The sequence below is a fragment of the Colius striatus genome, chromosome 2 (assembly GCF_028858725.1).
Source record: "Colius striatus isolate bColStr4 chromosome 2, bColStr4.1.hap1, whole genome shotgun sequence".
NCBI classification, from domain to species: domain Eukaryota; kingdom Metazoa; phylum Chordata; class Aves; order Coliiformes; family Coliidae; genus Colius; species Colius striatus.
The window spans coordinates 872,015-1,013,640 of NC_084760.1; the positions used below are offsets into that span (position 1 = coordinate 872,015).

General features: G+C 48.3%; 2 protein-coding genes across 3 annotated transcripts in view; both read left to right on the plus strand.

Moving 5' to 3' along the window:
- Positions 1-5,127: 5,127 nt before the first annotated feature.
- On the plus strand, positions 5,128-105,478 carry PREP (prolyl endopeptidase). Its single transcript, XM_061990467.1, has 15 exons — positions 5,128-5,330; positions 6,573-6,647; positions 12,194-12,327; positions 15,959-16,089; positions 18,356-18,565; positions 19,519-19,640; positions 32,022-32,127; positions 43,269-43,460; positions 53,597-53,794; positions 57,912-58,015; positions 87,479-87,615; positions 93,662-93,756; positions 97,012-97,143; positions 101,396-101,552; positions 104,699-105,478. Exons 1-15 carry the CDS (start codon positions 5,286-5,288, stop codon positions 104,991-104,993), a joined length of 2,133 nt encoding a protein of 710 aa, XP_061846451.1. The 5' UTR covers positions 5,128-5,285; the 3' UTR covers positions 104,994-105,478.
- Positions 105,479-132,538: 27,060 nt separating this feature from the next.
- Positions 132,539-141,626, plus strand: part of POPDC3 (popeye domain containing 3) — a 14,847-nt gene continuing 5,759 nt past the window's right edge. The window contains exons 1-3 of one of the 2 annotated variants that reach the window (XM_061989748.1): positions 132,577-132,625; positions 133,023-133,198; positions 141,176-141,626. The exon at positions 141,176-141,626 is cut by the window's right edge and continues 292 nt beyond it. In XM_061989748.1, coding sequence (XP_061845732.1) covers positions 141,428-141,626 — 199 coding nt within the window. In that variant the 5' untranslated portion in view covers positions 132,577-132,625; positions 133,023-133,198; positions 141,176-141,427. Of the gene's footprint in view, positions 132,626-133,022; positions 133,199-141,175 lie in introns of both variants that reach the window. The other variant, XM_061989749.1, reaches the window with a different exon arrangement.

Sequence of the window (141,626 nt, forward strand, 5' to 3'; positions counted from 1 at the left end):
CCCAGGGACATAGTGGTCCGAGTTGTCCTGGGTGATCTCTGGCATTTGTCAAACCTTTCTTCTAATGGCCAACCGTTCTCAGTTAAAAACTGAAGAACAAAGAAAGAAAGGACATCAATGAAATAAAATTCTGGCCATCAGCCTCTTCTAGGATTAGAACTGTATTCACTCCTCACGAAGGTCACTGCAGAAGGAAAAGGTGAGCCTCAAACATTTCAGCTTTCATCTGCCAGAAAAAATCCCTCCAATGAAAGGTTGTTTTTAATTGGGTGTAGTTGCAGTGTGACCTGCGTGTTGGTGCTCACACCTCAGTTTAGATAGGCTTATCGTGCCATCATCATGGTTTAGATTGATGAAACACTTTGAAACACTCCTCTGCAATTGCTGTTCCACACTAACTCCCCATGTGGGCATCCCTGCATCGCTTAATTGACTTCACAGCACCGGGAGCACAAACACACTAACACACAACTCCAGGGCAAGCTACGGTTTGACTCTGCAGCGTGCCCTTGGCCTCGGTGCACTCATCCTGCCCACAGCCTGCAGAGCGCTTTACCACAATGAAACACTGCTCTGCTTGACTGTACTTGTGAATATCAACCTGACCTACATGGTGTAGAAGTTTCTGCAGCTGAGATAACCAAACCATATGTTGTTGTGTGAGGTGCTTCAATACACAGCTTGCACCATTAACACGTACGGCGGGTGAGCACGATTTAGGAACCAAAGATTCACTGAAAACCAACAGGATGAAGGTTCTTGGGTCAGTGCTCCCCAGCCAGAGATCCAGCAGGGCAGATACTTCCCGAGTCACATTCCCCTGAAGCTCGGGTTATTTGTGCGGCTCAGCTGAGCTTCTGCTGACACCTGTTGATAAACGTCTGAACAGCAGAACCGCTGCCTTAACAGCCATTAGGTAAATTCAGTTAAACATATTTGTACCCAGGAGTAAAGGTACAGACCTGCCCTCTTTCTAGAGCAGAAGCGTTTCCAGCCGTTAAGTCGTGACGGTGGAGGAAGTGAGGCTGAGGAAAGGACAAAAAGGAGAGGTAAGCCCAGAATTTGCTGCTAGATTTTGGTCAGACCTTCTCTGACAGGGACGATGAGGTCATTTCCTGCTGAGTCAACACGCGACTTGCACTGAGTCACTGCGGAGATGCTGACTCAGCTGAAAGAGATTCACTAATGACTGGGTGATCGGCAGGAGTATAATTAACATCAGCAGAGACCAGTGTCTGTTTCTCAAGCGATCGGATCCGTGTTCACGTGGGAGTGCGATAGGATGAAAAGCCTACAGGGAGATATTCAAACTTGTGGTTTTTTGTAAATGCGGGAATATTTTGCTTACTCAGCAGCTTATCCTCAAAACTCAGCAACCAACCCTATGTGAACCCTGCTGGGGCTGGCTCAGCCCAGAAACGGTACGATTTAATAGAATTGTACCGGGGTTAACGCAGGCTGTCAGTTACAGCACTGACATCTAATTACTTTGAACTCTCTGTGAAGCAAACATACTGGAAAGGGGAGCAGGTTGCTACATCATAAGCAATGCTGTTAACAGGCTGCACACTCTGTCCTTCATACAGAGGATGCATGGTCCCTGGCAACAAATCCAAGTCTGGGGCAGCGTTTTAGATGCTGTGTAACCTGTGTTATCTGCTGGGGCAGCGTTTTAGATGCTGTGTAACCTGCCTTATCTGCTTTTCTGACAGTTTAGGCTTACTCCTCTGGCTGTTCAGGTGTGATCTTTCCCTGCCTGCCTCTGCCGGCTCACCCCACTACATCTTCCCCCCCAGAAAAGAAGAAGAAACAAAGAAGAAATTTACAGTAAAGAGAAAACTCACTTTCTGCCCCTGGTGCTCACCTTTGAAAGAAAATTACTGCTTGTAAGATACAGGCCCAAAGATCTTATCTTGGACAACCACCTACGTGGGTTTCTTTGTGTATCCCCGCCTTCTCTGTGCCCAGGATGAAATGGGAGGTATTGTAATGGATAATTACTGTGATTACGGGATGCTTGCCAGTCCGTTCAGGAATCACCCTGCCCTGGATTGAAAGCGCTGCTGGAGCCTGGAGAGACACCAGTGCTGCTCTGTGTCGGCTGCACAGTGGCGTGCAGCCATGCTGCCCTCTCCTGGCACTTCAGATCTCTTCAAGAGCCTGAAGCACATCTGCCCAAACCTTCCAGTACCCCTCGGCTTGGCTGCTTGGAAAGCTCATCCAGTGCAACCCCCTGCCAGAGCAGCACCACCTAGAGCAGGGCACACAGGAACTCATCCGGGTGGGTTTGAGTGTCTCCAGAGAGGGAGCCTCCACAGCCCATCTGGGCAGCCCCTGCCAGGGCTCCCTCACCTCAACAGGGAAGAAATTCAGATGAAAGGCCCTTGCTGTGCGTGAAGTGAGCCGTCAGGACTGCTCAAATCTCTCAGGCACCCCGTGCACAAGCAGTGTGTTTGTGTGGCACGCAGGTAAATTTGTGCCCATATATAATCCTCTGTGGGAAGCTCTAGACAGAAACGTGGCAGCCTTTGTCTGCCTGCATTTACCTGAGCAAGTTGTTTGGGCAATTAGCAAGCTTTTATCAGCATTGGGCATGTCAAGGCATTGCCATTAACCACCTTGTTGGTTGCATGAACAAACGCTGTAGTGCTCCTGCCTCCAAAGGGGAGAAGATCAGAGAAACCAAGTAAGAGGGACAAATGGCCAAGAGAAGAACAAGAGGCAAGATGCTGCTTAGGCGTTGTTTAGGATGTAAATGCAGCTGATGAACAGTTATGTCAGTAATAGTGATCATTATGGGGCTGGTTTATTTCCTCCCATGCACACAGCCCTCACCCTCCCCACAGGATGCCCAATTAGAGATGGGAACTATTTTCATTAGGAGTAAGCAATCAAGGCATGGTTCTGAGCTGGTAACTACCAATGTTTGACGACATTTCTGGGATGGTTTAAATCACTGTCATTCCAGGTGGTTACTTTATTCACAACTGTGAATGCTCTTCAGGATGATGGAGCCTTTAACCACCAAAGGGTGCAAACACACCACACGTAGGCAACCATGGAGAGGCTGTGAATTCCTCCTGGAGAAGCTATGGTGAGTTCCTCCCCAGGCTGGCAGGGAGACTGGGTGAGGGCTGGTGGTGGCAACTCTGAAGCAACAACCATTTGGAAGCAAAGCAGTTCAGCCACGTTGCTAGCCACACAGGCTGTCCTTTGCACATTTCAAGTATGTGGGGGTACACTGAGTCTGTGCCTGGAAGGAAACATGTTCTCAAGTTTTCTGATCCAGGAAACCCTACTGTAAAATAAGTACACGGTGGGTGAGCCCAAGGCCACCCAGCCAAAACATCTGTTGTGGGTGCACTCTAATCCAGGCAGGCTGCACAGGGCAGAGCCTGCAGCAGCACAGGACAGGAGCCCCTGACACCAGGCGTGACAGAGTGATCTCACAGAATCATAGCATCTCAAGGGCTGGAAGGGACCTGGAAAGCTCATCCAGTGCAGCCCCCTGCCAGAGCAGCACCACCTAGAGCAGGGCACACAGGGACTCATCCAGCTGGGTTTGAATGTCCCCAAAGGAGACTCCACAGCCCATCTGGGCAGCCCCTGCCAGTGCTCCCTCACCTCAACAGGGAAGCTTTGCCTTGTGTTTCTTTGGAACCTCTTCAGTTCCAGCTTGTGCCCGTTGCCCCTTGTCCTGTCACTGCCCATCCCTGAGCACAGCCTGGCTCCAGCCTCCTCACACCCACCCTTGATGGGTTTGTAACATGACTGAGGTCACCCCTCTGTCTCCTCCAAGCTGCAGAGCCCCAGCTCCCTCAGCCTTTCCTCACAAGATGCTCCACTCCGTCATCTTGGTGTCCCTGCACTGAACTCCATCCAGCAGCTCCCTGTGCTTCTGGACCTGAGGGGCCCGTGATGGCGTGAGCATCAGCCGGCCGGGCCGCAGCCCTGCAGTGCCCGCTCTCGGTGGCACTGGGCTGGCTGTGAGGGTGGGCCCTGGGGCAGGCTGCAGCAGCAGGCTGGATGGGCACACTCGGACGGTTCGTGTAGCCCTGGATGCAGCCCGAGCCCTCGCTCGCCAAGCAGCTGCTGTTTGCTGGGCTCTGAGCCTGTCCCCACACGCGGTGTCACGGTGGGGGCTCAGAGGGGAAGCAAACAAAAACACACACATCGCTCCTTGTTGCTTTTGCGAGATGGAGAACGGAACAGCCGCCGCAGGGCGTGTGGGGGGACCAACAGGCGGCAGGGGCACGATGGCCACCCGCGGCCCGGCCCCCGCACGCCCGGCCCCGGCCCCGCCTCAGGGCGCTGCGGAGGCCGGCGGGCGGCCGGCGGGGGGCGCTGCGGCGGGCGGCCGCGGGGGGGCGCTGCGGCGGGCGGCCGGCGGGGGGCGCTGCGGCGGGCGGGGGGCGCTGCGGAGGGCGGAGGGCGGCCGCGGGGGGGCGCTGCGGTGGGTGGCCGCGGGGGGCGCTGCGGAGGCCGGGTGCGGGGGGCGCTGGGGCGGGCGGCCGGCGGGGGGCGCTGCGGAGGGCGGGGGGCGCTGCGGAGGCCGGGTGCGGGGGGCGCTGGGGCGGGCGGCCGGTGGGGGGCGCTGTGGCGGGTGGCCGCGGGGGGCGCTGCGGCGGGCGGCCGGCGGGGGGCGCTGCGGTGAGCGGCCGCGGGGGGCGCTGCGGCGGGCGGCCGGTGGGGGGCGCTGCGGCGGGCGGGGGGCGCTGCGGAGGGCGGGGGGCGCTGCGGAGGCCGCGGGGGGGCGCTGTGGCGGGTGGCCGCGGGGGGCGCTGCGGCGGGCGGCCGGCGGGGGGCGCTGCGGAGGGCGGCCGGCGGGGGGCGCTGCGGAGGGCGGCCGGCGGGGGGCGCTGCGGTGAGCGGCCGCGGGGGGCGCTGCGGCGGGCGGGGGGTGCTGCGGAGGGCGGGGGGCGCTGTGGCGGGTGGCCGCGGGGGGGCGCTGCGGCGGGCGGCCGGTGGGGGGCGCTGCGGCGAGCGGCCGCGGGGGGCGCTGCGGAGGCCGGCCGGTGGGGGGTGCTGTGGCGGGCGGGGGGCGCTGTGGCGGGCGGCCGCGGGGGGCGCTGCGGAGACCGGCCGGTGGGGGGCGCTGCGGCGGGCGGCCGCGGGGGGCGGGCCGGATGGCGGCGCCGCCGCTGTGCCTGGGCCGCGCCGCTCGCCTGCTGCAGGCTGCCGCCACGGCCCCGGCCCCGGCCTTCCGTCCGCCGCCGCGCCTCGCTCCGCTCGCGTCCCGCTCCTCCTGCTCCGCCGCCGCTCCTCCTCGCCCGCCGCCGCCCGCCATGCAGGCGTTTCAGTACCCCGAGGTGTACCGCGACGAGACCGCCGTGAGTACGGCCGGGGCAGCCCGCGGGCGTGCGGCGGCCGCCGGGCCCGGGCCGGGGCTCGGGGCGGCCTCTCTCGCCAGCCCGCTGGGTGCTGCGGGGGCCGCCGGCTCGGCGGCGGCTCGGTGCTTCAGGCTTTGTTGGGCATCGGCCGCGGAAAGCCCGGCGCGCTCCGGTTAAAGGGTCTCGGGGTTTTAGGCGGCCGCGGGCGGCGGGTTGAAAGGGGGAGGCTGTGGCCGTCGTGCCGGTGCCCGCGGGCACGTCCCGCCTGGGGGGGACCTGCCGGGCCGGGCCGGGCTAGGGGCCGTGCCGAGCCGGGAGCGACCCTCCCGCGGCCTCGGTACCACGGGGGGCTGCAGGGACGCCCAGGCCTCCGCCTAGGCTGGAGCGGCGTGCAGAGCCGCAGCCAGTCCGTTTTCACCCGTGGCACATCTGTAAATCAGTCCATCTTCTCGTGTTCCCACCGTAACTCGATGCACAAGGGCTGCTGTGTAAGCTGGGCTAAAGTGGGGTCCCGTTTTCTCCCCCTCCTCGGGCAAAGCATCGCGCCTTAGGCACCAGCCCGGGAATTACTCACAGAGCATTTTAAATATCCCTTTTAAACCGAAACGTTTCCGATGTGAGCCAGCGCTGGGGGAAAAGTATTTGCTTTCACAGTCGGTTGAAAGACTGAACTGCACAACTCCAAACAGCAGGTATATGGCCTTACTTTGTACCCTGGAGAAAGGAAGCGGATCAGTTCCACCACGTGCGTTAATCTTTTGTGTTGTTTTATTGTTCAAGTTTCGTACCTACAGTCCTCACATGTTGGTGAGCAGCAGCGCTGGGCTAAACTAGAGACAGCTAGTTGTGTAAGCAGAAACTACATTTTGGGTGTATGCAGTGTCTGGGTTTGTGATTTGACTCAAATACCAGGATTTGAAGGGATTTCGTCCTGTTTTGGGGAGTTTTTCTTGTGTTGCTAGTAAATCTCATGGAAGGGGGTTGTGTTCATGTTCTGCATTTCTCTGACGCTCTGTGTTTTTTCCGAGGAGGGCTCTGCTGCCTTGGTGCCGTTGCCTAAGAATGGTGATGTTGGCAACTCAACCTGGCAGCAAGGTGTTGCTTTCCTCTTCTTTTGCTTCCTAGCACCGTACTTCTTTGTGAAATCCCAAGTACCCCTCATGGTGATAACTACCCTTCCTTGATGAGCAGAGCTTGCTTGTGTGCATGTCTTCTCAAACCTGTTGTCTCTTATAAATCCAGGTGTCGGATTACCATGGATGTAAAATAAGTGACCCATACTGCTGGCTTGAAGACCCTGATAGCGAGCAGACAAAGGTAACCTTTCTTTGTGTGGGAAGGGCTGTTCTGACATGGTTTTCTTTAACAGACTGGGTGCATGTGTATTCTTGCTTTTGAAGGGCCTGCCAAAACTTTTAGAACGTGGGGAATTACATGTGTGGTTCATGCAGTGTCCTATGGTGCAACAGCAGTGCTGTTGGTTTGTACCTTTGTGTTACTGGAGGAAAGGCTGGAGCACTCCGAGTAACCTAGATCACAGTGTCTGGAAAACTAAGGCCTTGTTTGTCTTGCACCATGTTTCGTAGCCAATTCAAGTGCTCTGGGTGGTGTCATACTGAAGAGAAACACTGATTTTAGAGTGTTTTACCCACTGCCCTAAGGACATCTAAAATTACTGTAGTGAAGTAGTTAGAAAAGAGTAGAAAGAGAACTCCTTTGGCTTGCTTCCCTCCCCTATGTTGCCACTGTAGGAAAGTGGCAGTGTGGACATGGTTTCCTCTGCAATGGCTAGTGACTTTGTGATAAGTGTAGTTTCAGGTCTAAAATACTGGTGTCTATTGCATGATTGTGTCAGATGATGGAGGACAAGATCTCCATGGGAAATTGTCCAGCAGGGTGGCTTTCCATCATTGAGATTCCTTTTAGATTCCCATGTATATGCTTACACAATGTGTGTTGATGAGCTAGAGACTGGTCAAATAGAACTTTCTCCAACTGTCCAGGACAAGACACAATGTGTACAGTTAGGATCCCATTCCCTACCTACAGATGTGTCATCTTGTGTAAAGACTCGTGTGGATTAAAAGGTTCATTTGGGATCAAGTTTTAGTCAGAACTTTAATGTTGCAACTTAGGTATTTAGTAAGTTGGGAGTGTTTTGATTGTTTTGTTTCTGGCATCCTTAAGAAACGTCAGATAGTTTTGTGCCAGATTCAGAGGGATAGATGTGAGGGGAAGGTATGGTTATGTCTTTCTTTTATAGAGGCTTTACAGACACCTATTAAAGTGATTTTTCAGGGTGCTATGGAAGAGCTGGGATGAGAAAATGCCAAGGCTTGACTTTTTTTTTGTGGTGGCTCAGGTGGCTTTGTGGTTTCTGTCTGACCTGAGTGTTGCTGTCCCTCCCTTGCATGGGTGTAGCTGTGGTGATGTTCTGGGAGGGAAGCCTTTGGTGGATGAGTTTTCTGCTGGCACACATATTTAATCTAGGTCACTCCAAGGCCACATGATAGTTGAAACTAAGAGGGTTCAAGAAGGAGATCTTTCCTTTTCTAGCAGCCCATAGCCTACCTTTAATTAGATGGAATTCAAATAGGTCTAGAAATGTCACCAGGATGATCTTATTTTAGCCAAGTCACCAGGATGGTCTTATTTTCTATGTGGTGTATAATGTCTGCTGTAAAAAGGAGGTTATTGAAATCTGCAGGTAGCTGCTTCTTGTTAGATGCCAATTGGAGCCAATTAAGCCAGTCATAAAGCCACGTCCTCAATCTCTTTTGGAAAGGCTGTTTTTAAAGAAGCATGTGCTTCCATGTTCATAATCCAAGTGTTTTCCTGTATCACTTCTTTCCCTGTGTGTGCTTGGTAAGCTGTAAGCAAACAAAACTCTCTTCCTCAGATAGGTAAATGAAACCTGGGCCTCTGGCCAGATGGGGAAGTTCCTACCTCAGTTTGGAGAGGGGAAGTGCAGAAAGTGGGTTTATGGTCTGCTACTGTTTGTCCATTCACCTTTCAGAGAGACCGAGGAAGCTTGTCTGGCATAGCTGAAAAGTTGTACTACGTTGGTAAAACCCTTGTAGTGATGACATAGGCCACAGCTGCAACACTTTGACTGTAGTCTTGGCTTTGGCTTGGTTGGACTTCTCAACTTCTTGGTTTGTTTTTACACTTTGTGTGAAGTAAGATCTGTTTTTAGACTAGAGCAATGTCTTTTGCCACAGGGTCAGTCATGTACAGTACCATAACTCACTGACAGTGTAGGCAGTAGCTTGTTCTAGACAGGAGGGATGGACAAGGAATGAGAGAGCAGGGACCATCTACCACACACAGTTCAGTTGTGGTGTGTGTTTGGGTGAAGAGTACAATTCAATGAACCTGTAGTTAGAGTAGACCAGTGTTTTATTCACATGTTTTCGTAGCTTTCCGATGGAATTTTGACTTTTTCTCAGCTAAATGCTAAGAGGAAAGCCATCAGCAGGCTGCTGAGTTTGAGTCTGTAATTCTTAAAAGTATGTGCCTTCTTGAAGGAGTTGCACTGAGCTAGGTTTTAGTGAGAAGATACATACGAAGGTTAAACAAGCTGTAAGTAGATCACAGGTTAATCACAAAAACTGGTGATGTTGGTGCAATTACTATCCCAAGACTTCTATTTGGAGAGTATACTCCCAGTGGAAATCCTTATCTTGAGAGAGTAGCTTGGAGGCATCTAGGAAGCTCATAGATTGTAACAAAGCATGGCTAAAAGATTCTGTGGCATGTGTTTTTCACTTGCAATGTAGTCAGGAGTTTCTCTGAAAGTAGCAATTGGCCTGCTCCAGTAATGGCCAAGCGCTTCAGCCCCGAGCAGAACGTCTCTGCTCTTGCTCCTAGTATGGCACTTCAGAAATTATTTGCTTGTCAAGTGACCTTATTTTCACAAACCTGTCTTACTTGGACCCTTACTCTGTCCTTCCTTCTGCTAGCAAATTCCCCTCTGGTTCAGGGCTTATGATAGATTGTCAGATACCGGTTTCTACAGGTAAAACAAGACTCTTTCTCTGTAGGCTCATGAAGATGTCCTGGGTTACTGTTAGCCCTATAGCCTGGGTGGCATCTGTTTAGCTCAGTGTGGTGGATGGAGTTATTACTGTAAGAGTTTCTGACGACATCTGTTCCTGTGCTTTACCTGGAGCAATATTCCAGTTATGTGTTGCTGCTTGAACATGAGTGTAGCCTCACGTTCAGAAGTGCAAGATCAGAGTTTCCAGACTGGACTGGATTCTCTTGGTGGAACTCTTTCAAAGACCTGTAATTCCTGCCTCCTTTTTCAGATAGCAGTGGCATTCCCTTTTACAAGTAATCTTGGAACCTTTGGTGCATAGTAAGTGGAAACTGGAAAAAAGTTCCTTTAAAAGCAGGAATCTTGGTGATTCAGTTGTGAGTGCAATAGTTACGATGTGAGCGTGCTCTTGTGCAACAGGTACTTGTAAGGACAAGTTTGTGCCTTCTCTTTGGATACCAGTAATGAAAGCAGACATGGTAAGATGTAACTGTGCAGTTAAAAATGAGCAACACACAGTTACAGTATATCCTTGGCGCAATGTTACCCTTTTGGTCTTGTTACTGATAGATGAAACAGACACTTTCTGTCCACTGAATGCAACCCAAGAGTGCTTTTGCCCATCCAGTGCAATGGATGGCTTTACACACATTTTTGTAAGTCTTTTCTCTGAAAATCATAGAATCACAGAATGGTAGGATTGGAAGGGACCTTTAGAGCTCATCCAGTCCAACCCCCCTGCAGAAGCAGGGTCACCTAGATCAGGTCACACAGGAACCTGATGTGTCTCAGCACTTTGAGTACTTCATTTGTGTAGCGTGCACTATCTCCGTTTCTCTGTGTGTGGTCCTGGAAATTCATTTGTTTGCATTTAGAGAAAACATACACATAATTCTTGGGTAGATTCAATTAAGTTCTTTCACCATCTGATGCAGGGGAAGGGTTAAAGCGGTGCAGTGTGGGCTCGCCACTGGGATGTGCTGTGCTGGGTGGTAAAGATGTCTGTGCCAGTGGGATCCTCAAAGGGAGCACAGCAGCAAACACTGGCCTTCTCTTGGCATTGCATTCACCTCATTCCTTTTTCTTAGGGGATCGTTTCCTGCTCAATCCTTACTGGTACATAGATTCCAGAAGTCATTGCTGTCCACCTTCTGTATCTGTTCCTTTTCCTTTCTCTAGTGTTTGCTTTTTTGCATCATCCTGGAGTTGGTGACTTATGTATAACCAGCCCATGTGTTCTTAAGGTAGTGAGGGCACTTTGGGCATTACTAATTCTACACCGACATATGTAAAGCTTGCCAGTTTCCATATGCTTTGTCAGGCAAGAACAAGTACCTCTCGAGTGGAGAGGACCATAATTAATGCACTTTCTCCTTTACCTTTTGGCTTGACAAGTCGCTGACAACACGGCTTGGCGTGTAGTGCAGCTCTTGGCTACGCACTGCAGAGACAGCCAGGCAAATGAGAGGGAGAGCGTCTCTCTGCCTGCACCATGTGCTCGCCTCTCACCGTGTGAAATGTCTGTGAAATGCCACTGAAAGCATTTCATGTTCTGCTCTTTCCTCTTTTTCACCTGAAGAATTAACCAACCAGTGAACATTTGTAGCAGTGGGTAAACGTGTGCCAGGTACTCTGTACAGCAGCTGTGAAACACAAGCTGTGGAAGATGGATTGTAGCCCTGCAGTTCCGTGGGTCACGCCCTGTCCTGAAGCGTAGCTTCCATGTTAATCATGTGTTGATGTGCTTGCAGTGGGACAGGTTCAGGACAGGCAGAAACAATAGGCTTTTGGAAAGCACCTGGGAAAGAGAGCTGTGTAAGCAAGAGATGAATGGGCAGGGTTTCAGGCTGGAAGCAAGAGGGTAGGATCTGAGATTGATAGTACAGCCGTCATTGCCATGTCTGGCTGTGAATTACAGCCACAGATACTGTCCATCCTACTCCATATTAGGGAAGAAAAGCCTTCATGTCTGCCTCTTAGCAGCTATGCTTCACCTTGAGATGCTTAGGTATTCATTTTATGTGAAGGTACAGTGCTATAGACAGGGATGACAAAACACCAGCAGAGCACCGGTTTATCCATGCATGCCGTGGGAGTGACAGCCTCTAACAAACAACTGGAGCACTAGTGGTTTTAGCCACTGTTGTGAAGTGTTTGTGACTGGGAGGTGGAGTGTTTTAAAGAAACCAGACTGCTCAAAAGTTCTTTTCTCAGAGATTAGGTATCCTTGCCCTTTGGTACTAAGAACTGATCTGTGGACAGTACTGGGACCTTTCCAAGAAGTACCGGGGCTAATCCTGTGTGTTATGTTTATAGGGTGAACAAATGGTGCACGTGACAGATCATCTTCCAGCTCCTGAAGTTATAGTGCTATCTCTGTTCTTTATCCATTTCCTAAAGTATGTATCCCAGAGTACTGGAGTATTGTATGTTTGTGGTGCAGAGAAGGTGGTATTTCCTAGGAATGCTGTAAGTTAGCTTTTCTATGCCATTTAGGCAAGTATAAGGAGAAGTTTTAAAAGCACGAGGTTTAGGTTGTTGGGGTTTTTATTTGAAGGGAAGTGGCAGAAATCTAACTTGTCTTTGGCTGAACCACTGTTCACCCCATGCAAGCCCTGGAGAGACATTATTCAGGATCAATCTTACTACATATTGTGGCATAAAGCAAAGAAGTGTGTGAGACTCTTCAGGTGTGACGCTACACAACCTGTAAGGAAAGGAAAGATGTCTGTAGTGCATTGCTTCAGAAAATAGCTTTCCCTGTAGGAAATACACGTTTCTGCTTGAGTTCATGTATTTTTTGGGGGGGTTTGCTTTCTTTCAGGCATTTGTGGAGGCTCAGAACAAACTTACAGTACCCTTTCTGGAGCAGTGTCCTGTCAGAGGACTGTTCAAAGAACGAATGACTGAACTCTACGATTACCCTAAGTACAGTTGCCACTTCAAGAAAGGAAAAAGGTATGTGAGGAATGTCTTTGTAGGTGGTGATGGATGACAAGCAAGTCAAAAGCAACTGCTGGTTAGGAAAACAAATTATACATCGTATTTGTGTTTATTTCTTTATAGTTGGAAAGACGGAAAAGTAAGCCAATGTTAATATATAGGGTGGTGTGATGCAGAGCACAAGATGCTTGACTGTCTCCAGTTCCCAGCCATGTTACTTTTCCTGTTCTTTCCTTGTCTTGTCTTTTTGTAGGAAGAATTGTGAGTTTTGATTAAACTCAGACCAGTTTGTAGGAAAACTGTTGTAAAAGTTGGTGAATTCCTTTGAGGGTTGGTCACTGTCAGTATACTTAAAGGTATCTCATCCTGAAGACAACACAAGTCTGTCGTGTGTGTGTTGCTCTAAGTGTGCAGTAAAATACTGCTCTTATATCAGTCTCTCCTTAAGCAGTTGATAGGATTTTTTGTTTAGTCATACCCAGTGAAAAGCAGTGGGAATTACATTGTGAAAAATGTCTCCCCTATCTGCAGGGGATAGGGGAAAAAACATTTGGGGGACTTAAGGCAAGTCGTGCGAAAAGATCTGTCTTCTAAGAAAGAAAGAAATCCTACTGCATTCCAGTACCCAGCTTATTTGTATCCCTGTCTTAATTCTGTGGCCAGGTAAAGACATGGTGGTTCTGTGGCTTACCCAAGGTAAGCCTTGTGCAAGAAGGGCAATGTACCCTCATGGCCAAGAAGGTCAATGGCATCATCCCCCTCTCCTCTGCCCTGGTGAGGCCTCATCTGGAGTCCTGTGTCCAGTTCTGGGCTCCCCAGCTCAAGAGGGACAGGGAAGTGCTGGAGAGAGTCCAGCACAGGGCCACCAAGATGATCAGGGGACTGGAACATCTTTCATACGAGGAAAGGCTGCGGGACCTCGGGCTGTTTAGTCTGGAGGAGACTGAAGGGGGAATCTCATTAATAGTTACAGGTATTTAAAAGGTGGATGTCAAGGTGATGGGGCAACACTTTTTTCTGTAGTGTCTAGTGACAGGACAAAGGGTGATGGGACAAAAGCTGGAACACAAAGTTCCACTTAAGGAAAAGTCACCTCAACAGGAAAGGAGCCCTGGACCAGGCTGCCCAAGGAGGGTGTGGAGTCTCCTTCTTGGGAAGTCTTCAAAACCTGCCTGGACGTATTCCTTTGCCCTCTAGTCTAGGTGGATCTGCTTTAGCAGAGGGGTTGGACTGGATGATCTCTAAAGGTCTCATCCAACCTCTACCATTCTGTGATTCTGTGAAGGTGGAGAGACTGCAGCTGCTACTCAGTTTCAGAAGCACTAGCAGTCTGCCAGAGAAAGGGACTAAAGGGATGAAACCGCTGGTTAACCTAGTGACGTCTAAAGATTGTTTTGGCGGTTGAGAGAGTCCAAACAACCCTCCATTCTTAACCATGGGAAACACAAATAGACTTTTTCAGTATTTTCCATTAGTTTGGTCCCTGTTGAGTGGGCACCCAGATATGCCAGGTATGTTTTCACTGCCATCCACAGGAAGGAGCACTGGAAGTCCTGTTGTCCTCCTGCACAGATACTGAGAGAGATCTGCTACTTTCTAGTTACCTGCCCTGTGAGGATACTTGTTACTAAGGGAGGGGAAGTCTGTGTACTGTAGGGCGTGAACCCAAGCTGATGTTGATTTAAGTTGTCACTGATGTGGCACAACACATCAGTGTATGGAGGTGTGAGGTGTAAGCGCTGAAGCAGTGGTGATGTGTCTGGGGAAGTAAGCCTTGAGTCAGGCAAAGCTTTTTAGTTTGTGTGGGATGTTGATGCAGATGGATCATGCTGGAACTGGAGCAGGCCTGGTCAGTGGCTGCTCTGGATTCTCTGACAGATCCTCTGGCCTGTGCAAACATGCCTGGATGTGCTTATCTTCAATGCTGATACAGCTTGATGTTGCAGAAGTGCTCATGGCAGTGATGAATGTAGGCTCCACTAGAGATAAAAGACCTTAATTTGATGCAGCTGACTTCTTTGGGAAGAACATTTATGCCAGGAGCTTAATGTGCTTTAACTTACAACACTTCGATTTTAATAAATGTCCTAAAGTTTTCTGAGTGTTCCTTGGAACACACTGAACTTAAATCCCAGTGGTTTCAAAAGCATACTGAAGCCCCATGGTTTTGGGATCAAGAGGACTCCACTAAGTAACACTTAGTAAGAGAGGAGTAAGTGTTCTATTTGAAGAGCTCTCTAAACTTCCCATGATGCTTAGAAAGTCTTACATTTAATTACCCCAGTTTTCTGTCAAAGAGTAGCTGCCAAAGGACAGTGTCTGAAGAGCTGTTGTGTAGAATCTGCAGAAAGGGAGAGTGGCCCGGGAGGTGCTCTGTCTGTTGTGTTGTTTGACCTTTGCTTCCCAGTTTATTGCCTAGCATTGCAGAGGTGAAATTGGCTAGAAAAGGCACGGTCCAATGGGAAATTACCTGTCTTTTTCTTCTGTTCACTTGAGTCTTTTGATTTTTGTCACTTGAGGAACACTGTTGTTAGTATTTGAACATATTTCTGGTTTAGGTTGTTAGCCAGGTATTTGTGTGTGTATTTCCCCTTCTGGGTTTACCAGATTCCCAGGTACTGGGCAGTCTCAGGGAAGATGTGAATTTATGTTTAGGTTTGAACATAACCCCATAAATTCCCCTGTTTCCCCAGGTGAAGCTGCTGTTGGATTTGTTAAGTCACAGATTTATGTAGCAGCACTTACAGGTCCTGAGAATGAAAAGAAGCATAGTACCTATGAATTGCATAGAGCACAGATAAGAAGCTGGAACACACAAAGTTCCATTTAAACATGAGGAAAAACTAATTCACTGTTGAGGTGAGGGAGCCCTGGCCCAGGCTGCCCAGGGAGGGTGTGGAGGCTCCTTCTCATGAAGTTTCCAACCCACTTGCACATGTTCCTGTGTGACCTGATCTAGGTGGGACCTGCTTTGGCAGGGGGTTGGTCTAAAAGTCCCTTCCAAACCCCACCATGCTGTGAGTCTGATTCAGTTAATTGCTTTGAGCTCTGTAGTACCTTATGAGATGCGAAGAGTATCCCTCATCAAAGAGAATTGTGGTGCTCTGTTCCTTCAACTTTTCCAAAGCACACACAATTTTAGAGGCATTGGGAAATACAGCTGAAACAATTTCAGTCCTCTTCCATTTGAATGTCTTTGTGCTGCCCAATTCAGAGTGAAAGCAGCTGTGTGAATGGCAAAGCTTAGAACACAGGGGATGGAAAGCTGTGCTGAGAGAAGCACTAGGGCTGCCAGAGCTAACATACTCATGTAGGGTTTATAGGGTACTTGGCTTTGTTTGAAATGCACTGTGGCAAATGCAACTTTTCTTTTTAAAAGATGTTTTGGGTGCATCCTACAATCTCTTCCACACATTCTGTATCACATTGGCTCTGAGATTCCTCTAAGGGAGACAGGGGCACCTGCAGAGAATGGTCGAATCCTTGCTGGCCACAGAGGAAGCCACAATTCCTGCTCTGCTGTGAAGCTTGTATGTGTTGTATATTTACCTGTCTTTTACTCATGACAGTCCCATACAAGTTTTTTCTTGCTTGCCTAACTGAAAGTCTGAGTTCTTCCTACTGATTTTTCCTTGTGTTCCTTTAGGTATTTCCACTTCTACAATACAGGACTGCAGAACCAGCGAGTTTTGTACGTACAAGACTCCTTGGATGCTGATGCCAAAGTTTTTCTTGATCCAAATAAGCTTTCTGATGATGGTACTGTGGCTTTACGAGGTTAGTGAGACAGCAGTTCTCGATGAATAAGTCTGGGTCTTCATCTGGAGCTGGAGGTGGTTTCCAGCTCTTTACCTATAAAAGTATGGCCAAACTGCCTTGTTTTAATCAACGTAGTCACAACAGCCAGATGTGCATTTGTGTGGTGTTTCAGAAGAAACGCTTCTAAATCTACATTGTATTCACAATTAGCTTGGTTTGGTTTGTCAGTGTCTTCTTTTATCAGCACTGTAACAAGTTTTCCCTGGAATACGAGCAGATCTTGAGGCTGTCTGTAAGAAGGAAAAGAAGCCTGATGTGTTTATATTGACCAGTTGTCTTAGAATTGTATTTTGCATCTCTAGCCCAAGCCAGCAAGTGAAAGTCAGAGACCATGAAGGAATGTAGCATTAACTTTTATGAGAGTCACAAAATTACTTAGTGTTCACTAGGACTTCAGCTTTGGTTAGCTGTCTATTTTCTTACTCCCTATTGGCATATTATTAAAGCAAGATTCTTGGACCTAGAAGTTCTTCAAGTGAGATCAGGGCCAGTTAGTAAAAGCAGAGAACAGAGTTAGTAGATGCTTCTTTAAGTGACCTAGTCAAAAAGAATCAGTATGGCTTTTTTTAGTGAGAAGTGCTGACTGAAGCTGCAGATATAGAGGATTGGGTTCATATAATCTTTCTGTATTTGTAAAAAGGCATACAATGGTCTCTTTCCAAACGCACTTAGAGAAACAGCAGCCACAGAACAAGAGAAGAAACTCCTGGTATTGTAACATAGTTGATTTAAAGGCAGGGACATGAGTACTTGAGCAGGTGTGATATCAGCAGTAGAGTTCTTTCAGGGCCTGTGCTAAGATTTACACTGTTCTGTATGTTCGTATATATATAAGAAAAAGGAATGAGCAGTGAGGTAGAAAAGTTTGGTGGTGATACAGAGTTGTTCCAGGTAAAGGCTGAAGAATGACTGAAGAGCTTCAGGAGACCTGAGCAGTAGTGAGTGGGCAGTAAATTAACAGGTAACAGTCTCTGTGCACCTAAATTAAATGATGCACAGGTGGCAAGCAATCCTAACCACATTTGTGGAGGAGTGGATGGAATGGAGTCTGAGCTGCCCATGACCACTTGGGAACAATTCTTGGGCTGTAAGAAATAGTTCCATGAAAGTGTCAGCCTGGTTCTCGGGAGCAGCCAAACAAGCACGTCAATATCAGAAATGATTGAGAAGGAAACAGAGAACACAATGGAAAACCCCATCACATTAGCAACCCAGGGTTTTTACAGTAGCATTGAACACTAAATGTAGCTACAGTTGCCTCAGCTCAAAAGAAGCTCTGTAATACATTTCAGAGGAGGGCGGTAGGAACAATCAAGTTCATGGGACAAAGGTCTGCAACCAATGAGTATGCCTGGAGGAGTCAGCTTGGAAAAGGGACAACTTAGCAGAGATACAATAGAGACCTTCAGAATCGGTTGTGGCATGCTGTGGCATGGAGGAAGTCAACAGGGATTGGTTAGTCATTCTTTCTGTTACAGGGATTAGGGGATATCAGACAAAGGCAGTGAGAGTCAAGTGCAAAGCAAACAAAAGGTGATGCTGCAGGTGGAACTGCTTATCGATGGGGTGGTGCAGAAAAACTTCCTCTGGTTTTAAGGGCAAGTTGGGCAAGGTCAAAGAGGAGTGAAGTCTTGAGGATAATTTACCGACTGCTTCATGGAAAAGAAGTCTCCTGAACTAAAAATGTGCTTGCGTTGTTGGTGCTCTTGTGGATATCTCCACATTTCATCCTAGATTCCTCTGGATGCATTGCTTGCATCTCAATTTCTGATAAGTACTTTGGCACTATTTGTCTCTTCAAGTCTCACTTTAAGTTCTCTAGCTGTACACACTTTCAGTCTCCACCTTTTCCTCCCAAACTCAGTAGAAGAATTCTTACTCCAACCATAATTCAGACATTGGGCAGATGTTACTGAACATACTACCTATATGTGCCTAAATTCAGCTCTGTGAACTGCTGGAGAGAGACTGGAAGTGATGTGAGTCCCAAATGATAGCACATGCCGTGGCTCATGCTGTCCTTTAGAAAACAAACCTTCTTGTCTCAGTGTTCGGTGAAGACAGTTCTTTCAACTAGTTTCCTGATTTCACCCGTCTTTTAGTTAGGATTTGGCTGGCATGTAGTAAGTAATAAAAAGCCTTGTGGCAAAATAGCAGACAGCTAAAAAAATACTGATTCCTTGTGCGGGTTCTTCCTTCATCTTGTTTGATTCCCATTTCCTAGGTTACGCGTTCAGTGAAGATGGCGAGTACTTTGCGTATGGCCTGAGTTCTAGTGGCTCTGACTGGGTGACTATCAAGTTTATGAAGGTGGAAGGTCCTGAGGATCTTCCAGATACACTGGAGAGAGTTAAATTCAGTTGCATGGCGTGGACCCACGATGGAAAAGGCATGTTCTATAACTGCTATCCAAAACAAGATGGGAAAAGCGATGGTAAGTATAGCCACACTAATTGTGTGCTATGTGGGGGCAAAATTACCTTTCACTGAAGTGGTGCCACAAATAATTGGCTGTACTGGCTTATACTGGAACAACAGCTATACTAGCTTATACAATTAGATATCAGATGCCTTTGATGACCAAAGCCTGTGCTCAGTTAGTATGAGTATCCTGCTGTCTGCCTGTCCCTGTGAAGTTTGCTACTTCACTTTCGCGTGTGGTGCTACTGGCTGATCTTTGTCTGGTGACAGCTTGCTTACATCTCCACTCCTTATGCATTTGTGTGGGTGTAGGTTAACTGCTTTAGGTCCTTTACCAGATGGATAGCAATCTGGGGCGTAAGGTTTTTGTTATCAGACCAGATTCATTCATCTCTGGTTGAAGACACATCAACACAAGATGTTTATGCTAGCAAAGCACGAGCAGCAGTGCACAAAGGGGAATAAATCGCTCATCAACTTCAGTAGGGAAGGAATTTAGTAGCTCTTGTTATAAAGGAGTGCTACTGAGAAATTTCTTCTGGAGCTGTGCTCTTTGTTGAGCTTTCAAGAGGGCTTGAATATTGCCTCTATATTTGCTTTTACTGGGCTTGCAATTTAGATACCCACCTCATGTATTTAAAATTAAAATGGAGTAGCACCTCATGCAATGGTTTAAAAAGCTGCTTTTTTACATTTTTATTTTCAGCAAATGGAAGGCTTCAAGGCATGTTAATGAGCAATAAATCTCTGCTTAGTTGCCCAGGGGGAAACAGGAGCAAAACACCATTAAAGGACGGCAGGGATTGTTTTTCTTGGCTGGATAAGTATTTCTAGAAAGCAGGGCTTCAAATGATAAATCTTCATGTGTGAAGAATGTCTTAGCAGCAGTAGTTTCTAAAGGGTTCATTTGGCTGTTGTTGGGTTTCTTTTGAGAGCTAATTGATTGAAATGTCTGCATTTGACTAGGCACTGAGACCTCCACTAATCTGCACCAGAAGCTGCATTATCACGTATTAGGAACGGACCAGTCAGAAGATATCCTGTGTGCTGAATTTCCTGATCAACCCAAGTGGATGGGTGGAGCTGAGGTATGGTAAACAACCTAAAGATTGTCATCCTTGTGTTCAGTGTTTCAGATCCTAACAGCTGACAGTAGGGATAAAGTGGAAAGCCTTTTGTTAAAAGAACCCTTTTTATGAGTGTTGCAGAATTGAGCATTGAACTAAGAATCACTAAGAATTGCTGAAAATAAGACTGTCTAGTTTGTTTTACGTGGGTTCTCAGGCCTGTAATGACACAATCACACACCTTTTTTCTTCCCTGGAGACATTCTGTCTGATAAGATGTTCCAGGACAGAGAAGGATTGTTTGGTGGATGGTGTGTCACCAGTTTTGTTTCCTGTTAGCCAGTGTTGAGCCGCAGCCTTCACTTCCTGCACAAAAAGCTTATTCTAATACCCAGCATGTCTGGACATTCCCTGCCATGTTTTTGTTTTGTTGATATTTATTTTCATGATGTCTTTTCCAAAACTGAAGTAAGTCTACTCTACTCACTTGGGGAACGGAGACTTACGGGTTAAAAGCTGTGTGCACAGCTGGAGACTGAAGTTTCCCTACCACAAGTTTTATCAGCACAAACATGATGTGGACTCTGTTCTTGGAGATGGAACAAGTGACTGCTGGAATTGATTTCTTTAAGCCTATTTTGTTGAACTGCTGCTACATTGAGCAGAGTCCGAGTGAACCAAAATGATAGGTAGCGATGCTCTGTTCTTCCTTACAGGAATGATTCGGGAGACCCGAAGGTTTTAATTAAGGTGTGGTTTGCTCTTCATGTTGGCTGTAACTACCTTTGGCCTGTGTCTATATACCACACTACATTGGCCTACTTCCAACACCTCTGATGTGGAAGTTGTCCTAGCAAAAAACCTACATATTTCATTCATAACAAAACCACCTTGTGCTTTGGTTCGTTCAAAACTGTTATTGATATCTCAATCCTGTGATTCAACACTTAGTAAGACATATCTTTTTTATTGCATCAAAGAAAGATTTAGGATCCTGAATTTACAGTGGCTTTGGAAACACATCAGAACTGTGCAAGTTGTAAATCACAACAAATGAGCAGTCTACACAGCAAAGAGTCATTTTAGAATGAAGCCAAATTGTCCCCAACTTTGTTGCTTGTTTTTGGACTTTCTGTCCTCCCATCAGATGCAAACTCCTTCTGAAGGTTTGACTGCTCTCAACCTTTTTAGGAGTGGCGTGTGATGTGTTATAGTTGCTGGGATGGGCAGTGGGTACAGGATTCACTGCACCACTCAACACAGGGCTCTGAAGGCCCAGCTTGCACAGGGGATCCAACAAAAATCTTGATCTTATTAACATTTATAAATATCTAAAGGGTGGGTGTCAGGAGGTTGGGACATCCCTCTGGTCTATAGTACATAGTAACAGGGCAAGGGATGATGGGATGAAGCTGCAGCACAAAAAGTTCAACTTAAACATAAAAAACAACTATTTCAAGGTGAGGGTGAGGGAGCCCTGGCCCAGGCTGCCCAGGGAGGGTGTGGAGGCTCCTTCCTTGGAGGGCTTCAAGACCCACCTGGACACGTTCCTGTGTGACCTGATCTAGGTGATCCTGCTTCTGCAGAGGGGTTGGACTGGATGATCTCTAAAGGTCTCTTCCAACCCCTACCATTCCATGATTCTATGATGTAACAATGCTTAACCTAGTGCTGTTGGAATTTAGTGGTGGTCATTCTGTTCAGCAGGGAGCTGGCATTTTTCCAGTGGATGAAAACCTATTGCAGTTCTTTGTATCTTACCAATTCATGAAACGTACCTTTAACAACTGACCTGAATATTAAACTTGCAAATGGGGCTTAGGAAGTTGTTTTTTCAGAATTGAAGAGCCAGTGAGTGCTGTTAAGTGGCAACAGAATGGAATTTGAAATCATTATCCTTCTTTTCCCCCAGTTCCGTAAATAAATGGGCTTTCTGTTGGTGACAGATGTCTTGTCGTGACGGATCCACTGATTCATGAGTGATGCACATTGTTATTATTGCTCTGCAGTGTCTTGAGCTAAACCACACATGCTGTTGTGAAGGGAAATGAATTTTCTGTGGGGGAGGGCTGTTGCAGTCTGATTCATTAGGCTGTGCAGCTTTTTAGGGTTGACAGTGTCAGATGGTGTTCAGTCCCATGGAAATAATATCATCTGTGTTGGATAGAGAGGTACATTTGTCTTACAGGTAGCAAAAGCTCTGTTGAGATAATAACACACTAGCAGCGCCTTATCAAAGTTGAGGAAGGAGGGCTAGAGCATTTGAAGATGAGATGCATGTAAGAGAATTCCTAGTAGTGTGCTTGTAGTGAGCAGCAAAGAGTTTGCCTGGCCAGGGTGCAGAGAGGCGGCCATCCTGCCTCTCCTGACTCTTCTGTTGTGGAAGGAAAGTTTGAGGCAGCCTTAAATGTAAAAGAAGTCTCTTTTTTGATACCAAATGTCTTGGGTAATTTTTGTGATTAATGACAATATATAGCCCTTACCTTTAATGATTAAAAGGTCTTTGGGCTGGGAAGAGGGGACTGATAGTAGTAGCTTTTGCTGTAGAATAGGAAAATAATAGAGGGTAGCACAGCTGTCAGTTCTGAAGCCATGGGAATTGAAACAGCTCCGTAACAAGCAGTAAAGTGAGGAGGGCAGAGAGTAGAGGAACACCTTGCTACTGTGTGCTCTTGTTTAATAACATATATGGGTCCTTACGACTGTTTTCTTGGTGTCTAGGAGGCATAAACTTCCAGAGATGTTGCTATTTAAGAAGAAATACTATTTTAAGCAGGAGTGGTAAATCCACCTTGGTAGGTAACCATGAGCTTATGTAAGGGGTAGTGTTTCAAAACAGCTGATATTGTGTGGTTGTACTGTTAGCCCCAGCTGTAGAATGTGGCTTGATACTAGTACAAAATGCTTGTTAATGGTCAGGAAAATAAAGTATTCTTCAAATAAAAACACCCCAAAACAGAGCAATGCAGTTAAAGAATGTGGTTATATCCTTGTGCAATAGGTTAAAAATGTTCTTTTCACATCTATTTTTTTTTTAATTATGGGTTTGGGAAAGTGGAAGACCACAAAGTAATGGGAGAAAAGTTAAAACAGCTTTAGTGAAGTCGGACCATACGGGCTATTGACACTGTCCTGGATAGTCTGACTTGGTACTAATATGCTGCCAAATATTTCAAAATACAGCTTTGCACAGCTGAACGTTCAGTGAAAGGCTATTTTCATGTATTCCTGTCAGGTTAATAGGCCAATACTTTTGTTTTACAGAGTTTTCTGAGTCAAATAGAGAACACTGGGGTTCTCCTGTGTTTTATGTACACAGGCCAGTTGGAACCTGGTGTGGGTGGTCTAGTCACAGCTAGTGGGGGCAGAGGTTGAACTTCCATACTGGGGCTCAGCAGAATTTGCAGATCTCACAGCTGTTGGGTCAAGGGAGAGAAACACCTTGCTTGCAGGTGAAAAGCACCTGACAAGGAGATCCTTCAGGGACTGCAAAAGTGGTGATGTTGCCAGGTAATGTGGGTGCAGTGTAGGGACTCGGTGTGGGGGGTGCTTTAATGAAGAAACTAGGTCACTGGCTAGGACAAAAGAGGATTCTGTAAAATGCTGTCAGCCTCATACATTTATGAGACAACGTGCAAGAAAATAGCTTCAGTTGTTTTCCTCATGACAGATTCAACACCAGCCTCAAGTATGCTTGATTTAAACAGAGTCTGTGGTGCTGGAAGCGTTGTTGACATAGAAGTGTCGATGCATTTCCACCTCCTCACTGGAGCAGATTGCTTGTGAGGAAAAAAGATCTGTTTATTGTTAAGTCTTGAAAAAGAAGCTGTCAAGTCTTTCCTTCAGTCTAGCAAAAGCATATGTGTTTCTGGTACAGACTCCAGGGTGGTGTGGGAGTTGGGGAGAGCAGGAAGGGAGTTCCTCTGAAGAACGTCCCAGCAGAGGGCAGTCTGGTACAAAGATTTGTAAAGCCTTGGCAATGTCACAGCTGCTCAGGAAGAGAGCAGCTTCCCGTGGTTCTCTGTTAAGTGGCATGTCCTTGCTGCTTCTCCAGACTCACAGAGCATATCTTTCACAGCCAGACCATTCTTCTCAAAGTTAAACAATAAGTTATGTAAGAACCTTTCACAATTGGTACTGTTAAACGTCCCTATGGTACTGGCAGGCAAGTAAACATGAGGGAAAAGAGGGGATGAGGGGAACCATCCTGTCTCAATTCTGCCAGCAGTAAAACAAGTACAGTTTCTCTTGATATTGTCTAACAAACAGGGACTGTGCACAGTCCCTGAAGTTTGTTTGGTTTAGCTGTTTAGAGCTGTCGGGTAACATCAGTGGTTCTCAACCAGGGAGGTGATCTTGCCAATGAAATTCGGAGCACAGTGGTGTAGGCTGTGCCAGATGTGTGCTGGATGAGATGTGCACTGTGGGTACGTGGAAGTGCAGCATCTGCAGGGGAACTGCGAGCAGCATGAAGGGGGAGAACTCAAAACCTTGTCAGTTTGCTCAAGTAAGACTCACTGCTGAGTAAAACAGTGCTGTGAGGATTTTTCTAAAGCCTTATCTTTGTCAAGGCTGACTCTGGGATAGAAGCCCACAATGAGTATCTTCCTACAGCCCTGGCAATAGGTCTGGAAACTTTGACCTTTAGGAAACAGGCATACAGTCTTTCTACCTGCACATGGGGCTGTGGTGAGGGTAGTGCTTCGTAGAGCCAAGTTCTTGATCCTTTGGTGCTTTGATTGCATTCACAAGCAAGCCAAAAGCCATAGGAAAGATTGAATGTGGTGTTTGTCACCTCAGAAGACTACTGATTTTACTCTGTACTAGCTTTAAGAGACAGAAGCTAGCTTTCAGAATGGAGCCCTGGCCCAGGCTGCCCAGGGAGGGTGTGGAGGCTCCTTCCTTGGAGGGCTTCAGGTCCCACCTGCACATATTCCTATGCAACCTGATCTAGGTTGACCTGCTTCTGCAGGGGGTTTGGACTGGATGATCTCTAAAGGTCCCTTCCAACCCCTACTGTTCTATGATCCTATGAATACATGTATATAGACGTGTACATATTCCTGTGTTCTTCTAAACAAGGCAGCCTGGTGTCCTGTTGCAGTTGAAGCAGTCACAAGAACGATGATCTAGGGTCAAAATCGTGGTTCTCTGGCCTTACTACATCTCCTTCAAGCCCAAGTTTCACAGAGGCTCAGAAGTATATGGTCAGAATAGAAATGTTCTTTATACCAGCACATTGTATCTGAAATCCAAGGATAAAACCTCACCTGGAATAAGGAAATTGAATTAATACCAAAAGCAACTTCTCTGACCTGTGGAATGGATGGATAGAACACATCCACGTGCCCTTTACATATAACCAGTCCATGTCCTGCATAGGGTATGTCAGGCCTGCTCCTCAGAGCATAGTAAATGGTTTCTGTCGAATCTTGCCCTGCAATTACTCATTCTGTGATCACCCATCAGTAGGGCTTCTGAAATTCTCCTTGATTAAACCAGTATGATGCAAACAGAAAACAAAGCGTTGTCAGCCTTCAGCTACCAACGTGAGGGGCTTTGGAGTGTGCAGTCGCAGGAGGTCACTTAATGAGAGAGAATTCTTGCCCTGAACCTCATCTCCTGAAATAACTGCTATGCTATGAAACGTGATAGGAGCTGTATGCCAGCTGCAGTGACTTTCTGGCACCGCTGCAAAGGTGATGTCAGAACATAGCTTTATGTTCCTGTCTCTAAAAAAACCACCAAACAAGCGCCCACCTCCTTGTAACAACAACCCCTCACAGTCATTTTATCTAACGAAAAAACTGCTTTCCTTTCTTAGGGGATGAAGTAGCTTTGATTTTTCTAATTGTGAGTTAATAAGAGTGGAATTTGAAAGCCTGGGAGATATCAGTGAGGGCTCCTTGACGTTGTTGTGCAAGCAGAGCTTGGTGGCATGGGAGCACATGCCCATCTGTGATGTTAGGTGTTGTGCAGAGTGTAATTGCTCTCATCAAAAAGACCAAAGGTTTTGGCAAATTGTACAGGATTTTGTGCTTTTTTCTCAGCACGAGGCATGTGCTTTGTGATTTGTGTTCAGTGCTGTGCTCCTCTGACAGGGAGCTTTAAGATACCGATACATAACACAAGGCAGGTAACTTCTGCATCAGTCTGAAATGCCTCTTGCGTGTAGGTTCTTCTCAGCTGAGCTGAGAAGGTTCAGGTTCAATGGTATGCCGAAATCTGTGTGACATGTACTTGAAGTTTAGGAGGTGACCTCTGTTACAGTCGTTTGTTGTGGTGCCAGGGGACGTTCCTGAATTAACAGTTAAAGACATTAAAAGTCTAGTTAGTGGTGAGCTTTAAACTGTTGGGTGGCTTTAAGCTGTTACACACACAGCACAGAGTGAAAATTCAGTGTTACAATGCAGCTTATTGTTGCTGCCAGCTTTAATTCCTAGTTTTTAATGCTGTGCATTGCAAGGTTTTCTCTTTGGTGCCTCCCATGTTGCTTTCTGGGTGATCTGATCTCACACACAACTGTGTGCAGGGGGTCCCGTTGCCGATTTGACCATTGGGGTGTTTTTGAAAGCTTTGTTTCTGTCTGTGACTTCTGTGAGCTTTGGTGGGGTGAGGTTTTTTTCGTATGTGATTCATTTGCTGTGCTTTATTGGAAATGCATTAGATAGCAATGACAGTTGCCTTGTTCCGTATGCAAAGGGCACTAGTGCATGAAGAGCAGTAGTGTGTGAAATGACCACAGATGCGCAGCAGGTTCCAGGTTATGATGGCGTTGATGGGTGCAGTTACAGAAGTCAGTTTGTCTTTCCCTCAGCACAGGCATGTTCTCTAGTAACTGAATTTTGCTTATTTAATTTTTTATCTCTCATTATGCAGAAGCAAATTCTACAAGGGGTGAGGGTTTTCCACCTTAATAAGAAAAAGAGCAAAGGCGATAAAACTTTTACTTGGTTAGCTTAAAAAGGAATTATATGTGTATGTAGCTGCCTTAGTATAATACTGTGCACTCAAAGGGTCCCTGTTTGTGAACTAAATACAGAGCTCTTCCTTGTCCCGAATCTTGCCTTGGTGACTACCCAGGTAGTACTCAAAGAACCAGCATTAATATTCACTGGGGTTGCTGTCATGCAGAAGCAAAGCACTGTAATGTCTCCCCTATTGATGTTTTAGTTGAGGAGTAATAAAACCAGGAAGTCTGAAAACCCAACAGCCTTCTCCCGTTCTTTCTTCTTTTTCTTGTTTAATTATGTATGAATTATTGGTCTCAGATGTGCTGCTAGTAGACAGAATATCTAACTTCACTTTTGCTGTGGATCCTCATAGATGGTTACTGCTATTATAAAAGCAGAACACATAACCTTTTGGGTTGCTGGGACCAGTACTGTTCAATATATTCATTGATGACCTTGCTGAGGGAATAGAGGCACTGTCAGCAAGTTTGCTGATGTCACTGAACTAGGGGCAGTGGCTGCACCCCAGAGACTGTGCTGCCATCCAACCAGCCCTGGACAGGCTGGAGGGGTGGACGAAGAGAAGTCTAATGAAATTCAACCAGGGCAAGGGTGGAGTCTTGCATCTGGGAAAGGATGCAACCAGCACAGGCTGGGGAATGAACTGTTAGAGAGCAGTGTAGGGGAAAAGGGAGCTGGGGGTGCTGGTGGGCAGCAGGATGAACATGAGCCAGCAACATGTCCTCATGGCCAAGGATGCCAATGGCAGCCTGGGGTGGATGAGAAGGGCTGTGGGCAGCAGGTGGAGAGAGGTTCTGCTCCCCCTCTACTCTGCCCTTGTGAAACCACATCTGGAGTATTGTGTCCAGTTTTGGGCCCTTCAGTTCCAGAAGGACAGGGAGCTGCTGGAGAGAGCTCAGTGCAGGGCCACAGAGATGATGGAGTGGACCATCTCCCTTGTGATGAAAGGCTGAGGGAGCTGGGGCTCTGCAGCTTGGAGGAGACTGAGGGGTGACCTCATTCATGTTACAAACCCATCAAGGGTGGGTGTGAGGAGGCTGGAGCCAGGCTGTGCTCAGTGATGGCCAATGACAGGACAAGGGGCAATGGGGACAAGCTGGAACAGAAGAGGTTCCAAAGAAACACAAGGGAAAACTTCTTCCCTGCTGAGGTGAGGGAGCACTGGCAGGGGCTGCCCAGATGGGCTGTGGAGTCTCCTTCTCTGGAGCCATTCCAGCCCAGCTGGATGAGTTCCTGTGTGCCCTGCTCTAGGTGGTGCTGCTCTGGCAGGGGGATTGCACTGGATGAGCTTTCCAGGTCCCTTCCAGCCCTTGAGAATCTGTGATTCAAACAACCATAGCAGTAGGAAGAGCTAGAGGTGGAGATGGCATAAACTGGTGTAGTGCTGCAAATCTTTGCTCATCAAACTGTAACTTTGCAATGTGGAGGTCTAAATCTGCAGGACAATGCTGAACACTTAAACGTGCTGCAGTCATCCCAGTCTTGTCCTGTTTCTGTCAAATTCCTTTGGGTTGTAGAACTCGTCTGTGTAGGAATAGCTGTAGTGATAGAGACAGACAGACCTAATTGGCATCCCACCAGCAATGTGCTTTGGGAAATCATACTTCATATTAAACATAAACTGCTATCAGCTCTGCACTGGTCCAGCTGGGGATGTGGAAGGAAGAACTCACTAGGTCCACTCAGATTTGCTGTCATCAGATGTTTTGAGTTGCCCTTGCAACAGCATCCTCAGAAATCTACAAACAAGTTTTCTTTCCTGGGTAAATGAGCAGTGCTTTGTAACCATGAACTCGTGGCATTAGAGAACAAACTTATGTCGGTTCTGACCATGACTGAGAGGATTTTGTTTGTCACACTCCTGAGTTCAGCCTACTTGTGCATACCACTTTGTGCAATTATTCGACATGTTTTATGAGTCGGTGAGGAGAAGGAAGAAACCTGTTGGTTTAAAAAGAATGAACAGATGTTTAAGCAGCATTTTGCAGTCCCTGGCTTAATTAAAACTGACACCTGCAGTTAATGTCTGTCCAAAACCACTGAAGATGCTTCTTTCAAACAAGAAGTCACCTAATTGTGGTTTCCGTTTCTGGATGTAGAATCACAGATTCTCAAGGGCTGGAAGGGACCTGCAAAGCTCACCTAGTGCTACCCCCCTGCCAGAGCAGCACCACCTAGAGCAGGGCACACAGGGACTCATCCAGCTGGGTTGGAATGTCTCCAGGGAAGGAGACTCCACAGCCCATCTGGGCAGCCCCTGCCAGTGCTCCCTCACCTCAGCAGGGAAGAAGGAGACAGCAAAATGCCTCAGTTGGACAGGCTGCCCTGTTAAAGCCATCTGAGCTGTTTTATATACTGAGGGTTTTTCACCCAGTAGGGATTTTTTGTGTTCTTTTCTGTTTACCCTGTGAGCTTTCAGCTGCATGGACTTATGTTTTTAGTGCTGTGATCAGTTGTTGACAAAATGCCTGTAGGAAATATACCTTGTAAACACTTTTTTGGGGGTTTTTTTTGAGGAGTCTTTGGTTGTTCAGGGCTTTTTGTTAGCTTCCATAGACCTCTTTATTCTACGAAGTGCCCTCCTTGTGTCTTCAGAACTGTTTCTGTTGGAGTGGCACTGTAGTTAGAACCTGATCCTGCTGAAATCTGTTTTGCATGACTAATTCTATAGGGGTTTTTTTGCACAACTAATGTTCTGAGTACTAACCAAAGGAAATCTGAGAAGTAATTACAATGTATGAATACGATTTGGGTTTTTTGAAGATGTGTTCAGAGCCAAATGGAAAGTGTCCAGAACTGATATGCACATTTTATGACTAGAGGTTTGAATTTCCATTAGGCATTGTCTTATAAGAGTATGGACAGGAAACAGCCTTCTGTATCAGCTGTTCATAAATCATCTAGATCTGGTTAATTTTGGAACATGCTCAGAACAGCTGAGTCAGAAGAGAGAAACTTTTAGTTGATGACTTCCTGTTACTTCCTGCTTTTCTTTGATGGACTTGCACTTCCAGAAGCCTTGCTAGCAAGCAAGGTATGTTTGCAAAGAAGGATTCACTGATGACTTCACATACCAGCAGACACCACTTTGCAAGTGTTACCATGTGTGCACATGCACGTGCAAAAAGCAAGCCAAGAGGGTTCATTGGGAAATGCATGATGTGGTTGTATCTTATTCATTTAGCAGCAGCATTAGGTTTTTGTGGGGGTAATTGTAGTGAAAGTGGCAGAAACCAAAGCTCTGTGTCATCTAGTTTGTCACAATAAGCAAAAGTAGCCTTAAAATTACCAGCTTGGATAGTTTCTAAGAATTTTCATACTGCTGTGTGACAGAAAACACACCTTATTACTTCCACCACTTGGTAACTTGAGGGAAGGTCTGCTGTGAGTTAAGTGACAGTCATTCAGGTGGACTAAGCTGCCGGCCTTTTTCTGTCTCTGAGATGGACTTCTGGCAGATACCTGAAGGCAAACAGCTACCCTCTGCCCCTTTGGGTAATTCTTTCTGTTGTATAGCAGTATATAAATAGGTGAGTGGTCACCTTCTGCTTTTAAAAAAGCAACCAACAGAGCAGCTATGCAAAGCAAGCATGTTTGCCACGTGCCAAGTGCCCAAGTGATGGTTTGCACTGTCCTGCCTTTTTGAGCAACTACGTTTGTTTTTTCCCTTCAAGCAGCTGGTATTGTTCTGATTAAACTCTACTGCTCTGTAGGTAGTACTGCCAAAGCACATGTAGAGCTGTGCATGCATTAGCAAAATGAACTTACAGGCCTTAATTCACCAAGAGTGTGAATCTGGAGCCATTTGCTGAACCTGGATTTCAGCCTGCCTGGGATATTCACAGGCTTGAACGCTGGCCCTGCTGGAGTTGCTAGAGAATGGAAGCATGGAGAGGAGAACTCACGTAGAGGAGGCAGCAGTCAGTTTATACAGACCTGGAGGATATACTGAGGGCCTATTTTAAGAAGTTAGTGACAAAGTCATTTCTGTAGCTTCAGTCTAGCTGACAGGTTACACAGTGAACAATTGTGCTTACACAGGCAGCAGAACACAGACAGAGATAAATGCCTCTTTCAGCATTAACAGTTTTAGCAGCACAGTTTTCCCTTTGATTGATGAGCAAGTGCAGTCCTAGTGCCTCTCTGCATCTCTTCAAATACCTGAATACACATCTGTATCTCCAGTTGCACATTTTCATGGAGATGCATGTCACTGGTGCCTCTCCTGACCTTCTTGACATCTGCACAAGAAGGTCTTCACAAGAAGGTTTTTATGGACAGTTCGTTGTGTCTCCACAGAGATGGCTAAGTCAGCAAATAGTCTTGCACAATTTAACACTGGATTTGAATGCTGACATTTGAGTTGGTGACTAGAGAGAAAGTGGACACCTGCATCACCAGACATCACTGCCTCGTAGCTTTTGAGACATTTCTGTTGAACTGCATAAACTTATGTTGCTGTTGGTGTAGGAGGGTTCTTTTTGAGTACTGTAGTTGAGTAATCCATATCTCTCAGCACCTCACCTGTGTATGCAATTGATTGCAGGGCTAAACAGTGCTTTGTGTTCAGCACAATGGACTCAATTAAACTTTTCCCCATGGACTGTGAGATTTTTAATGCAGCTTGTGGTTTTGGTGCTGGGTTTTTTTCTCTTTTTGCTCAGCTGGTTGTGCTTTTAGTCTGTTTTTACTAAGTCCATTCTTAGTTACTGAAATGCCAGGTTGATGCTGTGCATTAGTTGTACTGGGTTTATGTGTCAAGGTTTTGGTACTGGGGGGGCTGCAGAGGTGGCTTCTGTGAGAAGATGCTAGAGCTGCCCCCGTGTTGGACAGAACAAATGCCAACCAGCTCCAAGGTGGACTCACCACTGCCCGAAGCTGAGCCCATCAGCAGTGCTGGTCATAACATATTTAACAAAGGGTAAAAAGCCTTGTACAGCAGCTGTGAGAGAGGTACGAGAGTATGTGAGAGAGACAGTCCTGCAGACACCAAGGTCAGTGAAGAAGGAAGGGAGGAGGTGCTCGGGATGCCGGAGCAGAGGTTCCCCTGCAGCCCATGGTGAGACCCTGTCCCTGCAGCCATGGAGGCCATGGGGCAGCAGAGATCCACCCTGACTCATTGAGACACCTTTATAGCTGGGGTACTTTTGATAGTCATAAATTTTATTTCCACCATGAGTTTCAAAAAGCAATAGGTCCTGGGGTTTGGTTTTCATTCCTGAGACGTCTGCAGGCTGTGCTTTTGTTACGTATGTGAGCAATGAGTGTGGGTGCTCGGTGAGTTCCCGTACCCCGTACACGTCTGCTCACTCTGCTGTCTGTAGCATCGGTTTGTTCTTAGCTAGGGGTTTAAGAACTAAGCTTTCAAGTTGGATTTTTGTTCCCCCAGAGGATGAATTGTCTTTGATCTTGGTGTAACTTTTTGCAGATATCAGACGATGGTCGCTATGTCTTACTGTCAGTCCGTGAAGGGTGTGACCCCGTGAACAGGCTGTGGTACTGCGATCTGCACACACAGTCGCAGGGTATCTCAGGTATGTGTTCTCTTGCTTTGTAAGTGTTGCTTCATTTTAAGACAAAGGCATGAAATACTTTGTGTTTAAATATATAGATTCAAATCACAGAATGGTAGGGTTGGAAGGGACCTTTAGACATCATCCAGTCCAACCCCCTGCAGAAGCAGGGTCACCTATGAGAAAATACACTGCCTCTGCTAGCATTCTGCTGCCTGTTATTTCTCAGAAGAATGGAGTTCTCCACCTAAGCTCTGTAGTTTGTCCAAAACTTCACAAAGAAAAGTGGAGATAATATCAGCAGCCTTGCCACTGTATGTTCCATTTCTTTCTACCCCACTAGTACTTCTCCATGTTTAATTCCTTTTACAAGTTCATGTGTCTCCCTTCAAGTGCCAATCTCCCTTTAATGAAAAAAAGAACAAGTCTCTGGTTTATAGGTAGTATTTTTTTTCTCCATATTGGACTAGGAAATGAACAAAAATCCTCCAATGTTTTAGTAGTAACTAAATGCAACTTTGCATTGTGCTGTGCCTGCATCAGCAAAATGAACTTACAGACCTTAATTCACCAAGAGTGTGAATCTGGAGTCATTTGTTGAACCTGGATTTCAGCCTGCCTGGGATATTCACAGGCTTGAACTCTGGCCCTGCTGGAGTTGCTAGAGAATGGAAGCATGGAGAGGAGAACTCACGTAGAGGAGGCAGCAGTCAGTTTATGCAGACCTGGAGGATATACTGAGGGCCCATTTGAAGAAGCTAGTGACAAACTCATTTCTGTAGCTTCAGTCTAGCTGACAGGTTACACAGTAAACAATTGTGCTTACACAGGCAGCTTCAGACCCTTGTGTCAAGTGAAAGGACACTTGTGTTTCCATGAAAGCATTGATAGTGTGGATCGCTTTGATGATGTGCTGTCCAGCTGGTTTAGAAGTAGTAATTGCTTTTATCACGTTTCCCATTTGAAGAAGGCCTTGAGAAGAAAGTTTGGACAATTCCATGCAACATGGCAATACTACAGTGGGTGTAATCAGAGGTTGAGAGGTGACAGATTTCATGTAAGTGTGGACAACTTTAAGCCTTCCCTGTCATGTAGAGATTATGATATAGTTTTTTATTAGTACATTCATCCCCAGGGGTTTGTTCTAATGCTCTAGTCTGCAGTAGGAAGAGGTTACATGCTTGTGGCATGTTGCAAGTCTGGTGTCAGCTAATTTCCCATAGTTAGGGATTTACTTCTGTTGTAATGTCATAGTGTAGAAAGTTACCTTGCAGTGTCTCACTGCAGTAAATGCTGTACATAGGGAGGGATGTCAGGATTAACGTCACCTGGCTCACTTGTGGGGTTTGTTTCTGGTTTAGTGTATATTAGAGGAACAATGCAATGCTCCTGAAGATGTTTTTACCTGTGTCTTTAGGCATCTGCCTGCTCAGAACTAAGTTTTGGCGTTTTGGACCAAAACCAAAATCCTTTTCCCTCAAACAATCTGGTGGAATTATTTTGCTTAAATTTACAGGATAGAGTGAGGGCAGGGGGGTAGGTCCATCTTGGGGAAGAAAGAAGAAACAGGACTGCAAAACGAAACAGTATTTTTCATGTGTGGAAATGAACAACACTTAGCAAATACCTGCCTGACAGAACTCAGAGATGAGTCAGCTGCTGTGGGAATTACTGAGCGACACAGTGTAGCTCGTAACAGGAGCTTACAGGAGTTCAGATGCTTCTCTCCCCAGCAAATGGAAGGAATGCACAGTCTTCCCTTTTTACTTGTGTGTTTTTATAGCAAGAAAAGTCTTTCTTTTTTTATTTCAAATGAAATGAATTAGTTTCTGCCTGTTTTGAAAAGATTAATGCACCAGGACAGGCTTATCCAATTGAAAAGAACGATGCTGTCGACACTTTCTTACCTGCTTCAATAGTGACCTTCTTCCATATTTGTGCTCTGTAACGTGCCTATCCTGTTTTTACTGGATAGCTAGCGTGACATTTTATTAGCCCTGCTGTACTGAGGGTGGCTGTAGCCTGTGCATTCATTGATTCTCAGGGTGTTTCAGCAGCTGTGGACCAGTAGAAATTAACTTGCCCTGCCTTGGGCAGGAAATGAACTTACAAATGGGAGCAGACTATTTCAACATGTTTAAGGATTTGGCTTGCTTGTTTCTACACTTGAAAGGGGCCCTTTCCCCCTTAGGCTTGCCTCTTTGCTGTGGGATGTGGTTTAGGAAGGTTAGGGAAAATGAAAATGATGGGATTCTTGTTAGGATTTCAGCAGTCTTTCAGCCACTGAAACCATCTAATAGAGCTGCATTTTGTGTTAGGGGATTTCAGTAGCAGAGGTATAACAACTGTGCAGTGTGTCAGGAGGGACAGCACCGTGGGTTCACATCCAGAAGGTTATCCCTCAGTCCAGACTTGAGATGTCTCCACTTATCTTGCCAAACTACAAGTAGGATTTTCTAGCCTTGACCCGTATAACATTTAGGAGTCTAATGCAAAGCAAACACAACACGCGTTTCCCAGCAGCTGAGCATAACTGTTGTTCTTGGTATGTCTGAAAATGCCTCATATTAGCCAAACAGCTGGATACACACCAATCAAGCACTTATATATTAGCAAACTTAGTTGCACACCTTACTAAAAAGACCCCACCTAAAAATAAACCCCAAAGCAAACAAAACCAGCAGTGGTTTTTCTGTAGCCTGCCTTTTACTGCTTCTGTGCCAGGTAATAATGTTGCTTTTCCCTTTTCTTGAGAAATGAGATTGTTTCTTTTTGATTAGATTGTCAGCCTTAACTATTTATTCTTTTGAATGGATGGTTTGGTGCAGGGGAGAGGGGATTTAGCACAAATCTATTGGTGTGCAACAAGAAGCATATGAGAACTCTTTCATCATCCTTGGCTGTGAACTTAAACCAACGTGACATGACTGATTGTTCTTGTTTAAGTTGTTCTTAATACTGACCTTTTTCTTTAGTTTGTATTATTGTGGCAGCTAAGAAGCCCAGTAAAAAAAAATAATATCCTCCTGTGAGCATTACAGAGGTGATTTACGAGTCACTGACTTGGAGCTCTGGGCAGAGCCCCCCTTTCTCTTCCCGAGGGAGCTGAAGCATGAGAACTGGAGTGAGAAAGGAAGGATATAAGGCAGCATGGGGAGCAAAAGTAGCTCTTGTAACAGCCTCTGGGCACACAGAAACTGTGAAAGGCTACTGGGCTGCTGTGACTACTGGAATGCAGAGAGTTGAGAGGGATGGCTTGTTGGAAAGCACAGCCTGGGTCGTTGGGTTGGAAGGGATTGCAACGCCTAGAAGCTAAACACAGGTTTGTCTAGGTTGGTGGTTCAGGGAGTTTGGGGAGAGGGGACAGTGGTAGGGGCTCCTGTGCCTGGTACTGGGCTGCTTGGAGATTGGCAGTTTGTGTGTGGTGGGAGGTGGTATGTGGGAAGAGGAGATAGTGTAGAATGTTTGAGCACCACTAGCTGGGAAAGACGCAATAAAGACTGAGCAAAAGCTGAGGTTCACAGCTTTGTTGTTGTCAGCTGGAACTCGTTTGTGCCAGACTGGCAGAGACAGGTTGCAGAAGGAGTTTAAGAGCAGGGATATCAGCTGTAAGAATTTTAATTTCAGCCTTTGTGTAGAAGATTGTTCTGGTTTTTTCTCAGCACTGAAGAAACCTTGTATGTGGGCTGAGGGTAGGTGGAAAGCAAAGGTGCTGTTTGTCCACTTCTTGTTGAAAACAGGGTTATCTGGAGCTCTGTGGTTTAGTTTTTAAGGCTCTCTTTAAAAAAAAAAAAGACAATGAAAAGTGCTTTGTACAGTAACATCAAAGGGATGAGTGAGGCTGCCCAGCAGAGCCTGAAAACCTCTGTAGTGAAAGTGAGCAAGAGAAAAAGGAGAGTCAGGAGGCAGTAGATATCAGCTAGCAGGTGGTAGGAGGGAGAATCCCCTTTTTGAAAGACATTTCTGTGATCGAAATAACATAAAACCAAAACAATCGATATTGAAACAAAGCTGTTGTATGCTAGCTCACTGGGAAGCAGGGAAAGGAAATCAGTGGAACCTTGGAAAATATGTGGAAGTTTCGGCAAGAACAAGTTTTAAGAAGAAATATTCATATCCCTTAAGTGGCACCAAACAGTTTTGCTTTCAATCATAGAATCACAGAATGGTACGGTTGGAAGGGACCTTTAGAGATCATCCAGTCCAACCCCCCTGCAGAAGCAGGTTCACCTAGATCGGGTCATGTCCAGATGGGTCTTGAAGAGCTCCAAGGAAGTGTTTGGGTTGTTTTTTAATTGGAAGCAAATCATTAGCAGTAAAATGAAATAGGTTGTTATTAATTTGAGAGAGGACACCTTCATGCTGCTGCTGACTGGACACTACCTTTATAAATGATACAGTGAAGTTACTTTTTAGATTCTATATTAGTGCTTCATTTTGTGTGTATCAGAGAAAGTGTGCTGTGAGAGAGAGAAAATTCACCTTTGGTTCCTGCCTTTCTGTTGCTGTGTTCTGCTGCATGAGGACATAGCTTATAACTCTCTCTAAGCAATGCATATTCTCTTGCCACTGAGTGAGCATCCAAATGGGAGTAAAATAGAAGCCTGGAAACTGCCTGAGAAACCTCTGCTCATAAAAGTGCTTGATTTCTTTCTTCTGGGCCTAATCTTTGATATATCTTGACACGTCTGAACTTTTAAACTCAGAGTAATAAATACTGCCTCCTTCCATGGATTTGTTTTTTAAACTGCAAATACATCAGCTTTCCATGATCACTGAGTAGTCACCATCCATCATCTGCAGAACCTCTCAGTACAAACACAGCCAGCTTGCGTTCCTTTCAGGGACACCTTAATATCTGCTCTCCAGTGTTCCCTCACTTGTCAATGTCTGAGGGGAAGTCACATCCCAACAGATAAGAGCAAATGCTCTCAAAGAGAGTCCAAATTGTTTGAAAACCTCTCTTGCCTTTGGAGACCGGAGTGAGACACTTCATTAGATGTTTGTGGCTGTGAAGAAGAGGAAACAAAACCCCTAGGGTTTATTTGCATAGCTGCCTGACCAAGAGCAAGAGCTTGAAAGCAAGCTGAGCATTGCATGATTCAAAAAATCAATTAGATTCGGATGTGGAGGTAGATGTCTGAGTGAAGGGCCATGCCCAGAGGAACACACCACCCTGAAACAGCCTCTTCCCATTTGAAGCTCACTGTGTATTGTGACATTATCCGTCTGTCTTTTATGGAACATAAAAACTGTTGTGGGTTAGTACTGTGACAAACTGTGGAGTAAATGCCCAGGTTTCAAATTCTCCTCTTGTAGATACTACCAGAAATTTGGGAGCCTTTGAGTGCATGTGGATTTTTAGGGCCTGAGGAATCTCTTCAGTAAAAGTCTGATAGATGTGACTTGCTTTAGTGAGGCAGTGTAAGCAATGAAAACATGCTTCTGTGTGGAAAACTCGGGTGCTTTTTATACAGTGACTGCACCTTCAACCACACAACTTTGGACAATTAAGCTGATGGCTAATAAAAGTAGCAGTGGTGCAAATTAAAAGATTAATCTTCATCTGTCTGTCAATAGTTGCAGCCTTTGCAGAGCAACAAATAGGAGAAGCTGGAAGCCACGGTGCAGCAGGAAAAGTGTAATGTGGCTGCCATTATGGAAATGGGGTGGGGTGACTCACACAGTGGGGTGCGTGAATGGCTGTGAACCCTTCATAAGGGATAGGCAAGGAAGGAGAGGCAGTGGGCTAACTCCTGACACCCACCCTTTAGATATTTATAAATGTGAATAAGATCCCCCCTCAGTCTCCTCTTCTCCAGACTAAACAGCCCCAGGTCCCGCAGCCTTTCCTTGTATGAAAGATGCTCCAGTCCCCTGATCATCTTGGTGACCCTGTGCTCTCTTGGGTGACTATGTGATCATTTTGGTGGCCTCTCTCCAGCACTTCCCTGTCCCTGTGGAGCTGAGGAGCCCAGAACTGGACACAGGATCCCAGATGAGGCCTCAGCAGGGCAGAGCAGAGGGGCAGCAGAACCTCCCTTGACCTGCTGCCCACACTCTTCTTGATGCATCCCAGGCTGCCATTGGCTTCTTGCCCACGAGGGCACATTGCTGGCTCATGGTCAGTTTATTATCACCCAGCACTCCCAGGTCTCTCTCTGCAGAGCTGCTCTCCAGCAGGTCACCCCCAGCCTGTGCTGGTGCATGAGGTTGTTCCTTCCCAGCTGCAGGACTCTGCCCTTGTCCTTGTTGAACCTCAGGAGGTTCCTCTTTGCCCAACTCTGCAGCCGGTCGAGATCCCGCTGAAACAAGATCTTACCAGATCTTCAACTGGTAGTTCTGACTGCTAGAGTACATGAAAAAAGACAAAGTGTTTACCTTGTGAAAACTCCTTTCACCACATCAGATAGAACCCCTGCCATTAATGGATCACTAAGCCCTGTCCCTCCAGCCAGCCATTTGAGAGATTATTTGCCACAAATGGATCGTTTGGCCTTTCCACCAAACATGAAACGTGGAGGGAACTATCGAGAACATTTTGTGAAGTGATGCATAGTGATTCTCAGTCACTCTGTCCTTTCTGTCTGAAAGAGGGTTGGTGACAGGCTTTCTGTGATCATTCTTGCTGCTGTGATCAGTTTGTTCAAATTAGCTTTTCCTCCTCCTGGAATTGTCATTGTTCAGCTATGAATCTGCTTCATCACACAGATCTCTCAGCAGACCAATTAGTGTTTTGCTATGTTTGGTGGCCAGTACAAGACCAAGGGCTTCATCTGTGATGCTTACTGATGTAACTTCCCTTCTCATCTTTTATGGCCTCAAAAATTCCATTGACAAACTCTGTACTGTGTGTTACTTTGCTCTTAAATGTTGCAGAAGAAGGGCCAGGTCTGTAGGATTCTGATTTTCTGTTAAGTGTCATGGCTTTATTGTCCATTGAACAAAGGTTATTAACCTCTGCCTGCAGTTCCTGTTGTAAGGCAGATACTTGATGATGAGTAACTGGCTGGTATAAAGGACAAAGGTAACAGCATCCATAGCTGTTCAGCAGTGTGCTGTAGTGGAAGGGCTGGCAGAGGAAAGGATTAGGTTATAGCAGCAGTCACAGTAAGGCGTCAAGATCTTCAACCTTCTGCTTTTCCCATGTATTATGTCTCGTTGTATGCTTGTGTGGATTAAACTGAATCTTCAGTGGCTCTGGTGGTAAGGATAAGGGAACCTGGGTTACAAATACCACTTCTCTACAGGTTTTCTCAGAGGTTTGCTGGTTAAACCTGCAAATCACTATGAAGATGCAGTTCTTCACCTCTCCCCTTCTCTCCTTCCTTTTAAAGAAGAATGAACTAAGTGCCAGTCTTTTGCTTTGTTCTTGGAAGATGTTTGAAGTCATAACTTGCAGATGGGCTGTTCCTCTTGTTACCGAGAGGCTGTTTGCTCGGCGCTTGAGACTGAGGCAAGACGCCTAAGGCACCTGCCTCTAGATGGGGAGGGGGTTTGGTGCCCCTGTTGCTGAAGTGCTTCAGAGGTGAAGCACGTATGATGGGATGTGTGCATGTGCCTCAGGCCGTTTGGTAAGAGTGGGTGTGCTGATCACATGAGTTTTCAGTCACACAGTGGAGAGCTGGCTGTGGTCTGTGCCCTGTTGAGGACCAGCATCCTTGCTCTGACAGAAGATTCAGGCACCACAGCTCCCACCAATCCTTCACTGGGTTATAGATTTTATTATGCTCTTGTGTATAAAGTATAAGGTATTTTCATAGGTCATTTTATACAAAAGCTGTGTTTTCAGCCTTTTATTGTTACTTCTGGGCTATGTTGAGCCCCTATTTCCTGCATCTTGTTTATCTCCTGGGAAGGCTGTCAGTCATCCAGCCATGCAGAACCCTTTCCAGATGCCTGTCATCTCAGGGAAACCAGATAATTTATCTCTGTGTTTCCATAGCTATATACACTGAAGTAAGGCATCTGCTTTTTCAACTGTGCCTATACATTCATCGGTACCTTCACTGACTTTGTCAGGTCACTTGAGAACTGATGCATGTGACATAGTGCTGCAACAAGTTACTTGGGAGGCTTTCAGCTGTCCCATCCAGATTGTGTGTAGGTATGTCTATTATTCTTCCAAGAGTCATAATGTGGGCCCTCCATGATCAAGCACACTTTCCCATACCTGCACTCCATGCTGAACTGCTTTTATGGCTACCTCTGGTCACTGGAACCTCCTCTTCTGATGCTTAGATAATAGCTCTCAGCCCAGCTCATTCAGCTTCTGTAGGTGTACTCTGTTACACAGGTACAGAGAAGGTGCTGAGGCCCTCAGTACACAGCTCACCGTGCTGTTGAATGTCTAACCAGTTACTGCAGAGTCGTGCATCCTAAATTCAGGCCCAGTGGAAGCTGCATGCAGTTGCCTTCCATAATACTCAGTAGTCACACGTGTAAACACAAGACAGACATGAGGAAACTGAAGAGTTACGCTTAATTGGCTTGCAGAGAGTTTGAATTAGAAATGCACGTCTGTGTCTCTGTCTAGACAGACGTGTAAATGCATTCCTGACACATCCAGGAAGACAGAACCCTTGACAGGTTATGCTTTATGCTTCAAATTGTGTTCATTCAAGCAAGCTCTCCTCCTGGTGTAATGTGCTGTCTTTAATAAAAAAAGCTGCTTTGCCCATTCCTTGGGGCGTTTTTGGGTACTGGAGGGAGCAGTTTGATGGGATGAGTTAGAGATTAGGCAGTTGCTGCCATGGAATGAGAGATGCCTCATCTATCCTCTCGGGCTCCCAGACTACCTAACGCCATCCTCTCTTGTTGAGTTCATTGGAATCCTGACTCATCTGGCCCTGTTATTAGGTGATGTGACTGCCTGATCTGTCATGGGGAGAAGGACCCCCATAAAATAGAGACTAGTTTAGAGTTCTTCCAGGTTAGCTGATTTAATCAGCTTTGCTACTCACTGGGGCAGATGCCAACCAAGCACAAAGGTGAGGACGTACTGATGGAAGAGAGGGAAAATGTGAGGGTGCAGTACTGCTATAACCAAGCTTATCATATGGCTCATTGCTAATGAGGCTGAAGGCTCCTCTTCAGCCTTCCTCTTTGCCACTGATGTCTGTGTTCTGGCTGCTTTGTCCGTAGGGCCCAAGCAGTGAGTTGCTTCAAGCAGCAAAAGACAAAGCACAGTTCTTTTTTTTCAATCATATAACTCCTTGATCCAGCTCAGGACTAGGGCAGATGCAAAGCAGAACCTAGGAGGAGTAGAGGCTAGGAGTAATGTGATGAGGGGCAGACTTCTCTTTGGCATGGTTAGGTGTCAGCTCAGCTCTGCAGCCAGGCCAGGGTGTTTGGCAGGGGAGCTGTGTGGGGCTGCCCCTCCTTGTGCAAGGCCTGGGGATAAATGGGCCTCTCGTCCCCCTGCCCCCCATCAGTTTTCAGCCCTGTAAGTGCCCAATGAACTGGCCATGTTGGTCACCAGGTTGTTTTTCTAGCTGAGCAGGGTGATCTAAAGCAATGCTAGAACATCCCTTCCAGTCACAGGCCCCAACTGGCTCAGCTGCAGCCAGCCATGGAGATGCATCCTCTTGTGTCTAATATCTGTCTCATTGCAAAGGGTTTCTTCCTCTCTTTGGAAGACCTCTGCACAGTAGTGAATGTGCCCAGTGTAAAAGTCTCTTTCAGCTGCCTGTAACTGCCTTGTTACCACCTCTTAACTTAGACTAGATATCAGCATGTTTAACCACTCCAGTGAGACAATGGTTTAGAAGTATTTCATCTGCAGTATTTGTCTTCTAAGGACTATATAACATCCACTTTAACAAGGTAAACACTCTCGATTTCGCAACAACAACTTAGTGTATCCCAGTGGAATATATCAGCTTTCCTGCTTTTTTTACTAGCTGTTCATTTGGGAGTGGATGAATGAGTGGCAAAGCAGCAATTTAAATCCCTAATGTCACATTATTGTCCTTTTTCTTTGCAGAATCTAACTCCTGTTGCAGCCGTGGGGACTACAGTACTTGTGTACATTTACCATTTGAAAAAGTGGGGGCTTTTTTCAACTGTCTAGGGATTCTTTTTTATGAAGCCTTGTTCCTTAGCAGGGTGGTTTCATTGTGGCAGGTACTAAACACAAATTGTTAGGGTTTTTGTGTACTAAAACGCTTGTGCGTGTGACTTGAGATCTTAAAACGAGTTCACTGCTGTATATCAGAGTTCACTGTAGCCTGATCTGAGGGCATCAGAGCAAGTTTTCTTGATAGAACTCCCAGCAGCTGGAGGGACTTAGAATATTTCTTCAATGTGAAATCTCTGTGAAAGCTTGGGCCCTTCATGAAAATCAAGGTTTAACATGCAGATGCTTTACTTAGACAGTGGACACTAAGTTGACTGGATTGTCAGGAAAGTTGTGTGACAAGTAGAATTTAATTGGCCAATGTATCACTTTGAATGGAGAGATAGGGATGTTTTTCTTAAACCCAGGTGGCAATTGAGAGAGAAGAAGTATATGGACATACTAGGCTATACTCTCTTATTACATTTAATGGGTTTAAAATGACCATAGCCATCTCACTGCTTCCTCAATTACTCTGTTCTGGTTTTAAGCTTAGAATAATTACAGCTCAGCTATGATCTACTTCCATTATCCTGCTCAGCTTTTAATATCATCAAATAAGCTGGCGTGCTGAGTTATTGATGCAAACATTGTATTACAGTTCCATGAACAGATTCATGCAGTTTGCTTGTTTACACTCAGCAAAGACCCAACCTTTAGTTTATGGAAAGAGGCAGAGAGTGTGCCAAATGTTATTCTAAGGTATAAAAGCTTTAGTTTCTGTAAGGATTATGACTTTTCAGCATTGCTAATGTATGATGCTTATAATAGTCACTTTGGTTGATGGATATAAATATAGTCATTTTGGTTGCAGATACGACAAGCTATTATATCTAACCCAACCTTGCTGCTTTTATTTCCTTCTAGCCTCTCAACCTATTGCAAAACAGTAAAACATGAGTCTTGTATTCCAGACTGAGTCAATACTGGTCACTGCTGCTCTTCCAGAAAGAGCCTACAGCAGCTGTCGGGAAGACCTTGCCCTCAGGCATTAATTTTATGTTTAGGGAGGTAAAGAATTTATGTTGTATGTTTTCTCTTGCAGGAATTCTTCAATGGGTGAAGCTGATAGATAACTTTGAGGCTGAGTATGAGTATGTCACCAATGAAGGAACGGTGTTCACTTTCAAGACAAACCGCCATTCTCCCAACTACCGGTTAATCAACATTGACTTCAGTGACCCAGAGGAATCCAAATGGAAAGTTCTTGTCCCTGAACATGAAAGAGATGTTCTAGGTGAGAGCTCATGTCAAGTTAAAGACTTTCTATTCTGCTTCTTTCAGATTCACTCAGTAACTAGTCTGTTGAATGATCTTGCACAGCCCTTCTTACTTTTTTCCTGTGTTTAAATTTTGGTTAGGATTTGCAATTGTAAGACTTGGTGAGACTCAAGAGACCCAGGATCTGCTTCTCCTTCCTTCCATCTAACACCCTGTGTGGTGGCCATAGTGATTTCATCTGTCCTTGGTTTAGTTCTGTGTTTGTAGGAAATGGGGGGAATGTACTTTCTGCTAGATGTTTACTAGGCGTTCGTGGGTTACAGCAAGAGGGACTTTGTATGCAGAAGGAAGGGAAAGAGCAAACCTGGCAGTGCAGCGCACTGTGAGCAGAGCTGGCCAGAGTTCGAGATGGGGCTTTCTGTTGTTCCTTAGATAGGAATAGATGGCAACACTTGGAAGGAAAAGCCTCAAGAAAGTTCAAGGGCATGGTATTCTCTAAGTACAAAAACGAGTTCAAAACATAAATCTTTGGGTTTATGTAATTAAAATAAAGATAATGGGTTTTTAATCCCGTCGTTGTGAGGACAGTTCTGTTCAAACCGAGCAGTAGTTTTGGATAATACAGGAAAAGCCTCTTCTGAGCTGCGCTTTTTGACAGCTGTTTTTTCTTGTTGTCCATACAGTATAAAATACAATTATGATTTATCTGACCAGCATAATTATAGCTATTCAAAGAGTCTCTGCTCCGTCTTTGTGCAAATTCATTTGTGTTTTCTACTTCTGGTGAAGAGCTGCTGTGTAGGATGAGTAGAGCGTCTGTGTGGTTTGATATGTGTATATATAGAAACTTGTGTCTTTCCTCACTAAGACAGACCTGTTAGATCACTGTTTCAGAATTCCTCTTAAGATCTTGGTTTTACAGACACCAAAAAAAATGTCTGTGTTTCTCTCTGCATTTCACAGTGTGTCCTGCGTGATTTTGGCCACAGCCTAGACAAGCCATGTCCCTGGTGGGACATCAGTCATGGCTCTGGGTACAGCCAGAACTGCAGTGACCTTGCAAGCAGCTTGGCTCTAGAATATTGCAAGAGTTTTGATATACATAAAAGTAGCAAGTTAGAGCTCGGTGCATCACAAATCTTTGTCTTAAGCTTGTGAACTCTTTGAATTGGGACCCACCTGGATCCTAAATGAAGTGCCTTTCAAGTCATAAGCAGAGGACAAATAATAGGTCCAAGTGAAAAATTGATTCCAAGTCTAGTTTCTGATTGTGTGCAAGTTTGCTGACAGTCTGTGAAGCCACGCTGAAGTTGAGAACAACTGTTTATAAAGTGGGACTGAGGAATCAACTTAGAGATGATGAGTGTCCAAGTAGAATGGCTCAGAAACATGTGATTGACATGAGATGTGGTTACCGTGTCTGTATTTACCCAAGATGAGCTTTAGGCAGCCAAAATGGCTTTAACCAGTGACTCTATAACATAAGTAAGAAAAAGGCCACGCCTACTTTTCACTACACTGCAGTATTTAGCTCAACTCCATTTCAGTTTCATTCTGAAAGCAAAGTCGTGCTGTTTGTGCACCTGCAAAGAATAACTCGAAGCATGCAACATGCCTTAAAGGCAGCCTGGACTACACAGTAGCAACAAGAACTGCAGTTAGAAAACTGGAAGTTGAGGTAAATGGGTTTGCTGAGGACACTGGCCTGCAGCCTGTAAACAGAACAGGCATTTAGACACTTGAAGGCAAACATTACCTGTGACATGAAACCATCAGAGTGACTTTGAGGAGTCTGTTGCATGTCATTGAGCTTCCACTGGATTTGAATGTGAAGGCAGAGGGGGCAATGCTGCGTCCACTTCTCTCTCTAGCTTTTTGGAGTGATATGTGAAAGGAATTGGATTAAATTAATAAATGGGAGTGTCTCTGTAAGAAGAGGAGTTGTAAGCAGATCTTAGCCCTACAGTAAAATAAGTGTGAATCACTCAGTTGCTTCACTGTGGCAGACGTTTGCGATTTGGTATTGCATCCTCAGCACCGAGATGAGGGAGCTGTGCTCAGGAGCTTGTAGCCCTGGATAAGTACAAAAGGCACTCCTTCACTGCATGCAGGAGGCAAGCAAGTCTCTATGTCATGTTGGTTTAATCATTCCAGGATTTATCTTAGAAAGACGTAATTATAGCAGAAGGCAATAATTCATTGTCTTGTCCCGTTTGCAGTCAAGGGGATTTGAGTCTGAGATGCAGGGATAACAGTGTGATGAAATGCCTTCTGCAGAAGCTAAGGCAGCAGTCATCCAAGGGCAAAGGAGTATTGCTGCGTGGCCAGCTTCACCTGTGTGTGGGACTCTTCACCAACTAGCTGTAGCAGGGTTTGTTTATAAACATTCTAGTTAGTGGTGCCCTGGGTCGCAGCTGTTTGTTACTGGGATATATAGATAATTGGCTCAGGGCTCTCGTACCCCAGTGTGATCTGCCTGGTATCCATAGCCTTCTTCCTTTCTGTGTGTTAACTTAGATTTGATAATACATAAAAGCTGTACCATGCACCTATAGAAATGGATAGATTTATTAGAACAAATTCAGGACTAATAATTGTGAAGCTCTGCCAGTGTCCATCGGTGGCCAAAAGAGAAATTCCACAAGGTACCCTCATGCATTCTTAGGGAAGGTGCTATAGCTAATGTAATCTAAGTGAGAAATGAACACTCATGCCTACGAGGCAGTGTGAGTGTAATTTGGTTTCTTCCACGTGTTCTTCAAGGTAGAATGTTTGTTTTGGCTTTGACCTTTTTGTTTTCAGAGCTGTCTAAAAACAAGCTAATTTGGGAAATACAGGGGAAGAAACAAACATATTCCTGTGATGAGGTTGTACCCACGCTTCAGTTTACAGCTCCCAGCAGGCATCTCACACGAAGTTGAGGTAAATTTAGATCTCTGCTCTGTGAGCTGTGGGGTTGAAATAAATGACAGCTGTTCTAAAATGAAATGGAAGGAGGGCCTCGGCACGTATTGGAGTGTGATGAGACTCATTTCCTCTCCTTTGGAGATTGTTTATAAAGTGTTACTTTTAATTTTCCAGGAGTCTAAAATAGAACCATAGGAGAGGTGCACATCAAACATTGAAATCATGCTTTGAATTCCCAGATGGGCTGTGGAGGCTCCTTCTCTGGAGACATTCAAACCCACCTGGATGAGTTCCTGTGTGCCCTGCTCTAGGTGGCCCTGCTCTGGCAGGGGGGTTGCACTGGATGAGCTTTCCAGGCCCATTCCAACCCTTGAGGTTCTGCAATTCTGTGATTCTGTGTGAGTGACCACATAGCTGCAAGTCGGTCTGCTGAGTCAGTTAAAAGGTAGCTGTGAAATGGAAAGTACAGACTCATCATTACAGACACCGTGACCCTAGTTCTAAGGCACAGGGTAAACCTTCTGTCTTTAGATGGTTAAATCATTAATTTTCAGAACTGTGACCACCTCCCCAAAAGTGCCCAGCACTGGTGGAGCAGGACAGCTTGAGAGTGGCACTTCTACCCAGCCCTGTGCTTGTGACAGTGGAAAGAAAATCAGCACAGGTCATCTGAGTGAGGAGGGCTGAGAAATAAGACCTATTCCCAATTGTGTTGTAAATGAGGTGAGTGATCTCCAACAGTTCCTTCCATTTCAGTTGCCATGTAACAAGCAGGGGCAGAGCTAGCAGTGCTCCTGTACCTTGTACACACCTGCACATCTCAGTGCATGGCGGTTGCTTCCTTTCCTTCAGATAGAACGAGCATTCCAAGAAAGAAATAGAGTGTTTCTTCACACCTTTAACCTGGTAGCTAATTGTGGTGGTTTGGCCCTGCCTACGTGCCAGGTGCCCACCAAAGCCATTCTACCACTGCCCCTTCTCAGCTGGCCAGGGGAGAGAAAACGTAACAAAAAGCTCGTGAGTGGAGATAAGGATAGGGAGATGGCTCAGCAATTAGTGTCACAGGCAGAATGGGCTCAGCCTGGGGAGAAATGGTTTGATTTATTAACAATCAAAACAGAGTAAGGAAATGATAAACAGAAACTGAATCTTGCAACACCTCCCCCCACCCCTGCTTCTTCCTGAGCTTCTACGTCCTCCCCAGCAGTGTAGGGGAACAGGGTCACTTCAGCACCTCGTTTCTGCCACTTCTTCCACCTCAGGGGAAGGACTCCTCATACTTCCCCTGCTGTAGTGTGGAGTGTCCTTCCCATGAGAGTTAGTCCTTCATAACCTTCTCCAACGTGGGTCCTTGCCACAGGCGGCAGTTCCTCATGAACTGCTTCAGTGTGAGTCTTGTCCACAGGGTGCAGTCCTTCAGGAACAAACTGCTTCAGTCTGGATCCCACACGGGGTCGCAGGTCCTGACAGCAAACTAGCTCCAGTGTTCTTCACAGGTCCAACAGGAGCCTGCTCCAGCCTGGGCTTCCCACGGGGTCTCAGTCACCTTTGGGAATCCACCCACTCCAGAGTGGAGTCCTCCCTAATTGTCTTGGGCTTGGTCAGCAGTGGCTCCGTCTGACATTGGCCCTGTCAGATGCAGGGGAAGATTCTAGCTGCTTTTCACAGAAGCCACCTCAGTGTCCCACTGCCACCACAACCTGGCCACGCCAGCCCACAATGCTGATTGGTAAACTCTGAAGAGTTTGGGAAGGGGAATTACTGCAAATGAAATATATCTTTTGGCACTGTAGTGAAACCAGGAAGGAAAGTCTGGAATGAACACCACAGAGTTGTTGATACTATATGTCCAGAATGTGCATGGGTATGAGTAATCCCACATGTTTGTCTTGCCTGTCAGGAAGCTTGCGTGCTCTGTTAACCCTGTAGTGGTTTTCAGAGTGCCCAGAGCTTTTGCAGGCTTGGGGCTTTGGCTTGTGAGGTGAGTGTGTGAAGGATTGTGTGGCATGAAGGATTCTGAGGAGCAGTCCTGTGACCTTCTGTGTATAGCCCAGAGGAAGCACTCTGTGGAGACAGCTGGTGCAGAAGCGTGGCAGAGAGTAGGAACTTGGCTGCAACACAAACGACCAGATTGATAAGCTTCTACTGTGAAATGTGGAAAACTACCCCAGAGACAAATCCAAACCACAAGGTAACTGGGATGTGGCTTCACTCCAGTGTTTCCCAGCAACAAAAAGCACCCTCTAGGATCTGTCGGTGCCAAACACAGTGCCTCAGTCGCTGGGGAGATGGGGAGAGGATGTGGTCCGGATGGATGGCCCTGACTGAAAGTTTTATTCTACCCTCCTTGTAGGGCTTTTGCTTTAAATCTTTTTGCCATGGAAAACCTACATCAGTCACAGCTGACTAAAGCCTGTAGGTTGCTTAAGGAAGCTTCAGAAGAGCTTTGTGCCACCTCCCTCCCTCGTTTGTTGTCTCATACTGAGCTGACACGGGGCGTAAAGTCATTGTCTTGTTGAAATCAATTGGAGCTTTCTCATTAACTTAAATCTGGCAGCTGTCACTGGGGACAGTGCCTCAGAGGGAAGACACATGCTTTGTGTTGTGAGAGTTTGTCAACGTGTACTCACATGTTTCAGAGTGATTCACGTGTTATTCTGTAAATGGGTCGTGCTTTGCTTGCAGGTCTTACCCATAAGGAGCCTTGAGTGATGGTTACGGGTCGTTTTAACTGAGACCAGTGTGGGTACCTGTTGATGTGCAGAGGCACTGCAGTTTATAGTCGCTGTCTGTGATGACCAAGTGCCGTGGTTTAACCCCAGCCAACAACTAAGCACCACGCAACTGCTCGCTCGTCTCCACCTTCTCCAGCAGGATGCGGAAGAGAATGGGCAAAACAGAGTAAAGCTCGTGGGTTGAGAGAAGGACAGGGTAATAAATAAAATGGGGTAAAAATAATGACAACAATGATGTAAAATGGAAGCAATTAAAATATAGCACAGAGAGAAATAAAACCCAATACAAAGGAGACCAAAACAAGTGATGCATAATGCAGGTGCTGACCCGTGTCTTAGCAGTGATCCACACTTCCCCAACAACTCCTTCCAGTGTAAATACTGGGGGGTTTATTCTTCTGCTCTTTCAAGCCTGCTTGTTGTGTTCTGTTTGGATTTTTGCCTTTCTTTAGCTTCCATTGCTGTAAGTTTTGAAGACAGGTGGCAATGCACAAAACTCAGTTATGACCCAGGTATTACACGAGAAGCTCTGTTCCTGACCTCATGCAATGTTTCACAAACAGCTTGCATTGTCTTCTCACCTGTCATTACCACCTTACTGAGGGTATCTAATTTGTATACCAAAGAGCTGATGGAGAGTTAATAAATATTGCTGATTTCCAGGCAAGTTCATCAACAAGAGGGATTCCCACATAAGCCAGCAACCTTACCTCTGGGTGACTGAAACAGTAATACCTCTTTGTATTGTAAGGCATATGTAAGTCATTAATGATGTACTTTGACTTAGAATGAAAACTTCCATTAAACTGTCATCCTTCATCCAAGGACCAGTGAGGAATTAAGGGTCCCCACAATTTCATTTCAAAGTAGAGATTCATAGAATCACAGAATGGTGGGGTTGGAAGGGACCTTTAGAGATCATCCAGTCCAACCCCCCTGCAGAAGCAGGGTCACCTAGATCAGGTCACACAGGAACGTGTCCAGGTGGGTCTTGAAGCCCTCCAAGGAAGGAGCCTCCACACCCTCCCTGGGCAGCCTGGGCCAGGGCTCCCTCACTCAAACACTGAAATAGGTTTTTCTTATGTTTAAGTGAAACTTTTTGTGTTGCAGCTTCTTCCCATCACCCCTTGTCCTGTTGCTACATACCACAGAAAAAGGTGCTGTCCGAACCTCCTGACACCCACCCTTTAGATACTTGTCAATGTTAATAAGATCCCCCCTCAGTCTCCTCTTCTCCAGACTAAACAGCCCCAGGTCCCGCAGCCTTTCCTCATATGAAAGATGCTCCAGTCCCCTGATCATCTTGGTGGCCCTGTGCTGGCCTCTCTCCAGCACTTCCCTGTCCCTCTGGAGCTGAGGAGCCCAGAACTGGACACAGGACTCCAGATGAGGCCTCAGCAGGGCAGAGCAGAGGGGGAGCAGAACCTCCCTTGACCCGCTGCCCACACTCTTCTTGATGCCCCCAGGCTGCCATTGGCTTCTTGCCCACGAGGGCACATTGCTGCTCATGTTTAGCTTATTATCAATCAATTCTTGAGATTACTTACATAGTATTCTTGCTGAAGCAAGGCTACATATTGTATGCATTTTAATTTATCTGAGAGTGTCTGTAATCCATTTTGTGAAACTTTAAGGGTCAGGAAAGTTCAAGAGTAGAACTTTAGGTGAGAGGAGACTGAGGGGGGATCTCATTAATATTGACACATAGCTAAAAGGTGGGTGTCAGGAGATTGGGACAGCACTGTTTTCTGTTCTACCCAGTGACAGGACAAGAGGTGGTGGAACAAAGCTGTAACACAAGTTCCACTTAAACATAAGGAAAAACTGTGTCAGTGCAGAGGTGAGGGAGCCCTGGCCCAGGCTGCCCAGGGAGGGTGTGGAGGCTCCTTCCTTGGAGGGCTTCAAGACCCACCTGGACACGTTCCTGTGTGACCTGATCTAGGTGGGAGCTGCTTTGGCAGGGGGTTGGACTGGATGAGCTCTAAAGGTCCCCTTCCAACCCCCACCCTCCTGTGATTCTGTGAACTGGTTATTTTAGTTACAGACGTTACTGAGGATGTTGGTGGAGTTTGTGGGATCTCGAGCAGTTCATTCTGCAGGCAGAAGTGGTGTGCTACTGTAGGGATGCTGTTTGTGTTTTGTGTTCATACACCAGTTACACATGTGAATGTTGGCAGATTTGGGTAGTGGCAACGTGATAAATATTTTCAATTCCTGCATATTCTCCTTGCTCATACAGCCAGGAATTACTCTATATTGCAGAATATGTGAGGGGATGTAGCAGTTACACCTAAAACCTTTATTTTCCAGCCTCACTTACAAAATTTGAGTCACTCCAGAGCTAAAATTACACGTCAATTACTAATTTATACACACTGCTCTGTTGTGCTGCATCTTATTATTTCAGGTCATGGCTTCATGGCTGAAATTTCAATTAGTGTTGTGCTCTGGGGCTTTGGTTAGAAAATTCCCAGATTCAGGGTGGAAGCACGTGAGGGCATTAGAAATTCTGGGCATTAAAAACTATCAGTGGTGGTCTGTGGGAAGAGAGGAGCAGTAAAGCTTTGTTTTGGTGTTTATGGAACGTGGATTCATACAACTAGAAATCCAGACTAGTGTTAAATTGCACTGGCCCTTCAGGAAAAAGCTAAAAGGGAAGTATACTCTGTTGAGCCATTAGAGTTTGAAAGTCTCTGAGCTCTACGGGGTCGTGGCAGACCTGCACTGTATATGAAAGCGGGAGCTTCAGTTAAAGAAGCTGACCTTCAGGTGAGGAAGAGCTTGTTACCCTTAATGGAAGGGCACATGGAGCCTGAATCTGCAAAGGTAATGACTTATAAAACCACCTTCAGTATAACACTGTGACTTCAAATTACTTGGTTTTATAGGACTTGAGGGAAACTGGAAAGAGCTGTTCAATGTGAATAGCATTAAATAGTGTAAAACTCAGCCCATTTTGCCTCCTGTTTTCTTTTCCATGTTTTTTCCTCCACTGTTGTTGTTTTAAACTCCCCCTCTCACAGTGTTACTTTGACATTGCAGCATGCCCCAATCAATCCTCCTTGATTTTTCTTGCTCTCTTGGTTCCGTCCTTTCCCTTTGTTTGCCTCTAGCGAATCCGAGAAGACATTGTCCAATGTTGGTACAGCACTGGGTTTCCAGCCTGACAAGTTGGACATACATAGTTAGAGGAGGACAAAACCACTGTATTGCCTAGTCCTACAAACCAAACCATGTCCCTTGTTCCCTCCTTCCAGATGATTGTCCTCAGTTTTTAACCTTGTTTGTATCTTGTCTTGTTTGTATGTGGTTTGTGAGTTAATGAGAGGAAGCTGAAATACTGTTGTTGAAAAGCAGGCTAAGCAGTTTCTTAAGTGACAGAAACACTAGGAGAGATGAAGAGGTTTCAGTCTTTTTCCTGTCTGCATGAGTAACTAAATAGATTTGTCACTAAAGATCTAACATGAACGGCACAGGAGACAGGAGAAAGTCCGTTTCGTGATATGTTCTGGGTGAGCTGGGGCCCTGCAGAGTTTCTGCACTCACAGGGTAAAAAGGTGGGGACTGAAGTGGGGTGGTCAGTGGAGCTCTTGGGAATTTTGTAGAAACTGCCAGCCCAGCCCTTCCTTAAAATCAGTTTGGGTTTCCCAAAGTCCAGTTTAAAACGTTCACACTCCATGGAAACCTTCTCGTATCTCTGTTAATTCTTCTGAGGAACAAACTCGGAATGGGAGAGTTCTGTGAAGCAGAAGGTCTTGTTCCTGCACAGCTGCACAGCAGAGGTTGCCAGGAAAGGCAAGGAGGTGATGAACCTCTGCAGAGTCCTGGGTCCTTTGGCCAGACTGAGTTCACTGTGCTGCATCCTGTTCCTACTACCTTACAGGCCCAAGGATGCTGTTTAACAACATTAGCTTCTTGAATAAACATGGGGGGTTTAGGTGGATTGTTGAGGATATCACCTCAGAATGGCCTTTTCCTTACATCCAGTAGAGCTTGCTTAGGGGAATAAACTCCTGACTACTGAGGCAACATAAGAACATAGGAGCCCTGTGTTCTGTATTTGAGTGTGCAATGCAGGATCAGATGTCTTTTTGTTCCTGTTCATTTATCCTGAGCCTCAATCATCACGATTGGTTTGATCTTCGTGCATTCCCATCAGTGTTACTGTCAAAGGTCAGTGTTTGGCTGCAGTTTCACAGTGAAGTATGTGATATTTAAGAATACTATTGATCTATAAGTATCTCAAATGCATAAGCCTCTTGGTTCCTGTATCAAGCGACACGGTTAGTGTGTTTCCAAAGAATGGCAGCCTTTGCTTTTGGCTTCATCTGTTCTTGTTTTAGAGGGCAGGTAAAGATTTAAGAGTTGCATTCAGTACATATCAGAAACTCTGGTGCATCTGTTTAGGTACACTAAAGAATTTCACCATCAAATTGCAGCTGATCTTTTTTCTTCCCTCCAGTTTTCATGCAGTGTTTTCTGTGGCTTTTTCTTTCCCCACACTCTGCAGAATGGGTTGCTTGTGTGAGGTCCAACTTCCTGGTTCTGTGCTACCTACACGACGTAAAGAACATACTGCAGCTTCATGACCTGGCTACTGGGGCACATCTCAAGACGTTCCCCCTGGAGGTTGGCAGTATTGTGGGATACAGTGGCCAAAAGAAGGACACCGAAATATTCTACCAGTTTACTTCCTTTTTATCTCCAGGTAAGACTGTTAGGTTTTTTCCCTTTAGTTATTGTTCCTTTTCCAGGGAACGATATCTTTCTTGTTTTCTGTTGTCTAATAGTTAAGTATGTCTAAGATACAGATAAAACTGCTTTCCCCCATGTAGTAAGCAGCGGTTGTTACCCTTCAAAGTGTATCAGTCCTTGATCCATGAAGCCAGAATAATATGCCCAATAATATTTAAGAGACCTACATTGAGAAATAACTCAAGACTGGCTTTTACTAGAGGTGAAATTGTAGCATTCTCACAGCTCTTGGTTCATACAGAAAATGTAAGTTCAAAAATTGGAATATCGTGTCCAGCTCTGGGCCTCTCAGTTCCAGAAGGACAGGGAGCTGCTGGAGAGAGTTCAGCACAGGGCCACAGAGATGGTGGAGTGGAGCATCTCCCTTCTGAGGAAAGGCTGAAGGAGTTGGGGCTCTGTAGCTTGGAGAGAAGGAGCCTGAGGAGTGACCTCATTCATGTTACAAACCCATCAAGGGTAGGTGTGAGGAGACTGGAGCCAGGCTGTGCTCAGTGATGGCCAATGACAGGACAAGGGGCAATGGGCACAAGCTGGAACAGAAGAGGTTCCAAAGAAACACAAGGGAAAACTTCTTCCCTGCTGAGGTGAAGGAGCACTGGCAGGGGCTGCCCAGATGGGCTGTGGAGTCTCCTTCTCTGGAGACATTCCAACCCAGCTGGATGAGTTCCTGTGTGCCCTGCTCTAGGTGGTGCTGCTCTGGCAGGGGGGTTGCACTGGACGAGCTTTCCAGGTCCCTTCCAGCCCTTGAGATTCTGTGATTCTGTTGAAGACAATTCTTCATATATTTAATATGATTTTCATCACAGTTTTGAAGAACATTAATAAAAGTCACCAAATAAATTGTTTGTGCATAACTGTACTCTGTCCTTACAACACTTGGTGCTGTTGGCCTGCTGGAGGAATCCTCTTTGTACAATTCTGCAAAGCCAGAACTGTGCAAAGTGTTATGTAATGTGGGGCACACCCGTCAGTATTCCAGAGTTCTGAATAGAAAGGGAGTTTCCCTGCAGTTCTCAAGCTAGTATATGACTAGAAAATGTATTTGCTGTTCTCTCTCCTTCTTTCTGTCCCAAATAATCAATAACTGACACAGGATAGGATTCAACTATGGAGAGGGGAGATAGGCTCCAGAACCTTTATCTTCTGCCAGGGTTGCAAGTCATCATGAATCATAAGGTGATCAGAAACGTTCTTATAGCATCTTCTGTGTAGTTTTGCTCTGTTTCAGTTGCAGCACAGCCACACTGCAGAATGTCTGTGTATTAGTTTCAGTAAGTTCACTGGTTTTGCCAGAAAGGATTGTGTCAAGTTACCAAAGTTAGGTCTCAAGCTGAGCAGATGTGTGGTGAGTTCCTGTCAGTGTCTTACTGTTTACATAACCAGAAACAAGGTACCTTTCCAGTTCCTCTTTAGACAAACTTTTAGACAACATTCAGATCATTGCAACCACTGCAGCTGGAGTGGAGCATGAGCACACTCTTGCATCTTTCTCTGGCTTCATCTCATGTTGATGGTTCAGATCATTCACTTGCTCACATCTCATCTCATCTCGTGGCCTTCAGTTGCCAGTCTTACAAGCCTGCCTTCTTCAGCTCCCCTGAACCAACAGTCTCTGCAGCTGCCAAAGGCGTTGAGGGGAAGTGCCTGAAGGTCTATTTTAGCCTGTGGCTTGCCAGTCAGCAGTGGCTGCTCCCTCAGCCTGCTGGTTGCTTAGGCAGGTGGTTTTGTCCATTTCATCCATATGCTTAGTGTCTACTGACCGTTTACCATGGCATAGCTCCGTTAACCGGGGCAGAGCAAACTGGCATCTAGAAGAAATAGGAAGGGAAGAAACCACAGGATCTTACAGAGAATCTTAAGGGTTGGAAAGGACCTTGAAAGATCATCCAGTCCAACCCTCAATGGACTAAACAAGGAGGTAGAGTGTATGGGAATAAGTGTAAGGAAGGCAAACCAGGCAGGTAATTTTTAGGTGGATGGTTTTTAGTTTGCATGCAACCTCCTTTGGCCCTGTCACTGGGGTAAGCAGACAGAAGGTGGGGTTGGGGATGGGCCTAGGTTAACTTAGATCTTCCTACTTCACTGTCAGAACTCAATGTAAGTTGCACTATTGTTTTTATTGCTGAGAAGCAGTTTAACATACTGCTGTTTAACACCCACAATAAAACAATGCACGTGAGTTAGTGCATAAAGCAGTTCTAAACCCAGAGATACTGACACCAAAAGAAGGTTTGCTGTTCCCTGAAAACTATGGTTCCTCCTGCTGTCTACCCCAGACAGACACTTAGGTGAGCACTGGACAGGTTTGCATTTCTTTAGCACTTAGCAAAAGTGTACAGGCTCCAACGCTGCTGTGGGTTTGGATATTAACTGCCACGCCGCTGAAAATACAACAGTGCAAGAGATGGAAGATGTATTGAACCAGGGGTTCAATTGCACATTACCGTAATATTAGGTTGATTGACTCCTGCAATAGGGTCTGTGACTGTGCCTGTGCTTCATCACGTGGTTTCCTGACACACATCTCTCCTGCATGCCCCGTGTGCAATGTTTGCCAATGCATTATCCAGCGCGGGCAGCTGTATATATGTCAAATGGCTGCTCTGCCTGCTACTGCCTTGAGCTTTCCCGTGGGCCCTTTGCACCACTTTCTGGATCCTAATCTTTAAAGGAAATGCTGTTTTAGTGCTTGTTTGTACCTGTCAGCCTGCGTTGGGCTTGCCAGTCACTTTGTGACAAATGAAGACACAAAGTTCCCAGCAGGCTGGTGTTTCCTGGCAGGTCCCTGTGAATTCGCCCTTGCAGAAAGAGGCTTTATCAGTTACTAGAAGTGCTGTTTCATCTGCATTCCTTTGCCAAGCTGTGTCTTTTTTTATTTTCCACAGCCTGTAAAAGTGATTTCATGAGGCAATTCCCTTGTATCAGATCTGTTTCTTCATTATTTCGTGTTTTATGGCCGTAACCTCTGTGATCATTACCCCTGGTTTCCTGAAAGTATCTCAGATACACTCAGTACAGCAGTATTTCAGCCAAGTCCTGTCCACCTTGGCCAGTTTTATTACATTGAGGGCTCATTGCCTTAACTTTTGGTGTTCTTACATTTGAAGTTTTACAGAGCCCAACCTGTTACAAAGCAAAAAAACAAAGGCCAGTTAACACCGAAGCTGGGTCTATGTATCCAAGGTCTTCTGTAGTGTACCCGTGGATGTTAGGATTTTGTATCTCATGAAGTAGGTTCAGCAGTGTGGAAACACAGTGCTAGTCACACTGCATGGCACGTGCCCAAATGTTACTGGAAGACTTTAGAGTCTGAATGCAAGGTGGTTCTTAGCTAATTACACGGCCGTGTATGTCTGGATTGCTATGATCTCTGTGATTCTGCCTCTGCTGCCACCTAAAAGCTTTCTACTGCTTATCAGCATACATTTTCTCATGTGCACAGTGCTTTGGAAAAGATAGGTGCAACTCAAGATAGGAGCTGCCTTCAAACCTGCAGGATCGGGATGCAAAAGAAACGATACAAGATCAAATTCTGTTCAGCTACACAGAGAGCCTGTGCTAGCTTGCCTCAATTTCAAGTGGATGCTCAGCTCTTTCCTGTACCTGGGGGTCCATCAGAATTGTCATTTCAAAATAAAGTATCATGGGGAGAAAAACGGTGGCCTGAAGGAACTTGTTTACATACATTTCTTCTCAGCCTAGTGGTTCCAGAGGAAATACTTTAGATTCAACTCAATACTTCATGCTTCCAGCACTGTAATTATTAATAAGTGCTGTGTAGCTTTATGAAAACAGACCTTTTTTCCATTTCCCTTAACCCACTTTGGATACCTGGCTTTGTCTGGGCGCTGGGAATTAGTCTTTCTCTACAGAAAGCCTCTGCAGCCCTCCTAGATGAAATGCATGTATCTGTGTGTTAAATTATATATTAGCTGAAAGAATGTGTCTAGAGCTACCGTTTTGCACCCTGCTGAGTAACCTTTGCCATTCATTACCCATCACAGTATCTAAACCAGCATCCTTTCCATTATGGTCATATGCTAAGCTGACAAACTTGCCTTCTGTTTTAGGTATTATATATCACTGTGATCTGACCAAAGAGGAACTGGAGCCAAGAGTTTTCCGGGAGGTGACTGTGAAAGGATTTGATCCTTCGGTTTACCAGACCATTCAGGTAATATTCTGCTCTCTTGCTCTAATAACTTATGCAAGAGTTTAACTAAATTGCATTTGGCTAAGGAGATGAGTGCTTTGATTAGCTCCTGGGTTGCAGGTCTGTGTGTGCTCTGAAGGAGTTCCACCAAGTCTTCTTAGAGAGATTGGAAGGTGCCACTGCAAGTAGCCAGGGCAGGGTAAATCCTCAGTCATCTTGCATTATGAGGCAATACCCTCTCTCATCTTTTCCCATGTTATAATATTCTTTGGTATTTTAACATGAAGCTGTGGCTTTCCCATGTTTGTGAAGAGGCAGTGGAGAAACAGAAGAAATTTGGGATAGCCAGTCATTTCCCCAGCATTTCCACAGTATTCTGGGGCCCACCATGGAAAGTGGCAACAATAGATGAAACACTTCAGTCCCCACCACTCTTGTATAAAAAGTAAGGATGGTTTTTGCCACAGGTTCATACCATGGATCTCTGTGAAGACCTCAAGAAGAAATTGAGAGGAAAGAAAGAGATGCATTGATTCATTTGTAGCTGACATCAGATATGAAATCTGCTACAGAGCTATGAAAGGTCTTAACCATGATTATTTGAAAGGAAGGCAGGAAAACATCCAGTGGTCTGGATGGAAAAATGGCATTCATTCATGCTGTGTAAGAGTGAGGGGTCTAGAGAAACAGTCATTGTATTGTGATGCTGAGCATCCTTAATCACTGCAATTTAAGGAAGAAATGTTGGAGGGTGGGTTGCTTCTCTCGTGTGCAGGATTTTGCATTAGTAGAGTAAGAGTGGAATAGAGGGTTTTTGTTTCTATAAACAAAGGTATAACAAGAGCCAATGCCTAAAGTAGGATTAAATAAGCTTAGCCTGGGAAAAAGGGAAATGACCTATGAGATAAGCAACAGTGTGACAGCATGGCTTAGAGTCTTGGAAAGGAGATGAGATATTTTTCTTACTCTCTTATTTCTAATTTTGCCCTTGGCACATGCACAGGACAGATTCCCTAAAAGCCTAAAGGCAGCAGTGTGTGTGCACAGGGTGGTTGTAATCAGCCATATCTGTTTGTCTGTGCTTCTCCAGGCAGAAATAAGAGTGTTGTAGAGGATGGTTTGCTGAAAGTGGTCTCACAGAGTGTGTGTTTTTACAGCTTCACTCAGATTCATTTAGAGACTTCTGCAGGATAACTTCAGGGCACAGTGAGTTGAAAAAGAGGAAGGAAACAGCATTCTCTTTAGGAGAGAACTTGGTACAGTTATGTGGTGCCACAAACTCAGAAGGATAGTAATGGAACACAAGTACCCAAGTCATTAAAAAGGGTTTAGAAGGGGCTGCCATCAATTAGAAATAATGTACTTTTCTAGTAAATCAAATCTTAGGAAATAAAGTTCTGGAAAAACAAAACATCATGTTACATTTAGATCAATTACATGCTAGATTAAGGTAAAGGAGAACAGTAATGAGAATTAACTCTAACCCAGCTGAACCCAGTAATACAAATCATTTCAAGGAGGAAGCGTGCTGTTGCTATGCCTTTGGATACCTTCACTTTGTGAATAGCCAGCAGAAATTCACCTCTAGGCTGTTAAGGGGTGGAAGGCATTGTTGCTGTTTCTGGCTTTCTCCTTACTCCCTCCTGCTCAGTTCCAGCTCTGGGGAAGTGTGACCTGTGTAGTTTCACTGGGATCAGTGCTCATAAAGAGCTCTCTTGCCTCACCACTCATACAGTTTTACCCTTTCTCAACAAAGGATCTCAATGTGGCAACATCTTGGAAATTAGTTCCCGTATCATCCAGATCCATGGAGAAATCTCAGCTGAGCTGTGAGAGAGTCTGTTTGGCAGGGCCAGGCCCTGGACTGCTTCGTCACCTTTGTAGTACAGTAACTCAGCCTGCCAGTGCCACACACTTCTGCCAGACTCCAGGCCTCCTTTCCATTCATGGGGTCTTGCCTGGACCCTTGATGATGCTTCTGCTTGGAGGAGGGAAAGTGAGATGGCAGCTTATCAAAGCAGTTTATAAATGGCTGTCAAGAATGTGGGCAGCAGGTCAAGGGAGGTTCTGCTCCCCTTCTACTCTGCCTGGGTGAGGCCTCATGTGGAGTCCTGTGTCCAGTTCTGAGCTCCCCGGCTCAAGAGGGACAGGGAGAGAGGCCAGCACAGGGCCACGTAGATGGTCAGGGCACTGGAGCATCTTCCTTATGAGGAAAGGCTGAGGGACCTGAGTCTCTGGAGGACACTGAGAGGGAATCTCATTAATATTGACAAATATCTCAATGGTGGGTGTCAGGGGGTTGGGGGAGCACTTTTTTTCTGTTGTATCTAGTGACAGGACAAGGGGTGATGGAAAGAAGCTGGAACACAAAAGGTTCCATTGAAACATGAGGAAAAACTCTTTCAGTGTTTCAGTGAAGGACCCCTCCTGGCTGCCCAGGGAGGGTGTGGAGGCTCCTTCTTGGGAGGTTTCCAAACCCCCCTGGACATGTTCCTGTGTGACCTGATCTAGGTGAGACCTGCTCTGGCAGAGGGATTGGGCTGGATGATCTCTAAAGATCCCTTCCAACCCCCACCATGCTGTGATTCTCTGAACATAGAGGAAAGCCTTATGTAGCCACTACAGAGCTCTGGCAACATTGCAGGGAATTGTGAAAGAAACTCAAAATTAAGAAGGTAAGGAATATACTGAGAATGGGCAAAGGCTGCTGATTGCAGGAGAATGAACAGCACTGCAAACTTTGTTTCATAATTTTCGTTTCCATCTGAATTACTAAGTAATAAAGAAAAACATTGCTGTCTGTTCTGATCCATGTCCTTAATGAAGGGAAAGTCTCTTGCCAAGGTTCTTCCTTTATTCTCATACACCTGAAGAAATACCTTCTAAGACTGGCAATCTTCCTAGCATTGTCTGTAGCATATATGAAACTTTAATGAGCTGTTTTTCTTTGGCAGTCTTTGAATATAACTGAGCTAAGAAGACTTAAAAGTGTAAGATGTACATGAAACCTGAGCTAGTGGCAATTGCAAAATGCCACAGTGTCTGTTTTCTCCTCTTTTGGATTCACTTTGTGGTGCTTTATAGATACTGTGCAGTGCAAGTGGGTACTGGTGATGAAGTTCACTACAATAAGTATAGTTATGGTAAAGCAGCTGGTTTGTAGTGCCTCAGGTTAAGTTCTTACCCTTTGGGAGCTGTCAGGGTTTTGTCCCAGCTAGGTACAAAGAACCATGAACAGCCACTCACTCACTTCTGCTCCTGACAGGATGGGGAAGAGTCCTGAGGGCCCTTGGAACCCCCCAAGCACAAGGAGGGCTCACTCACCCCTTACAGACAAGACAATGAAACTTAATTGAATCCACCAACCAGCCAAAAGCAAACCAAACAGAAATACCCCAAACCAATACAGAGTAGGGTGATGATGAGGGGTATGACCAGCTTTTTTAGATCCTCTTCTCCCCACCTCTTCCCAGGCTTAGGCCCATGATCCTAGCTAATATCTGAATCTCCTGCCCCATGAAGGGCTCAGTGGGGCAGGGAATGTGGGTTTCAGTCAGCCCTTTCCCCATGGCTCCTGTGGCTTGTCTCTCCTCAGGGCAGGTGGCTCGCTGGGCAGCCCTGCACGGGCCGCTCCCAGGGACCTTCATCCCCAGGGCTGCAGCTCCCGTCCCCTCCTCTGGCACGGGGCCCACAGCATTCACCCCTCCTGGCACAGGTCCCTCAGCAATCGCCTGCTGGCACAGGGTCCTCCTGGAGCTGTGGGCAGCTCTCTCTCCTGCCATTGCCCTCCATGGGTTGCAGGGCCACAGCTGCTCTCTCACAACGGGCTGCAGGGGGGTGTCTGGTCTGGCACTCCTCCTTCCTTCCTCCTCTGACTGTGGGGTCTGCGTGGTCACCTCCATCTTATCCCACTCTTCCATTTGCTCTCGCACACTGCCAGATTTCCCTTGTTAAATAGTGCTGGCAGAGGCACCAGACGGGCCTGGTCAGGCTGGAGGTGGGTTCAGCTCCGAGCAGAGGCATGTTTTGAGAGCTGCTTACAGGAACAGCACTGCAGCTTTCTCCCTGTTACCAAGCAAAAAACGTCTCCACACAAACCCGTCACAAGAGCCCAAAGTAAGAACAAGAACTTGTCTTGCACCGATGGGAGAAGTGTGTTTAACGTAGCTGATGTGTGCCCCAGGGTGAGAGCGCGCCTGCAGCTTCTGAGCTCTGTGCGACACCCTGCAGGCATCTGGCCTAACTTACTGTGCAGTAGCTGGTGCACGTGCCCCAGGATTCTGTGACCTTCATGAAAATAACAGGCTGCTTAAAATGCTTGCCACACATCAAAAATTTATCTTGCTACTATTGCTAAATGATACATTAATATGCATTAATAACTTCTCCTCTGCCAAAGGCTTCTTGCAATTTGCCTTTGCTCCCTGCATGCTTCCATCCATCACAATCACAGGCTTCTCCAGGAAATAGCCTGGGGTGGGTTTACAGGAGGAAAAACACTTCTGCAGGAGCTTGCTGTTAGTTGTTTACTGCATCAACAACTCCAAGCTTTTATTCTGTCTTCACAAAGTTGCCAACTAATTTCTTACATGCCTCTCCACACTAACACCTCTCATTGTCACTCAATCGTGGGTAAGCAGTACTCTGTCCTGGCTCACAACACACCTACTTGTAGGCTGATACACAGGCTTGTACGTGTTGAAACTGCTGCAATTAAAATGTTGTTTGTCTCCTTTTCTCATTCTTTTAATACCTTCCAGTACTGTCCTTAAAATAGAGTTGAACTGAAAATAGATGTTGCAGTTGACAGATGCACTTTGGATCAGCTCTTCCAGAAGAACAGCGGCATTCGTCACACAACCTCGTTTTACAGCTTGGTTTGACTTGAAAGTAACTGCTGTTCAGATATTGTTGCAGAGATGAAAGGAGAACGAGTCTAAAAAGGATCTTTCTTTTCTTGGGGCTGGGATGAATTTCCTCCTCTTTCTGTTGCAGTTTTTATAGGTGAAGTAATTTTCATGCGAGTTTTATTGCTTTGTTGTTCAGTCTTTCACTCCCATCTTCAAGCCCTTACAGCACTGATTCCAAGGTATGAGTCACTGACAGGGAAAACTTGTCTACAGTCATTCCAGTTCCTAGTGTAACTTTACACAGTACAGTGTGGCACAGCAATTAATCCCTGCTTCAGGAAAATACAGCACTTGAGAGAAGATTGAGGTTGATTGGCAGAGCTGTGGGAGAAACTGACACACAGCACCTGCCCACGCTATTCCTGGATCCTGGCAGTGTCATTCCATGGGCATTACATTCCCTTGTTACAAGAAAAAGTAACAGAGGGCAGCAGAGGAAAGCAGTGTCCTGTGAAAGCTGTGGGAAGCTCAGCCTGCTCAGCAGTGCAAGACCTGATTGGGTTTTTCCAGCTTCAAGAAGTGGTCTTAATGTTGGCTCTTGCTTGCGTGTGTATGGATGGATCACTGAAGTTCAGAGGGAAATGCTGTAGCTCTGAATCTGTCTTTGTTAAGAAAAACTACCCTCATGCCACAGAAGAAAGGCTGGTACTTTTTACATTGATTCTGAGTGGAGGCAAAGAATTCTCCCCTTCTCTTCAAGGGAGTGAGTTGTTTTGGCATCATTTTCCTTTTCACTTCTGAGAACCCATCACAGCCAAAAGGGGATTGATTTTTGAGGAGCTTTTTTTTGGGGTTTGAACCCTGCCTTGATCTCATGGATTGAGAGGGTAGAGCTAAGACTTGAGGGAAACCAGTTGCTTATTTTTTGTTTCTGGTTTATTCCTTTTATTTCCTTGTGGTTCCATGTTGCAGTAGGGGAGAAAATGAAATGTTAGGGAGAAGATGTGCACAAATGCATGGGTTTTAGTGCTTGGTGCAATGTGGCAGACACCTGACCTCTGCAACAGGAAAGTGAGCTCTGAGCTGCTTCTCTTGGAGCTCCCAGGAAGAAGACAGAAGTCTTCAGCTCTGAACTCTGCCAGTATTTTGGCACTGGCTGCAGTTTTGGCACCAAGTCAACAGTCTTGCTCTGGAGAACATGAACACAATCACAGTGACAACTGCAGCAGTATTGGCCGTTTGCCTAGCATCTTACACCCTTGGCATGTGGTCGTTACAAACACCACTTTCATCTGCCATTACCTCTTCCAATCAGAGGTCACTGAGGAAATAGTAACTAAAAATATAGTTTTAAGGCCTTGTGTTTCCTGAAAGCCAAGAGATTGCAGAGTGAATGTTGCATATTTGCAGGCACGTTGTGCTCCGTTTTAAGGGGGGAAATCATCACTGTGAATGACTTTGTGTCTAGAAGCGCATCAACTGAGGGGTTTCCCATAATGGCATTATATCCTCTTGAACTTTGAAATCCTTATGCCTGAGCAGAAGAGTAGCAGCTGGCTCCACACCCACTCTGTGTGAGCTACCACATCCAACGCACTGCAGATAACTCACACCAGTAGTTCTCACAGGCCGTGTTGTTCCTTAAGTGCCTGGAGTAGGAACCAGATCTCGCTATTCCAAGAAAAAGGATGAAGTTATTTCATTGCATTCTCTCCACTGATTCAGTTCAAATCCTGTTTAAGGTCTAAATGTCAGGGGTGGCTTTACCCGTCTTGCACACCACAGGGGATTGCTATGTCGTTTAGGACGTTGGAGCTTTTGTTCAGCACAACGCAGAACAATGGAAATGTGGTTTGGGATGGAGAAGTACAGAACTGCTCTTTGTAAGCACCAGCACAATACCAGGCCACACAGTGTGGTGGATAATACTAAAACACCCATCTCTGTGTTCGTTTGGATCTCCGTATGGGCTTTGTGATTCACTAGCTCCAAGCTTTTAATAGGAGGTTGTTTATTTTTCTGTTGAGTGTTCAGGGAATTGAAGAGCTTCTTAAAATGTTATCCTGGAGAACCTTCATACTCTAGACATAGAAACATTAGTTTGTTTTAAGCCTGTGAGAGAAGTGATTGCTTAGTAGTGTGATTAAAACTACTAGAAGTCGTTTTAAAGATATAGCAGTAGTTTTAGAACTATAGAAACAGCTTGCAGCTTGTTTGAATGGAGATGTTGGCTGGCATGCTTGATCCCCAGCTGCATGCCACGCTTCTTTCTCAGAAGTCCTTAAAACACAAGAAGAAATATCAGAGATTAAAGCAGAGCTCTGACTGTTGAACGTAGTGTAGACAATCCCCTTTTTTAAGCTAGAGCTTAAGCAATTGTGATGGAGCTGAAAGGATTGTTTTACAGCCTCCTGTGTCTTAAAATGATTGCACTGCTAATTGTGAATTAAAAAACAGTTTTGATTTTTACAATGAATGGCAAAAACCAATTTGCCACCAGGAAGAAGATTTAACAAGTCATTCACTCAGACACCTTAAATGAATGTGTGTGTTCCAGTCTTCAGGAATCTCAGCAGGCAGATTCCTCACTAATATAGAGAGATGAACATGAGAATGTTATTGTAACAGAAAGGCTTGTTTCCTGTCCTCTTTCTAAACAAATCAGTAAAGATTTCTTCCTTTCCCTTTTTTCCTTCAACTTCCAGATTCTTCCCTATGATTAACCTCACCTCCAGTAATCAACCATGAACATATTATTGCTTTAATTAGCTCCCTTACAAGATAAGTAAGAATTCTATTGAATGGTTCTCAGTGATAATCTTCTTTCCATTTTTCCTCTCCTTTTTGTATTGGCATATCAGTGTTATTTCTCAAAGGCAGTGAGTATTATTAGCTTCATTGTCCAGGAGCCTAAGCGTTCAGAATGACTTTGCCCATGGTTGCATATGGATGTAGCGTAGCACTGGGGACATATTTTGATGGTTTGCTGTTCTAATGGCAGTTGTTTGCTACTCCTCTTCTTGCTGATCCTCAGAGCTGAGTCTCCAGATGTGGTTTGAAAATGTAATCAAGCCAGTTACTGAAATCTTGCACAAATTACAGTTCATGGAACTTCAACATCAATAAAAAGCCCCTATTCACAATATCTCATAATAGTATTAAATGCTGATAAAAGCTGTCTTTTGATCAGATGGTGTTTGTGTGTCTTGTATAGAGCAGATTGAATGACCAACTCCAGCGATGGTGGAAGATCAAACACACAGAATGCTTCCACAAAAATCCTGCTCCAAAGCAGCTTTGAATTGTAGAATCAGAGAATCTACTTGGAAAAGACCTTCAAGACCCTCGAGTCCAACCCCTCACTTCACCCTGCCAGGCCCATCACTAAACTAAACCATGTCCCTCAGCACCTCAGCTGTGTGTCTGTTGGACATCTCCAGCGATGGGGACTCCCCCACCTCTGGGCAGCCTGGGAAAGGGGCTGACAACTGTCTCAGGGAAAAAGTTCTTCCTCGTATCCAATCTAAACCTCCTCTGGCGCAACTTAAGGCCTTTTCCTCCTGTCTGATCAATCATTCCTGAGGAAAAGAGACAGACCCCTACTTTACTACAGCCTCTTTTCAGGTAGCTGTAGAGAGTGCACATGTCTGCCCTCAGCCTCTTCCAGGCTGAACATCCCCAGCTCCCTCAGCTACTCCTCATCAGACTCGTGCTCCAGACCCTTCACCAGCTTTGTTGCCCATCTCTGGATCCTCTCCAGCACCTCAGTGTCCTTCTTGTAGTGAGGAGCCCAGGATTGGACACATTATTGGAGGTGTGGGCTCACCGGAGCCCAGTACAAGGGGACAATCCTGCCCTGGTCCTGCTGCTACACCCTTGCAGATACAAGCCAGGATGCCTTTGGCTTCCTTGGCCCCCTCGGCGCACTGCAGGCTCATGTTCAGCCACTGCCAGTTAACGTTGCCAGGTCCCTCTGTGCCTGGCAGCTTTCCACCCCCTCTGCCCCAAGCCCGTAGCGCTGCTGAGGGTTGTTGTGGCCCAAGTGCGGGACATGGTACTTGGCCTTATTAAACCTCATGGTATTGGCCTTGGCCAATCAATCCAGTCTGTTCAGGTCCCTCTGCAAAGCCTTCCCGCCCTCAAACATCCACCCAGAATCGTGTCACCTGCAAACTGACCGAGGGTGCCCATGATCCCCTCATTGGGATCATTGATACAGACGTTAAACAGAACAGGCCCCAGCACTGAGCCCTGGGGAACACCACTGGTGACCAGCCAACAGCTGGATTTAACTCCATTCACCACCACTCCCTGGACCCAGGCAGCTAGTTTTCCACCCAGTGTCAGAGTAATTCTTACTTAGACCAAGCAGTCATAAAAGTGCAGAATTTCAGCACGCTAAGGACTGCCTCTGTAGTCCTCTACTGAAAGAAAGAAGTACTAGCTGCCACTCTTCTGTGTCCTTTCTTAGGCTAAACGTCAGCCTTTGGCTTGCCAGTATTGTTCAGAACGAGAGCCCTCTTCTGCAAATGTGGGAATTGTTCTGTCCTGCACACTCAATACTTTGCCTCCTGGGGCCTACCCAGGAGGCTGTTAAATGGTGATGATAATGCTGTGTTGCGGACAGATCGCTCGGGGACAACAGCCATTGGTTTTATTCACACAACTTGCAAAAGGTCATCAGGTGATTGCAGTTGTCAGTCTGGTGTGGAGCAACATTCGAGCCGTTGATCTAACAGGGAAGCGCATCGAACACTGTGCTAGCAGTGTCACCTAAGTCTGTTGAAGAGTCATTAGGTTTCCAAAGGAAGGGATTTAAATTTGATAAGAGTTACATGCACAGGTATTTTTCTGAGCCTCAGGATGTTGTGTTTAATTCAAGCAGACTTGCAGAACAATAGTAATTATAGTTGTTTCCTAGTTAGTGAAGCCCATACTACTTGACATTAAAACACTGTATGCTCGGATTACAGATGTTTATCCATCTGGTGTATACATGGGCAAGGTTTTTTACAAGGTTTTCTTTTTGGTTCTAAGTTTTAAATATTTAAACCAGTTTCTGAAATGTCACTAATCCATCTTCCCAGCGTCAGCAGTGGATATTTGAGTGTATCTCTGTTCCCAACCAGCTGTTCTTGTAGATTTTATTGTATGTGTAAACTCCTGGGATGGCCTTCACATCTCTAAAACAGTCACAGTTTTGTGAAAGTCCAGCACAGAGTGTGAGAGGCCAGTACAGGGCCACCAAGGTGATCAGGGGAATGGAACATCTTTCATACGAGGAAAGGCTGCAGGACCTGGGGCTGTTTAGTCTGGAGAAGAGGAGACTGAGGGCAGATCTTATTAACATTGACAAATATCTAAAGGGTGGGTGTCAGGAGGTTGGAACATCCCTTTTTTCTGTAGTAGCCAGCAACAGGACAAGGGGTGATGGGATGAAGCTGGAACACAAAAAGTTCCACTTAAACATAAGAAAAAACTGTTTCACCATGAGGGTGAGGGAGCCCTGGCCCAGGCTGCCCAGAGGGGTTGTGGAGGTTCCTTCCTTGGAGGTCTTCAAGACCCGCCTGGACACGTTCCTGTGTGACCTGATCTAGGTGACCCTGCTTCTGCAGGGGGTTGGACTGGATGATCTCTAAAGGTCCCTTCCATCCCTCCTACCATTCTGTGATTCTATGAAAGGTGAAAGGCAGCAAGAAGGGAGACACTTGTTCTTTTCAGATCCTTTGTCTTCTCTGCTTCTGCTTTTGAAGCCTCTCTTCTTGAAATTATGTAAATAAAAATGATCTCAAAATCTCATCTAATCTGTTGCAGTCCGAGAGATGGGATACTGGCTTTTCCTTCAGGAGGAGAGGATCCAGCTGTTACTGCCCGGCGGGTGGTTGCAGCCGTGAGCATAAGGTCCTGTAGCAGAGCTGCTGTAGTAACAAAGGGACAGCAAAACTGGGAAAGGGAAGAAACCACAGTGCCTGAACATGGCTGGTGATGGAGGTGATGTGGGCATGTACTCATGACCCAAAGCTGGCCGCTGGGACTACTGAGGCTAGAACATGCTGACCTGTCCTGGCCTCTGTGGCAGGTCACTTCTGCCTGTACCATCCCTGACTGCCTTTTGTGTGGCTTATGACTAAAAGCCTTCCATCTCTGTAAGTGATCTGTCCCAGTGTCTCACTCTAGCCGAGTTTGTCTCACCTGAATTCCTTCATTGCAGCTGAAACGCTTTGCTTTGTGTCCCTCTGTGTCCCTCACAGACATGGAACACAGGTCATTCTCTTGTAGGTCCAGAAAACTTCTGCATATTTAAACTGTCACCATGTGTCCCTGTGACTTTGTTTCCCTTACAAACAAACCCAAAGGATGCACTCTGTTTAGTTTTTCTAGTGGATGTATTTTTCCGGCCTCCTATCACTCTTGTTTCTCTGTAATCTCTTGGGATGCTCAGCCTATGATGTACTGTGATTTAAACTGAGCACAGCACTCTAGCTGAGGCTTTGCAGATGTTGAGTACAGAAGGGGTTACTTCACACGTCTCGCCAGTGGGATCTCGGCTTATACGTTCCAGTGTGGGGTTTGCCTCTTCCCTAACGGTTCCTTGTTTGTTCAAGTTCAGCTTGGCCAGTGCCATAACTCCCAGATACTTCTCTGAATTATTTTTGAGTCAACTGTTCCCTGTCCTGTATGTGGTTGCAGCTGTCAGAGTAGAGTATGTTGCATTTCTGGCCTTAGTGGATTATGTTTTACTTCTCCGGGTAGTTTTGCCTTCTGTTTGTTCCTCCTTCCAAAAAGCACTCCCTTGCTTCCGCTTTTCTGCAGCGTCTCTCTGTCTTCTGTTAGCAATTAGGCTTCCCTGCAGCTCCATACTCTGTTTAAATACTTCACAGTGGATGCATCTCTCATTCTGAATGGTGTCCCAGTAGGCTGCCAGGGAACTAGGGTATTGTCAGAATAGAAGCGGCTCTGGCAGAGATGGGAGGTTTGTGTTTCGGAGCTGCTGGCCTCCGAGCACACACAACTTGGTAACCAGCTTATGCAGTCATTTATTTGGCTTGGCACACAACTGACACAAAGAGGTTTAAGGTAGTACAGATTCCTGCAGAGAGCAAAACAGGAGGTGGTTGCTCCTTTGTTTCCTTGCATTATCACAGCACTTTGGGGCCTTAGTCATGGACCACATTCCCCAGAGTACTAGATGGCATAGACATGCAGGCCAAGGCAGGGCCCTTGCCAACCACAGCTTGAAGGCAGGACAGGGAAAGAAATTGCATTTGGAAGGTTAACAATGATAACAGAGGAGGCAAAACCAAATTAGAATTGGTGATGTTTAAAACCAGTGAAAAATGCAGATAAAACTTGTGCTGTATGTGTGTCACAGCAGCCCAATGAAATTGTGCTTGGTGTCTTCACTCGGGGCCAGAGCTGCCTGGTGGAACAGCATTTGCAGCTTTTCTTGTTAATCAGTATTCATCACCATGGTGGAAAACAGATTAATAGAGTTGAGAGTGGGAAACAGCAATTTCAAATCATAATGGTGAGATCTTAAGCAGGCTTGACTCAGACTTGTTCACAACGCGTGAGCTCCTACAAAGACTGTGTGGCAACTGCTGGGAGCAGAGTGCAATTCAAAGGGAAAAAGGGAAGCAAATGATGGCATATTTTGTAAACTAAAGCTATGACACTTGCCTTCACTGACTACCTTAGGAAAGGATGCATGTTAACAAAGGTAATCGTGTAATAGTGATGAGCTGTTCAGTCTGTAGTGGGCAAATAATTCTTACTAAGTAGAAATTAGGAAGTTGTGAAGAAGCTGTGGCACAGTCACACCTCTTAATAATATGTTGGTGGCGTTGGACACTTTCAATGGCAGAGTCTCCATATATATCAAACACAGAAAGTAAATACACTGATAACAGGTAATACAGAGCTAAAAAAGCTCCTTAGTCAGTAGTTTTTTATCTAGAGAGATTTGGCGAGTTGTTTCTCTTAAATTGTCATCCACTGGTGAGGAGGGAGGGCAAGCGAAACACAAAGGGCTTTGATGAGTACCCTGAGGTGCAGTTGTGAACTTGTGTAGCTGGCACACCTGAGCAGGATCATTCAGGAGATTTCTGCCTTGCCTGCCCTCAGTGCAGTAAAATTTTAACATTACAAAGTCTTGGGGCATTCTGAAAGAATGGCTTTTCCAAGGAAAGGGAAGTAGGGTAGTGGCTCGCTTTCTACTCAGAAACAATTCAGTCACTAATTATGTGAGAGTTTTTTTCTGTGAGCTTTTGTCTGCTCATGATCCAGTACAAATTCATCAGCGTGTAATTTTGTTAAGGGTAACCTAGTTTGCATCTTCATTTAGCAGTGGATTTGATTTTATCAACACTGCCCGGAGGTAGTGATGGAATATCATCTTTCCTTAGATTAATTACTTGTGCTCTGTCCTTGAGATACCTCCCAGCAAATTTATGGGACAAGGGAAGCCTCCTGGAAACATCATTATTATTCACAGGAACTAGTTTTTCAGCTGTGTAGATGAATGATGTAAAGAAACAGAGATTCCTTTAGTTGTGGCTTGCTGTTCTCATAGACAGGGGTAAAATGATACAGAAGTCCCTCCTGGCAGCTCCCTGAACTGCTTGCTTTTCAGCCAATTTGTCAGTTATCTTTCAAAGTAACAGGACACAGCGATCACTGCTAACGGCTAGAACAGACACGGTGCAGGAAAGCTTCAGAGCATGATGCTTAAAGTCAGGGAATCTTTCACCACCAGGAGCATCCCAGACTTCTTCCTTCTGCTTACTGGTGTTTTCTGAACTGTGAGCAGTCACTGAAGTCGACTTGACATCATTAGGCATTTGATCTGTTGATTTATTGGTAGTGGAGTTACTTAGGACTGATGTAAGTTTGTTGGATTGTGCTGTCTTGTTCACATTTTGCCCAAGAGATAAAATATTGCTGTGAGCTGTCCACAGTCTTGGCTTTAAAAAAGAAGTGTGTTCCTTTTCTTGCTTGTGTTTCTCTCCTCCGTGTTCCAACAGTATTGCAGGGATCCATCGGCACCCTTCTTGCTGCTCCGGTTATGAGATACGTTAAATCTTGGTTATGGTGTCTGGAAATCAGGCTGTCCATTGAATTGCTTTTATGCTACTTTGGTTTCATTTTTTCCCCTAAACATTGTCACAACAGCTTATTCTCTCTCTGATTCTACTCCTTGCTACTCACTGGGTGATTTTTCTTGTCGCACAATGAACGCTGCAAAAGTGGAATCAGTGGATGAGCCTGAGCATGGTCTCCACAGCAGGAAGGTGGTCACCAAGGCACAGCTGTTCAGATCTGTAGCATCAGACCCTTAGGATTATTTTCTTCTAAGCCATCACCCCAGGTATTTGCCTGGGACTTGATCTTTGACCATTATTGAAGGGTTTGGTTTTTTCCCTCCTGCTGCCATTTTGGGTTTTTCAATCATGTAGGAGCACAAACAGGTAGCTTTAAATTCAGGCTTAAACCTCGGAAATACGTAGCTGAAGTCTGAGTGAGAAACCTCACGTGGAAGTGCTTGTGTCATCCTTTCTCAGTAAGTTTTTCAGAACACACATTCACAGGGTAAGTGATTTGGGACTGAAGCGTGCACTGTTCAGTGTAGATCATCTTCAGTTCTGGGGCCAGTCTTGTTCAACATCATCATCAGCCACCTGGATGAGGGGACAGAGGGACCCTCAGCAAGTTCCCTGCTGGCACCAGACTGGGAGCACTGGCTGATTCCCCAGAGGCTGTGCTGCCATTCAGCGGGATCTCGACCAGCTGCAGAGTTGGGCACAGAGGAACCTCCTGAGGTTCAACAAGGACAAGGGCAGAGTCCTGCAGCTGGGGAGGAACAACCCCCTGCACCAGCACAGGCTGGGGGTGACCTGCTGGAGAGCAGCTCTGCAGAGACCTGGGAGTGCTGGGTGATAATAAACTGACCATGAGCCAGCAATGTGCCCTCGTGGGTAAGAAGCCAATGGCAGCCTGGGATGCATCAAGAAGAGTGTGGCCAGCAGGTCAAGGGAGGTTCTGCTCCCCCTCTGCTCTGCCCTGGTGAGGCCTCATCTGGAGTCCTGTGTCCAGTTCTGGGCTCCTGAGCTCAAGAGGGACAGGGAAGTGCTGGAGAGAGGCCAGCACAGGGCCACCAAGATGATCAGGGGACTGGAGCATCTTTCATATGAGGAAAGGCTGTGGGACCTGGGGCTGTTTAGTCTGGAGAAGACTGATGGGGGGAGACCTTATCAATGCTTGAAATACCTAAAGGGTGAGTGTCCAGAGGTTGGGGCCAGTCTTTACTCTGTAGTGCCCAGTGACAGGACAAGGGGTAACAGACACAAGCCTGAACAAAGGGAGTTCCATTGGAAGAGGAGGAGAAACGTCTTTCCTGTGCAGGTGAGGGAGCCCTGGCCCAGGCTGCCCAGGGAGGGTGTGGAGGCTCCTTCTCAGGAGGTTTCCAAACCCACCTGGACACGTTCTTGTGCCCCCTGAGCGAGCAGAACCTATTTTAACAGGGGTTTGGGTTGGATGAACTGTGGAGTTCCCTTCCAACCCCTTCCACTCCGTGATTCTTGGTTCTTTTCAAACCAAAAGGTAGGAGTGAAGTATTGGCTCTTTTTCAATACTGTACTAGCCACATGCAGAAGTTCTGTAGGTGTTCAGTGATTTATAGCACCTCTGGTTTTGAGTAGCCAATTTGAAATCTATAAGCATGGTATGATTCTCCAAGGGAGAGCAGTGTGTTCTGAAATCATCCTGCGATCAAAAGCACAAATAAAGCTTCTTGGCCTTGTCAGTTGCATATATGGGTCCTCCCAGGGTCAAGACTGAATTTATTCCGTGCAAGAATTTGTGGTTACAGCTGAAATTTGAGCACCTTGAGCCATGTAGATGCCCCTGTGTTAGGGAGAAACCCAACAGTGGCTGTGTCATGTTTTTGATGCTCAGTAAATCTCAACAGTACACCTGTGTTGAGATAACAAAGCAAGTTTTGAGCCAGATGGACACAGAAACAGAAAAGCTGAACTATGCAGTTACTGTTTGAGTGAGTATGTGTCTTTCTCAGCATGTTGAATTAGATGTGTGCACCTATCACAGCATAAAGCCATAAATAAGAATAGTTATTGTGGGGTAGTTTGCCTAAGGTCAGTTCTCCCCCTTGCTTACCCCATGGTAAGTTACCTCTACGTGTTTATTCCTAGTAGTGTGTCTTGTTACAACTTGAACTGATTGCCAGCATGGTAAAGGTGAGTAGTGTTTCCTTTTGAATGCCTAGACACTCTTGGAGTGAGTTGTCTCCTGTCAGAGCCAACTTTCTCAGTGAAGAGAGTAAAGCTTGATTTGGTGCAAGGAATTACACTGGCCAGCAGCTGTTATTTGTGGTTTTATTTACAGTGGTGTGCTGCTCCCATTGAGACAGCCCTTTGCTTGTCTCATGCTATACTACCTAGCAGTTCATTTCTTGAACACATAAGCACAGAGGTAATCCAAGAAAGAGCCTGTGACTTACAAAGGCCGCTGGGACGTTCTTCTGTTTAACATGACTACAGTATATATCTAAGTCAAAAGTCAAGTGCCCTCTCTCTGCTCCCTGTCTCTACACACTTCACTAAGTTTTCTTTGAGGCAAATGGATGAAGAAAGAGGAATAACTGTCTGTGGCTGATGCTGATTATTCTGCAAGAAACTCTGAGGTCACAGTGAAGGGACAGAGGATAAACATTCAGACAAGAGGCAAGAAGTCTTTCAGTTGCCAAAGTGGAGCAGAGGGGGAAGGTCTTGCTGGACCCCATTTGCTGCTAAGGCTTTGTGTAACAGGGATGCTGCACAGTGTGATTTAAAAGCAATTTCTGCCGTGCTGGTCTTGCAGGGTTTGTGAACTTCGGCTGTACTTTTCTCTGGCTTTCCTCTCCCTCCTCCCACCACCCTGTGAGGTACCTCCCTGTGAGCATACGATTAACTTGGCACCGAGGCACTTCTGAAAGACCATCTCCTGGCACTTTGCCTCTATCAGCATGAGGCTGCTTTTTGTCTCAGCAGGTGGAGAAACAATTTCTTCTAAAAGGTTTCTTGACTTTTGTAGTGCTTTTGCAAATGTCTGCAGTGAGTGTTCATCTTTCTGGGTATCACCTGCAGGGATTTTCACTGTACTGGCCTCTGCCCAGTTCTGCATTAAGCAAGCTTTGCAACCCATACAGAATTGCTTTGAAGGCAATTTAAGAGGCTTAAAAAAGATTGATGAGGATTCCCCTCTGAAGAAAGGAAACCTCAGATCTTGTGGATTTACTGTGTAGTGGTGATAGTTGTCCATTACTTCTCCTGACTTCTGGTTCACCCTGTATATAGCAGTACAAAAAGTGGTGGTTGCTGAGAGCTGCTCTTGCAGATGGCCATTGGCTGGCTGCCAGAGCTGTCCATGGGGCCACTGGTGGCCTTAGACTTGGTTCCACACCACTTGATGCAACAAAGAAAGTGTTTTGCTTGTGATGTCCTATGTCATCTTTAGCCACAGCCTGGTATTGGGTGTCTTCTTAGGGTCAGAGATGATGAGGGATTGAACAGGCTGTGGGTAGACAGCACGTGTTTCTGTTTGCATAGATGAGATTCCTGCCTTGACACCTGCAGAGGATTTTCCCCTGCCTACCCGTGCTGAAGTGTTCAGAGCAAGGCAGAGTCTTTGTGACACCTAGTAGGGCCTGTCAGTAGGAGGTGTTGCTATGTAGCATTGTGCAGCCTCAGGCACCATTATCTTTGTACATAAATACACATTTGAATACCTTGATGCCACTGTCTCTGTAGGAAAACTTTCTCCAGGGACTACTCCCTTAAAGTTACACATCCAGTCATCTTTCAGGGAGAATTGTGTGGGGTTTTTGACATGAAGAGCCTATCACAAAGCATTTGCAATGTTTGAGAAAGTATTCTGTACTTTACTACAAGCCCCTTATGCTTGTGTTCCCCACATCTCAAAACACAAACTGGTGTAAGTGTGATGAGAAGCTGCCTGTGTGTGCTGGGCTCAGGGGTGCCTGTGTGTGCTGGGCTCAGGGGTGCCTGGGTGTGCTGGGCTCAGGGGTGCCTGTGTGTGCTGGGCTCAGGGGTGCCTGTGTGTGCTGGGCTCAGGAGCTGCCTGTGTGTGCTGGGCTCAGGGGTGCCTGTGTGTGCTGGGCTCAGGGGTGCCTGTGTGTGCTGGGCTCAGGGGTGCCTGTGTGTGCTGGGCTCAGGAGCTGCCTGTGTGTGCTGGGCTCAGGGGTGCCTGTGTGTGCTGGGCTCAGGGGTGCCTGTGTGTGCTGGGCTCAGGGGTGCCTGTGTGTGCTGGGCTCAGGGGTGCCTGTGTGTGCTGGGCTCAGGGGTGCCTGTGTGTGCTGGGCTCAGGAGCTACCTGTGTGTGCTGGGCTCAGGGGTGCCTGTGTGTGCTGGGCTCAGGGGTGCCTGTGTGTGCTGGGCTCAGGGGTGCCTGTGTGTGCTGGGCTCAGGGGTGCCTGTGTGTGCTGGGCTCAGGAGCTGCCTGTGTGTGCTGGGCTCAGGGGTGCCTGTGTGTGCTGGGCTCAGGGCTGCCTGTGTGTGCTGGGCTCAGGAGCTGCCTGTGTGTGCTGGGCTCAGGGGTGCCTGTGTGTGCTGGGCTCAGGGGTGCCTGTGTGTGCTGGGCTCAGGAGCTGCCTGTGTGTGCTGGGCTCAGGGGTGCCTGGGTGTGCTGGGCTCAGGAGCTGCCTGTGTGTGCTGGGCTCAGGGGTGCCTGTGTGTGCTGGGCTCAGGGGTGCCTGTGTGTGCTGGGCTCAGGGGTGCCTGGGTGTGCTGGGCTCAGGGGTGCCTGGGTGTGCTGGGCTCAGGAGCTGCCTGTGTGTGCTGGGCTCAGGGGTGCCTGTGTGTGCTGGGCTCAGGGGTGCCTGTGTATGCTGGGCTCAGGGGTGCCTGGGTGTGCTGGGCTCAGGGGTGCCTGGGTGTGCTGGGCTCAGGAGCTGCCTGTGTGTGCTGGGCTCAGGGGTGCCTGGGTGTGCTGGGCTCAGGGGTGCCTGTGTGTGCTGGGCTCAGGGGTGCCTGTGTGTGCTGGGCTCAGGAGCTGCCTGTGTGTGCTGGGCTCAGGAGCTGCCTGTGTGTGCTGGGCTCAGGAGCTGCCTGTGTGTGCTGGGCTCAGGGGTGCCTGTGTGTGCTGGGCTCAGGGGTGCCTGTGTATGCTGGGCTCAGGGGTGCCTGGGTGTGCTGGGCTCAGGGGTGCCTGGGTGTGCTGGGCTCAGGAGCTGCCTGTGTGTGCTGGGCTCAGGGGTGCCTGGGTGTGCTGGGCTCAGGGGTGCCTGTGTGTGCTGGGCTCAGGGGTGCCTGTGTATGCTGGGCTCAGGGGTGCCTGGGTGTGCTGGGCTCAGGGGTGCCTGGGTGTGCTGGGCTCAGGGGTGCCTGTGTGTGCTGGGCTCAGGAGCTGCCTGTGTGTGCTGGGCTCAGGGGTGCCTGGGTGTGCTGGGCTCAGGGGTGCCTGTGTGTGCTGGGCTCAGGGGTGCCTGTGTGTGCTGGGCTCAGGAGCTGCCTGTGTGTGCTGGGCTCAGGAGCTGCCTGTGTGTGCTGGGCTCAGGGGTGCCTGTGTGTGCTGGGCTCAGGGGTGCCTGTGTGTGCTGGGCTCAGGGGTGCCTGGGTGTGCTGGGCTCAGGGGTGCCTGGGTGTGCTGGGCTCAGGAGCTGCCTGTGTGTGCTGGGCTCAGGGGTGCCTGTGTGTGCTGGGCTCAGGGGTGCCTGGGTGTGCTGGGCTCAGGAGCTGCCTGTGTGTGCTGGGCTCAGGGGTGCCTGTGTGTGCTGGGCTCAGGGGTGCCTGGGTGTGCTGGGCTCAGGGGTGCCTGGGTGTGCTGGGCTCAGGAGCTGCCTGTGTGTGCTGGGCTCAGGGGTGCCTGTGTGTGCTGGGCTCAGGGGTGCCTGTGTGTGCTGGGCTCAGGGGTGCCTGTGTATGCTGGGCTCAGGGGTGCCTGGGTGTGCTGGGCTCAGGGGTGCCTGTGTGTGCTGGGCTCAGGGGTGCCTGTGTATGCTGGGCTCAGGGGTGCCTGTGTGTGCTGGGCTCAGGAGCTGCCTGTGTGTGCTGGGCTCAGGAGCTGCCTGTGTGTGCTGGGCTCAGGGGTGCCTGTGTGTGCTGGGCTCAGGGGTGCCTGTGTGTGCTGGGCTCAGGGGTGCCTGTGTGTGCTGGGCTCAGGGGTGCCTGTGGGTACTGGGCTCAGGGGTGCCTGGGTGTGCTGGGCTCAGGAGCTGCCTGTGTGTGCTGGGCTCAGGGGTGCCTGTGTGTGCTGGGCTCAGGGGTGCCTGTGTGTGCTGGGCTCAGGAGCTGCCTGTGTGTGCTGGGCTCAGGGGTGCCTGGGTGTGCTGGGCTCAGGAGCTGCCTGTGTGTGCTGGGCTCAGGGGTGCCTGGGTGTGCTGGGCTCAGGGGTGCCTGTGTGTGCTGGGCTCAGGAGCTGCCTGTGTGTGCTGGGCTCAGGGGTGCCTGGGTGTGCTGGGCTCAGGGGTGCCTGTGTGTGCTGGGCTCAGGAGCTGCCTGTGTGTGCTGGGCTCAGGGGTGCCTGGGTGTGCTGGGCTCAGGGGTGCCTGTGTGTGCTGGGCTCAGGGGTGCCTGTGTATGCTGGGCTCAGGAGCTGCCTGTGTGTGCTGGGCTCAGGGGTGCCTGTGTGTGCTGGGCTCAGGGGTGCCTGTGTGTGCTGGGCTCAGGGGTGCCTGTGTGTGCTGGGCTCAGGGGTGCCTGTGTGTGCTGGGCTCAGGGGTGCCTGGGTGTGCTGGGCTCAGGGGTGCCTGTGTATGCTGGGCTCAGGGGTGCCTGTGTGTGCTGGGCTCAGGGGTGCCTGGGTGTGCTGGGCTCAGGGGTGCCTGGGTGTGCTGGGCTCAGGAGCTGCCTGTGTGTGCTGGGCTCAGGGGTGCCTGTGTGTGCTGGGCTCAGGGGTGCCTGTGTGTGCTGGGCTCAGGGGTGCCTGTGTATGCTGGGCTCAGGGGTGCCTGGGTGTGCTGGGCTCAGGGGTGCCTGTGTGTGCTGGGCTCAGGGGTGCCTGTGTGTGCTGGGCTCAGGGGTGCCTGTGTGTGCTGGGCTCAGGGGTGCCTGTGTGTGCTGGGCTCAGGGGTGCCTGGGTGTGCTGGGCTCAGGGGTGCCTGTGTGTGCTGGGCTCAGGAGCTGCCTGTGTGTGCTGGGCTCAGGGGTGCCTGTGTGTGCTGGGCTCAGGGGTGCCTGTGTGTGCTGGGCTCAGGGGTGCCTGGGTGTGCTGGGCTCAGGAGCTGCCTGTGTGTGCTGGGCTCAGGGGTGCCTGGGTGTGCTGGGCTCAGGGGTGCCTGTGTGTGCTGGGCTCAGGGGTGCCTGGGTGTGCTGGGCTCAGGGGTGCCTGGGTGTGCTGGGCTCAGGAGCTGCCTGTGTGTGCTGGGCTCAGGGGTGCCTGTGTGTGCTGGGCTCAGGGGTGCCTGTGTGTGCTGGGCTCAGGGGTGCCTGTGTATGCTGGGCTCAGGGGTGCCTGTGTGTGCTGGGCTCAGGGGTGCCTGTGTGTGCTGGGCTCAGGGGTGCCTGGGTGTGCTGGGCTCAGGGGTGCCTGTGTGTGCTGGGCTCAGGGGTGCCTGTGTATGCTGGGCTCAGGGGTGCCTGTGTGTGCTGGGCTCAGGAGCTGCCTGTGTGTGCTGGGCTCAGGAGCTACCTGTGTGTGCTGGGCTCAGGGGTGCCTGTGTGTGCTGGGCTCAGGGGTGCCTGTGTGTGCTGGGCTCAGGGGTGCCTGTGTGTGCTGGGCTCAGGGGTGCCTGTGTGTGCTGGGCTCAGGGGTGCCTGTGGGTACTGGGCTCAGGGGTGCCTGGGTGTGCTGGGCTCAGGAGCTGCCTGTGTGTGCTGGGCTCAGGGGTGCCTGGGTGTGCTGGGCTCAGGGGTGCCTGTGTGTGCTGGGCTCAGGAGCTGCCTGTGTGTGCTGGGCTCAGGGGTGCCTGGGTGTGCTGGGCTCAGGGGTGCCTGTGGGTACTGGGCTCAGGGGTGCCTGGGTGTGCTGGGCTCAGGAGCTGCCTGTGTGTGCTGGGCTCAGGGGTGCCTGAGTGTGCTGGGCTCAGGGGTGCCTGTGTGTGCTGGGCTCAGGAGCTGCCTGTGTGTGCTGGGCTCAGGGGTGCCTGGGTGTGCTGGGCTCAGGAGCTGCCTGTGTGTGCTGGGCTCAGGGGTGCCTGGGTGTGCTGGGCTCAGGGGTGCCTGTGTGTGCTGGGCTCAGGAGCTGCCTGTGTGTGCTGGGCTCAGGGGTGCCTGGGTGTGCTGGGCTCAGGGGTGCCTGTGTGTGCTGGGCTCAGGAGCTGCCTGTGTGTGCTGGGCTCAGGGGTGCCTGGGTGTGCTGGGCTCAGGGGTGCCTGTGTGTGCTGGGCTCAGGGGTGCCTGTGTGTGCTGGGCTCAGGGGTGCCTGGGTGTGCTGGGCTCAGGGGTGCCTGGGTGTGCTGGGCTCAGGGGTGCCTGGGTGTGCTGGGCTCAGGGGTGCCTGGGTGTGCTGGGCTCAGGGGTGCCTGTGTATGCTGGGCTCAGGAGCTGCCTGTGTGTGCTGGGCTCAGGGGTGCCTGTGTATGCTGGGCTCAGGGGTGCCTGTGTGTGCTGGGCTCAGGGGTGCCTGTGTGTGCTGGGCTCAGGGGTGCCTGGGTGTGCTGGGCTCAGGGGTGCCTGGGTGTGCTGGGCTCAGGGGTGCCTGGGTGTGCTGGGCTCAGGAGCTGCCTGTGTGTGCTGGGCTCAGGGGTGCCTGTGTGTGCTGGGCTCAGGGGTGCCTGTGTGTGCTGGGCTCAGGGGTGCCTGTGTATGCTGGGCTCAGGGGTGCCTGGGTGTGCTGGGCTCAGGGGTGCCTGTGTGTGCTGGGCTCAGGGGTGCCTGTGTGTGCTGGGCTCAGGGGTGCCTGTGTGTGCTGGGCTCAGGGGTGCCTGTGTGTGCTGGGCTCAGGGGTGCCTGGGTGTGCTGGGCTCAGGGGTGCCTGTGTATGCTGGGCTCAGGGGTGCCTGTGTGTGCTGGGCTCAGGGGTGCCTGGGTGTGCTGGGCTCAGGGGTGCCTGGGTGTGCTGGGCTCAGGAGCTGCCTGTGTGTGCTGGGCTCAGGGGTGCCTGTGTGTGCTGGGCTCAGGGGTGCCTGTGTGTGCTGGGCTCAGGGGTGCCTGTGTATGCTGGGCTCAGGGGTGCCTGGGTGTGCTGGGCTCAGGGGTGCCTGTGTGTGCTGGGCTCAGGGGTGCCTGGGTGTGCTGGGCTCAGGGGTGCCTGTGTATGCTGGGCTCAGGGGTGCCTGTGTGTGCTGGGCTCAGGAGCTGCCTGTGTGTGCTGGGCTCAGGAGCTACCTGTGTGTGCTGGGCTCAGGGGTGCCTGTGTGTGCTGGGCTCAGGGGTGCCTGTGTGTGCTGGGCTCAGGGGTGCCTGTGTGTGCTGGGCTCAGGGGTGCCTGTGGGTACTGGGCTCAGGGGTGCCTGGGTGTGCTGGGCTCAGGAGCTGCCTGTGTGTGCTGGGCTCAGGGGTGCCTGGGTGTGCTGGGCTCAGGGGTGCCTGTGTGTGCTGGGCTCAGGAGCTGCCTGTGTGTGCTGGGCTCAGGGGTGCCTGGGTGTGCTGGGCTCAGGAGCTGCCTGTGTGTGCTGGGCTCAGGGGTGCCTGGGTGTGCTGGGCTCAGGGGTGCCTGTGTGTGCTGGGCTCAGGAGCTGCCTGTGTGTGCTGGGCTCAGGGGTGCCTGTGTGTGCTGGGCTCAGGGGTGCCTGTGTGTGCTGGGCTCAGGAGCTGCCTGTGTGTGCTGGGCTCAGGGGTGCCTGTGTGTGCTGGGCTCAGGGGTGCCTGTGTGTGCTGGGCTCAGGAGCTGCCTGTGTGTGCTGGGCTCAGGGGTGCCTGTGTATGCTGGGCTCAGGGGTGCCTGTGTGTGCTGGGCTCAGGGGTGCCTGTGTATGCTGGGCTCAGGGGTGCCTGTGTGTGCTGGGCTCAGGGGTGCCTGTGTGTGCTGGGCTCAGGGGTGCCTGGGTGTGCTGGGCTCAGGGGTGCCTGGGTGTGCTGGGCTCAGGGGTGCCTGGGTGTGCTGGGCTCAGGAGCTGCCTGTGTGTGCTGGGCTCAGGGGTGCCTGTGTGTGCTGGGCTCAGGGGTGCCTGTGTGTGCTGGGCTCAGGGGTGCCTGTGTATGCTGGGCTCAGGGGTGCCTGGGTGTGCTGGGCTCAGGGGTGCCTGTGTGTGCTGGGCTCAGGGGTGCCTGTGTGTGCTGGGCTCAGGGGTGCCTGTGTGTGCTGGGCTCAGGGGTGCCTGTGTGTGCTGGGCTCAGGGGTGCCTGTGTGTGCTGGGCTCAGGGGTGCCTGGGTGTGCTGGGCTCAGGGGTGCCTGTGTATGCTGGGCTCAGGGGTGCCTGTGTGTGCTGGGCTCAGGGGTGCCTGGGTGTGCTGGGCTCAGGGGTGCCTGGGTGTGCTGGGCTCAGGAGCTGCCTGTGTGTGCTGGGCTCAGGGGTGCCTGTGTGTGCTGGGCTCAGGGGTGCCTGTGTGTGCTGGGCTCAGGGGTGCCTGTGTATGCTGGGCTCAGGGGTGCCTGGGTGTGCTGGGCTCAGGGGTGCCTGTGTGTGCTGGGCTCAGGGGTGCCTGGGTGTGCTGGGCTCAGGGGTGCCTGTGTATGCTGGGCTCAGGGGTGCCTGTGTGTGCTGGGCTCAGGAGCTGCCTGTGTGTGCTGGGCTCAGGAGCTACCTGTGTGTGCTGGGCTCAGGGGTGCCTGTGTGTGCTGGGCTCAGGGGTGCCTGTGTGTGCTGGGCTCAGGGGTGCCTGTGGGTACTGGGCTCAGGGGTGCCTGGGTGTGCTGGGCTCAGGAGCTGCCTGTGTGTGCTGGGCTCAGGGGTGCCTGGGTGTGCTGGGCTCAGGGGTGCCTGTGTGTGCTGGGCTCAGGAGCTGCCTGTGTGTGCTGGGCTCAGGGGTGCCTGGGTGTGCTGGGCTCAGGAGCTGCCTGTGTGTGCTGGGCTCAGGGGTGCCTGGGTGTGCTGGGCTCAGGGGTGCCTGTGTGTGCTGGGCTCAGGAGCTGCCTGTGTGTGCTGGGCTCAGGGGTGCCTGTGTGTGCTGGGCTCAGGGGTGCCTGTGTGTGCTGGGCTCAGGAGCTGCCTGTGTGTGCTGGGCTCAGGGGTGCCTGTGTGTGCTGGGCTCAGGGGTGCCTGTGTGTGCTGGGCTCAGGAGCTGCCTGTGTGTGCTGGGCTCAGGGGTGCCTGTGTATGCTGGGCTCAGGGGTGCCTGTGTGTGCTGGGCTCAGGGGTGCCTGTGTATGCTGGGCTCAGGGGTGCCTGTGTGTGCTGGGCTCAGGGGTGCCTGTGTGTGCTGGGCTCAGGGGTGCCTGGGTGTGCTGGGCTCAGGGGTGCCTGGGTGTGCTGGGCTCAGGGGTGCCTGTGTATGCTGGGCTCAGGGGTGCCTGTGTGTGCTGGGCTCAGGGGTGCCTGGGTGTGCTGGGCTCAGGGGTGCCTGGGTGTGCTGGGCTCAGGAGCTGCCTGTGTGTGCTGGGCTCAGGGGTGCCTGTGTATGCTGGGCTCAGGGGTGCCTGTGTGTGCTGGGCTCAGGGGTGCCTGTGTGTGCTGGGCTCAGGGGTGCCTGGGTGTGCTGGGCTCAGGGGTGCCTGTGTATGCTGGGCTCAGGGGTGCCTGTGTGTGCTGGGCTCAGGGGTGCCTGTGTATGCTGGGCTCAGGAGCTGCCTGTGTGTGCTGGGCTCAGGGGTGCCTGTGTGTGCTGGGCTCAGGGGTGCCTGTGTGTGCTGGGCTCAGGGGTGCCTGGGTGTGCTGGGCTCAGGGGTGCCTGGGTGTGCTGGGCTCAGGAGCTGCCTGTGTGTGCTGGGCTCAGGGGTGCCTGTGTATGCTGGGCTCAGGGGTGCCTGTGTGTGCTGGGCTCAGGAGCTGCCTGTGTGTGCTGGGCTCAGGAGCTGCCTGTGGGTACTGGGCTCAGGGGTGCCTGTGTGTGCTGGGCTCAGGGGTGCCTGTGTGTGCTGGGCTCAGGGGTGCCTGTGTATGCTGGGCTCAGGGGTGCCTGTGTGTGCTGGGCTCAGGGGTGCCTGGGTGTGCTGGGCTCAGGGGTGCCTGTGTGTGCTGGGCTCAGAGGGACACTGCCCATGACCTTGAGGTGGCTGCTGGTGGAATCACAGCAGCCATGTGTGAGGGCAAATGCTCTTCTCTAGAAGCAGCAAACAGTTGCAAAATTCCACGAGGTGTTGGAACTAGTTTTAAAGACATCACTGTGATGTGATTACACCTAAATTATTGAACAGGCACTTTTGATGAGGATTCTAGCATGACTGTTGTACCCTTTTGGCTGCTCTGTGTAGAATTCTTTGGCATTTCATGCAGTGGGTGTCAGTCTAATGACAAGTGTAACTCTTACCTGGTTTTGATCAAGCACACACAGACAGGGAAGGAATTGATATCTCTGGTATGTTGCGCCTAATCTTGAAAGAGAGGTTAAGAGAGAGCTTTTTAGAATCAGCAGTGGCTTGCTAGGAATAATTAGCCTGCTGTGACTCACGGGGTGTTTTCAAGTCCCACAAGTCAGTTTCTTCTCATAGGTAAAATTAATGTATTACCTGCAGGAAGTCATTCTTTCTGAATACCAAACTCATCACTTTTTAGTTGGGTTTTCATTCCCTTAGCCCTTAATGAGAGAGTCAGAAAAGCTTTAAAAGGTTTCTAGACATTCAGATATTGTTTGAGTGTGAGACCCAGGGAGCTGCAGCCGTCTCAGGGCTGCTGTAGCCCTCCAGCTCCTAGAATAGCAGGGAGGGTTGCAGGCAGCAGGGGTGCCCTGTCACACACACAGCCCTGCTGGGGCATTGCTGGAGGCTGAAAAAAGGTATTTTTAGCATGTCCCTCCTTCAGTGGTGAGTTTCAGCATTAATAATGGGTCTGAAGCCTTGTTCTCCATCCTTTCTGCCACCTGATCTAGGTGACCCTGCTTCTGCAGGGGGGTTGGATTGGATGATCTCTGGATGTCCCTTCCAACCCTACCATTCTATGATTCTTTCCTCTCCAAAATAGCTCTGTTACTTTGTCCTGCTCTTGTACGTGCCAATGGCTGTAGTGACAGGAGTCTGTGTTTGAAAAGGTGTGAGGTGTGAGTAGTGCAGTGTGAGCTGAGCAGTGTGATGTGACCAGCACAAGTGGACCACTCCTCCCTACGATAAAGCAGAAAACACTGGTATCCTTTTATGAGCAGTGACTGCTGTAAAAGGTGGCAGCTGCTAAAATTAGGCATGAAACACCATCTTGGGGAAGTCTTCTTTTAAGGGAATGCCCTTTCCAGTTTACCTTAATCTTCGAGATTAGAAGCTTATGTGAATAAACCATTGGACGTGCTGCAGAGATAACACCTGGTGTAAAGGTGAGGCTGAAACAGCTGTTGAAAATAGTCTGTTTGGAGAAGCTCAAATGGCTGCACATATCTCAGTGTCTCACTGGATTGATTTTCACCTCCCCACAGCCCCATCTGTTCATCTTGGAGGGAGAGGTGATCATTATTTTAGCAAAGATGGGGCTGCAAGCTCTTAGATTGCAAATGTCACCTCGGCAGCTTCGTTGTTGAGTTTTCATTTAGTGGCGTGTTACTCCATCTCAACCGATGATAAAAGCCCTACTGAAGTCACTTTTCAGTGTTTAACAAAGGGAAAGAAGCAGCCCCTTGTGCAGAAAGAAGCAGTAAAATCACTGCCATCCTTTAGTTGTTGGGAAAGGACTGGCCAGCTGGGAACGGAGGAGCTCGCTCACTCCATGTGAGCTGCCAGCAACAACTGAAGTTGATGGGCAGCACTTTAAAGAGGAGTCCTCTCTGGAATTTCTCATGGCCAGCATCAGCAGTTCTGCTGCCCTATTCTATTTGTTAAAAGTCTTCACCTAAACACTTAAGATTCAGACCCTCTGTATTCCGTGGCAGAGTTGTGGTGAGTGCTCTGTCAGTACGGTGTGGCAGGAGTGGGAAACAGTGGTTCCACGTGTGTAAAAATGCCTTCAGGGTGCTGTTGGGAGTTTGTCTGTCTGCTGGGAAACGTGAAGTACTGAGTTCTGTCTGGAATGCTGTCTGTCTGCAGGTTCTGGTGAAGCATGTTAGAGGCAGACATGGTTTCACTGGGAGTTTCTGAGGTTTCCTTAGCAATGATTAAACTAAAACTAAAGGTTACTCTTCTGTTTCCAGCTTTGTATGTTTCAGGGTGCAGAATGAATGTGATGCACAGGTTCATGTTACTGTTGAGATTCATATGTTGTATAAATAGATGCTGTTGGTCATGTGCTTTATAAAGTGTGATCTCCTTTAAAAGCACAGAGGTCGTAAACACGCAACAGAGTTATCCTTCATTCACTACTTCTTTGTTCTAGTTAGACTGGAAGCTGTAAATAGTGATGCTAAAACCAAGGCAAGGAAAAGCAGTGGACTGGAACTTGAGGGCAAGCAGCAAACTGCATTCACACCCACGTGTTTTGCTTGAGTGGCAAAGTAAGACACGCTGGATCCTAAATTAGAGCGTGCAGGCAGCTGCATGCATCGAAACACCCAGACAGGGTGTTAGGCAATTGCAGCCTGTGCTTGTGGTTGTGGAATGTAGCTTTGCACTCACACTGTGCTGTGACAGTAATAGAAAGACAAGTGAAAGCATGTGCTATGTGGATACTTGATGTTTTGGGAGCTGGTTTCCTGAAAGTCAGTGGGTGGGTAAGCTGAGCTGCTGGGTGGGTTTGGGGGTTCTTCAGCTCCTGGCTCTAGCTGCTGGGCAATGCCTGAAATGAGCCGAGTGCCAAGAAGCTTTCTGTTGTGGCTTATGTTACCGCCCTGATGAGATGAAGTGGTGGCTGAGGCAACCTGGAAGGACTGGCCAGTGCTTAGTCCACCTTTGCCAGACACAGGCTTGCTTTGCTGGGTGTACAAGTGCTGAGTAGTCAGCTTTTTGGCTGGCTTTCACGGGGCGTGGTAAGAAACTGTTTTCCAGGGTTCAGAGTTTACTCTTTTGGCTTGAATCTGGTGTGTGAAGTGACTCCATTGAGACACGTTGTAAATGCCAATGTATTAATACTAAAGCCAAATTGCTGTGACCTTTTAAATATCTTTGGCCTTCTGCTTGCAATGAAATGTATGCTTTCACAAGCAGAGGCTGCTGCATCAGCTGATGGAAGGGAAGTCTCTGATTTCAGCCATACAAAACCAGACCCTCGGCTTTACATGTTTACGTAGCAGTAACATAGCTCTCTGTTATCCAAACCAGTGTGATGCTTAGTGGAGTCTCACTACGTCACCACCCTCCCGTGGGTTTCTTTCTTCTCTGTCTGCTGTCCTCTGTAGTGTCTGAAATTTGGGGATTTTTAAAGCCCATTATTATTTAGAAGCTCTCATTTTAGATTGTAAGTCTGGTTTTGGTTCCGTTCATCCTTCTTGCCAGCTCAGTCCTTGCTGCTTTCATGTGTGGTGCACCACGAAGTCTTCCTCTGCAGAGAGTTGTGCTGGTTTTGTGGCCTTTTGTTAAACCTCCTTGTGTGCAGAATGGCTGGGTGAGACACGTGAAAGCGACGCTGCCGTGGCCTTTGCATTGTGCCACTTTGTACGTTGTGCAGCAAGCGGCTGATGACCTGGGCAGGCTGACCCGTTGGACACCACGGGCCTCTGACTGCTGTTGACAGCAGCTGCAGAGGGTTAGCACAGTAACAGCAGTTCAGATGTCTCTTTTCTCTCGCCTTAGGTTTTCTACCCTAGCAAAGATGGTACTAAGATCCCCATGTTTATTATCCACAAGAAAGGAATTAAGTTGGACGGGTCTCATCCTGCCTTCTTGTACGGATATGGAGGCTTCAACATATCCATTACTCCGAGCTACAGGTAAGCAGGGTGATTTGTACCTTCTTCTGAAGTGTTTGTTACTAGTTGCTGTCACAGACTGGGGGCAGGGTGGACCGTGGATCTGACAGAGCAATGCAGTTCAGATGCCTGAGAGGCAGGACAGGGGCTGTAAGGATTGCACGTCAGTGACCAGGCACCTTTTATGTGCTTTGTTAGTTCTGAACTCAAGGGTTTTGCCAGGGCCACAGAAGAAATCAGTGTCTGAGCAGAGAAGTGCTGTGCTCTTCTGAGATTTGCAGCAGGCACCTTTGGATGACACCTTCACCTCTTCGTGCTCTGTCACTCGACAGAAGAGCATAGGGACATGTATTAAGCAAGTATGTGACCCTTTGCTGAGCTGATAACGTAGGAAGTGTTCTCTCTATGCCTGAGTGTTATAGAAGATGGAATGTTTGAAATGAATGAAAGGATTAAGATTTGGTATACTTTTGAGGAGATTCCATCAGAAGCAAAATCCTACTGTGTTCCCCTGTGAGCAGGAAAGAGGAGAGATTGAGATGCACATGATATGGACTCTGCATATGCAAAGGAACAACATGCCCTGTGCAAAACAGGATTTGTAGCCCTGGAAAGCCCTAAGCTTTGCTGAATAGCTGATCTCTTTAAAGAAAAGGCTTATTTCCTCAGCAAGGGCATTTGAATAGAGTTACTGAGAGGTGATGATTGTCTGTCACAGGGAAGAAATGCTCCTAGGCAGGCAGGGGAAAACAATGCTAAGGGCTGAATGGAGAGCAGCAGAAGAGCAGCTCACCAGCACAAAAATAATCTATTATGAAACCGTCCTATGAAGTTTAGATGCTACCAGTCTTGCTTTAGAGCCAGCACGTCTCAAGGCATCCTTTGTAGTGCTTGCTGTTACCAGGTCACTGTAATTGTATTTCTGAATAGCATTTACAGTTTCTCATCCTTTCTGGCAAATACCTTGTCTAACAATAGACTTCCCATCTTGTGTTCTATGCCTGTTTGAAATTCTGTGCCTTTTGATCTGCCTTGTAAAGCTACATTTTCAATCTCCTGGAGTTTTTGAGGCACAATTATACCACCAGAACAGTTTTAAATTCCTCTTTAGATTAGACTCGAGCACTGATTGATTACAGCTTATTGCAGACGCTGAAAACTGTGATAAAACTTGCCATGCTTTCTTTTTTAAAGTAAATATTATGTAGCTGGTGATTCACAGCAACATTTCCACACACTGCAGAGCTGACACGAGCTGGCTGCTGGCAAAAAGAGAAGGTATCCCACAGTGGCTCCTTCCACTTCTTATCTGTTGGCCCAGGTGCTTGCTGGAATCTTTGCTAAGCTAATTTACCTTGCAAGAATGGCAGAAAACTGTCCCAGCGAGATGGAGAGGGTGGTTTTCTGCCCTTTTGGCAAGTGAAGTTAAAACTTGACTCTGACAGGAGTCCAGCAAACAGCAGCAAGAGGGTGCAGCTGGCAGAAGAGAGAACTGGGAAGTAGAAGCAGCAACCTGTGTCTTCCTGAAACCTTTATTGTACAGATTGTAAAACAAGAATATGAATCCATAAGAGCCCCTTAAATGTAAATGCACAGAGCACTGCCAGTCACTTCCAGGTGGAAATGCATTACCCCTCTGACATCGTGAGTCAAAGACTATTGGCCTCTTGCTCATTCCCCCCCTGTAGCATCAGCACACCTCAGCTTTTCTCTTCCTAAAGGAAAAGTAAGAAAAGACATGTATTTTTATGGCTGGTAACCAAGAATTGAGTACTCTTTCAGCAAGTGTGTTCCACAAGTAGGCAGGCAAGGTCAGGGAGAGGAAGCTGGAACAGCAAATGTATGACATGGCGTGTCCAGTTCCCCCTTTATCTGTCAGGTTCCAGTCCTGTTTGACCACATCCCTGTTGCTGTATGCTGCAGTATTCCACCAGCAGCTCCCAGGTCCAAGCACTGCTCCAGCCACAGCCCAGCAACATGATTGGGTTGGTGTCCTGTTTGTAGATGACCACGGGCACGGGTACTGGGAAGCAGCTGCTCAAAGCTGAGGCTTGCCATGTTCACCTGGTCCTGAGCTAAGGTGTAGCTATGGAAATGCAACTGAGCAGTAGCCTGCCTGCTTAAAAAAACCCAACCAGACAAAAGAGCTCCTGGATAAATATTTATGGGGTTTTAATTGAACTTAAGGCTCTTGTAGCTTTTCTCTGAGCACTCTGGCTCCTCCCTTCCAGTGATTTGTTTCTGTCCTGTGTCTCTTCAAGCCCATCCAGTGTTTTCTTGCAGGTGTTTCACACTCATTAACGTGAGCAGCCTCAGGCTTGGGCAGCTTATTTCTGCTTAATTTCAGGAACCAATGCTGCTTTCCATTTTCTTCTCCCAACACAAAAGGTGAAAAGAAATCATTTTCACTGGAAGCAATAGGAACAGGTTAGAGGATCCAGAGAAAACTGATAGGCCAAAGTCATTAAGTCAGTTACAGTAGTGGTTTATTTTTGGATGCAGGCATGCATCTTTTATACGCTCCCCTGGCCTGAAGAGCTGCTTTCAGTAGTGTTTTGAGTGCAGTGCCCATGAGAGCACTGTCATTAATTCTGCATCCTGCACAGGGAGTGCCACTGGAAGCTGGTGGCTTGGCAGTGGCTGGGGAGTGCCATGGCCAGCCCACCACTGATGCCTCTGATTGGGCTCATTACCCCCCAGGAACCAAGGGCTTTGCCTCCACTGATCTCTGTGTACCTGCCTGGTACAGAGAAGCAGTTTCTAGTGCATCCTGGAGTACGGCTGGTTGTGAAGCAGACTGTGAAATCGCGTTTTGCTGCTACAGGGCCAGGTTGTACCAAGCCTTTAAGCAGAAAGATGGTGCCAGGGGGAGACTGTAAGCCCAGGGCAAGGTCAGGCAACGTGGCAGCCAGGAGTGCAGGGTGCTAGATTACTCTTTTTCTCATTTACTTTGTGACTGCTCCCTCCTGCTCCACAGAAGCTGGGAAAGCAACCAAGTGCAGTGACTCAGGGTTTTTTCCCCATCGCCATTGCGGTTGCCTGCACTGCTCTGTCAGTTGTAGTGACAGCACATCACAGAATCACAGCGTGGCAGGGCTCTGAAGGGACCTCTACAGATCACCCAGTCCACCCCCCCCGCAGAAGCAGATTCCCCTCGATGAAGGGGCACAGGAACATGTCCAGGTGGGTTTGGAAACCTCCCGAGGAGGATCCTTCCACACCCTGGGCCAGGGCTCCCTCACCTCAACAGCAAAGGAGGTTTTCCTTAAGTGGAACTTTTTGTGTTCCAGCTTTTGTCTGTTACCCCAAGTTCTATCACTAGACACGACAGAACAAAGTTTCACCCATCCTCTTGACAAATACCTTTTAAATACTTGTAAGTGTTAAGGAGATCCCCCCTCGGTCTCTCTTCTCCAGGCTGAGCAGGCAAGGCAGGATGAGCGTGACGCTCAGATTCTTTGCTGGTTAAAGGTGGGGATCCCTCAGACAGGCAGGGTTTCTTTCAGCAGATGGGAGAGCACAGGCTCTGTTCTGGAATCTTTTGGTTTTTTGGTTTTGTCCTCCTGAGGTTCAACAAGGACAAGGGCAGAGTCCTGCAGCTGGGGAGGAACAACCCCCTGCACCAGCACAGGCTGGGGGTGACCTGCTGGAGAGCAGCTCCAGGAGAGAGACCTGGGAGTGCTGGTTGATAATAAACTGACCATGAGCCAGCAATGTGCCCTCGTGGCCAAGAAGCCAATGGCAGCCTGGGGGCATCAAGAAGAGTGTGGGCAGCAGGTCAAGGGAGGTTCTGCTCCCCCTCTGCTCTGCCATATCTGGTGAGGCCTCATCTGGAGTCCTGTGTCCAGTTCTGGGCTCCTCAGCTCAAGAGGGACAGGGAAGTGCTGGAGAGAGGCCAGCACAGGGCCACCAAGATGATCAGGGGACTGGAGCATCTTTCATATGAGGAAAGGCTACGGGACCTGGGGCCGTTTAGTCTGGAGAAGATGAGACTGAGGGGGGATCTTATTAACACACACAAATATCTAACTGGTGGGTGTCAGGAGGTTGGGACAGCATTTTTTTCTATAGTAGCCAGCAACAGGACAAGGGGTGATGGGATGAAGCTGGAACACAAACAGTTCCACTTAAACATAAGGAAAAACTGTTTCAGGGTTTCAGTGAGGGAGCCCTGGCCCAGGCTGCCCAGAGGGGTTGTGGAGGCTCCTTCCTTGGAGGTCTCAAGACCCACCTGGACACGTTCCTGTGTGACCTGATCTAGGTGAACCTGCTTCTGCAGGCGGGTTGGACTGGATGATCTCTAAAGGTCCCTTCCAACCCCTACCATTCTATGATTCTATGAACTACTCTCAGGCAGTATATTTGGGTATCATCTCTTTTATCTGACTTACAATTCCTATACTTGCTACCTCTGATTACTGGGAGATCAAGTAAGTTTGTACCACAAAGTTTCTATTGATTTCACTTGGGATGGAGATAGGGAAAAGAAGTGCAGAACACTCCAGGAGGTATTGTGTCTCTCACATACCAAAAATTAAGGAGCCACAACCTCATGAGGCGACCCTCTGTCAGACAACTTCACCTTAGCAGTGTAGCAGCCGGTTGAAATTAGGCATGCTGGAGTTTGGCAGAGTTTGACCTTTGCAGTGTGCTTGTGGAATATCAATCTTGCATCTGATCAGCATGTCACAGCAGTCCAAGGAAAATACAGTTCACAGTGATGGAGTTCAGAATTGATTTTGCAGCAGCAGAGCTCATTCATGCCTTCTGAGCCACCCGATGGCCACAGATCACCAGCCTCGGTGGAAGCTTTTGCCTTCGATGGACTCTGAAAATACAGACCTCTCTGACCAGCTATCCTTCTGCTTTTCTCTTTGTTTCTTTAATCCTTGGTGTATACTCTCAAGGAGAAGTGTCAGTACATAGGTAATTGCTTTTGGAGGTATGAAAAGTGTACCTGCTTTGGTACTACATCCACATGAGACCCTGTAGAACTATCCTCTTCCGAGACGTTTGTGATGAGCAGTAGGGGCACTGGAAGGTAGAAAGGCCCAATCCTTGCTCTGGTGGTTGAACAAGATTAACTTCTGCTGGCAGTGGTTTCTTGCATGAGCAAAGGTTTCAAGTAAGTAAGAAATTTAAACCTACTAGAGAGAAAAGAAAAAAAAACCCAACCCAAAGCTGCTGGGATTGAGTTGTGGTACTTCACTGGTTCCGTGTGGTTTGCCATCTGCAGCTCCGTTCAGCTGCTGACTCGATGGATCTGGGAGTCATTTCTTAATTGACAAATATAATTCAGATGCTTTCAGGCCCTTTTAAAAAGACAGCAGTCGCTGGGGTGCTTTCACAGCTGGACTTCTTCTTAAAACAAAGCTACTTGAGCTTCCAAGTGAGCTGCAGAGGTACTAGTGGAGGCAGAACTTGTAGTTTTGGTTTTGCTGTTTGTTCTGTGTTCATCAATGCAAGGGGGGAAAATGAGTAAGATTGGCCAGAACCTGACTGCAGACCCTGGCCCAAAACACTGGTGTGAGCAGTTTTCCTTTGCAAACATGGTTTATAATGTTCTGTGAAAAGTACATCAAGCAGAAGCTGAAAGTACCTGCTCAAGTGCTGATCTTGAATCTTGGCTTTCTTTGTGTGGGCCAAGCCTTTCTTTCCTCTCTGACACAGCACAGGAGCCGTGGAAGGGGGGCAGTGCAGAAAGCTGTGAGGGCCCAGTGGTACTGCATAGCTCCAGTCTCCACACTGAAGGCTTTGGAGATAATAAAAGACCCATGGGGTAGTCTTCTGTTAGACAGAACCACTGACCACTCTGCCCAAGGTGCAGAACTAAAGGAGGAAGAATGGGCCAGCACTGGTTGCTTCCTCTCCCGAGGCTGCAGGTTTCATTTCCGTGGGTAACCGTTGGCAGAAGCCAGGAGCTCAGGTTTGCCACCAAGGGAGACTTCATCCACAGCTTCATCACTGAGTGTGGGAGAGGTCTTTCCCTTTCAGTATTTCCATAAAAGCAGTAGGGATATGAAATCTGGAGGTGAAAACTAATGCTGTGGTGTGTTTGCTTTTGCAGTGTGTCGAGGCTTATCTTCGTGCGACACCTGGGGGGTGTCCTCGCAGTGGCCAACATCAGGGGCGGCGGGGAGTATGGAGAGACCTGGCACAAAGGTAAACTGGAGCATCTTCCTGATGAGGAAAGGCTGTGGGACCTGGGGCTGGTCAGTCTGGAGAAGAGGAGACTGAGGGGGGATCTCGTTAATATTGACACATATCTAAACGGTGTTTGTCAGGAGGTTGGGGCGTGATTTACTTCTGTTGTATCCAGTGACAGGACAAGGGGTGATGGGATGAAGCTGCAACACAAAAAGTTCCATTTAAGGAAAGACATGTCAGTGCTGAGGTGAGGGAGCCCTGGCCCAGGCTGCCCAGGGAGGGTGTGGAGGCCCCTTCTCAGGAGGTTCCCAAACCCACCTGGACACGTTCCTGTGTGACCTGATCTAGGTGGGACCTGCTTTGGCAGGGAGTTGGACTGGGTGATCTCTAAAGGTCTCTTCCAACCCCCACCATGCTGTGATTCTATTGTCCAAGCAGAGGAACAAAACTGTAGGCATGGCAATGAAAACTACCTGTTCTCTTCAAGCCATCCTCCATAGTCACATCTCCTTTTGCCTTTTCCTTACTCTGTAGAACGGTAATGTTCTGTCCTCCCTCAAATGTTAGATCTGTGCATTGTCCAGCCTTGTCTGATGGGTTTCCTTTAGTACTTTGAGTTTTTGCCACCTGCTTTAATAGTTTTGCACAAACATCAGATTTCCAAGCAAGATCAGGTTCCCCAGACTCAAGGATTTGAAAATGCAACTGTTTTCTCTTGAACTAATTTAGAGAACCAATACCTGTATGGCAGGAGATCTGGCTTGCTGTCACATTCCTCTGTTGCCATCTGCAGGTGCACATGCCCCCCAGTTCTAGATCCCCAAGGCAGCAACACTTGACTATTTAGACTCCCTTGGAACCACATAGAAACAAACCGTGTGCAGGACCTTGCTGAAGATGTGAACTCTTTGGGTTCAGAATGCAGCTCTTCCAGATTGGTTTTGCACCATTTCTGAATGGATCCTTTTTGGATCTACTTGGTTGAAATTTGTGATGAGAACAGTCAACTTGACAAGTGCAGTGACATGTCATCCTCTCCACGCTCCCTCAGGGGTTCCAGCTGCTTGTGGGCAGGCGTTTGACCTTTTCAGGTTGTTTAAGCTGCAGGGAAACTAAGTCAGGCGCTGCAAAACCCTTTCAATCTCTTTTCCCCTTTTCTTATTGCTTTTGATGTGTTTCTCTCCATGTTTTTCCATCCAGTCCTTGTCTTACCCTATTTTTGCCTTTGCCCTCGTATCTAATTACTGACAATTTTCTGCATCCCTTCTCCAGAGGACAAAGCTGGGGAAGATCCCACTCCTCTGTCTAACACACCCATTGTTAATATAGCAAGGGGGGCTTATTCATACCCCAGGAATGTGGTGAATAAGTTGTTGGAGTGGCTGCCAGCAAGACAGATGCATCAAGCCAGCGGCACTGATGCTGCAGCAGTTTGCCGGGGGAGCAACCCATGACACCTTTTTATCAGGCAGCACGGTATTCCCAGCTCGCTGCATCTTGGTTTTACTTTTCATCTGCGGTAACTTTTTGTCTGGGTCATTTCCTCACAATTAGGTTAAATGTGTAGTAGTTTCATAAATAGCAGCTGTGTGTGCTTGCAGACACAGGATGTTATTGCTAAAGATGAATTACCCTGCGTCGGCTTTGATTTGCCGATTGGTTTGTTAATAGGTTTTAATAACATTTGTCTTAATGTGATAATGCTGCTTGGTTCCACCTATTTCCTGCTTCATTGTGACCCAAGTCTTTTATTGAAGCTGCAAAAGAGGATATGTATCTGTCCTTGGTGAGTTCCAGAAGCAGCTACAGAAACGTGTTCGCTTAGGTCTATTCTGACCTTACACAGGACCAGAACTGGGAGCAAAAGAGCAACATTTCTTGCTCCTGTACTGACACACATTTGAAGACTTTTTCGTTGTCCCAGTATGTCTGTCTTCAATGGTCTTATTAATGTGAGAGTGATGTAGATTGGTTAAAAGATGAGCGATGTACTGGTCCCAGTTGTACGAGGTCTGTGTGACTAAATGTCAGTTATCTCGCCGGGCTTCTGCAACGTAAAAATGAAGCATCCAGGGTTAACTGGGTGTCTAGGATCACCAAATGGACAGTGGACATAGAGGCACCTCCAGATAACAGCTCATCTCATTTATTTTAGGGTAGGATTCATTGTCCTGGAGGTTCTTGGACCACAGTGGGGACCTTAGGCAATTTGCTTAGAGTAAACATCCAACTTTTAAATGAAGTAGAAGGAACTGGAGTTCCCCTTCTGCATCCACTGAGCCCATCTTACCTGGCTGATCCACAGCCTTTGCTGCAGGAACAGGAGGGTTTTCTTCTAGTTCCCATTTCTTTCTTTCATTTCATTGCCTGAGAAAGATCATAACCAGGTCTTAAGGTAAGATAACTTTCGAGGAGAAGCCAGTTTTAGTCTCTTGACAAAGAAGCATCTGAAGTGGGAAGAGTGTAAGATTTAGTCAACTGTGAGTCCTCTGGGTTGGTATTCTTCTGCTCAAATAGGTGAAAAAATGTAGGGTAAACCCATCTTTTTCCTTCCCTGTGAGACTTCTTGGTAAGACTTTCAGTTATCAAACCAAACATGTCCCCTGCATCTGGAATGTCGGTGGGGATTTGTTCCTCATACAACTGAGCACGTTAGGAATCGTGTTCAGCGGGTGGCAGCACCTCAAGCGTTGCCCTACCAATAGTTACTTAATAACCTTTCAAACCAAGATGCAACTCTGAAGTCTCTTTTTGTCCGTGGCCACGCATCATCTGATCTAAAAACAACTGATAGAGGGGGAGAAAAAGTAAATTACCAGCCACACATCCTATGTGCAGGAAGCTCAGAGGGCTTATGTTATGTAGCTTATTGTATGAGTTGAAGTTTTACTGCCTTAAGAAACTGTCACTGAGTTCAATGCTGATCAAGTCCCATTAGAGCAAACCTCAGGTGGATTGCATGTGGTCATTTTGTGTGTATTTTGCAATGCAAAGCTTTTAGCTTTAAGTTTAGTGGTTAGGAGCATTACCTGGCCCTCACTCGGCGGGGCAGGTATGTATTATTCAGAGTTGCTGAAAGCATTCGAGTTACCAACAGAAGTTCCATGTACCCTCTCTCTTGGCTGAAGGAATCCTTCCTTTCTCCATCAATTATCAAAACCTTCATGAAGCTGGAATTGCTGCCGGGTATTTTTGCACACATGTTTTTCTGAAGAGATGGCATCAAATGGATTTTATGGCATCAACTGATTTGCTTTATTTGTGTGCTAGGTGGTGTCTTGGCCAACAAACAGAACTGCTTTGATGACTTTCAGTGTGCTGCCAAATACCTCATCAAGGAAGGCTACACATCCCCAAAGAAGCTGACCATCAACGGAGGCTCAAACGGGGGCCTCTTAGTTGGTAAGAACTGCTCTCGTGTTTCTTGGATTCAATGTCAGGTTTATCAAAGTAACTTCTTGTCCAAAGTTGCCAGAATGCTGGTGTGTTAATCTATGCCAGGTGTCCAGTATATCCAGTTGTATTTCATCTGCTGTTTGCACAGAGCATTGGGGTTCTGCAGTGTCTAGCAGAGGCTGACCAGTAAAACCAATGCTGTCTTGTGTGGTAGAGCTCTAACTCTGTGTTACAATCACACTCTAAGTAAGAATTGTTTGAAAAACCATTTCTTGATTGGCTTGTCTTCCTTAGTGCCTAGCCATCACAGAGTAACTACTGACTAACCAGCAACCTGTGTTTGTGTGGGCTGTAGCCTAAGCCTGCATCCCCTGTCCTGCAGTCCTTCAGCAGAGCTCCTCATTCATTCTTCCTGTACTCACACATAATCGTTCTCAGAGGGCAAATGTAAACATTAGACATGTTTAAAGCCTTTCTATAGGCACACATAGCAATTTAAATCTGCTGTCATTGTATAGTTAAAACACGATCACAAATAAAATGAAGAAGGTCCCTGGTGAGGAAGGTAAAATGCAAGCATTTCAAGTTCATCAACCACTCATTTGTAGAAAATGAGGAGACAAGGGGCAACGGGCACAAGCTGGAACAGAAGAGGTTCCAAAGCAACACAAGGAAAAACTTGTTCCCTGTTGAGGTGAGGGAGCACTGGCAGGGGCTGCCCAGATGGGCTGTGGAGGCTCCTTCTCTGGAGACATTCCAACCCAGCTGGATGAGTTCCTGTGTGCCCTGCTCTAGGTGGTGCTGCTCTGGCAGGGGGGTTGCACTGGATGAGCTGTCCAGGTCCCTTCCAGCCCTTGAGAATCTGTGGTTTACTAGGCCCCGTCTTTGCTTGCTCTTCTGTTCATGCTCCTCCCTGTTTATCTGCTGCTGAATACTGGCTCTGTTGATTTTCTTTTAGTCTTTGGAGAATTAGCATCCAGCATAAGAAACGTGGAGTTACACATATCACTGACTGAAGGCATCTTGGTTATTCCTGTGTTGTTGTTGTTAAAAAACAGTTGTTTTAAAGATAAGTAACAAGTAGGTGTAGAGTCACATTTCTGCTCTCTGCTTATGTGCTGCTCAGGTGCAGGTGGCAGGAGGTATTTGTGCATTGTGGATAAGGGCAGCAGCAGAAGTGGATGAATACAGCAAAGGGTTTGCACACCACTGGGAGTGCAAGCGTTGCACAAGTCAGCCTGTGTGAGCATAAAATACATGTTTGGAAATGCAGTTCAGCTTCCAACATATCACATAGCTTCTGGAAGTAGTGTGTTACGTTTACATGGGCTTCAGCCTCAGTCAGGGTGAGATTCATCCTACATGGCCATAGTCATCAAAGATGCCGTGTGTCTGGCTGAACGAGTCATCTGCACTCCTTGTTTAGGGAAAGGGAAGGAAGTGACATCTGTCTGTAAGGGTGAACGTCATTCCGGGAAGAGGCAGGTGTTAGGAATCGAGACCTCCCTGCTCAGAAAGACGTTCCCTCGCGTTGCAGTCCGGCTGGCTGTCCCTGCTCAGGATGAGCCAGGCTGGCATTTCCTTGGTTGGGTAGAATTAGGTGGATGTAGGAAGTTCTTGTGTTCCTGAGAAGAGAACACAAGGTCTGACCTCACGTGTCGGCTTAGACAAACACTTCTGAGGTCTTGCTTCTGCCCTGAGCTTTAAAGCTCACAGCATGTGCAGAGGAGTAGAACTCAGGAATAAATTGTTGTTCCAGGTTACAGATTGTTAATGCATGTGATTAAGCGTTATGAGTAACTAAAGGGGTGCGGTGGGAACGGATGAGTGTCACCAGAAGTGATTCCTTACTGAGGTGGAACTGTTTAGGGCATCAGGAGCAGCAGTGCCCTGTAAAATCTCGAGCACTGCACAGTGTTTCAAGAGACACTCTGCAACAGAGAGTCCTGAAGGTAACTGTTATGGCAGTGGGTTTGTCTCTCTCTCCTGCCAGGAAAGAGTGACTTAGATTCATAAAAGGAAACAACATGAAGGGGAGGGATCTGATCAAAAGCTTCAGTTAAAAGAATGAAGAGCTTTTACATGTCAGCTATTTAAGGCACTATATATACCATATGAAAATGGGTCAGAAAGTACCCAGGAAGCGTTAGCAGAGTTAATGTCAGAGGTGATCTGCAGTGAAACTGCATCCTTCAGAGAACAGAAGTCACATTCAATGAGGAAAACAGGGCAGAGCATAACTTCTGACAGACCACAGGAGGCTGATGAGCAAATTGCTTCCCGTGCAAAGATTAGCAGTGAAAGCTTTCTGTGCACATCAGAAGCAGGAAGCAGGCCACGAGACCTGTGGGACTCGTGGGGCAGTGTGATGTAAAAGGAGCACTAAGGAAAGATAATAGCAGAGCAGAACAACTGCACGGTCTGTTTCTATTGATGTCTCCTCCTAAGGAGCGTGGGGAGTTGTCTGCACCAGAGTCTCTCTGCATGGGGAATACTCTGAGGAGCTGACTCAAGCTGAAGCATCAGCAGAAGAGGTTTTGGAACAAATCAATCAAGTGGAAAGTGGTGTGTTGCCAGGACCAGATGGTGCACACGCAGGGTCCTGAGTGAGCTCCAACATGAGATGGAAGGCTGCTAAGGCTGAATGTCTGAGGAACAGAAGGGGCCAAGTGTAATGCCAATTTTTAAATGGTTCCCGGTGATCCACAGGCTGCAGATGAATAAATCAGACTCCTCTAATGGGCAAAACAATTGAAACCCATAAATAATAGGTGACACATGAAGAATTGTGCAGGCTGAAGTTACATCTTGCAGATCTACTAGAGTTGTGTGATGGAGTCAGGCAGCACAGGGGCTTGTGACAGTAATGTAGGCAGCGGGGTGTTCAGGGATCTCCCGAGGCTTTTGACGAGGTCCCTCGTGTGAGGCTGTGCAAGGAAGCAAGGTCTTGTCATAGCAGTATCCTGGTTAGCAGGAGGCAAAGAGTGGGGATCAGTCCTCACAATGGACAAAAATGAGGTGACCGTAGGAATTTGGGAAGGAGGATGCCTCGGTGTAGATGCATAGTGATGAGCTCTGAGGTAAAAGAAGGGCTCTGGGATCCACTGTGGTAGTTATGTGAAAATCTCAGAGCTCTTATTTCTTCAAAGTTAAAACAACAAAACAAACAAGCAGGAGGATATGTAAAATCACCAGGCAGCAGATGTAAACCCAGCACCAGAAATGGGAATTGCAGAACCTGCTGCCGCAGGGTACGATGAAACCTAGATGAATAAACCTTAAGGAAGGAAATAGATGTGTTTTGATGGCTGTTCAACAGGAAGGCTGGAGATAACTCTCAACTCAGGGAAAAGCTTAAACCAGCTCAAAAGCTGATAATGGACAGGAAATACCTCCCAGTATTTGCTTAACGCCTTTCCCCAGAGCATCTGTGAGTTGTCACTAGTCCAGCACTGAGCTAAACAGGCCGGCTCTGGCTGCTCGTAAAACGTGTGAGGCAAGCATTCTCAAAGAAATCGCCCCTTCCAGTGGCAAAATGGAAGCCATAAAAGCAAACAGAAAGATGGAGGTCACAGAAAGAAAACACAACAGTAATTGGTTCTATTTAGATGAGATTACTCCAGGTCTTGTGGTGGTCTTCTGTCAAAACTCTTTTTGTACGGGTTTACATGGTAAATGCGGAAGGACTGTCATGGATAAGTGGAGAACTTTTGCTCCTTTATGGCTTTTTTTGCTGTTGTTGGTACCAATATTTAAAGTTTAGATGGAGGGTGGTTTAGGCAATTTGAGTAGTCCAAAAGCTGGTGTGTTTCAGAAGTGCATTTCTCCTTTAAACCCAGTTTGTTAGTTAGGAAGGCAGCTGTCAAAGATGAGCCTGTGTGGTGCCTGAAGAACAGGGAAGTGGCCCTTTATCTCTGTTGGACACACCTCTTTGGGACTTGCCATTTGCACCCATTTGTGTGCCTGCTCTCAGTTTTGCTCAGAGGCACTCGCTGGCAGTCATCTCCCTGCACTTGGGTGTGTATCACGTGTTTTATACTGAAGTTTTGTGCCTCCAGGCATTACATGGTAATCTGTTTCTCTGCACGTAGTTTTACCTTAACAGTTTCACCTTTTTTTTACTGAAAAGAAGCTTTTGAGTTGGCCAGACAGCTCTTTAGAAGCTGGTCTTCCCTGAGCTCGGCTGTGGACCTTTCTCTGCCGAGCTGAGTTGCTTCTTTAAGCCGTGAATACTGACAGAGTTGTTTTCCCGTTGAAGCTGCCTGTGCTAACCAGCGCCCTGACCTGTTTGGTTGTGCCATTGCCCAAGTGGGAGTGATGGACATGCTCAAGTTCCACAAGTACACCATTGGCCACGCTTGGACCACTGACTACGGGTGCTCTGACTGCAAGGAGCAGTTTGAATGGCTGTGCAAGTAAGTGCCTTTCAACCCTTCTGCCGTTGTAATGCAGAGTCTGCTCAGCAGTTTCAGGCTGTCGTGAGCAGTGTCTGTGAGAAGAGTTATTTCATCCTTTCCCACACTGCATTTGAGGAGTTCAGCATTTCCTTACGAGTCAGTTTTGCATGCAAGACTCTCTTCAAAGCCTTGTTGAGTCAACTGGCCCTGTTTTCAAAGGCCTGATAAGGTTTTCTTTCTGAACAGTGACTCCTTTAGGCTGTCACCACAGAATATTCTCAAGTGAACCACAGCATAAACTGTGTTTTTTATGATGGGGGAGAGACAATCACCATTGTGAATTACAGTACACAACATGGGTGGGGTTTATTTGTGGGAATTGAGTGGCAGCAGAGCATAACAGGGTATCAGCCCCTTAACTCCTTGCTGAGAGGTTATTTAAGACAGAGACAGCTGAGAACAGAATTGATCTGCACATTGGATGTGGGTAAGTGAGTGTGTCATGACAAGTGCCAAAAGATTTTTCTGGAACCTTGTCTTCTGTTACTACATTTGCATTTCTTCAATAGTGAAGATTGACATTCTATGACAGTGCTTCAGACACTAACAAAGACATCTAACCAAGTGCATGTAAAAAGTACATGTGCTACAAGTACACTGAGATCTACCTTGGTCTAAAGCATTTGTTTAAAAGAACAATAAATCAATGTCAGCTCCAAATACCAGATGATGAGTTGGGCCTTGTTGTAAACAGATTGTCTCAAAACCTCCAGTTGTCTGATTTAGGCTTTCGGTGGCAAACACGTTTTTGTAAACAGAGTGCACAAAACAGTCCACAAACCCCATAATCCATCATTTCAACTTACATCTGGTCTCACAGGTAACAGATCAGCTGTTACAAAAATCATCCAAATAACCCCTGTGGTCTTGACCGTGGGAACTTGCCTGCACGTCTGTGAACTGGGGTATCCTGAAGGGATACAGAAGCACAGCTGTAAAGCCATTCTGTGCTGAGGAGAAATACATCTGTTGGAAGGAGGCACTCACTTCCTGCTTACACACCTCTGCTTCCCCACAAAACCTCAGGGCATAGTTTTGGAACACCTCAGCTGGCAATACCTGAAAGATTGACCCCCTTTCAACAGCTGGCAACTGCTTATCAAATGTAGGAAGATATATGTAGGAGTATAGGTAGTGTTGTTTAGATGTTGTCCTTACAGGCACCCCAAAAAATCATAGCACCATAGGATGGTTTGGGTTGGAAAGGAAATTAAAGATCATTTGGGGTTGTTTAGCCTAGAAAAGAGGAGACTGAGGGGGGATCTTACTAACATTGACAAATATCTAAAGGGTGGGTGTCAGGAGGTTGGGACATCCCTCTTTTCTATAGTAGCCAGCAACAGGACAAGGGGTGATGGGATGAAGCTGGAACACAAAAAGTTCCACTTAAACATAAGGTAAAAACTGTGTCAGTGTTTCAGTGAGGGAGCCCTGGCCCAGGCTGCCCAGGGAGGGTGTGGAGGCTCCTTCCATGGAGGTCTTCAAGACCCACCTGGACACGTTCCTGTGTGACCTGATCTAGGTGACCCTGCTTCTGCAGGGGGTTGGACTGGATGAGCTCTAAAGGTCCCTTCCAACCCTACCATTCTATGATCTATGATCATCTATTTCCAACCCCCTGCCATGGGCAGGGGACACCTTCCACCAGCCCAGGTTGCTCCAAGCCCCATCCAGCCTGGCCTTGAACACTGCCAGGGATGGGGCAGCCACAGCCTCTCTGGGCAGCCCATGCCAGGGCCTCCCCACCCTCACAGGGAAGAGCTTCTTCCTGACATCTGATCTAAATCTACCCTGTTTCAGTTAGAAGCTGTTACCCCTGTCCTTGTCACTGCATGCCCTTGTAAAAAGTCCCTCTCCAGCTGGCTTGCAGGCTTTCTTTTGGTACTGGAAGGCTGCTCTAAGGTCTCCCCATAGCTGTCTCTTCTCCAGGCTGAACAACCCCAACTCAGCCTGTCTTCATAGGAGAGGTTCTCCATCCCTCTGATCATCTCTGTGGCCCTGCTCTGGGCTCTGTCCTCTGGATCCCCTTCAACATCTCCATGTCCTTCTTCTGTTGGGGTCCCCAGAGCTGAAGGCGGCACTCCAGGTGGGGTCTTACCAGAGCAGAGTAGACATGCATAAGGCAGGCAGAGTGGCACGTAGTGACTACCATTTAACGTCTTTCCAAACCAAATCATAGTCTGCAAACTCACTTCCACTGTTCCTGAGACAAAAGTGAGGAAGCCAGGAGTCTGTTAGGCTGGATGTTCAAACATTGACACACATCCTAAAAGCAGTTTGGACTGGCTGAATGGGCACTCAGCCCCCAAGTGGGAGAGTCCTTCAGAAACACATCAAAATCTCCTGTCATGAAATAGAGGGGGAAACAGCATCCTCCTCTTGATTTAAGCAGTGTAACATTCTGCCTAGGCACAGATGAAGTGTGAAATGGTTAGATGGAATTCTCTGTGTCTCTAACGCTTCAGAGGGCTTTGTGTTGAGATAGGTAGACACAGCTTCTGTGTCACGTTACAGGTGTGAATCCTCCTGCAAAGAAACAAATCAACTTTTGCATGTTTGGATTGTTCATTGCTTAAAAAAATAGGGATCAGGGTCACCTGCTGACAGCTGAAAACTTGCAGTTGTCCTGTCAGTTTCCTGCATGGTGTTCCCTCAGGAACATGCCTGTGTGTGTTCAAAGTGGCCTGAGTGCAGGAGGCAGCGAGTTTGATGACTATACAGGCCTTGTGGCTCACCATCACAGACTCTTTCCAAACTTGCACGGGAAGAAGCCGTCCGCCTGCAGGCTTGGCACTACCTGGGGATGCTGGGGAGAAGCCATGGTTTCCCGGTTCCCCAGCAGGATGGACGTGGCAGCTTTGGCTTTAGTTTGCCTGTTGCTGTAGCATTTCTGTGAGATGCCTGCCTGCACCTCTCTGGGGTGACAGAGGTGCACTTGCTCCACGTTTGAGAGCCAGAGACCTGTGGCCGCTGCCGTGTGTCTGTTGCCAGCAGCGCAACTCTGATGCCGCCGAGTGTCCCGAGTGCTCCTAAACGCCACTGTGGAGATTTCAGCAGGAGAGGGGGTTGGAAACAAAGTGTAAACATTTGTGTGCTCTTCTCAGGTACTCTCCACTTCACAACATCAAACTGCCAGAGGAAGATGGCATCCAGTACCCCTCCACGCTGCTGCTGACGGCAGACCACGACGACCGCGTGGTCCCTCTGCATTCGCTCAAGTTCATTGCCACGCTGCAGTACGTTGTGGGCCGAAGCCGTAAACAAACCAACCCTCTCCTCATCCACGTTGACACCAAGGCTGGGCACGGGGCGGGAAAGCCGACTGCGAAAGTCATAGAAGAAGTGTCGGATATGTTTGCTTTTATAGCGCGGTGCCTGAGTCTCGATTGGATTGAATAGGCCAAATGCTTGGTACTGTCTCCTTCAGAAAACAAGGGCTTTACCACCACTGAAGAGCGACCAGACTGCTACTCGGTGTAGTACTTACATTTAAGAACTGCAGTTTAATGTTGTGCTGACCCAGCCTGCTATGGAGTTTTGATCTTCTGTGCTTCCTTCTTTTTGGCCTCCCTTTGAATTTCTTTTCTACCGCGTTTCAGAGCACATGTTCAGAAGCATGTCCAGATAAATAGCTGAGCTACTGTCAGTGCTGTTGTGAACAGTTTAGGTTCCAGAGTTAGTGCTAGTTGAGCTTATTTCCTGTGAACAGTTTCAATGTATGTTGCACCTATAAACCAATCCAGATCACCTGTAATTAAATGTAAGTACTGTCCACGTCCCAGAGCTCTGAGCAGCCTCGTTTTACACAGTAACTTATTCCATGAGATACTGAAGAGACAGTAATCTGGGCAATGAGGTCAAATCTTATTAAAGAGCTTATCTTACCTGCTGTTCTTAAGTGTGTTGCAGTCTATAATAGCGGTGTGGCTACGTTGTTCTTTCTGTCCAAAGAGACTGCAAAATGTCACCAGTTTTCTGTCATTTGTTTCCACACAGAAGAGAAAGTCAGAGGGCGGAAGACTGAAGAGTTGTTGTGGTTTCGCTGTAGTCTCAGTCACGCTGTACAGATGTTTCTCAGCCGCTGTCTCTGTTCCTGAGGAGCAGCCTGGGCACTGCTTGAAAAACAAGGAGAAATTTTTAAAAACACTGAAAAAAAAACCCCAAACCACAACTTTGTCCAGACTGTTCCAGCTCGGTGCCTTTGGCAGAATGCTCTCCAGCAGGCCAAACTCTCAACATACACACATAAGCTGCAGAACGGCAAGAGCTCGTAGCCAGGCTCCCTGATGATTTGACGCAGGCACAGCATTCGAACTGCCTGTTCCACATCTTTTTCGTCTGGCCTGTAGAGCTCTAAAGTAGATGCATTTGCCTACTACCTGTCTAAATTCTGGTGCACTGCAGCAGTTGGGGGTTTTTTTTTGCATAGAGAAAATCTGTTCTACCGATATTATGATGAGTCTTGTCACCCCTGCAGGAAACTGCGGCTTCTCAGTTTGGGATGAACTCGTAGGTGTTCTTCCAGAACCACGCTCATCCATGCTCACACCCTGAGGCCTGTGTTTTAACTCTGGGCTCAGGAGTTGAGTCTCTGAACGAGCAGTGTCTCAGCACAGGAAGAGGAGGAAGTGGTGTTTAAAAGAGGAGCAGGCTGCTGTGAACAGCAGCGACATTAAGAGTGAACTTGCAGCAGATTCACTCTGTGCCTCTCAGGCTCTGGGGGTTGTGATTTCCTCTGCAATCCAGGAGGGATCGTCCTTCCCAGGCCCTTACTGTGCAAAATTTGGTTTTTTGGGCTGAGGGGAAGGTGGTTTCTGCTTTCCTATGAAATACCACACCTAAAACCTGTCTGTGACCTGTGCTCCAGGGGCATTACAGTTCCAGCAGATACTTTATGGACTGACACATTCTGGCCACAGCATTGAGTTAATCAGAATGAGGGGTTGAGGGAGGGCTGGGTTTTTTCCCTCCAGGCTATGGAAGCAGGACTGAGGTTCAGCACTCCCCTTTTCCCAGAGGTGCGTGAACTGCTTTCTGTGATCATCTGGGAATTTTGAGCAGCTTCCCTGCAGGGCAGAAACCAAGCACAGGAGGCAGTGCCACCCCCACTTGTTACACCTGACAGTTGCAGCATCTGGCCATGTCTTCAGTGTTAGAGCATCGCTGGGAGGGCAGAGCTTCACCTCTGAGACAGAGCTGGGCAGGACAGGGTGTGTGCAAACCTGGCGCTCCAGGCCTTTGTGAAATACAGCTCAACTGTGTCAGCACCTTGAATTGCAAAGGCTTGGGCACAGCCACCTCAGTCATCTCCTCAGGTCCTCGTTCCTGAAAGTGCTTTTCTTTGTTCTCTGGAGGTTCAAACCCTAGCACAGCTCAGAGCTTCGGGCACAAGTTGTAAGTTACTTGTTTTGCTCCTAAGGCTTCTGCTGCAGCGGAATTCCCGGGGTGGCTCCCTGCTGGGGCAGACGATCCACAGCGTGGGGAGTTCGGAAACAAACGTTTCTGCCTGAGTGGCTATCAGCAATGCTGGAGGTGGAGGTGGCTTGCTGGAGACACCCCTCAGACAATAACAAGTGTTCAAGGATATCCCTTGTGGAATGCTGATATCCTGTAGGGAAGGCTGTGTGTTTCTGTAATCAGACCTTTTCATTGATCTTAATCAGTGGTGCCAAGGCCAGGAGCCAAACGAGTGATGTTTCAGAGCTGTCCTATTAGCTGAGTTGCTCCTTTTGATGCAGAGAGGGCTGTGCTCCAACTGGAATCTGTAATTAACTCTCAGCAAGTAATGCTCTGGTAATATAGTGGGATTTAAGCCTCCAGGGTTTGGATTAAATACACCTGGAGCCAAACCATTCCTGCTGTATAAAACCCAATGAAAACTCTCCTAGCCTGGTTTCAAGGTTAACTTGTTTCCTCTGCTGTGGAAATGCTGTTTTATGAAGAAGCTCCATGCCTCAGGCCTTTTATTTCCAATATGTAAAGCAAAATTCCCTAGCTGGGCAAGGCAGCCTCCTCACAACTCTGCTTTCTCAAATGTCATTTTTCTTGGAGAAATCATAGCATGGTAGGGTTGGAAGGAACCTTTAGAGCTCATCCAGTCCAACCCCCCTGCAGGAGCAGGGTCACCTAGATCAGGTCACACAGGAACGTGTCCAAAGCAGGTCTTGAAGATCTCCAAGGAAGGAGCCTCCACACCCTCCCTGGGCAGCCTGGGCCAGGGCTCCCTCACTCAAACACTGAAACAGTTTTTCCTTATGTTTAAGTGGAACTTTTTGTGTTTCAGCTTCATCCCATCACCCCTTGTCCTGTTGCTATCTACTATAGAAAAAAGGGATGTCCCAACCTCCTGACACCCAGCCTTCAGATATTTATAAATGTGAATAAGATCTCCCCTCAGTCTCCTCTTCTCCAGACTAAACAGCCCCAGGTCCTGCAGCCTTTCCTCATATGAAAGATGTTCCAGTGCCCTGATCATCTTGGTGGCCCTGTGCTGGCCTCTCTCCAGCACTTCCCTGTCCCTCTTGAACTGAGGAGCCCAGAACTGGACACAGGACTCCAGATGAGGCCTCAGCAGGGCAGAGCAGAGGAGGAGCAGAACCTCCCTTGACCTGCTGCCCACACTCTGCTTGCTGCATCCCAGGCTGCCAATGGCTTCTTGCCCACGAGGGCACGTTGCTGGCTCATGGTCAGTTTATTATCAACCAGCACTCCCAGGTCTGTCTCTGCAGAGCTGCTCTCCAGCAGGTCACCCCCAGCCTGTGCTGGTGCATGGGGTTGTTCCTCCCCAGCTGCAGGACTCTGCCCTTGTCCTTGTTGAACCTCAGGAGGTTCCTCTGTGCCCAACTCTGCAGCCGGTCGAGATCCCGCTGAATGGCAGCACAGCCTCTGGGGAATCAGCCAGTGCTCCCAGTTTGGTGCCAGCAGGGCACTTGCTGAGGGTCACTCTGCCCCCTTACCCAGGTCACTGAAGATGTTGAACAAGACTGGCCCCAGAACTGATCCCTGTAAAAGACACCCATGTCTTGTGCCAAGGGCAAAGCCAGGAAAACCTTTAAAATCCTGTAAGAGGCTCAAGCAACATGAAGCCAAATCTGTATTTAAGTGGAAGCAAGTGAACTTTTTACTGATTGCTCCTTCTGATGCTCTTCACAACTAACGTACAGATCTCGCAGTTGGCTTTGCTCCCGTGAGAACACATTTGCATTGGAGTTGATTTGTGTGGAAAAGGTCATAAGTGTTTTTAAAAGCCTGTTCTGTTCTCCACAGAAAGGGAGATTTTAATTCCTTTGCATTTGAGTTAATTAATGTTTTGGTGGCTGCAAAAAAAAATACCTACACCAAAGAAAAACCCTCCAGACAGCAGCACCCTGACTTTAGACAGGTGCTGCAATACAGCCACCAAGGTCTAAGGGTGGAAGAAGGGCAGCTGGGCTGTGGATATGTAAGGGTAAAGGACGCCCGAATCAGAGCTCAGAGACACCTGATCCTGGCTCCGAGGACTTCTCCCCTTTCACCAGGTTTTGCTTGGTGAGGCTCTGCATCCCCATCTGTCTGGAGGAAGGCAGAAACACGAGCAGCAGTGCTTTGGGATCTGACACAGGTCACCCGTTTATTTTCAGCCTGAGGTAGCCTCTCAGGACTGCCTGAAGATCTGCTGATAGACTTGTCCTGACAGCCTCTCCTGTGAAAGGGCTTTCCCAAGCAGAGTGGGATTTAGGGGGGAGGGACCAAGCTGATAAACAGCCACTTGTGTGACTGTCTGCCAAGCTCTCCTCCCTTGGAAATGTGTAGCAGACAGCCTTTGTGCACTTGCCTCTTGTGCGGGCCTCTCAGAGTGGAAGCTGTACTAGCCACTGCCATCTGCAGAAAGGGACTGAGCTTCTGGACTAGCAGGAGTGTGATCTGGCACTTTCTCCTAATTTTCCATAAGAAGATTAATGGAAAATCCAGCATTTAAAACCGAAGCTGAGCAATAACATGTCAGTGAGAGTCTCTGTTGTTGCAGACGTCCCTCTGCCTTGCCAGCAGGAGTAACAGAGGCAAGGAACAGAGGGAAGGGCTCGTGTTTGTACCCGTGGCAGGGTCAGTTCGATGCTGACAGTCTGAATGGCGAGAGTCAGTTGGCCCTGGTTGCCACTGAATGTCTCCAGCTTCCGCAGCAGATGCAGCACCAGAGCCAGAGTCAACGGCTGCCTGATGTCTCTGCATGTGGCTGCTCAGGAGACTACAACCTTGTGCATGTGGCCTCCTTCCCACGCCTCTCAGGCCCTCTGGGTGTGAAAAGGAAGGAGATGTTACTCTGGGACCCCTTAAAGTGCAGGGGCAGCTGCTATTTGAAATGAGATGAGCGTTAGGCAGGTATCTGACAGTGCTGACAAGCCTTGAGTGGGAGGCTTGTCTGTAACCTCAACAGGGCAACAGTAGGCCCAGAATATCATCTGGGATATTCATCTTAGCATCGCTGTCAGAGTACTAGGGAAATAATCAGAAGGAAAGCAGCACAAAGGGCTTGATTCTGAGGTATTCATATTGATTCGTCCCTCTCAGTACTTCTGAAATAGATGAAGATTCACCGTGTGGGTTCCAAAACGAGTGCTCCACCAGACATGGAGAGGGCTGGAAATTCTTGGGTGTAGGAAACAAGGCTGTGTTACAAACGTGAGGTTACACACAGTGAAGCTACGGACCAGCTGCATGAAATGCCTTAAACGCACACCTGGGCTCACAGGTGGTAATGCCATTCAGCTCTTAGCACCATCGGGTTCGTGCTGCTCCTCTTTCCCTGCAAAGAGCTGTGCTTAGCCTCCGACACCTCTGCAGCAGAACAGAGGAACATTCAGATATGCCTTCAGACGTAGTCTCTTCTCCTGCGGGACTTTGGAAGTGTCAGAAGACAAGGACAACAGCAAACAATTGAATGTTTGCTTTGTCACCCAGCAGTCACCCGACAGCCCCCAGCACGCTGGTTTCTTCATTAGTTACACACCAGTTAATGCCATTTGCTAGGAGTTTGGGTAAGAATGCTTCGCTGGCCAAAAGCTGCTTTCTGTGCCGCTTTAGGCTGTTTCCCGGTGTGCAACAGCAGTGTGTCATTTTGACAGCGAGTGACGAAGTGCTGTGACAAACAGGACTTGTTTCCATCCTGGGGAAGAAAAAAGAAAAGAAGAAAAGCTGTGTGCCCTACTGTAGGTGGTGCTGCTCTGGCAGGGGGGTTGCACTGGGTGAGCTTTGCAGGTCCCTCCCAACCCTTAACATTCTGTGATTCAGGCATTTCACTATTCAGAACCCTTTGGAGCTGTAACAGGAGCGAATAAACAGTGGTAAGTGTCTTCTGATTATCTCAGATGAAGCAGTGTCATTTCCCAAGAGAATGTGGTGTTTTCTGGCAGTTGCATTGCAGAGGAAGCTCTGCTGCAGTAGAGCAAGGTTTGAAATGGAGGTATGTGCAGGGATCCGTTTCAGTAGCTGGGCCCGAGCTGTTAATGTTTCATAGATATGTTTCATCTATCTAGGGTTCATGATTAAGATTGTGCTGCTGAAGTTGCCTGTTGGTTTCAGTTTAAGGCTTCTCAGTATGAAAAATGTGCTTGTGACCGGCATAGAACTGCAGACACGAGGCCATTTGTAGGGACCCAGGCTTCAGTTCTTGCGTGGCTTGCCTTCCTCTGGCATTCACTAGGCAGGCACAGGCACTGGGAAAACTGCATCGCTTAAAAAAGGGGAATAGACATTGCAGGTCGCTGCCCATGGGTCCCTTTTGCTGGTTAGAGGCGCTCGGGCCACCTTGAGCCTTCCAGTGAGCGCGGATCCAAACCTGAGCAGCAGCCACTCAGAGCACCCCAAAGCAAAGCCCACAGCTTGTGAAATGATCCTCCAGCAAAGCTCTGGCTGCCAGGGACAGACTGGAAAGCATCCTCCTCTCGCAGATGACAGCCACGCTCACAACAAGCGGGGGGCTGGGTGCCGTGGGCCTGCCCCCGCTCTTCCTGCCCGCCGGGGCCTTCCGGGGCCTCCGCGCTTGCCAGAGGGAGCCGGTGGCGGGGGAGGGTGTCGGGATTACACATTCTCTTCCAGATGATGGGTTAGAAAGCTCGTGGAGACCGTTTTGTGAGTGGATTTGGAGAGCTGTGGCTGTTTTGGCTGCTGGTGAGGCTGTGCCGGGCCAGGGAGTGGCCCTGCAGCGGGGCGGCTCTGTGAGGAGCCGCCATGGGCGCTGGGACAAACGCTCTGTGCTGGGTAACCCAGCGTGCACTGCTCCCTGCTTGGGTGCAAGGGGATAGCATCACAGCCTCAGCTGCAGGGCAATGTCCTGGCCCCTCCAGGCCCTCAGAGCGGCTGTGGGGAGCAAGACGGCTGTGGCAGGACCCGTCAGCAACGTGGGGAGCAGTCAGCAGCCACACACAGCCGTGTTGGGTAAGAACTGCACACCTTTGGGTGTGCTGGTGGAGCTGCAGGAAGGGCCGTTCCCCAGCTGCCAGAGGCTGCCTTTGAGACGTGCCGCCTGTAGCTCGTCCCGAGGTCCTGTGCCAGCCATCACACTGCTGCCTGTGTGGTCACCGAGCCGTGAAAGCTCTCTGGCTGTTATTTTGGGAGCCCAGGATGGCTGTACCGGTGACTTGAGGAGGGATGTGACTGAGTCATTTAACCAGCTGGCTGCTGGACCCTGTCTGCAGGCCTTGGTGCAGGTAGGCTCTGTGGAGCTGCCTGCAAGCCAGGGTGACACAGAGGGGCTGAGAGCAGCAGAGCTGAGATGGAGGGCAGGTTTGGGTCAGAAATGCTTTCCCTCTCTAGCCAGGAAAGGCATGGGAGCCTCTAGCTGAGCCTCCCTTTTGCCACCACCAAATGCCTGACGGGGATCTAACCCCCTGCAATGGGGGAATCCTCCCAGATTGCGACAGTGCCCAAATGGCACCCCATCTTGGGCTCCCCTGAGGGTTGTAGAGCCTCTGTGGAGCAGCAGCACCCCATCTCGGGCTCCCCTGAGGGTTGTAGGGCCTCTGTGGAGCAGCAGCACCCCATCTCGGGCTCCCCTGAGGGTTGTAGGGCCTCTGTGGAGCAGCAGCACCCCATCTCAGGCTCCCCTGAGGGTTGTAGAGCCTCTGTGGAGCAGCAGCACCCCATCTCAGGCTCCCCTGAGGGTTGTAGAGCCTCTGTTGCTTGCTGTGGGCCTCAGCTGCTGCAGAACACAGGCTTACACAGGCACTTGGGAGCTGTGTTTGGAACACGAGGTCTCCAGGAGCTGCCTCAGCAGAGGGCATGGATGCTGTCAAATTGCAGGGGCCACCTTGTTCTTCTTTGAAGCGTAAACATCTCCTGCACTCAAAGCTTTTGGTTTCTTCAAGTTTCTAGCATACTCATCTCACTGGTGTGTTTTCTGTGCTATTCAGGATGAGAACAGATGTCTGGGGAAGCTAATTGCTCTTCTGTTCAAGGCCTAGAAGGCTGTGCAAGCCTTTTGGGAGAGCATGTCATCCTTCTCTCCAGCACAAATTGTGTTGCAAATGCCAGCTTAGCCGAGAAGCCAGCTCCCGAGGAGCTGTCTTCTTTACACCACCACCATGGAGCTGATCACACAGACCTATAGATAACCGAAGGGAGATGCAGTGAGCAAGGAGACCCCTTGAACCAGCAAACGGCAGACAATGCAAGGGAGCTGGGGAGAACAAACCTTTCCAGGACTTACCAGACTCTTACTGGCATCTGGTCTGTTTGAGCTGTCCTGCTGTGCTGTAAAGCAAGGGGCTGGCAGCAGGAAAGGCAGGCAGGAGCCTGACCCTGACAGCGAAAATACAGAGGCTGTCATTCAGTGCAAAGGAGAGAAGTCCAGCTCAGGTCAGGGCTTGGGCACAGCACAGACCTCTAGCTACCAAGGGAGATTTCTGGCCTGAGAGGCATTTTTGGTGGGAAGCAATGAATTGACAGTTTCAGACTTAAACACCTAGAGCCTGCCTGACACAGATCCTCCTCTTGACTCTGAGCCCATAGCTAGCATCAGCAGCTTCCTCCCCATTCTCTCATCCCATTCCCTCCACGCTTGTTACATGTTACCCAAATACTTCTTTTCTGTACCTGCTTTGAGCTCCACAAGGTGCTCGCATCTTGTGTCACCACAGCACACCTGCTCACTTCTCATTCTTTGCCCTTCTTGCTGTTTTAGGCTGCTCTGCTCCTTGAATTACCCAGAGCTTCAGCACGTGGGAATCCCTGCAAAGCTCACGCCAAGCCAAACAAGCTGCAGGCTCTCACACACACACGTGCAGAGAGACCTTTCCCTGGGGCTTTGCTCCATTAATTTGCTTCACTGATTAGAAACTCAGAAATTCCTCAGGCTGTTCTTGAGTGACACGTGGTTCCCACCTACGTGGCTCTCCGAGGGACTGAGCTTCACTCAGAGCCTGAGACAGCGTGCTTGCTCCCAGGGCCGGCTGGGACTCACCCCTTGGGAGTGTTTGCTCTCAGTGTTACAGCTCCCACCCTACCCTTTGCTTTTAATCTGTGCTTTTACTCTGCTTTCCCCATCTGCCACCAACTCCAGCTGTTGGCTTTTAAGGAGCTGCTCTTTAGATGTCAGTTGTGGCTCTGACAAACCTTCCTCCCAGGTGCTTCTGCGAGGATTGATGTCCCTGGTTAACAGAGAGACGCTGCTCCTCAGCTGCCTGGACCTCTGCCTGCTCCGTCTGATGAGCTCCTCTAGCTGGAACTAGCTGGGGTTTAGCTTCTGTTGTTTTTTCCTTCATCTCACCAGGGCAAGCTGTCTCTACAGACTGCTGCCACCTCTTGTACATCCCCGTCATCTTGTTCCTTGAAGCTGCCAACAGAAGCACGTTGTGCAAGTTTTGCTTTCATGGAATCACAGAGTCGTTGTGGTTGGAAAAGACCTTGAAGATCAAGTCCAACTCCTCACCTCACCCTGCCAGGCCCATCACTAAACTAAACCATGTCACTCAGCAGCTCATCGGTGTGTCTTTTGAGCATCTCTGGGGATGGTGACTGCACCACCTCCCTGGGCAGCCCCTTCCAATGCTTCACAACCCTCTGGGTGAAAAAGGTGGAGTTTGCTTTGACTGTGCCACCCCACCAAAGGAATGCACTTGTATGCTCAGTGCTTGTGCTGCCTCATCCCCTGTGATGACCTGAGGCAGCTTTGCCAGCCCGTGGGAAGGTTCAGCAGCGCAGTGTTGTGAGAGAGAGAAGCAGATGAGATGCTCAGAGGAGGTTCAGTGCCAAGGGCCGGGTGCATGCCTGTGTGTTGCTGCTGCCTCACCACTTGTGTTCATGCAAGGCCCTAGGAAAGAGTTTCCTGAGCTCTTTGCTTTCTGAACGAGACAGAAACAGGCTTTTGATGCCAGCTCTTATTACTAGAAATGCCTCTTAACACCTACACATCTTTTGCTCTACTCGCACTTAATTATGAGCTCATTTGACAACTGACTCTTAATTAATCTGGTTTCCTTCCATTCTTTTTCCTTCTCTCATCTAACTTAACTGACTGCACTATAGATGCCAGCATGGATGCCACTGCAGTCTTGGCCTCTGCACTTCTATTTTCCACTCTCAGTTCTATTTCCCATCCCTGCTACTTGTGCAAAACATGTGTTTCAGATTTCTGGCCAAATTCCTAAATAATGGCTTCAATAACACTTTTTGTTGTTGTTCTCCCTGCTCAAATGTCTGTCCCAACATTCATTTTTAATTGAAGAGAATATGTCACTTGTCCAGGAAAAAGAAACCCCCAATGCAGCACATCTATTCCAAAAGAGAAGCAACCTAAAAGTGAAACGACACGACTTTGCCAGCATCCTGTGAGACTCCTTCCCAGCAGTTCGCTGGACCCGACGTGAACACGTCACTGTGTGGTCCTAAAATATGAGGTCCCATTCTCTTCCTGTTGTTGCCCTTCACGGTCTTTCATGCACTAAACCATTCTGAATCACCATAAGACTCCTGAGCTTTTTCTAAAGCTCATGAGAGATTTTGGGAATGGTTCCACCTTTACTTTTACAAAGTCTCCTCAAAGAACCGCTTCTGCTTTCTCCTAACAGATCACTGCCAGAAACATGGAAGCTCTCCATGGGAGCCAGTGCACAGTATCATTAATCAATGCCACCTGCCAAATTCTTGCCAGTATCTCAGAGCAGCACCTGGGGGAATATTTCTCAGCCTCCATTCATTATCAGGGACTTCTTGTGCTTTATTTGTACTGCAGAGACAGCTTTGCTGGATCCAGAGACTTCCCCGTGTGTCTTCTGTTGGATTTGCAACAGCCACGGTCTTCCTTTACTCATATTTGGCTGCAAGCTTCTTCCCCCTTCTAAGTCTCATCTTCATAGAATCACAGAATGGTTTTGGTTGGAAAAGCTGCTGAAGCTGCTGGAACCCAGCCCCCCTCTCACCCTGCCCAGCCCAGCACTGACCCACAGCCCTCAGCACCTCAGCTCCACAGCCTTGGGATCCCTCCAGGGCTGGGCACTCCCCCAGCTCCCTGGACAGCCTGGCACAGGGGCTGACAACCCTCTCAGGGAAACAGTTCTGCCTCAGCTCCAGCCTCAACCTCCCCTGGGGCAACTTGAGGCCTTCAGATGCTTCTGCACAGTGGATGAAAAGCAGCTTTGACCCCTTTCCATCTGCTTTGTGCAATGGGTCTGGGTCACAGGGGCAGCACGCTTTCTTCTTTTCCCCATTCTTCATGCTTTGGTTTCTCTTTCCTTTATGGTCTCAGAGATAAAACTCTGGTCTTCAAGGAGGAGTCTGAACTGGTAGTGACAGACTGAAGGCTTCAGCCTCCTTTGTAACCTTGAGGGCCACCAGCCTTGCAGGTGCCACGGTGGTGTCCAAGCCCTGCCACGCTTAGGGATCGAGCCCAGGGCCTGAGTACATCACCTCCCAGCAGTGACACATTCCATCAGTGGCCACCTGACCTCGTGAAGGAAGGGCCACCCTCCCCACCAGAAAGTGTGGTGATGCTGCAGCTGCCAGGGACAGGGGGGAGAGGCAGGAATGATTCCAGCAGCAAAACAGGCAGTGGGATGGGCTGCTCTCACACCACACAATGCTGTCCAGACACGTCTGCGCAAAGATGGGCTTAAAGAGGCTCAGGACAAAGTTTCCAGGAGCCTACTGGAAGATTTCCCTCAAGCCATTCAGGTTAGATCACCCCATATTTAACTCTTGGTTGCCTGCTGGCCACAGTGGCACAGTGAATCTCATAGACACGCCTTCAGAGGGAAGCAGAACACATCATTTAGGCTGCCAGAGGCAAAAAAAACCCACCAATTAAAACATTAACTGTTGTCAGCTCTGTTAACAGTGTCCTTTGCAGACATGGCCAGTCTTGCTTTTACAGACAGTGAAGTGTCAGCTGTTGTCTCTGCCATAAGCAGAGAAATTCCATTTCTTTAGCAACGTGCTAAAACCCGGGGAAGAAAAATTGCCCTTCAAAACTCCTGACAAGGTTCCATCACACTGGAAGGGAAGAGTGATCTCGTATCTCATGCTCCCCAAGAGTGATGTCTTGGAGGCTGTGATGCCCCTGTTACATAAAGGGTATTTTTCCACATCAGTGCAGTTACTCTCAGACAATACATCCATAACCCCTCCAAGGGGGAGCCTGTTCTGTGGAAGACACACAGCGGCTTTCGTTAGAATCAATCAAAACATCACAAAGAAAATACCTTTGTGGCGGGTTTCCTCCCCCCCTAATCTTTAAACTCCATAAATCCTCAGCAGAAGTCTGTGGTTTGTAATAAACAGATAACTCTTCACTGCCTGAAGGAACCACATGACACTTTCAGCTTGCAGCTTTGCACCTCGTGGGTACCACGGCAGAGAGAGCTGGAGGGACCCATGGCAGCTACAGACAAAGTGGCAAAACCCTCCCCTGACATCACTTCTCCCGACTTCACCGAGTTCCAGCAAGCTGCAGCGATTCGCACTTGTCTGGAGCGTTTTCAGCACAGCTGGTTTCCTAAATGGAAAGGTGAAGGTAGGAATGGGAAAAGGTACAGGTATGGATAAATAAAACAGGGGATGGAGCCTGCACAAAGCCTGCCAGGGCCCCTGTCAAATGTACCGCAGCTTGGAAGCGTGTGTGCGTCACAGCCCTGGGCTGTGGGGAGGAAACAAAGACACCTCTGCAAAAGATCTTCATAAAAGCAATGTGTTGTGCCCTGCACAGCCCCAGCTCTGGATGAACCCAGCTGTGGCTCCTAAGAAATGCCAGTTCCACCCTGTGTGATGAGGGGAGCAGCTCAGCTGCCCACAGAGGATGCCTGGTGCTGTCTGAGCTGGTCTGGGGCGTCCCCTCAGCCTCCAGACGCTCTCCCAAAGGCTGCAGGCTTCCTGGGTGCTGGGTGCCAGCCCTGCACAGGCCTCACAAACACTGTTGGGCAACTCAAACTGCACAGCCTCCTGCCACCTCAAACTAGCCCCTGGCAGCAAACCAGCTCTAGATTAAGGCACCTAAATTTAGATGCCTGCATAGGAGCCATCTGAGATGCCCAGGAATGTCCACACAGGGCTGGTGGATATAAGCCAGGCTCTGCAGGAGACCCACAGCCCACTGGAGAGGCAGCTGGAGTAGGGCAGGGTACTCCCAGGCACCTCAAACAGCCATCAGTGCCTGCATTTGGGCACTTGGAAGCAAGCCTAGGTCTCTGCTGACCACAATGGGAGCCTGACCTCAGCTCAGGGAAGGCTCAGCCTGAATATGAGGAGGGATTTCTTTGCTGGCAGGGCTGTCAGGCATTGGCAGGGGCTGCCCAGGGAGGTGCTGGAGTCACCATCCCTGGAGGGGTTTCAGAGCCAGGTGGATGCTGCACTGAGGGCAATGGGCTGGTGGGTGATAGGGCTGGGACAAAGGCTGCACTCCATGAGCATAAAGGGCTCTTCCAGCTGAAAGCATTCTGTGATTCTATGATTCACAGCAGTGCACTACAGGTGAGCCCACAACATGGCCTGTGGCTGAAGCACTTCTGCAAGGAAAGCCTTGAGCAGCACAAGCATCATCCACTCCATAAAAGGAAAGAGCTTGGTTATTTTTACCTCCTTTGCCAGAGCAGGGCTTGACAGTGGATGCCCAGTCACACCCCTGTCACCCACTATCCCTGCTCTGAGTGCATTACTCATAACTTTACACCCCAAGTGCTCAAATGTGGTTTAATACTACCCTGCTGCCACAGATACAGAATTGATACTGTACTCACTCCCTTGGCTTCAAGAACAGAAGCTGTCCAGCAACCACAAACATAAATATAGCCTTTATCAGATGGCATTTTGTTATTTTCAGATGGGTTGCTTGTGCTGAGATGACGATGAATCAAGCTTGGATACCAAGTCAGTTCTCAAAGGGTGAGGTCGCAGCAGCTGAAGCTTTGTGGGGCAAAGCTTTCTGGTTACTGGTGTGAGTACGGACTTCAGGGCGGTTTTAGAGTCACTTCAAAGACTGGCAACTTTATTCAGATGCTGACTCTGCAGTGGGAGTTGGCTTCACAGGCCCATCTTCTAGTACAAACCTTTTGTGAATGCTCTGAAGGCGTGCAAAGGTTGTTGTTGTACATTGGCTTCCAAGCACTACTGGCCTGGGTTTTCTGAACTCACATCTTCTGCTTTCATCTGTTCCGTAAAGAAAATATTTCCCAGGGTTCAGAAGAAGCAGAGCTCTCACCCTACACCTGGTTAAAAGTCTCCTGCACTCACCCCACACTTGCTCTGATGTTTCCCAAACTGAGAGAGCTGCAAAAAGGCTTTGGGCACCAGGCTATCGCTGCCCTGGCTCTGCAGACCCTTGTGTCCCCAGCACTTAGAGACTCTGAAAGGTTTTACCTGGATCATTTCCAATTCTATCTTACAAGCAACTAGACTTTAATTTCTTAAATGCCATCTCTTGGACATGCAAACGTGTGTTCTGAGTTTAGCAGCAAGGTATCCAGCCCATGCTTTGCTCAGTCCTACAAGCTAGACACTTGCATATCAGCCCCACTGCCTGGTACTGGTACAACGTCGTGGTCACTCCTGCACCACTGCAGTAAAGGATGGTCTTGTCTTCACATGGAAAAAGGATGGGTCACTCTTCTTCCTACAGGCTACCCCAAGGTCTGTGAGTGATGGAGGGACTGGGTTTGTGTCCACTCACATCTCACAAGGGCAGGTGAACAGGGGCCAGGGGATAAGGACAGGACTGATGCCCCATTCCTCATGTGGCTGTGAGGCAAATGCCCCTGCTGTGAGAAGAAAGGCCAAGCTCTGGTGCTTGTCACAGCCTCATGGCAAGGTAATCCAACCAGAGCCAGTTGCCTTCCTGGAGCCTTAAATCCACCCAGGTCCCAGAGAAGAGTGTGGCATCTCTGTTAGCATTTCCCAAGCAGCGTGACAGGCTCTGCCTGGGCTCTGCACAGACAGGGGGGACCCACAGACTCAATTCCAGCCCCAGGAAGTGCTGAAGCGTCACCAGCCTCAGTGGGTCACAGTCTGGGCTTGCTGTGCTGTACGATTTCTCTTCTGCTGGTTATGATGTGTGACAGTCCACTTTCTAAGGCGTGATTTCACGGGGGAAGGTTGGTGTGTGTAACAAGCAGTGCGAACAGCATCTGCTCCGTACAGACGACAACAACAAGCTAATTATAAACAATCCTGTCTGTACCTCCCATTCCACTGTTTTTTAATCCCTTCTCTGATTGAATTTCATTTTAGTACTGTTTCAGGGAAATAAGATCTTTTGCTTTTAGATTTCATCTGCTTTCGCTCGTCATAATTGTGAAGCTTAATAAAACTGCTCACGGCATCACACACACACTCCCCGAAACTCATCATGCCAAGGACAAAGTATGACAGCCTCAGGAGTCAGAGCAACAGATGAGAGACAGCAACAGATGCAAATGAACTGCTGAAGACAAAGAATGAGGTTGGACTCTCCCACAAGAAGACTCAGTGCGGAAGGCAAACAGCCCAGGAGCGCCATCCATACCCCAGGGATGCTTCCTAAACCCCCTGCCCACCCTTAGCAGCAGTGGGATTGATCAGAGCAGAGCTGCTCTTCTTGGCAAAGGAAATGTAGCAGGCTATCAGATGGCAGCTGAAGCACAGCGTTAAGCACAGCCCAGCACTTAGTGTAACCAGCTCCTGGTCAGCCTTAGCCTGCTTTTAGTACTAAGTAAAAGCGTGGCTTTAGTCCAAATCACAGTGTTATCTGTTCTCCCAGGCACTTTGAAATTCAGTATTTTTTAACCTATTGTATTTTCTTTGATAATTTCTGAAGGATAAATAGTGCCGTGAGCTGAGCTGGGCTGAGATGGGCTGGGCTGAGCTGAGATGGGCTGGGCTGAGCTGAGCTGAGCTGAGCTAGGCTGTGCTGGGTTGGGCTGAGCTGGGCTGGGCTGAGCTGAGCTGAGATGGGGTGGGCTGAGATGGGCTGAGCTGAGCAGGGGTGGTAACAATGGCTGGAATGCTATAGTGGTTGATAGGACTGGGACAAAGGCTGGACTGGATGATCTTAAAGGTCTCTTCCAGCTGAAAGGGTTCCATGATTCCATGATTCTATGACTGACTGTCCCCAAGCCACGTTTAATGAGGTTTTGGCCAAAGGAGTTCCGTCTTTACTGAAACAACGCTGTTAATAACATTGCAACATGCTCGAGCTGAGCGGTGGAAACGTGTTCAGAGGCTGTGATGGTCACAAGCACAGCTTTTGCTCAAGCAAGGGGGTTGGAAGGGTGCAACACCACACTCAAATGCAAAGCATCAGAAAGCAAGCCTGTCCTTTCACTGTAGGGTTCAGTTTCCAAATTGCAGATCAGGAGCCATTTGTCCTTGGCCAGAAAATGTTCTGCTTTTTTCAGTTTCTCTTTTTTAATGTGTGAAGCTCCTCTTTAGAACACGAGAGCAGAAGGTTCTTTGAGGCGGTGCCTGGGCTGCAGCAGGGACTGCCAGCAGACGTGCTCTGGAGGGAGACTACAAGAACACAGCAAACATGCATGGTCCAGCTGCCAAGGACATTCACAACATCTTGTCATCCTCAGCAGAGCTCTTTGAGCATCCATGATGTCTGTCAGCATATGGAAATCAAAGAGGAGTAAAGAACAAAATCCTTTGTGCTGATTATCCCTCCCCAACCCCGCTGCTGTGCTGAGGACACCTTTCAGAAGCCCAAGGACACCCTCAGGGTGGAACAACCTCCTGTGCTCTCTCTCAGCTGAACCTGCCAGCTATGACTTTCATCTGCCAGTGCTCTGTTCCTCTATCAGGAGGAGTGTGTGCTGTTGCTACCCTCTTTCAAAGCTTATCATTTCACAGATTCACGCCCCACCGGTCCCCACCTTCACTTGTCTCTTTCTCAGCCCATTTCCTTCCCTCTCTTGTTGTTCTTCATACTGAAAGGTTCATACTTTTCATCATCCTTTTTGCCCTTTTCTGCAACTTTTCCAGCTTCTCTGCATCTTTTTTGAGAAAGAAGGGCCAGAACTGCATGCATGAAGAATTGAAGGGATGAGCAAATCACAGACTCACATAGTGGCAGGGTGATGATGATGATGATGATGATGATGATGATGATGATGATGATGATGATGATGATGTTCAGTTTTCTCTCTCTTGCTATCCTGGCAATTGTTTATACTTGCTTTGCCTTAGACTGCATGCTGATAGCAAGCTTGAATAGTTTTCATGGAGCTCTCTGTTACAATCCAGAGCTTTTGCCAAAGGAAACAATCACCCCATCTTTTTAAATGTGAGATTGGGATTGCTTTTCTCCCACCTTCATCTTTGTCTACATTAAATTTCATCTGTCATTTTATTGCCCACTTAAACTAGCAAGTTCCTTCTGCAGCCCTGCACAATCAATCACCTCTGCTGTCCTGAATAAATGATTACCACTGGATCATCAGCAAACCTCGCTCCCCACCCCCCTTCCATGCCTCATATGACAGTGTTGAACAGCACAAATCCCAGTACAGGTGTTCTTACAGATTTCCCTTACAATCTCACTTCACCATGAAGAATGATTTGCTTGCACCTTCTGGTTCCTTTCTTTTAATACCCAGGCACAAACCCTGCCTCTCGCCACACGGCTGCTTTGCTTCTGGGAAAGCTTTTGGTGAAGGCCCTTGCTGAAAGCCATTTGGCAATTCAAGTAGACAGCGTGTCCAGCTCTTTGTTACTCAGTTGCTGTTGACATTTGCAAAGAGCTGAAGGTCTGAGAAGGGGATGAGCATCTCTACAAGCTGCAAGGATTACTCCCCAGCAAAGGGACGGCTGTTATTCCAGCCAGGAAAATCCCCCCAGTGAGGTGGCAATGCAGGGAATCCAGCACCAGTACAATGGATCGTTTTCCATATCACCCAGCACGCATTTCCAGAGGCAATCACCCAGGCCAAGCAGTCAGCAGGATTCAGCAGAGGGTCAGGCAGCCACAGCCACGGCTCTTTTGGCTTGTCTTCAGTTAGTGAGATGGAAACTCACAAGTCACAGCTTGAATGATTGTCCCAGGATAAAACCCACTGTTTGTGTTGGGTATGTTTCTCATACAGGTTTGCCTTTCCCTTCCCTTTGCTTCTCTTCCTAGCAGGGTGAGACCCTCACACTGTCCCAGCTGGCTCTTGTGATATTTGGTGTATTACTGGCATTTCTTAATGATAAACGTAAGGGCTGACGAGCACACTGGGACACGAGCTCTGCAGGCACAGCACTCTCTTGGGGGTGCTTTGTTCCTTTGCTATTGCTTTACTCCACAGATCTTTTGGTAAATGATGTTTCAGCTTCTTTTTTTTTCCCCCCTGTGTAATACTTTATATCCAGTGCAAACAATAACCACAAAATATTAACCTCTGGGTCCCACCTTGCTGTCTGAAAGCTGCTGGTCGCGATTTGTAGTGCATCTCCCAGCTTCTCCCAGGCTGAGCTGGCACAGACAGCTCTGAGTTAGCTCCATACCAACTACACACATCCACTTAGAGCTGCTGCATAGAAATACCCTAGCACAGTGACTGGGCATGCTTAGAGGGCTGTGCTCTGGCAGTTAGCTGGGATAGCTCTCCACACACATGTCCTTCAGAAAGGTGTCTACTCCTTAGCACAGAAGCAGGGTGGGTGCAAAATAGCACAGAGGACTTTTTAATTGACTCCCCTTTGATTTCCAAATGCAGCAGGGCACTCTGGTACCTGAGTGTGTCATCTATGTCCAGATAATCTATAGACCTACTTTTCTGTGTGTGCTATAAATGCAGAAGCAGTGCAATTTTAATGGCATGTATTCCTTACTGTGTGCAGGGACACACAGCCTGTTGGCATTACAGCAGGTGATGTACATCAATAAGCAGAATGACCTGCCCAAATCTCCAGCCATGACGAAGACAATTCAATTGTCATTCTCATAAACGCTCCCGAGCAGCTTCGCTCCTCAGAGCAGTCCCCTTGGTGTTGCATTTTAGCCTGTGTGTCTGCAATTAGGTCTGTCTGTGTTATTCCTTTGGCTGAACGTGTTTAGCATGTTGTAAGGATAATGCCAGAAAAGACTAAAGGAATAAAAAGCCCCTCTTCTCAGTGGCTATAAATAAGCACAGGCAAACATGCCTGACAGCAGATTATGAAAAGAGTAATTGAGATACACTTTTAAAGTAATTAAGCAGCTAGGAGAGTTAACTCAATTGAAAGACAATATCCTTATTAAGGGAGAACAAGATAAAGGAATGTGCTGAAGTGGATGACACTTTCCAGAAAGAACAAGCTATTTCCACATCCCTAAATTGAATCTTGATTGTTAACCATTATCTTATCTACCTCCTATACGTGTGCCCAGCACGAGCACACGTACCCTGGACTCCATCCTCCCTTCATGTATTGATTTTCCCCCACCCTGGGCTGGCTGGGTAGTGTATTCACACTGCAAAGGTACCTCGAGCACATGCTGTTCAGTGAGAGCAGCTTCGTGTTCCCGTTTGGGGAAAAGAAGTCCCCAAGCGCTGACATCAGATACTCCCTCATCTTTCATACCCTGTTGCACTCTCACCCTCCTGATGATTCCCACAGCATACCAATCTGCTCTCATAGTCACAACGAAGGTTATTGACCCAGCCCTTGCTGCTTTGCTGGCTGTTTGCACACAGGCAGGGTCTGGGCAAGCACCTGGAGGCAGAGAGGAGGGGGTGACCTGTGGGGACCGTTCAGAAGCCAGACGCTTCTGGTGCCATGGAAACCCCAGGTGAGGATGCTGGAGGAAAAGGCAGCTGTCCTGATGCTACACCACACAGACAATGTGCTAGCTCTTCATTGCTTCTCTCCTTTTTTCATCTGTACCTGAATGAATGAGGCAGGCACAAGTGAAGCCCTGTGCCGGGCAGCGGGTCACGACTGCTACTTGGGGCTCATGGGCCTGGCTAGCCAGGGGCTTCTTGGCAGCAAGAGGGAAAAATTGGCCAAAACTGGAGAAACAGCTCTTTCAAGGACTGCCCTGTCCAAGCAGGCCAGGGAGCTGGTGCCAAGTCAGGGCCTGGCTCCAGGAGGAGATGGCCACCTCTCTGCAGCCAGCCCCTCTGTCCTCCCTTGCATGGGCTTGGGGAGAGCAACCGTGCCCAGCTCTGCCCAGGCAGCCTGAGAGCAGAGCCTCCTTCCCCATAAGGGGTTTGGAGAGGGCTCACTCCAAGGGCCACTGTCTATATTCAGTGAGCTGAATGTGCAAATTGAATTGAGAAAGAGGCATATGAATAGGTGAGGGAAGTTGTGTTCTCCTTGTTGTTTGGGGTTGTTATTTTTAATGTCATTTTTTCCCACATGCAAAGGTTTCTGTTTGAAGGAAACCAGCACCACCAAGTGCAGCCAGCTGTGGCTCAGGCACTCTGCCTCTGTCATCCACAGCATCTACACAATATTCAGGGGTTTAAAACCTTTGCTTTCCTCTTCTGCAAGTTCCTGGCTTTGTTTTGCCACAGTTTAAGTACAAGATAACCCTGAGTATTTCTTTTCACTAAGCTTTCACAGAATCACAGAGTCTCAAGGGCTGGAAGGGACCTGGAGAGCTCATCCAGTGCAACCCCCCTGCCAGAGCAGCACCACCTAGAGCAGGGCACACAGGAACTCACTTGAATAAAACATGTTTAATACAGAGAGAACATAAAAGATGGATCTTCTATGTCTGAGTGTTCTTTGCAATGGATTAACTGAATTAACATCATCAGTTTTAGCTAAGCCATGCACCCCACAGGCATTGCATCCCACAGCCAGGTGTGGTACCTTCCTACTCCCTTCTGCCCCTCCTTGTTTCCCAGGGCTGTGAAGTGGTCACTCCACATTAGGCAAGGGAAACCACGCTGAACTAATTCTCCAGTGCTTCTTTCCTTCCATGTAAATGCACATGTTGACTTACTAGGTTAAAGCAATCTGCTCCCTGACACCTCAGTAGCTGGGTATAGGAGCCAACATCGTCACCTTCGCTGCCGTGGAGCCCAGCAGCACCAAGGACAGTCGGCAGCCAGGTTTGTGTGTGTACCTCATCCTTGGAAGCCAAAAAGGAGCACCTAAGCTCAGCATTCACTTCTCTGAATTCAGGGTGAGAGCACTTTTCTCTGCCCATGACCACTATCCTTAAATCAGTCCTAATCTTTCAACAGTGACACGAATGCCATTATGCATTAAGCAGCTGCTCTTCGGGCTTGTGGAAGCAATGGCACCTACACAACGGTTCCTGAGGCTCTTCAGTAGCGGCAGTTGCTGAACTCCGTAGATGCCAGCCTGCAGGCACTGCGGGCAGTGCTGGCTGCTCTCCGTGAGGCTGGCTGCTTCTGAAGCCGTGTCTCGGAGCTGGGAACTAATGAAATGCTCAATATTCCTGTGTAATTCACCTCTGAGCAGCAGAACGTCGGAAAGAAGCTCCCAGCTGATGGCAGCGAGGCTGGCGCGCTCCGCTCCCCATTTATCACCCTGCTCCAGGTCATATTAGTATCTAATGACTCTGCACCGATAAGCACAGACTGGGTGAGTAGACTCTCTCCCATCTCGTTCTGCTTAAGGTGACATGAACTTTCATTTCTGTCACAGCCACTTGCAGCTGCTCAGATACACCCTAAGAGCGCTGAAAGGAATACTTGATCAACCTGCAACCCAAGGCATGACCCTAAGAATGAGCCTGTTGTCTTACCAGCTTAGGATTGCTTTAATAAAAGCATTTGTATTCCAGGAAGGAGTCAAGAATGTAATTAATCATTGACACGGCTGAATAGGCACATTGTCTTAGTGATTCATTAGGAAGCAATTTCAGGAGTGTTTATTTTGATGACACACATTTTATAACTCATTAGCAACACAATGAAGGGAACAAGAATCAGTTTCCTATTGGTATGCCTTTGAATCAGCCAGAAGTGCATCCTTGCTGCCTGCCTCCCTCTGCAGAGCTTGGTGACTGAAGCCCTGTGCCAGAACAGTGATGGTGGTGTGTGTAGTCAGTAACACTGAGAACCTGCCCTCTCTATGTTCATGACCACAGAGCAGAGCAGGAGTCTGATGTGCACGGTGAAAGCTGGCCTCGTGAGGCACAATTACTGACAACAACCCTGGCAGGGAAATGTAGAGCAAGTGCAACCACATGCCAGAACAGGTATTTGGAAGGACCTTTTCTCCTATTCCAGCTGCACTTCAATGTGTGGGGCAGAGGGTGGGTGTAGTGGCTTTGCCTGGGCCGGGTTTTTGGTAGCAGGAGAGCTACAGCCATGGCTTCTTTAAACAAAACCCAGCAGAACCATGGTGCTTTGTCCCTGGCTGGGTGCCAGGTGGCCACCAGGTCGTTCTGTCACTCACCCTCCTGACCTGGGCAGGGGAGAGAGAAATATAACGAGAGGTTTGTGAGTCAGGATAAGGATGGAGAGATAGCTCAGCAGTTAGTGCCACGGGCAAAACAGGCTCAACTTGGGGAGCAATGGTTTGATTTATTGATGAACAACCAGAGCAGGGAGATGAGAAATAAAACTAAATCTTAACACACCTCCCCCCGCCTCTCCTTCTACCCAGGACTCTCCTTCCTTCCTTGGCTGTCGTTACAACTGTTTCTTGTCTGTGTTGTTCTATTAAATTGTCCTTATCTGACCCCACAAAGCTCTGTTTTCCTCCTGATTCTCCTCCCCATCCCGCTGAGGTGGGGAAGGGTGAGCAACTGTGTGGGTTGGTTATTGTGAGCCAGGGCTAAACCACCAGAGTAGGAAACAGCACTGCAGGATTCCCCATGTCAGGGAGCTAGGGCTGTACTACAGCAGCTTGGTATGCCACCTGATTTCCCTTGCCTGGAGTACTTCCAGATAAACAGTTGTGGTTTGCAGAGGAGGCTCCTTTGATAAGTCTCTGAGTAGTATTTCCTGAAGTGCATGAGGCTTCATGGCAGCTCTGCCCACTGGGCTTACCTTGGCTCAGCCCACTGCCAGGGCTCAATGACATCTGTTACTCATTGTTTCCACCTGTAATTAATGTAATACTTTTTTCCTGTAGCTGCCCAAAGCCACAGTGGACAAAACAAGAGTTAAATACAGCTGTACGTGTGTCAACTGAAACTGCTGCAACGCTGAGTTAGACCAAACTTCTTTCTAACAGGAAGATGGGCTCCCCTAACCAAACAGAGCTCTTGCATCTGCCAGCACATCTGGGCATCTGCATCTTTCTAAGCAAAGATAACGATCTGTTTAAAAGGTCTTTATCTATTGTTAATGACAACACTTGTGAAAATAGCTTGAGTGGTAAGGACTGAGACAGAAGGCTTCTGGGAAGAGATGGAGAGTGAGCTGGAAGCAGGTTAAAAAAGCGAAATTCATGGAAAATAAGTAGTGTAAACTTAAAAGCTATGGAAAACATTATGTAACTACCAAGAAATGTGACTGAGAGCTTCGGCTGGGAGTTACAGGTTTCCTTTCCCAACAGCATCTCGTAGGAGGTTGATAACAGCTCAGAACTTCAGCAAGAGAGTCTCAGATACTGGTCACAAACCATCTCCTTGCCTGAAGAGTCTTTAAACACTTGTGATGGAAAGCATCTGCTTTATTAGCCTGACTTTAACATAACCTTCTCCTTTTCACAGGTGGTATCTTCCCCAGTTACACAATGCCTTGAATTGCTCTCAGATTTACACTCTGTATCTTTCAGTTCCCATTCTCACTCCTGAGCAGGCACCTCACTTGAAGGATGGACTGAACCACGGCTCAGGAAAAGTGCTCACTGAGAGAATTTGCACATCTCCAGCAGCAGCAGCCACAGACTGGGACTCACACAGCTTCATTACAGCTAAACCCTACGTTGAGTGCTTCTTCCACTTCTAGATGCTGATGTCTGAGACGAGCTCAGGCTGGGAAGAGACAGTTTCCAGAAGTCTCCTTCTCTGTGGTCAGGCTGTTTCAGAGTGTGAAGTTGCTTGATGAGGGAACTGTATCGCCCACGCCCTTGGTTTCCATAAGGCTCTCCACCTTAGCTGCTGCTGAGGATACCAATTGTATTATCTGAAAGCCTTTAAAAGTGGTAAGATAAACACTTAAATGTACCATTTAGCACTCTATTTGACTGATGCATTTAAAAAAGAAAGCACTTTGCCTAAATTAACACCATGTTAGCTGTACCTGACAAGGAATGTTGCCAGCTGAATGACCTTTGAACAAAGGTTTCCAATTCCAGTTTTGCCCAGTTTTGCAGGCTGCACATGACCTGAACTACAGGACTATGTTATCTTATGGCACAGTTTGGTTGATGTCTTGCTTGTAAGAGTGAGCAATGAAAACTAGTTTACTATGCAAGTGCAATCATTATTCTTCTTAATCTAGTTGTACTCACAAATAAAGGGAGGAAGGGTTTCTGCAGCAGAACTCAGCTGTACAGAACTCTGCCAAAACCTTTTCCAAGTGCACAAATAGTTTAATTCTCTTTCCAAAATGCCTAAGAGCTCTTACACAAGAGCCCTCTTGCAACTGCCTGGGAAGTACAATGTACATCCATAGAGGTAATTAATCATATTGCCTGCTACCATTTCCCCCACTTCATAACTTATTTCTATTGACCAAGGGCAATGCAGGGAAAGAAAAATGCAGTGGGGATTTATTAAACATTATAGAAGTCAGAGAAAACATAAGAAACTTGCCCTTTAACACAGTTATTGATAACTTCTCCTCCCAGGGCACAGCATGATGTACGAAACACCATTACCTTCCTTCAGAGAGGATGGAGCAGGCAACCATCACTGCTGTTGTAAGTCAGCCCCTGCTTAAGTGGCTACTGATGGAGCAGTTTTCTAGACAATGAAGTCATACCCCGAGCTTTTTTCTTCCCCTATGTGTGTGGAATGGCCAGCATAGCCATGAGAAGCTCTGCTGCCAGCACTCCTGGGCACTTTTGGGTGCATGCTCAGGTAACCCTGCCTTGCCTGCAGCAACGCTACAGTGTCTGGAGGCAGGGCTGTTGAGCAGCCAACACCAAGCCAATCTGCACATGTTATAGAGCTCTCGGGCTTCTCAGAGCATGCACCCTGCCCAGAGACACCTGCATCTGAGTTACTCCCATGAACCTACCAGTGGGTATGAGAAGAGAGCTGCTTACCACCAGCCAGAAACTCAGGCCATCCAATTTCACAGCTGAATAAAGGGACTGTCCCAAAGATGGCAGCTCAGATTCCTGTCCAGCCCAGTTAGAACAAATCTTGCCCTTTTTGCTGCTCCTTCCCAGCTGGCCCTCGCCAGCTCCTCAGCCAGGTGCCTTCCCACCCTCATTGCAGAGTGTTTGCCATAGCTGAGCCTCCTCCTCAACCCAGGGCCACAAATTCTCCTATGGCTTTACAGGTCTGACCTCTGAGTGTTGTTGCAGGCTCTCTTGTAAGCCTGCCTTCAAGTATGACCTTTGCATCTTGCCCTTCTGCTGCAAAGAATAATGTGGGTCACAATTTGGGTTTACATTTGTTACAATATCTGACCTTTTGCAAACAGTCATTTTGTACCATGAGCAGTTTAAACACAGCCAAGGTCACTGAAGTGGCTGGCTGGAAGGACACTGGGCAGTGCTGGTCTCTCAGTGCATGGTGCCTTTGCCATGTTGCTGTTGTCTCCCTTGGACCTCTCACCCGGGCTTGATCTTCAAGGCTAGATTGAGAAGGTCATTGGTAGTCTCAGTCTTACAGTGCTGGAGAATATTTTATGTGGAGTTGATTGAATTAAAAGGAAAATCATTGCAGTAGAACTGTTCCTTGGTGATCTATGTCTGTGGAGAACAATGATGACCATGTTTCCAACCGAATGCACCTCAAAAAGTGTCTTATGCCATGAACATTTTCCTCTTTCTTTTACAATGAGTTGGAGGAACAATTTTTAATGGATATAATAGTGGTTTAGTAGTGTAATCTCACTAAATGACTAGATCAAATAAAAAGAGTAAATAGTAGGGGTAAATTTGTGCCTAATGCAGTTGGGGATAAATCTGAGCAGGTGGCTGTGTGCTTTCAACTCCACCTGGGTACAAAGAACAAAAAGGGGAATCAGCAGTGCCTCAGAGGTGCCAGAATAGAAATCCCTCAAACTATACTGCTGAAGTGAACAAGATGTGAAATACCATGTGCAAAGCGTGTCTGAGTTGCTGCACAACTCTTTAAATGTTTAATTAATTACAAGAGCCTTAATACTTGATTAGACTGATAAACAGACTCTTTTTCTCTCTCTCTTAAAAATAATAAATACAAAGGTAAGCACTACAACCAGACAATGAAGTTTTGGCTGTCTGTAACTCAGGATAGCTTTGGGTTAAACTGCTCTGGCTCTTTGTTTTCTCAAGGTTTAGGAGAATTGATTGTCTGGGGAATGCATCTTCTTCCCTGGCAAACATGGAGCTAAACATCTCTGGAAATGAAGAAGCCCCTTGGGAAAGCAAGTTCGGGAGTGTTGAGAGAAGCCCTGATCTGCCCTGCACGCTGCCGTGGGACCTGGGAGCTGTCCACCAGCAGGCACCCGAGCTTCTCCGTGCTTACTGTTGAAAAGATCCGCTTATCAAGAAGCAGCTTCTGTAGTGACAGGAGCTGCACAGTGAATATGCTGTGGGTTTTGTTTACATTAACAGCTTGTAAGTCTGTCTCGCTCCATCAATAAATTCTCTGTCCCCGAGACACACAGTGATCGCCGGAGCAAACGCACGGCTGGTCGCTGAAGGGCTCATGCACTGGCAGCGCACCAACAGCTCTCACGACGCTCTGGGGGAAGGCAAATGCTCCATCCGAAGCGGAGTAGCTGAAGATCGCGTAGAAATACGTGCGCTAGTCAGGTAATGACGACGAGCCCGAAGGCAGGGATCTCCCTTCGGAAGAAACGTGCTGCTGGGCCGAGAAAGTGAAAAGACAGTAGAAAGCTATGCTCTTATTTATTCCACACCAACAGTTCCGGCCCTCCTGACCCGAGGCGGAGGTGCCAAACGAGACGCTTTGCTCGGCGCGTCTCCGAAGCGCCGGGGTGCGCGTTCCGAGTCCCAGCCGCGCACACTCCGCTGCCAGGCGCTCGCCCTGAGCGGCCCCGAGGGCTCTCGGCACCCGCCGCCTCCCTCCCCCGACCGTCCCTTCAGCGCCCCTGGGCAGCGGCTGCCGGGGCAGAGGCAACGTGGGAACCCTGCAACGGGAGCGGCTGCCGGGGCAGTGTGGGAACCCCGCAACGGGAGCGGTTGCCGGGGCAGCGTGGGAACCCCGCAACGGGAGCGGCTGCCGGGGCAGGGGCAACGTGGGAACCTCGCAACGGGAGCGGCTGCCGGGGCAGGGGCAGTGGCAGTGCGGGGATCCCGCAGCGGGAGCGGCTGCCACCCCCGAGCTGGCGCTGTCCCCGCAGCCGCCGGTCCGTGCGGCCGGGCGGGAGGCGCCTGCGCGCTGCAGCCGCTGGTGCCGGCCCCGGCGCTGGCGCCGCCCGCAGCTCCCGCCGCCCGATGCCTATTTTAGTCACGGCCGTGGCGCGGTGCCCGTGCGGGACGCGGTGCCGGCGGCAGCAGCCCCAGCTTCAACCCCAACCCGTCCCGTCCGGGCGGAAGGGAAACTTTTCCGAGGGCTGTGCCGGGACGTGGCGCAGGTAAGGGGCGCGGGGCGGGCGGGGGCCGGGGCGGGATGAACCCTCGGCGGGATGAACCCGCCGTCCCGTGAGGCGGAGAGCGGCTGCGCCCCGCCCGGGGCCGGGGGAGCCGGGGCCGCCTCCGCCCCGCCGCGCTCCGGGACGCCCGCGGCAGCGGCCCGTCGGGGCAGGGCTCGGCGGCGGTGCGGGAGGGCTCGGACGGCCGGGGTCAGGCGGGGAGGGCTGCGCTTCTCCGCGGGCCGCCCCGTCGGTGCAGTCGCGACGGGGTTCAGGCGGTGCTTGGAGCTGGGGAGCTGTATCGAGGAGTGGGGCGCGCCGGCCTGCGCTCCCCTCCCGAGGGCTCTGTCTGAAGTGAGACTCTTCGTTACCCGTCTTGGGTTTGCGGTTTGTTCCTTAGGAGAGCGTGGCGTCTGGTTTCTCCGCGGTCGCAGCTGCTGCCAACTCAGACAAATCTGGCTCGGGGAGTATCGCTGCTGCCACGAAACCAACTCGAGATCCGGGAAGCTCTCACTGACTAGGGGTTTATTCACAGGCTCTCGCTGTTTGATTCTCCTCTCTCCCCATTAACAAATGGTAAGAGCAGATGAACCCTGAAATGAAGATGTGGCTCAGCGTTTGCAGTTGTTTCTTTCAAACATGGCATGAAGGCTACAAAACCTCTTTTCCTCAAGCTGCAATATTTCTTTTCGAAGCATGTTTTTACAAACTGTAATGTTTTTACCCCGTTTTCTTCAGCTGCTCTGTAAAGCTTTGTGTGCATCCAGGCTGTCAGTCACTTCATGGGCAAACAGTTTATGGAGCTGATCTCTTGTAATGGTGAATCATGGACCACCTGGTAGTGTTATAAAGATATCACTGATGAAATCTGGCTTCCAGAGTCAGGGCTTTTTGCCACCGTGTTGATTAATGGGAATGTGATTGTATACATGTGAGTGAAAATGTCTTCACTGACCACAGGAAAACAAGAATGGTTTCCCTGTCTGCAGAACTGTTCTGGCTTTCCACAAAGTTCTGTGTGGTGCCAAATGATACAGTGTCTTAAAATGTCAAGATTTGGTGAAATGCCTTGCCTGCAAAAATAGTAAGTATGCTGCAAGTCCTGCAGCAGGGAGAGTTAGACACTGAAACGGGAGGAAACGTGGTGCAGGTAACTGTGACGGCAAAGTTGGTGGCAGGAAAACCTCTTATGGTGAAAGTTGAGAACAGAAAGTTTACTAAGGAGCCAAGTAAAGGCTTGTGAGCTGAAGCTACATGTAGTGTTTTTAATCAAGTGTGCACCCTCTTCAGGGAGGAGATTTTGTTGTTTTAGTGTGAAAAAGGACTCAGGTGAGTGTCCCCAGGTGATGATGATGCAGTTCCTGTAACTGGGCATGCCACTGGCACCCAAAGGTCAGTTGCAGTACAGTGAAGAAAGCCTTGCTTTGTTGATTGTATTACCTGCTGAAACTAAGAGTATTCTGGCTCTTATAGACATAAAACTGATGGAAGTGATATTAAACCGGTGCCATGTGTGCTTCTGCCTGCCTCTGTCTTGTAGGCAAAGCTGCCTGACAGTTGTTGCAGGAAAGCAGAGTGTAGAACTGCACTTCTAACCCCAACCCCCGGCAGAGAGAAGTGCTTTCAGCAGCTCCATTAGGGCATCCTTGCTACCCTTCCCCACGTGTCACTGGCTCGGAGCTCACAGGGCACACAAACATGGCATTTCATGGCTCACTGAGCTGTTTATCTGAGCACACGGCTCAGGACACTCTGGCATCCAGCTTTACGTGCAGGGCTCCTGTGATGAACCAAGCCTCTGTTTATTTCTGTTTTGGGAAGTGATGTCAGGTGGCTGGTTTCCCCTCCAGAGATGCTACTACACCCTGCAAACTCGTTGCAGCTGAGTTCTGCAGAGTTCAGCTGTAGTTCACTCACAGTTTTAAAGCACTCATGAAATATGCATTGCAGCTGCCTTCTCAAGCATCAACTTAAAAGTCAAACCTGTAGAAAAGTCTGAACATGTGCTTTGCTTTGCAGTTGTTATTAAAGGCACAATCAGAGCCCCTTAATTATTCTTTGGACAGTGCTGTTCAATATACAGCAGTTTTACCCAAATACCAGCAATCCATGGTTGGTATAGAAAATCTGTCATTCCATATTCGTGTTTCCTAGGGGGGAAAGGCCTTAAGAGAAAGGAGAGAGGTGATCCTCCTTCTGAGTTTGGCAGGAATACCATGTGTGCTTATGGTGCATCACTTATGATTTGAATTGGAAGAGAATCTTGTAGGGGTTTTTGTTTTCCCCAATATCAGAATCTGTCTAGATGATAAAGTAGACACAGCATCTTTGATACTGGCTTTGCAACCACAGAGGGTTGCATTGTGTGTTTAACAGTGATAGATGAGGAATCACTCAGGTACTGTAAGCTGGGCTTTAAATATTTAAAGACTAATAATAGCAGCTTCAATGTGCAGTGCTTATAAGGAACCTTAAACTGTTCTGTATTGCTGTGGGGTTTTCTTTCTGTCTTGATGCCTCCACCTCACCCAGCTTTCTTCTACTCCTTAAAAAGATGTAGTAGGAATTTGAGCAAGAGCAGGATCAAGCTTTCCCAGCTGCAGACACACAGGCTCAATGAATTGGAAGTGCCACAAAAAGGCTCCTGATAAAGGCTCTGCCTTGTGGGAAGAGGTTTGGGATCCTCTGCAGCAGAGAAAAGGGGTCAGGCCCAGCCTGGCCAGGAGGACAGCCAGTCACTGGCCTTGTGCTGTTGGTGGGTGACTTGTGTAGACTTCAGCACACAGATGGCATTGTGTCTCCGGGGTCAGGCAGCAGCTGACTGAAGGGGATTTTTGGCTGAACGAGAGCCTAAATTTTGGGAGCCTAAATTCTGCCTGGCTGGAGCAGGGTTCTGGCCCCAAAGAGCCCCACTTGGCTGGTGGTTATTTCTCAGAGCTGCCCTGATGGTTGGATGTGTGCCAGCTGCATTCTCTGTGCCTCTCTGAGCACTCCCAGACCTGCACTCTGAGACAGCATCGCTTTACAGGGATGCTCCAGTTGGGCACTGGCAGTGTGACTCAGCCTGGGGGACAGCTGAAAGGACTTGGAATGGTGTGGTTTGGCTGCTTTGCCTGAGGCCTGAGGAGCTTTGCCTACCAAGGGAAAGCCTGCACTCAGAGCACTGATCCAGGGGGTGAAACATGGCAATGAGACATCAGTGAGCCATGGGGTGCCTTCCTCGGCCCAAGGGAATGCAAATCTGTCTGCCCTCCGCCCATGAAGGTGCTCTGGGTGATGCATTTTAGCTCACAGGTGTGGGTCACTTGCTGCCCTTCTCTTGTTGGAGCTGTGATGTTGTGCAGAGAGGAGACTGAGGGAGGGTGAGCTGAGCTGCAGCTGCTCTGTGTCCTGTGATGGAGACACTCAGTGAGCAGGATCCTGAGGCTCAGCTCCTGGGCTTGCATCCATGGTTTGTGTTAGAGCATTCCTTGATAGGACACCCGTTTCTTTGAAACTCAGACAGAAAGGGATGCTGGCTCCACATGAATGAAGGTTTCTTCTGGAAGAAATATGTGAGGAATGTTCAGAGATATACCTGTCTTCAGTGTTTTCTGTTGTCTAAAGTAGCTGCTGAGTTGGTATCAGAAACAGGCTTGTAGACTGCATTGGGAAGACCAGCTTGGTTGCTTCCTAGGTATGTACAGCTTCCTTATATTAAGTAACTTCAGACAAAAGTCCAGAAGACGTTGTTACAGTCATCGAATTTGACTTCCTGTAGAATAAAACCAAAGCATTGTAGTACATCGATTTTTTGGATGAATGGATGCCCAGATTTATTTTAGGTATCAGACAGCATCCTGACTTCCTTAATTCCCAGCAAGGGAAATCCTTAAAGCCATCCCATTGATTAATTACCTTTGCTATGTGTGATTGCTTGTCTTTGAAACCTGAATATATCCAGTTTTATGGGGTCTGATTACCTTGATACCTTTGTCTTTTGGACTGCTTTTCCTCAGGCTCCTTCCATCTTCCTGAATAGATGTTAGGGACTGTGAGGAAGCTGCTGTAGCCTTCTGTGTATTGCACAGGCTGCAATTTCTCAGGAAAACCATTTGTTTTCCAGTGTTGTAATTACTACTTTCTCTAGGATATAGTCTCAAGAAGCTTAGAGTAAGCTAGCTTCTGGTTTTAGTTGCTGTCCAGATTGCTGCATGTATGTTTTGAGTGGGATCAGGAAGAGTTTATCACAGCAAATAGCTTGTTTATCTGCCCATACTTGCCTATGGGCATGTAGCCATCCCTCTCAGTGCACAGCTCCTCTGTGCAGAGTTGGACGTGGCATTGCAGTAGTTGCGTTGTCTCGGTCCCTTTGGGTATCTCTGCCCCCAGGTGAAAGAAGCATGGGGAAAGTCTGCTACCACTGAGGGCAATAGGTGTTAGCAGGGGTCAGAGAGGGGATTTCAGGGACGTGGGGGCCATGGAAGGAAGGGGTATGTTACTTGACCTATGTGTTTACATTACATGTTGGGGGAAGCCAGCTTAGGGAAATGCACCTGGGGAAATGGTCTAGTGGTCAACAGGGCTGGGACAAAGGTTGGACTTGATGATCTTAAAGGTGTCTTCCAGCGAAAACAATTCTATGGTTCTTCAGCTTGGAGGAGACTGAGGGGTGACCTTATTCATGTTTAGAAATATGTAAAGGATGGGTGTGAGGAGGCTGGAGCCAGGCTGTGCTCAGTGATGGCCAATGACAGGACAAGGGGCAATGGGCACAAGCTGGAACAGAAGAGGTTCCAAAGAAACACAAGGAAAAACTTGTTCCCTGTTGAGGTGAGGGAGCACTGGCAGGGGCTGCCCAGATGGGCTGTGGAGTCTCCTTCTCTGGAGACATTCCAATCCATGTGGGCAAATTCCTGTGAGCCCTGCTCTAGGTGGTGTTGCTCTGGCAGGGGGGTTGCACTGGATGAGCTTTCCAGGTCCCTTCCAACCCCTATCATTGTGTAACTCTGTGATGCAAGGGAAAATCTTCCCTTTTGCTTCCAGTCTTGTGGCAAACAATCCATTGGGGCTGTTTACACGATCACATGTGTGGCTCTAGGCCTGCCAACACCTATGGTGTGAAAGTTCTGAGAGGCTTCTGACTGAATGCTTGGGGTAAGACAACTAAAGAACAAGGAATTCAAACTCTGAATAGCTTTACTTCTGAGTTAATTAAAAAGACCAAAGGGAGAATTACTGGTTGCCTGGGGGCTTTTAGGGCTTATTTTTCACAGATATTGTTAGTTGCTGACTCTGGATCACAACACTCAGCTGGTCTGAGTCATCGTGACAAAAATGAGGTGTACACTACCCAGTTCTCAAGCTAACAAAAAATGTACATAGCTGGTAATTCTTTGTGAGAATACTACAGTGCATGGGGAAAATACCCACTCGAGGAGGGAGAGGTTGGACTATGTGCATTGAATTCCTCTGTAAGCTCGTTCTGTTTGGGCTGGTTCAGTAACACTGCTCATGTGGAGTTTGAAGTTGCTGCAGGTATTTGTTTTGGAAGGTATAAATAAAATATTGCATTCACTGCTTTGAAGCTCCAGCAAACTCGTTGCTTTTTACACTTTCTGATGACAGCTTAGTCCTTTCAGCAGTGCTGCAGTTTGTTTTAAAGAATCGTGGAATCACAGAGTGGTAGGGGTTGGAAGGGACCTTTAGAGATCATCCAGTCCAACCCCCCTGCAGAAGCAGGGTCACCTAGATAAGGTTGCACAGGAACATGTCCAGGCAGGTCTCCTTCTCTGGAGACATTCAAACCCAGCTGGATGAGTTCATGTGTGACCTCCTCTAGGTGGTCCTGCTCTGGCAAGGAGTTGCAGTGGATGAGCTTTCCTGTTCCCTTCCAGCCCTTGAGATTCTGTGATTTTTTTTTTTTTTTGCAGGACTACTGAAAAAAGTGGGGATTTTGCACACAGTGGTTTGTGAAGACTGAGTCCCATCCAAAAGCAAGCAGAAGTACAGGACAGTTTTTCCAGGGCTTTGTTTTTGTGTCTGATGGCTCTTTATCTGTGTCCCAGTGGTGTGCTGTTCCTTCCAAATTATTTTGACCCATCTTGTCCTGAATAGATGTTTTACAGCAATGCTTTGAGCTGTGACATGGGCATTGCTATAAGCAAATGCTATTATAGCATTGCCATAAGCAAACTGGAAATTAGAATCATAGCATCACAGAATGGTAGGGTTGGAAGGGACCTTTAGAGATCATCCAGTCCAACCCCCTGCAGAAGCAGGGTCACCTAGATCAGGTCACACAGGAACATGTCCAGGCAGGTCTTGAAGACCTCCAAGGAAGGAGCCTCCACACCCTCCCTGGGCAGCCTGTTGAGCATAAGTGTTGTGAAATTATTGCAGTGTCAAGCTATTGCAGTGTGTGACTTTACATGACACAAAGATGTTGGTAATGGGAGTTAGATTACAGTATGGATCTGTGGTGGTTTTGTTTGTGGCATACACACAGCTTCCCATGTCACTTCTCAGTCATGGTTCCATTCAAAACGCTGCTGGAGGGGTAGGTGTTGATGGTAGATGTTAAGGTCCTCAGGAGAACTGCAGTAGAGCTGAACTATTAACAATAATTCAGAATCATTGTTATCTATAATTCTGTTGTTAAAAAATCAAACAGGAAACTTGTGCTGCTGCTTTGTGACCGTGCAGTGGAAATGCTGGCTGGATTCAGGACACAAGGTCTGGGAACTACATCTTCCACTTCTGTTTTGTTTGGGTTCAGGACTCCTACCTCCTGGTCACAGATGTACTGCCTAAAGTTCCATGTGCTCTCACCATGCCTAGGTAACTTTTCTAGTAGCTGATGCAGTTCTTGTTTCCCATCCTCCAAAGGCTAAATCCTGCATCTGGGAGGAATCGTTTGCCAGAGGAGGGTATTTGGGTAAAGAGGCAGGCAGAAAAGCTTATAGATACACACCACCTTGTTGTTGTAATGCACTAGGAGATGGAGCATTCCAATTTGGAGAGGTCCCGTGCTGTTTAGCTGTGATGCTTCTGACAGTCAGTGACTTCCCCATCGCCACTCCCAGAGAGGGAGAACCTTTCTCCTTTAGCTTTTCCTCTGAGCACCGCTGCTCAGTTAGTGAGGAGTTTACCTCTCCATTTAGCATTAGTGTCTTTGAACCACGGAATTCTTGTTGAGGCTTGAATGAACTTAAAGCTGTGGCAGCAAGGAAATGTGACACAACTTGACTTTATTCATTTCTTAGCCCTGTCACTGTGAAAAAAACCCACTGCTGAAGCCCTGCTGAGGGATGTTGGATGCTCCCCTGCACCAGCACTACTTTTTAACTAGTGACTTAGAATCATAGAATGGTAGAGGTCATCTAGTCCAACCCCCTGCAGAAGCAGGGTCACCTAGATCAGGTCACATAGGAACATGTCCAGGCGGGTCTTGAAGACCTCCAAGGAAGGAGCCTCCACACCCTGAACTTCTGTGACTCTTGAAAAAAACCCCAGAAAAGTGATCTTTGATATTCTGGTGACTCTAATAATTTAGACAGCAAGATGTTTCTTGCCTTCCCCACCAGGAGAAGAACCAGACAGTTAAGGGCTTTGGTGGGTTTCAATCCTGATTGCTCTGCCATTTCTGTTATGCCTAATCTCACTTTGCAGTGTGTATTTTTACTGTAAAAGACAGAGATAGAAAACTGGGTTTTGATTCCTTATTTTTAAATCTGTGAGGGTTTTCTCATGCTTTCTGGTTGTGTGCTTTACTCTATATTTAAGCCTTAGGAATACATCCCCATATGGAAGCGACCAGCGTGTTTAACATTGTACTGTGTTGAACAATAAAGTTGTGGTCTGTTGTGTGAAACTATACAAGGCAGGACTTTGAATGGTGTAAAACTGATTTGTAAATGCCCTTTGAGAAGTGTTTTGCAGGACTGTTTACTTCATGTCCTAAAAACGTGATCCATATAAAGCTACCTTTAAGCTTTGCACTCTTCTGTATAAGTGACAGCTTTTTGCCTGTCATCCTCGGAGTAGAACAGACCATCCCCTGTGATACTTGGGTTTGCCTTATTATGGTGTTTGAGGACATAGCTTGTTATCTCTGAGGACAGAGAGCAGCCTTGCTCAGCTTGTTAGTGAGAGTGGTTTGGCTAAAACTCAGAGTGAGATGAAGGAGTGAACAAGAAAGAAGAATTCCCTGTCACTTGTCCAAGAGCTACGTAGGGCATCAAGTGAGAGACACGGGCAGCAGGTCCAGGACCAACAAATGCAAGGGCTTGCTCAGCAGTTAGGCTGTGGAAGGCTTTGGCACAGGACGTTGTGATGTGATGTACAGGTGTAGATGGATTCAGTGGCAGTTCAACGGTTGCTGCAGGGTTCATACATACAGAAACACGATCTCCAATGGAGCGAATGTTAAGGTCTGATCCTGGAATCACAGGGCTGCAAGGGAAGTTGGAAGGTTGTAATGCAGTCTGTGGTTTTAGACGATAAAAGCTTTGAGAGAGTTTAACTGATGGAAATCGCTTTTATAAGTAATTCATCTTTTCTTCACTTGTCCAGATTGGATGAGGCTGCAGAATGGCATGGCCAAAGTCAAACCAGTGCATGAACAGATGAGAAACAGCATTGCCTTCTGAGAACATTCCCAGCTGCTGGGAATCCTAAGTGTGACCTCACTGCCAAAAGAGACCCCGACGTTATGTGATCGTTGAGCAGAGTTTGCGAGGATGGAAAAGCAAAGGACCCCGCTGCCAGAGTCTCGTAAATAAAGACTTCCAAGATTCAGCTGAGCCGAAACAAATTATTCCAGCCATGGGAGAAAATGCAAGTTTTTGGGAAAGTTTGATATATGCACATCCTACGTGTACTACCTGGAAGCAAGAGGCAGAGGGATCCATCTACCACCTAGCCAGTATTCTCTTTGTGGTGGGCTTCATGGGTGGAAGTGGATTCTTTGGGCTGCTCTACGTTTTCAGCTTGCTGGGGTTGGGCTTTCTCTGCTCCTCCGTTT

Excerpts from the sequence above, each read along its gene's own strand:
- PREP (XM_061990467.1), top strand. The coding sequence starts at position 5,286 with ATGCAGGCGTTTCAGTACCCCGAGGTGTACCGCGACGAGACCGCC. Across the intron at positions 12,328-15,958 it reads CACTTCAAGAAAGGAAAAAG|GTATTTCCACTTCTACAATA; the intron begins GTATGTGAGGAA and ends GTGTTCCTTTAG. Across the intron at positions 18,566-19,518 it reads ACAAGATGGGAAAAGCGATG|GCACTGAGACCTCCACTAAT; the intron begins GTAAGTATAGCC and ends GCATTTGACTAG.